At 43.8% G+C, this 144,179-nt stretch overlaps 2 protein-coding genes across 5 annotated transcripts; both read right to left on the bottom strand.

Annotated features, from left to right (window-relative positions):
* Positions 1-50,977: 50,977 nt before the first annotated feature.
* MAB21L3 (mab-21 like 3) lies at positions 50,978-88,106 on the bottom strand. Of its 4 annotated transcripts, XM_018074696.2 has the most exons (7): positions 88,068-88,106; positions 68,495-68,603; positions 63,946-64,086; positions 58,877-59,168; positions 55,948-56,129; positions 54,990-55,184; positions 50,978-52,226 (listed from the first exon to the last, which is right to left on the bottom strand). In XM_018074696.2, exons 2-7 carry the CDS (start codon positions 68,540-68,542, stop codon positions 51,993-51,995), a joined length of 1,092 nt encoding a protein of 363 aa, XP_017930185.1. In that variant the 5' UTR covers positions 68,543-68,603; positions 88,068-88,106; the 3' UTR covers positions 50,978-51,992. The 4 variants fall into 4 exon arrangements, with proteins under 4 accessions (XP_017930185.1, XP_008920775.1, XP_017930187.1 ...); XM_008922527.3 differs by lacking the exon at positions 88,068-88,106 and having other exon boundaries at positions 68,495-68,663; XM_018074698.2 differs by lacking the exons at positions 63,946-64,086; positions 68,495-68,603; positions 88,068-88,106 and adding an exon at positions 61,766-62,148.
* On the bottom strand, positions 88,058-120,432 carry SLC22A15 (solute carrier family 22 member 15). Its single transcript, XM_008922526.2, has 12 exons — positions 120,343-120,432; positions 107,541-107,753; positions 104,325-104,457; positions 103,168-103,332; positions 102,017-102,146; positions 99,537-99,752; positions 98,034-98,174; positions 97,202-97,287; positions 95,638-95,758; positions 94,662-94,734; positions 91,204-91,392; positions 88,058-88,150 (listed from the first exon to the last, which is right to left on the bottom strand). The coding sequence occupies exons 1-12, from the start codon at positions 120,427-120,429 to the stop codon at positions 88,064-88,066; spliced, it is 1,641 nt and encodes a 546-aa protein (XP_008920774.1). The 5' UTR covers positions 120,430-120,432; the 3' UTR covers positions 88,058-88,063.
* Positions 120,433-144,179: the final 23,747 nt, after the last annotated feature.

Raw genomic sequence — 144,179 nt, 5'->3', positions numbered from 1 at the left:
CTTGTCATCTTAGCTGAGATGCACAAGAAGTCTAGGAAAGCAAGCATGTCACCTACACTAGCCAAAGCCAGCCAAGTTGGTGGCCAGAAGGTACATCTCACTGTAGTTTTCCTAAATGGTGTTTGCAGAGAGAGTTTTGTACCCTGGGAAACATGAAGCACATATGCATGATTGATGTTTGTATACAGGGCTATTTCAGGACAATGTAACTGCCGGGAAAAAGGATGATTAAAAAAAGGTTTTGAAGCAGACAAGATAGCTCCATAAAATCTTCCACTGCCTGAGATGGAAAGCCAGCAAAAATAAGCCTCACCAACAAATACAATTCATTCCAGCTTTTGCGGTGGGAAAATAAAACAAGAGAACTGCCAGAACGGTGGGTTGCAGTCCATGGCATGAGTGCATTGGTATCATTATAGTCTTGAGATGAGCAGTTACCCTTATTAAGAAGTGCATATTCAGCAGCAGAATTTTCTGTGAGGATGGGCTATAGCCCAAGGATGTGTTATATTCCCAGTGTTTACTGCCCAGAGAAACTCAAATAGGCATGAGCAAGCAAAGTACTGACCAGCTATAGATTTTTGCTTCAAGTCTTCCTTACTTGCAACACAATTTTAATTCAGTAACAAGTCCTGTTTGCAGAATATCTTTCTCCTCAAGGTTTTTAAAACCTACCTGTTTGCACTGATCACTGTTCTGGGGCAAAATACAAGAGCTTCTTATCAACACTCTGTAATATTATCCCATGGAAAAAGTAAGAAAATTAATTACAGGAACAGAATTGCTGAATGAGAGAGAACTCAGATGACAGGCATGGCTGACAAGGTTGCTGGCTTTTACAAAAATGTGATTTTAAAAATTCTGTGCCTGTATGTTTAGAACCCAAATAAGAGATCTTAAAAAGCAGCCTCTACTAGCAGTAACTGAGATCTTGAGAAGGGTTCCTCTGTGTTGTGGAGAGGTATAGTATCTACTTGAAAGCGAATACTTAGAAATCCATTCTGTCCTTTGCTAAAGAGTTCTGCCTAACCCCTTATCTGTCACTGGTGTTACTTGGAATTTCTGGTGTCCACAAGGACAAGTGCTAGCCCAGAGTTTTTCCAGCAGAGTTTCACACAAATGCATGCATATATGTTTGCTTTATATTTTAAATAAACCAGTATGGTTGCTTACTGCAATGGGAAGGACAAGATATAGTTCTCCTATAGTTTCAGAAAGAACCTGCATAAGCTTGCAGCTTCACCTTTACTGTGGATGAAGTTCACTGGATCCGTGAAGATTAGAGCAAAGTCCTAGCAAAGTGTTGACTGTATTGCTGCTTACTCTGCGTAAAGACCAGAGGACATGGAGGTTCTTGTACTTTAATCAGCTTCTGCATGTGTTGCAAAGAAAGGGCTTGAATGGGCAATGGGCACTGGTGTGTGACATAATCACAGGAACATGTCTTGACACTGCTAGCCTAGCACCCCACCGTGACCTTGTGCTGAGCATAGCCTTGGTCTGACAGCAGAGCAGAACACCAGGGAGCTCATCACATTCCTAAAAGTTAGTGCAGAGCAACGGTGGCTCAGACTAAAACCAGGGAGGACCTGCATTATCTCCTCTTGGAGTGCATGTCACATAGTCCCTGCTGGCAGGACAGAGCCAGCTTCCAGAGGCAAGCTCTGGGGAGGATGCTGCTCCATTTCTTCTTCTACCCTCTCTGGCCTTGGGGTTTTGCAGGCCAAGGGGATTTACAGCCCTGCACTAAGATGTGCAGGAGGCCACTCCAAGTTATCTATCCAAATATGCCTGTGAGTTATAGCTTTCAGGCTGCCCCAGGCACTCCCCTGTACCACCAAGGCACCTCAGTAGTCCCTCCGTGCAGCTGAGGGGAACAGGGTGGCAGGTCCTTTCTTCCTGACCAGGGACCACCCATTGTACCAGGCAGACAATCATGCAACTGTCACACTCTTCTGGCTGCCCTAGATAAAAGAGTTGCACATCAACCAGAGGCAGTAATAGCTCTGTCGTAGGGATTACACCCAGATTAAAAAAAAGTGGTCCTGTGTTTAATCAAATTAGCAAAAGTACGAGCTGGCAGCTGATGAGGCATGTACGATGCACACAGGAAGAAGATCATGCTGAGGAAGATCATGTGAATTATAAAGCTTTAGTTCCCATGGCTGCTCAGGGCTGAGGACAGGATGCTGTCCATTTGCCATGAGTAGGAAGAGGTGCATGTGTACACCCTTTTGAGAGCTCACTTGTGCTCTCATAGCTGCTTTGTTGCAATGCATTAGCCACTTTTGGATTTACCCAGCTGGCAAACTGACTCTCCCAGTTGTAGTCCCATACTAAGAACCTCATAGTTTCATTACCTACATTGTACTGGAGGGACAAAGATATCAGCACAAAGGAACCAGGGTGGGATTTGTGCTGTTTCCACACTCACTAGAGAGCACCTCTTCAAGGAGCAACTCATTCTGCTGACATCTGCCACTGATCCTAGAGTGAGGTGTCAGAAGACCCCATGTTTCTCCACTGACTTTGGCCCTGTTCAAAAACCTAAACTTTTCAATAAGCTAAAGTTGGGGACAGTGAATTGCACAAAAACTAGTCTTGCCACAGCTCCTTGGAAAGTTCATGGCAAAGATCTGCCCATGTTCTGCTTGGGATCACACAGTTCCAGGCAAACCTGAAAGCCCAGCCTCTCTTAAGGTGGTTATCAATCAGCTCTTCACCAGAATGTTGATGGTTGTTTTCAATGTCCTTCTGGCACAGGCTGCTTTTGGGCAAGTGCAGATTTACTTTCATGCAACACATACATGCACCAGGACTTTAAAGGCTGGGTTAACAGCACCTAAAATTGTGGTAAATCTGCTGACTTGTAGCTTGGGTTTTCCCCTGATGAAGAATGAGATGTCTAGCCCTGTGCTTTGCTCCAGGCACTCTCTTGTTGTCCTCTTTGTTCTTTCCCACAGGCTGCTGAAAAGCAGCATTCCCTGGGGCCATAACGTTTACATCTAGCACTCCAAGAGGCAATTACTGTGGCAGACCAGGAGAGCAGCTCTGAGGAATAGCATGTCCCAGGAGAACATGCTTTTCTCCTGCAGTGACATTGCTCTGTACAGTGCCCAGGTATCAGCCAAGTACATGCAGTACAGCAGCCCAGTTCCCTATCCCCTAGTGTGGTTTTTTTAATAATTATATGGTGTTTAGATACATTTAGACCCTGGCTTGCCAGCACATAGCTATTGTCTGCATGGGCATGTCCTCAAGAAACGATTCAGAGAGCCCATTATGGTTAGTGATAGACCTGGGCTGGATAATTGAGATCCACCCTTAAGCCTCAAGATGTTCTGACCTAATGCTCAAATCCAGAAGATTCCTCTGTTGCAGATAAAAGAAGAAAAAACCAAAACCCAAAGCCAGCATTTCCAAAGCTGAATTTTCTCAGTTCTAAAGAGTCTGAGGATTTTATTTTTGTTTGAGGGCTCAGTGTCAGAGTTCAGATCTTGTTCTCATATATATACGAATGTTCAGAAGGATGCTGGATGCACTAACTTGTTTCAAGCCCAGTCTTTAGCTAAATTGAAAGTATTTAGTGGGTAGAGGCTAATCAAAAGTTAAGTGAATACCTGGGAAAATTAAGGCATGTCTGTGAAAGTTTTTTTTGTGCCAGAATAGCAATATTATTAAGGAACATCTTTTTTTTCTTCTTCCATCTTTTTTTTTTTTTTTGGCAGAGATGTTGAAATTTCCATAATGACAAGAACCATAGTGCAATGCAGTTGAATCCACTTGTAAGTCATTTTGCCAATATATAGTCATTTTTGTTTCACTTACTGAAATCAGTTAAACCAACAGAACTCTCTTGTGACAGCAAAAGCAGTACTCTCACAAGGAAGGTTTGCTTGGATGTCTCTTTTGGAATACCTACACCTGGAAATTTTAAGACTAAGACATCACTGAAGTAAATACATGGAAATATATATATTGCAAACAAGTGATGAGGAAAACAGTCTGAGTCATCTCCAGTCAATCCCAATGGATGGATGAGAAAGCTTCCAGTTCCTACATAAACAGATGGAGCTTCCTCTCTCGTACTTACACCCCGATGAGTAGGAAGACAACAGTAACAAACACCAGCAGCCTTGTCTTCATTCTTTGAAGCTTATTACCTTTAGAGTGTGCACACAAACCTCTCCAAGGGCATTGCCTAACTCACCAGACAGCCTTCCCGAGGTATGTTCTGAAGAGCTAATGCACGTCACACCCATGCAATCCTCTTTTCCTGCGTCTCCAGGCAAGGGCATGAACCGCCCATAAAAGTATGCAAATAATTCCCTAAGTATTGTACCAACGTGTAAAAGAAAATATTTCCTTGCCCTGAGGAAGTCACTGGCAATAAAGAGAAGAGATGGAAAAGACTGGGGAAGAATTGGAGGGGATCAGCTCTTCCCTAGCTGAAATAACAGGAGGCTGAAACAAGCTGAGTGATGGAGAACCCCAAACCACCATGCTGGCCAGCAGGACCGGGGAATGGGGTAGAGGGCTCCCCTCCTGGCTCAGTGGACCCCGAGCTGGTCAGCTGTGGTGGCCCTTGGATGGGCTCAGGGTGCTGGTGACCAGCTGCTGACTGGCAGGACTGGGGTGGCTGAAGCGCTGTGCCTGAGCTTGGGCTTGTCTGGCTCTCTTGGCCATCGTGGAGGGAGCCTAGAGAAATATGTGACTTCTGGGGGCTGGCTTAGTGCCCAGGGCACTGGCAGAAAGACATTATTTCTGCTGACTGACCAAAGGAGCTGTGGTGGGCATGGAGGGGACTACAAGTGGTTGATGCTTTACAGGCTTGAGCTATTGCAGAAAAGGTCTCTTGAATTTTACAGATATTTTTAAATGTTGCTTAACAGCTTGAAGAAATATCCTTTTTCCTCTTCCTTAATTTTTGGGACAACATTTCCCAGATATTCTTCCAAGCGCAAAACACAGGCTTCCTGATGTAAGCTGAGCAAGAACCTGGTATTACAAAATTGGAGCGGTACCACCTTTTTTCAGAGAACCACGGTGGAGGAAACAGAAGTTTTTGCAAACCTGATCACCTAGTCCTACAGCAAGTCACGAGATCAGCTCCTCTCAAGCCAAAGCACTGAATGCTTAAACAACAAATTGAGATGTTGATTGAAAAGGGAAAAGCCTTTTAAATCTATATTGACCAATGCAGTTCAGAAGGGAGGTTTATTGTTGCAAGTGTATATACTATAAATAAGGGGGTAATTTGATGTTCTGAGAGCTGCGTAACAGGTTGTTTTATGTGATCTTTCACGAAATGGTTTTAGCATGCGTGAAGTGGGGGTGGGTGGTTCTCTGAGGTATTGGATTTCGTCAGTATGCTGAGGCTTTTGGGAGAGCTTCCACCCTAAGAAAGATGGATCTGTCATGCTGAGGTTTCTGCCTCTTCCAGGAGAAAGAGAACAGGCAGAGTGGTAAAAAGGCATAACCCCTTGAGAAGTAGGAGGGGGGAAAAAAGAAAAAAAAGTTGTTTGGGTAAAAGAGGAGGGGACATTTATTTATTGCTCTTTCAATGAGGAAGCCTGCTCTGTGTTTGAGGTTTGGAAATCCTTTTTGTCAATATTGCCAACACAGGCAGCAGTGGAGGGGTCAGCTAGATTTTAGCAATGCTTCCAGAGTCCTTGATAGCAAAACACAGGTGCCTTCTTGATCCGTGTATATCTAGCAAGCCTCAAATCAGTTTATATTATGGCAAGGAAAAAAAAATCACAGCACAATGATGGGTGTGTGATCAGATATGGGGACTCCAGGCAAGGTGCCATGAGGCAGGTGTGGCAAGCTGGAGCACAGTGGAAAGATGTCAGCTCCCTTTCTTCACCTGAAGGTCTTCAGGCTTGCAGAGGGACCAGGCCATAAATGGTACTCCATCTCGTGCTGTTAACTTTTTAAATTTCCGCTCTCCTGTTGTGCCATGTGGAGCCTCATTTCCTCTGCTCAGGAACAGTGCAGATGCAGATGCAATGCCATTAGCAAATGTAATGATCAGAGAAGGCTGGGGTGGAAAAAACCATGCAAGTGGATGCAGGTTACACCTCTGGTTCCTGCTGGCAAGTAGTGTTTGTGTCTCTGTTGATGCAGGATTAGTTTTTGTTTGTTTAATGTGGTTGGGGCAAGAAAGCCAAGCTCCTTACTGTCAGTCCATCTACGTTAATGAGTATCAACTAGGTTATTGCCACTATAAAAAGGAATGCCTTGAAGGAAGACTGAAGTGTAATAAAAAAGGTAATCCAACTACTTAATTTTGTGCTTAGCACTATGTAGCTGTTACTCACTCTTACTAGACCTTTATACCAGTTTGATTGCAAGACTAGATTCCTACTCTTAAATCTGAAAGAGAAAGAAAAGTTTGATCCAAAGGATTGGGTTTAGAGCTGAACCAAGAAGGAGATTAAGCTGTAAACTTCACTGCATAGACATCACCCCACTTCTAGCCATACTTAAGTCTAAAACACCATGTGCTAATTGGTGAGGATTCATGATGGAGCTTAGGAAACTCTAGGTACATCCTAAATGGAAAACTGAATTTCCTCACTGCACTATGCATTTATATACAAGGTGCCCTCCACATTTTCTCCCACAGTTCTCCTATGGCTTAGCTGAGAGATCTCTGGTTCTTGTCACCCAGCCCCACCCAGCTGAATGAAGGGGGTGCTGACTGAATGCATTCTCCAAAAGACATCTTCCTTGGAAAAAGGTCATGGGCCATACCCAGTTGCCTCACCGATTAGCTCACGGTCTTCTAAGACACTCGATCCTCTGAGACAGGATCAAAGATACCTCACCCTGCCCAAACTGTTGGAGACAGACTGTTAAGGACTGATGGGTGGTAGCCCAGCAGCACAGTCTGTGGGTACTTACTGGAAGACTAGCAATCCTTAAAAACTAGAAAATATTGTCCCTGTGCCTACCATAAATCATCCTGACTGTAAATCAAGCCAGGCCTGCCTTGCCTCTGTGGACATGGAGAAAAATGCATCGCAATTTTTACAAAAGGGCAGGTTTTCTGGTATCTCTCAGTTGTTGCATCTAGAGGAAAACACTCTGGAGTCTATCACATCTTCCTCAGAGGTCATGTTTTCTGAGCCCTTTGCCCAGCTTGCTGCTTTCTCTTAGAATTTTTACTAAGGTCTCCAAGCCTTTAACCTGATATAATGCAAACTTTGTCTGAATTCTGACCCAAACATAACATTCCTTGTGACCCTAAGTGAATAATTTCCCTGTTGAGGGAATAGAAACAAAACTCAAACATGGGTTCCTATCTATCTATCATAGAATGGTTTGGGTTGGAAGGGACCTTAAAGATGAGTCAGTTCCAACCCCTCTGCCATGGGCAGGTACACCTTCCACTAGGCCAGGTTGCTCAGACCCCCATCCAGCCTGGCCTTGAACACCTTCAGGGATGGGGCACCCACAACTTCTCTAGGTAACCTCTTCCAGTGCCTCACCACTCTCATAGTGAAAAATTTCTTCTGAATATCTAATCTAAACCTACCCTCTTTCAGTTTAAAACCATTCTCCCTTGTCCTATCATTATGTGCCCTTGTGAAAAGTTCCTCTCTAGGTTTTTTGTAGGCCCCCCTTAGGTACTGGAAGATTCCTATAAGGCCTTCTCTTCTCAAGGCTGAATAGCCCCAACTCTCTCAGCCTGTCTTCATAGGAGAGGTGCTCCAGCCCTTTGATCATCTTTGTGGCCCTCCTCTGGACTTACTCTGACAGGTCTATGTCCTTCTTATGTTGGTGGCCCCAGAGCTGAAGGCAGTTCCAGTTGAGATGTCAGCAGAGTGGAGTAAAGGAGCAGAATACCTTCCCTTGACCTGTTGGCCATGGTTCTTCAGAAGCAGCCCAGAATGCAAATGGTTTTCTGGGCTGCAAGCACACATTGCCAGGTCATATCCAGCTTTTCATCTACGAGAATCCCCAGATCCTCCTTCGCAGGACTTCTCTTAGTGAGGATCCTTGTGACTGGGTCATAACTTCACAGAGTCTTTTGTAAAAAAAAAAAAAAAGATTGAACCAAAACCCTGCCTTTAGCCATCTCTAAACAATGGTTAAGCTTCCATTTGAAATGCACACATGGGCCCATAAGCAGAACCCAATCCATATTAATTCCTGGGCAAAACATTAATAATGCAGGAGAATTAGAAACTTGGGACACTCAGCTTCATTTACCAAAAAGGTCATGTCCACAGATTGAGTTACAGGTCTTAGCACTGAGGCTTGCATGACCTCTGGGGCAGCAGAGGTGGAGGAGCCTTTGCAGGTGGTGTTCCTTCTCCCTGTCCCACCAGCACGGACAGCAGAAGGCATGGTGTGCATTACTGATTTAGGTTTCAGCACATCTACACGTGGTAACCAGAGAAGCCGTGGCAGAGCCATAAGGAAGGCAAGCTGAAATCGATCCAATAAATGTGCAATCCATCAGCTATCCTGTTGCAAATCCCACTGAGAGGACATCAGTACCACTGTATCAGAGATTATTGAAAACAGGCCTTTCACATTTTATAAATATAAATATAAAAATAAATTCAAACCCGAGTTTCCATCTTCTGTGTCCCTGTCTCAGTCACTGAGAACCTGAGAGAGCATGTGTAGCAAAGCAACAGCAAGAGCTGAATCTCACAGGTAGCAGCTTGACCTCTGAAGTTTAGCATCTAGGAGGAAGACTGACACATCTAGAATGCCTCCACAGAGGAGGCCACTCCTGTCAAGTAGACAGTCTGGGTGTCAGCTGCACAGAAGCTTTGCCTGGCTTGAATGCATCTGTGCATTTATCTCTTGGGACAGAGAGGAGGGTGTTAACAGTCTTGCAGCTACCTACTACAGCCTGAAGGCACAGTACATGCCTAGGCAGAGAGAAGGGATGGATTGATGGGCCCTCAGGCTGCTGTGTAGGTAGAGAAAGGGAGGGTTACAGGATGTCTGATGTGCTCTGTCGTTGGGAACAGCTCTCAGGGAGCACACAGCAGTGCTGCAGCTGCATTTTGTACCACTGTAGTAAAGCTGCCCCAGGTGCCCAGGCAAAGCAGACTGGGCTGGTAGTGTTTGAAGAAAGCAATATCTGTCAGGCATCCTGCTTTTCTGAGGTCTCTCTGTCCTTCCATCCCCAGCTGAGCTGGCGAAGGGTGTGGAGCCACCAGACACATGTGATACCTTGCAGCCCTGCACCTGCTTCAGGAGCTGGGGCACCTGGTGCTTCACCCAGCATGTAAGTGGCTGCATCGGCACTACCCATGTCCTCAGAGGGCTTCTGGTCAGCCTACCACATGGCCAGCTGCTCAGAGCTCACCTCCATCCTCCAGAGCTGGGTGTGCCTCAAACCTGCTACAGGGCTTGTGAAATTCACATCTCTGCACTCATCTGTCTCTCCCACCAGGGCTGTCAGAAGACACGCTCCCGGTGCTGGGGCATATCTCTAGTTCCCTGTGCCTCTCAGATGTGTGTCCCTTAATCAGAAAAGGCCACTGTGGTCAGAAAGATTCTGCTGCTGGGCTGCCCTGTGCTGGGGCCCATCCCACATAGGATCTTGTCTGGAGGAGAGGGGAAAGTGGACCCTGAACCTACATGGGGTGATGGAGTGGGGGGCTGACCCTCATGCTTGCTAGCACTGGGGTCTCACTGAGGGGCTGCACTGTTTGTAAAATCCACTGCTGGCAGAGCTGCTCTGGGAGCTGTGGTTTTCCAATTGCATGTCACACGGACTGCGTCCTTCCAAACTGTGCCTCTTGTCCTCTAGGCAACACCCCATAGCAATGAGACGAGAAACAAGTAAGGCTGAGGTTTCTTAAGTCCCTCACTAGGGTTACCTGAAAAGCAATACCTAGATGGCAACTCCTGCTGCTGAGATGAGATTTTTCTGGCTGACTTCTACATTTGGTCCCATTCTCCTCTGCTTTACCTGTTCTCTGCCTCTTCAAATTACAAGAGTCAATATCCTTATTCTCCCTAAGTTAGGCAAATATCCAACTGAGCATGGAGAGGGAGAAAGGACAAGGGATTGTCAGCAGCCATAGAAAAACATATGAGAAATCATATGCTGTATCCATCACTCAGCTCTGCCTCAGAAATTTGAACTGGATTGACACTGTTTCCCCTCTTGTAAAAGAGACATAATTAATTTTCCCAAAACTGTTGCTGGGAGAAAGTTTGTTTTTGCTCATTCTGCCCTTTGGAGTTGTTAAAAGAGCAGGGTAGCTAGTCTATCACTCAGCTGGAAGGCACTCTGTGACTTGAAATGCAACAGCTCTTTGCAGGGGGGAGGATCATAAATTCCACGGGGCACCAGATAAACTGGAGGAGGTGAAAAGACAAAGGGGCAGTTGAAGTTTCAAATCCCTTCCCCCCTCATCCCCTGCCTCCTTCCTCCTACCTTTGCCATGCCAACACAACAATAACATTGACAGCCCTCTCCATCAATACTCGGGGCTAAAGCAGCTATGCCGAACCAGGTCCTGCTGCCCATGGACTGTGTCTTTCCTTAGGCCCTGTTCCTCCTCCTTGGTCAGCAGGTGGCCAAACTGAGCAGCCTCTCACCTGGGAAAACAAAAAGAGGAATGGTGGTGGAGGGGTAGGGCAAGGTTGAAGGAAGGCAGGGGGAATGAAGGGTTGCAGCAAGGGGTGGAATGAAAAATCTGGAGCTGGACAGGAGCACACAGAAATGCTTGCAAAAGAAAAACAACAGGTGAAAGTATGGAGGAGGGCCTGCCAGTCGGAGCTGGTGTTGCATACATTTCCTGGCAAGTGGGAAAAGATAACAAGTCACACAGAGCTTCTTTCCCAGAACTCATCTCCAGGCAGGTGCCTTGGACACCTAGGACACTGATGTGCCCAGTTAGCAACTGTCTTCACCTGCCACTGCTGGAGGAGAGTTTTGGGACCAGATCAGAGATCCACAAAGGTAACACCACCTTTTGGTGCAAGCAGTGCCCACTTTGCCCAGCTCCAGCCACAACTCTTTGCCTTCCCCATTGTAGGGTGGTGATCAGTCACACCGTAGTCACCCAACTTGTTCTGCTGCTTTGGTTGTACAACACTGAACAGTTACAGGAGAGTTCCCATGAGGATAAGGACAAGGAAAACAAGGCTGTACTTACAAGTGTTACCAGTGTAATCATTCTGGAAGGGGGCCGGGAAGGGGCGGGAAGACAGCACTCTGTCAGAGCAGTAACAACCCTAATGTGGGTACTGTTATACTGCAAAGGAGCACTTTTAACAGGAAAGCTTATTTCACTTTTTCGAGAAAAGCTTATTTGACTTGGAGGTTCCTGTAAACAACATCAACAACTGTTTTGTATGGAGAAGTATGTATACAAGAGACTGGATATGCGCCCAGATCACTGTGGCGTGGCAAACTCCTGCTCGTCAGCTGCATGTTGCCTGGGATGGAACATCCGAGTTCCCAACACGTGCAGGGGCATTGCAGATAGACAAACAAGGTACAATCATTATTTATTAGTAGTTTGTTACCATACTTGGACAGTGTGTCTAAGTTCTAAAATGTGTGCTGTGCAAGGAAAATGGGGGAGGAGGCCATATGCAATTTTGGGAATAGCATGCTACTGACAAACCTCTTTGGGGAAGACTAAGTCTTCACTGATTGTTTTTCACTGCACAGAGGAGTAACTATGGTAGCTATGCAGAGAAAGCCATGTCCACAAGTGCTGGGAGACTTCTCTGCTACAGATTCCCAGGGCAGAAAGTACAGCCACAGAAAGGGGACAAAGCCAGAGAGGCTACAACAGCTAAACTGACTAGCTGATTGACTAGCCTGGGTCTCTCAGCCTGGGTCCTTATGCTCTTGGACTCACCTCCAAACTCTCCTTCATCCAGAAACATTAACCCCAAGCCCTCACTGACTGCATCCATTTTTCACAAGTGATGCAGGATCAGGCTTAGAAAACCATGGATCATTAATGGATCTTACTGTGACAGAAAGGGACCACAGGCTACTCGCAGCCCTTGGGCTGAAAAATTAATTCCCCCAAATGAAGGGTAAAAGAATTTGCCTCTTTGTTTTAGGGATTGTTCTCCCCAACCCTAAGCACAAGCTGAATATTCATGAACCTCCTATATGAATTGGTTATCTTCTAAAAGCAAATACAAAGTCCCCATTCTGCATGAGGTGCCCAGGCACCGGACAAAGCCAAGTGTCTGCTTTAGCAGTGGGTTTCCCAGGGACTCTGCATGCTGCTTTAAACCAGTTACTCTTGCCTATCAAAACTGAACAAAGACAAAAAGATCCTTCCAGAGCTGTTTGAGGCAGCTGTAGCTAGTTCAGACTTCTACACCTCTTGACCTAACATGACTCCCAGGCTGCCACGTTGTCTGGATGGGAAGCCAGAAAGGGAAGCTAACGTGATTTTTATTGTAAGTGCTGCTCACCAGTGCAGTCAGTCTAATTTATGTTAAGAGTTCAGGTTGCTAAGTAGCTTGCCAGCACAGAGGTTCAGATTCATGTCTGAGCTTTATTTGTGGTAGGAACAAATGAGTGTGTATGAGCACAGATCTGTGTAATGGCTCATTTACAGGTGTAGTATGCACGTGGTGGTATGCACATGGGAAATGGGCATCTCTGAGTTGGAGCACTCTTGAGGTTGTTGAGGACATTGGAGAATGGTTCACTCATTGTATACATGATGGAGCTGCCATGATGGCATTTAAGAATGGGGTATCACTTGGGAGGCAGACATAGGTCCAAATCAGATGGTAAGAGTGTGAAAAAAAATAATAATAAAAAAGATGAGTTATTGCAAGTGTGTATACAAAAGAGACAAGACATGCCTATTGTCTTGTGCTTGGTCTGGAGGGAATGGAGTTAGGAAGTTAACTTTTTTTTACTGCAGCCCATATGGTACATCTGCCTGCTGAAGGGAAGTAGTGAATGAATTTGCTGTTCCACTTTGCTTCCATGTGCAGCTTTTGCTTTTCTTGTTATACTGTCATTATCTTGACCACAAGGGGCTTTTTTAGTTTAATTTTCTCCCCTATCCTATTGAGGTGGAGGGAGTGAGAAAGTGGCTTGGTGGGCATCTGGCAGCCTGTCATGGTCAACCCACCACTGTCCTTTTGTTCAGGTGGCCTGTGTCCCTCCCAAGACCCTGTGTGCAGACAGTGGAGATTTTTAGGAACACTTAGGAGGCCGTTGAGCAAATCAGAGGGCCTGTGTGGGGAACTGCCTGGGGCTGAGCAATAGGAAGGAGTACGAGGGTCAGACTGACCTTGTGTCTGTATGCCTGGGAACACAGCTGTCATTGCCCCTGAAAATACTACTGCAGTACCAGTGTTATACCCCAGTACAGCAAGTACCTCTGGGCTGGTGTCGCCAAGATCGACCCTCTGAATTGCCAGGGATCTCTGCCTCTGTGTGCAGTGAGGTGAGGGGCCTCGTGCTGAGAGCTGGGCTTGTAGGTTCTGCTTCTGGCATGTGCTGAAGAGCAGACCTGGTGCATGTGGAGTCTATGTGGTCACCTACATGGCAGCCCCCCTGCCCACATCAGTGCTGCTTAGAGCAACAGCCACACGTGTCCCTTTGCCTATGCTCTGTGCCATCCTGAGGACACTGGGATGCCCCGGACTGTCTCTGCTACTGATTCTTTTCTAGCTCAGAGCAAACACCTCAGAGCAACCAGGTTTCCTGCAACCACCAAGGTAAAGCGGGGGGACGTCCTGGGGATATTACCTTGTCCACATCTTGTGTGCAGGTGGCAGAGAGACCCTAGATGTCTAGAGAACAATCCTGGCAAGTGTCATCAGAATTGGAGCTTTTCTACAAGTGATTGGACTCCACTTGCTCCCTTTTCCCAACCCCTAAGTGGAATAAACCCTTACCCTCAGAAGATGTTGAAGGACACCAGCAGGACTGCTAGCTCCATGAGCTAACTCCACATGCTGCAGAAGGAGCAGGTACAAGCATGGTCACAACATGGTTTATGGGGACCCTGGACACAAATCCCTTCTGCAGCATGAGAGAGACCCTGGCACACATGCACCTGGCATGCCCCAGCCCCTCTCCCATCTCCCTCAAGGATTAAGTGTTTTTCTCCTCACCTTTCTACTTGTACCCTCTCCACCTGCAGCTCCACTATGTCACAAGACCTCGGCAGCCTCCTCTTTGCCCTGGTCAGGCTGACCACCTGCAGCCCCAGGAGGAGGAGGATGAAGAGTGGGGACCACAGTGACTATTTCTGTCCCTGTACTTTGGATGCTTGTAGGGAAAGGTGGGCACGAATGGTGGGGCTCTGCTCTGCATCCTCTCCTGGCTCCCTATTCTTGCCCTTTTAACCCTCTGACCTTTGTCCTCTTCTCCCTTGAATTGTTCCTGTTTCTGCTGTTTTCCTTTACACCCCCCACTCCAAGAGCTATATAGTTTAGTTAGGGTCAGCTGACACCGAAACTGAGGGGTAGGGTTTTCCCCAGCAGTCCTTGGCTGATGGCCACATAATTAAAAGCAGCGGGGGAGTGGCGACAGGAACCCAATCTGGCATTAATGAGAGTGAGAGGTTGTTGTGTGACCGGCTGTGCAGCAGGAGCCCGGCCAAACAGCAGCACAACAAATGGCGCCGTGGGTAGCAAAGCTCCGTGTTTAGCATAACATGGGTCTCAATTACACCTGGGGAGCTCGGCCTTCCATATTTGCCCTTTCCTAATCAGCCCTCTTGCATAAGGAAATGTAGAAGACTGAAGTCTACTTGTTCCTTGCAGAAAAAAAGAGATGTCTTACATTTTTAGTTGTATTTATGTCTTGCCCATGTCTAGAGCTACCGGTATCCAGATGGAGCTGGTCAGGCTAAGTGACTTGGGACTGAGCAGGGTGGAGACTATCTCAATTCTCTTTGCTGGGAGCCTGTTTCCCCTGTCAGGTCATGAAGCTGGAGAGGTGTCCATAGGCAGTGAGGATGAGGCAGGATGCAAAGAGTTGCTAGGCTTTGCTATCTGAGCCCTGCTTGGATTTGTGGGATGCAGTTTCTTTGTGACCAACTGCTCTTAAGACCCCCAAACCCTTGTCCTTTCTTTATGCAGACTGATTGCAGGCTGCTAGCTGCAAAAATCTTTTAGCTGGCCATTCTCTCACAAAGTCCATATTAAGAAACTCCTCCTCAAGGTAGCTCACTGCTATATTGTAAAGCAAAACGTGCAGGGCTTAACAGTAACTACGACTTAACAGTTGTAGTTCATTTCAACTCCTGCGCGTACAACACAGCAGGGGCTTGCTGGCACAGCTCAGTAAACAAAAGATCCCACTTCTGCACAGCCCTAACTGATAGCAGATGTAGCGAAGGCCTGGTCCTAAAGTCCCTGATGTGAATGTGATCAGATGTGATTATACAGTTTAGCTGTTACTATACCCCTGCACACAACAATGGTCTCAAACTGGAAGCTTGGAGGCAGTCCATAACCTTTGTGCAATCTTGGGAATTGATTGCAGTCCGAGGAAGCTGCTGTCTACACAGGCCAGAGACATCAAAACAGGGTATTGCCCACAATGTCTTCTTTGCATGGTATTGTTAACTAAGGAATGACATATAATCTGTGGTCATATCTATCATCTGTTTTGCTACACCAGCATAATTCATACAGTCAAAGAAGTTAAGCCAGTAAAATTTCCCAAGTGGGCAAGCCTCATCATGGTTTTCTGACAACCACATAATATAACATTTTCACACTGCTCAGAGCAGCTAAGCAAGCACCACACCTGGCTTTCAATGTAAGAAACCCTCTAAACAAAAGCAGCACATTAAAGGGTAGGTCATCCAAGGGGTTTTCAGCCTTTTCTGGAACAGGGAAATGCATGAACAGTTTCTGCCCTTTTAGAATATGAATTCAGAATAGATATTGCCAAGGACTTAAAAAATCATCATGTGGAGCTGGGAGTCTAACAAGACAGGCATTCTGTATGCGTCAGGATGTATGCATACATACTGGCATCCGCATTTCCACAGTAGAGATGTGACTTGCAAGATGTGACTTTTTCCTACTGATGTGGAAAGCAGCCTGGCACAGGAGTTCACACAGAGCCTGTCTCTTTGCACAGATCTCCACTGGAAAACTCCTGTCTCAGGGCAGGGACTCCCAGATGTGCCCTCAGCAGAAGGAATATATGATCATTTATGGTTTCAAGGATGTTTCCTTTGCATTCAGGCTGTGAGGTCGACCACAGCTCCAAGGCCAGTGAAATAGCTGCTCTGGGAGTGGAGGCAAAGCTGTTCAGTGCTGAGCACAGAGAGGCCATGCTGTCAGAGGCACTGGTAGGCTGGTTGGTGAGGGCATGGTGTGGTCCCCACATGTGTCAATGACCAACCAAAACCTCCCACTGGGAGAGGGCACCCAGCCACCAACAAAAAATGCACCCTAGTCTGCAGCACACACTTGTTGTGGTTGTGAAAAGTGCTTACCTGCTCTTGAAAGCTTGTAAGAGCACATACTGGGGTGAATCACAAAGTTCTACTGTGCAATGACAACTGTATCCCAGCAAAAGCCCCAATGTAGGGGCCTCATTCTGGCTTTGTAGAGTCTTCTACAGGCAGAACCTCTCCAGCACTTAAACACGCATGGGCTTCAGCCTGGCTAAGGAGAGCTGTTGAAATGCTACCTGCAAACATGATTTTGTCTTACTGAATACAGTGAGACAATATCGCACTCTATTGCAGTACTGATGGGGTGACCAGGGTCTTAAGTGTAGGAGGGTTAGACAATAACATTACAGATAGTGTTCATGCAATAGGTTAGATATGGAGCAATGTCCTGTCATAAACAAAGCTTGGCCTCATCTACGTAGAAGGATCAACATAAGTTTACTATATCACAGCCTTGCAGAAATCATGGACCAAATCCTGACATTTCATTAGCTTTGAGAGTGGTGCTGACTCAGAAAATACTTAAATACAATTCTAGTTCTCCGTGGCTGAAGAGGATCAATTTTCTGGTAACATGAGGGGAATACTGTACCTGGCTGCTTCAGGGCTATGGTATTTGCAACAAGGATGGGACATTGTCCAGGCCAAGGAGTAGGAGGCAAGAACAAGCCATGAGCTATATCTGTGAGGCCACAACAACAGATGGGTCTGGAGGCAAACCATCCAGATGGAAACTGTCCATGGGTGAAGCAAAGACCTGCTTGCAAAAACCTGTGTCTGAACTTGCCCACGCAGAATAGGTGTTTGGATCTCAGTCCAAGCCTTCCTGGAAGCTTAGTGGTGTAAGAGGTTAAGAGTCAGAGCAGAAGAGATCCCAGGGCTCATATCACCAGAGGGTTCAGAATAGGTAGCAGAGGCCAAATCCAGAGGTTCCTTTATCCAGTGACTCATGAGAATGACAGCAGTTTTGCAGAATCATAGCTTCAGGCCTTTGGATGGTTTGCAAAAAGGCACCTTGGTGCATGTGAATTGCTCTCAGCTGAGCTCTCTGAGTACAGAGCATGGATAGCATTTGACCTCTCCTAGTTTTATCCACTACCCCTGTATCATCACCATCCCAGACAGTGAAAGAATTGCACAAAGAGTTGCCTCCCCAACTCTGACTGTGATGGGAGGTCTAGAAAGTACGGATTCTGTTTTCATCCAACCTAAAGGAGACTGTGAGGAGCCACAGTAACAGGCTTCAAACAGGTGAAAGGTCACTGGAGAGGGAAAGGGGGAAAAAAAAAAGAACCCGTTCTCTTTTCTCACTGGGGAAAAACACAGTAAGAAGACCCACATCAATACCATCAACATTCTCTAAATAATAAGGTGAGTGAATCACTTCCTGAGTATGCTGGAGGATTGCAGGGCTGTTAAATACATGTCAAAAAGCCTGACATCTGTCAGGCATGTGCTAGGTTTAGTTAATCCTGCCTTGGAGAGGAGGATGAGTTAGCTGATCCCAAGGTCTTATTCTGTGTTTGGTGATTTCCCCAATCTTCATAGTACCGAGGGACTAAATGTAGCTATTAAAAGCTTGTAAGATCCTTATTGGTTTGTGTTTCTCCCATTAAAGACAAAACCAAAACAAAACGAAACAAAACAAAAAACCAGAAAAACCCAACAGAGTCACCCATGGTTTATTTAGGAAGGAAATAGATATTCAGGGAAGGAAAACATCCTCTATTTATTCCGTAGTCAATGCTTAAGGGAGGACTGTGAGAGAAACCAGGTCCTGCAGTGCTTTCTAAAAGCAGGCAAAATTTCTCCTGTGGGAACCAAAAGATACACAGCAATCTCTCCTGTAAGTGCCTCCAGTTTCTTGGACTGGTGGCTTTCAACTTCTCTGATTAGAGATCTTCACATGATTTTCTCCCTTTGAAGATGCAGGCCCCATACAGTGAATTTAAACTGGCCTGCAAAAGGCTTGCTCTCCTTAATTACCTTTCAAAACAGGGGATCTGCAACCCACAGGTCAAAGGGCACTTTGCTGAAGAGAGTTCAGATTTAGTCTCTTCAAAACCAAGTGCAAGGGATCAGGCATCTGAACGTGATATTGCCTGAGGCTCTGCCTTGGATTATGCTCCCAGAGAATATTTTTTATTTTGAAGCTCTTCTTTGGGACAGACTAAAAAACAAGCAGTTTAGTGTCAAGGGGACAGGCAGAGGGAAAAAAAATCTTTTTGATTAACCATGACAGACTAGTCTATAACACCCCAGGGGCTTGTCAGCAACCTCATCATCGCTGCCATGCCAGTTCTCACGCACTCAGAGCAGTAGCTGGCTGTTCCCTCAGATACTGGACATGGTGTCTTCTTAGGCCATTTGCAACCCTCACAAAGTTCCCTGACGCACACGTCTCAGGACAGTGACGTTCCCCAGCTTTGGAGTCAGGGTAGGAGCCTCATGGAGGTTATTGGAGTTCCTCACTGCTGCATTTCCTGGGGGCTGTGAGGAGTTTCTGTTTCAGCTCATGCCCTGGAGAGCTGGAGCAGCCGTAGTGCAGCACGGAGCATTGTCAGCAGAGACTGAAATGGGCTGTGCTTGGCAAGCACAGTGGAAAGGAAAAAGAGGGTGACCTGGGAGCATTGCTGTTCTCACTTCATTTTTCCATTGCATCTGCTGCTTTTTTTTTTCCTTTTTTTTTTCTATCTATCAAGCCCAAAGAGAGAAGCAGAACAGAAACAAAATATAAATTGTTTCTTTCACTGTAAGTGCTACAGGAGGGGAGTACTGTTGGAGAGATGAAAGCAAGAAGGTTTGGGTTATAGTCTCCATCCTTCCACTCACCTCCTTTTCTGTCTTTCATCCCTCCCTGTTTCACTTTCTCTCCAGCATCCCAGCACTGCTGTCACTCAGGGGCTGAGCTGAGTGCTTTGACAGGGTACCGAGGAATTATATCACTCACAGGCTAGCCCTGAAGAGACATTTTTGGAAGCACCTCAGCTCTCCCCACAGTGTATCATCAACAGATACAGTGGCTCAAATATGACAGCAGTTGAAGGCAACAGGAATTTTATTGTTATCTGAGCTGCTGGGAGCAGCTTCTGGTTGCTCAGAGGAGCTGAGTGTCTTGGTGAAGCATCCACAAGCCAGTTGTTCAAAGCTCAAACCATATGGAAGGTGCCCATCTCCTGCAGCACCACTTCCAAACTGACTCTAGCAGAAGCTAAATGTCATTGGCATCTGCCTCCCCTAGAGGAACCAAGCCATTGCCAACTGGTCCAACATAGCCGCTCTTCTGGCTGGCTCAGCTGACTGTCCAAGGAGCGAGTGATCCAGACAGGTCCTGGCCTGCAAAGGAAGATGCATGGGGAAAGGTTGCTCTGACACTGTCTGAACTGTGCCCTACCTCCCCGAGGTCTACGTATGCAGCATTAGGCTCAGGGACACCATGTGTCCATCAGGCAACCTGCTTTACCCTTCCCTATTGGCAGGACTCCCACACCACCTGCCTCCATCCATCCCCATGCAGCAGGAGAGCCAGAGGACAGAGGTTATCCATGCTCCATACCAACAGTCCAGCAACTTCAACTGCCCATTTCCATGACAGTGTCACGGTCTGCAGAGAAAGGTTTACAGAGGGCATGATGCCAGGAAAGTCCCTGGAGAAGGTCTACGTATAGAAGATGCCCTTCTGAGCCTGAATCTCACCCACGGGACCCATGATGACTGATCTGCCCTAGAACTGGACACAGGGAAAAGATATTTATTTTTATGCATTCAAGGCAGACCCCTGAACTTGTCTCCCCCTTCACTGTCTGAGCTGCAGGGGCTGAGGCAATTGCAGCCCTCACAAGCCTCAGAGCAGTCGTGTGCTTGCTTGCAAGAAAAGTCTTGAAGCTGAAGGACCCTTTACTCAGACCTGGAAATAGAAAACCCAACATTTCTTCACTCCATAACATGGCTCTGAGAACCACAGTTACTACGAACTGCCTTGAAACCAGATTGCAGCCAAAAGCAGGCTCCAAAAGTTAGGACACTGTTCCTAATGCCAGGGAGGAGGCTGTGTATACACTCTGCTTCTGCGTGTAACCTCAGGCAAGTTGCTGCCTCGGTTGTCCGCACCTCAAGCCTGGTAACAGTAAACTTTCCTGATCTTGCTTTATCTCTCCAAGAACATGAATTTCTCTGCAAGCCCAGCACATACAGCACATTTAGCTGACCAAACAGACGCTCTGGAGCTGAGACCTGGGCCCTTTAAATGCTGCTCCTTTATTTCAAATGGCTCTTGTAATCCTCCTGTAACCTGAGCATACGAAATTGGTGCTGGCACTGGAAAGCAGTTATGCAATATCCAGGAGGTAAAACACTTTTGGCAAGGGGATGTGAAAGGAGATACAAGTGGGAGGCTCCAATTGCTGGGGCGAACACCATGTCCCATGAGAAGCCAGAAGAGAGGAGACGAACCAGTCATAGAATCAAAGAATGGCTTGGGTTGGAAGGGACCCTAAAGATCATCTAGTTCTAACCTCCACTCCAGTGACTTTCTCCTTCCTCTCTGTTGTTCTCCCAAACCATCTCTGCCATGAAGCATGTACAGATCTGGACAACAAGGTGAAGACACTGCTGGAAAAAGAGACAAGCCAGACTTGTCCAAATTTGAAAAGCCAATAGAGGACACCTGTGCAGATGCTGTTCACCCTGTGTGTTTCAAGCATCACCTTTTTGTGTCCAGAGTTGTCAAGTCAGCCACATGTTCACTGAACTGTATCATGTCTTCCCTCTTCCAATGCTACCCTGGAGTGTGCAAATGCTGGAAGCTCCCCAGGCAGAGCTGGGAAGGTGTAGGGCACCCCTGCAGGATGCACCCTGCCACCCCTTGCCCTGGCAAGTGTGCCATGCCATGCCATGCCATGCCATGCCACAAAATCAGCTCTTGCACCAGAGCCCCACGACTCCCCAGGGCAGGGTTGGGCTGAGGCAGGCCGGCTCTGGCACGTGTGAGCAGCACACGTTTCTATGCACTGGCATGTGCAGCACTGTGTGATGGGACTGTACGGGCTTGAGCTGTCCTGTCTCCTCACAAGAGAAGTCTGAGGCTGGTCCCACCCCTGCTGCTGGGGTAGCTGCACCAACCTGTAAAGGCAGGATTTTGCCCACAGCATGATTTTCTCCAGCCATGCAAATTAATTTGCTGGTAACCAAGAAGTGTGATCTAACCAGTGCTCTGCACTACCTATCTGTGTTGGAGCTGCTGGCATTCCTGTCCTCCTTTTCTTCCTGCTGAAAGCCCCCGAGTTGCTGAGTTGCCAAGTTGCCAAGTTGCCAGCTCCATATAAGTGCCCTCCCACCCTCAACCAGAGAGACCTGCCTTCCAGTGCTGACAGTTTGGCTTTGAATGAACATCCATCAGTTGCTTGCTGCTTTCTCCTGCATGAGCCATGCAAAATACTTGGATCTTGGCTGCAGAAGGCCCCGCATGCTGCTTCTTCCTAGCCCTTCCACAGAGGCTGCCTTGCTTTCCCTTGCCTGGTTAAGCACATTCCTTCCTTTATCCCCTCTTTGCTCTGCCCTCCAGCAATTTCCAAAGCATTTTTGTGGCATCCAAGACCCAAAGACAAATTCATGAGCTGTGGAGATGTGGTTTCTGTCACATGCTCTTAGCTTCAATTCCTGGCTAGTGCAGGGGGCGGTGGGTCCACAGGCATGAGGGTACTCACCATGCTCCTTTCCCAAGGGTCAAGGTTGTGCTTACTGTTTCACATCTGGCTCATTCTAAGTAAACTTAAATTGCTCACCATGAGCTGATTGGGAAAATTCTATGTCTGCGCATTCTCTCCCAGGTTCCTGACTCTCAATAATTATGTGGCTTGGAAAAAATTATTATTAACCATAAGCCTGGGAACTGCTTTTATTGTTCAGCTTTATGGGAATCCATACAACTCCCATGAAAGGGGATTATTTACCTAGGCCCTGAGAAAAAGTGGAGGAGACTGCGTGCTCCTTCTGGCTATTGTATTGCCAAATCCCACAGCAATGCATCCGGAGAGCTGCTTCCTCTAGCTGTCATTAATCCTTGTAGGCTTGACTACCTCAGCACTCGGCATCCTTTGGGTCACTGGCTGCTGGGAAGCCGGACCATTGTTTCAGGGCTTTTGTCCCAGACAGAGGGTTTGCTGGAGCTGAGGAACCAGGCTTTTCAGGTGTCGCGCCATCACAAAGTGACTGGCTTGCAGCCCGACAATTGCTCAGGCCTTTCCTACCTCTGCTGCTGGGAAGCCAGCTAGATTTGGACCCATTTCCATGAGGCTGAGGACTGGCCCTGGAATGTTGCAGTATGAACCATGTTCACACTGCATGAGGGAGCTTCACTGCATGCCTGCTCACCACAGGCCCCATGGATGGGATGGAACACCCGGGACTCCCCACTCCCTCCTGGTCCCTAACTCCCAGTCTGATCTTCTGGTCCCTTCAGGGGAGAAGCAGGAAGACCCAGTTTCAATTCAGTGCATGAATTGAAGGAGAGGAGATGTTCTCTTTTTCTAAGAGCTAAAAGAAAGCTTGCAGGGAAGGCTTTTTTGTAGGGATGATGCCCATGGCATGTATGTGCACAAATGTGCATGGAAGGAACTGGGGTATGCAGGGAAACCCAAACAGGGCCTTCATTCTTGCCATGAGCTTGAAGAGCCCTTTGTGGTTCTTTTTATGATGAGAACCTTAGAGGAAGAAACAGAAGTCTGAGTGTTTTCCAAACCAGGGTTTGAAGGGGGTTTTTAGCTCTGATAGGAAAATCTCTTTTCAAGTTTGCATCTGTTTCAGCACTAACTACACTTTAGAGACATCTCGGAAGCAAACTGTGATTTCTTCCCTGCTGATGCTGGCAATGCACCAGCAAGCTTGGAAAGAGCTACCTTTTCTTTCTCTAGGTGAGGCATATAGGTGGGAATATGTACATGTGGGCAAGCCCCCCATTCCTGTCCCTATAAGGGCTTCTGGAAGACCACAGACAAAGCAGCTGGCCCCTACTGCCTACCCAGCTCAGCCACCACATCGTGACTAGCAGCTGTCCCCTTGGGCTTGCAGGTGGAGCTCCCTCTTCCTGCCCTCTTCAGGGGTGCTGGGTGCCGCTACAGCTTTGCAAGTGGCAGCAATATTATTTTGATGCTGCAATTGCTACTTTTTGGTAACTCACTGCTTTGTGAGGCACTAATGGATGTGGAGAGGGCTGAGAAAGCCACCTTTTACACCAGCCCAGCAGTGATGCCAGAAGTGCATCCTGGATCTGGAGAAGGTCTGTCTGATGGACCCCATAAATGGAGCTGTGATGCTGCTCCTTCCATTGCCACTCAGGCAAAGGACACAGGGAAAGCCTGTGAGTGTTCTCAACCCATACAGCATGGGGCTGCCTCAGAGACTCCTGAGCTGGTGCATCTCATGGTCCTGTGCACCATGCTGGTCTTGGGCTGGGGCACATCAGTGTGGCTCCATGTCTGGGGTCCCAGCCCACACCTTGAGTGCAGAGCTGCAGGGACCCAGCTGTGCAGCTGGCCTGGGCAGCTTCCATGCCTTGCAGGGATCACAAAGCACTATCATGGCCCAAAGGACCTGCCCAAGGTTCCCCTGAGAGTCTGTAGCAAAGCAAAGGTCCAAGCTCTGTCTGACTCAGCCAGTGCCTGGCGAATGCAGTCCCTGCAAAGTGGTACCAGCCTTCACAGCGCATTGGGGAGTGGGGTGACGCTGCTCTCAGGCATCAATCCCTCCATCTTCTCCCTGATTTTGTGCAGTGAGCAGAGTGCAGGGGAGCAGGACACCCTTCCCCTCCCACGTGCTCAGCGGATGCGGACTGTGGTGGCAGCCGGACAGAGCCGCTTTCTCCAGCACAGAGCCCCTATTGTCCAGCTGGGCTCTGGGGCCTCTCATCCCCACCAGGCAGGCACAGTCGGGACCTCTGTGGCCCAGCAGCACAGATGACAAGGTGAAAGGGAGGGAGACAAGCCTCTGGAGTGGGCAGCCCACCTTTGGGTCTCCACGGTGCAGCACCACTTCTTTTTGGACTTTAGCACAAAAGACATTATAAGGGAGGACAGTAAGGTGATGGCTAAAAAAAGGAAAATCTGAATGAAGAAGAGGGGGAAAGGAGAGGAGATGATGTCAAGATGCGAAGGGCAAGACAGAGCCAGCAAGTCAGAGCTGGGCTGTGAACTGGAGAGGAAAAGCAGTGAGCCCTGTGGGAGCTGGGCTGTGGGAAGAGACAATGTGATGAAGGGGAAGGAGCCAGCTCCCACTCTGGGACATGCACAAGGCTGCAATTAGAGAGAGGAGACAGTGTGTCTGCCCAGCCTGGGAAGTCTCCTTCTGCCATGGATGCAGGGTCGTGCAGGGGCTGGTGCAGAAGCACGCCGCCTGCTCTGTGCCCCTGTGCACAGCTCCCCTTCACCCCTGAGGGCAGCAAAAGCCCTGAGGACAGCCACTGACAATACCCATGGAGATTTCCTCTGAGGTGTGGAAGGCTTTGCTCTCCCGTGCTGGGACAAGGTATCTGGGTTTCTTCGTGCTTGCCATTGTGGTACACGGTCACGCCAGGGCCCCTTCCCTGGGTCAGTCCTTCTCCCCTGGCTGCCCTGGGCAGCCCCCTCTTGCCTTCTAAAATAGCTGCTCAAATACCAATGTCCTCATGGCAAGCAGGTTAGTTGACCACCTGCCTCTTGCAGCTGGCAATGCACCATTTGATAAGCTTCTGCGATTTTCCTAGATGAAGGATGCTACAGACATATGGGACTCCAGAGCACAAGCACTGGTTTTAGTGTCCTCCTCTGCACTGCAATTATCCAGCCCCAGTGGAAAATTCAAGTTTTTTGGAAAAAAGGTCTCTGGGTTTGGCTTGGAAAGGCTCAGAAAATACCACGCAAGGGTCACAAACTTTTAACACAAACTGTGTTTGGCTGTGGCTCTACAGGAGGAGGGAGGTAGAGAAGGAATACGAGCACACGCCATTTTTGATACTGCAAAGCTTGGCTGGGAAACTCTTTGTGCTTTGCTCACTGTAGACACAAATGCCCAAGCAAATGATCAGGTGCTCTAAAAAGAAAGTGAACAAGTCATGCAGCCAGAGAAACTGATTTCCAAATTTGCTTTTTACAGCTCATTTTCACCACTCAGCCAAGAGGCAGATGAAGCAGAGCTCCTGCAACCATCCGCTGGAGTGATAGTGAAAGGAAATACTTGAAAAAAGCCAGCAACTCATGGCAGGGACAGAAGAAAGAGGAGAGCCCTGGTGAGACCACAGTGCTTTTTTTTTAAAATATAAAATAATATACTTCAGACTCGCAGTGGTTTTTGCTTCCTGCTCAACAGTTTTAAACTGCTTTCCTCTTTTTCTGATCACTTTAAGATCTTTGCGCTGAGGTGAAATTAGTACAAGGCGCAGGAGGATACCCGATGGCTTCCTTGCCATTCTCACCTGAGTGGGAGTGGCAGCAGTGTACTGACTGACCAGTAAGACACAGAGAAGTGTGGAAGATCACCACAGTGTATTTAGAGCTGTGCGGCAACAACAGCTAATTTGTTTTTGCCTAAAGAGCAGTTAGGGTAGGTTTTGTTTAATTTTAAATAAAGACATTTGGACTCCAAAGGTCATTTCCGTGAAATAACAATGCGCCTTTCAGAAAGGGGCACCGGCAGGGTCTCCGTTACTCCCAGTGCTCCCAGCCTGGTTTGAAAGCCCAGCTGCAGCTCAGCCATGTGAGCATCCCCAGGACTGCTCTCTACTCATTGCAGCAGCTGGCTGTCCTGGTACCCCCACCATGGAAAGCGCAGGAGCTCAGGAAGGAGTTTTGCCTTCTCTCGGGGTGTTTGCAAGCACCCAGTGCCTATTTGACAGTAAAATGAGGATGATGCCCAGCTCCTCTCCCCCCTCACCTGTCAGCTGTACCCCTGTGCCTTCTGGAAGTGCTGGCAGAGGATGATGTATTCCCAGCAGGCAACATACGGCAATACGTTTCCCCCATTCTCATCTGGTATGGCATGAGGATCAGATATTACCAAAAATTCTGATTTTAAAATAGTCTGTTTGCAGTGGGGGAAGTTTTTCCATGTGCTGCTGGCTTTAAATGGCAGGTGAATGTGCCTCACTGACTTCAGTGAAATTGGTACCACGATCTGTATCCGTGCAAGTACATTGAAGCAAGGTGATGCAGGAAGCAGAGCCAGGTAAAAAAGCAGGCATCTTGGTTCCCAGCTCCAGGTACATTGCATATTTATTTTCCTATATGCTTCCTAAATAGCTACTCTTTCACGCTTTCAGCAGGCAGAAAGTTATAGAGCTGTGAAAAAGAAAACTGGAGGCTCAGGCTATTCTCTGTCTTACAGACATGTATTTGCCACAAATTTACTCTCTGCTCCAGTGCAGCCCGCAGCATCACTTTCTATCACTCAGACTTCAAGTATCAGGTCAGTTTGTTCTAGAAGTACATTATCTTTTATTCTGTGTGGGGAAAGAATCTTCAGAATGAAAAAGCCTTTGAGTTAAAAAAAGCTCCCCTCCTTAGCCAGCACTGCTGTTTGTCACCCTCTTGGAAATTTGTAAACTCTTTTCTCTGTATTTATCTAACCTTGCTATTTTTGGATTTGCCATAACTGTCTGCACCAATGAGGTGTGTACGGAGGAGGGAGCGTCTGTGCTGCTTGGCTGATATTTTTGGCCAGTGTATTGGTCATACTGGGAGCTTAGGTACCGTGGGGAGATGCAGTCCCGATCCCCTCATCTCTCTGCCTCCTCTTCCTCCTCCAAAAGCGTTTATGCACTACCCACCCGCCCACAGCAGCTCAGCAGTCCCCAGCTGAGATGGCCAGCATAGATGCCTCCGTATGTGCCAAGGGCTGGATGAGAGGGGAGGAAGAGGCTGGGACGGATGGCACAACCAGCTGCAGTGGCACTGTCTGGACCTCTTCTCCCCACCCCAGCATTCTCATAGCTACAGGAAAACTCACTGTGGCGCTGAAGGAGGTTTGAACATTTTCGCCTTCCAGGGGTGTGGTGGGACTGTGATGGCCCATAGAAGACAGCAGTTTATTGCCTCTGTGCTTCCCAAAGCTGCCCTGGCAACTCTCAGCCAGTCAGCTCCTGCATAGTAAAGAGCAGCATGGGACAAACGTGGCCACCATGAACAGAAAGGAAAGGACTTCATCAACCTACCATCCTTCACAAGGAGGTGTGGGTGGACACATATGTATACACATGTATGTATGTACCTTAATACCCTACAGCTTACAAGACACTCGTTATTTTAATTTTCTTGTCTTGCCAAGGGCCTTTCCAAACCAGCTACGGGCGTGGTTAACCCCGTCTGCCCTATGCTGTGCCCAGAGGTGGGCTGTGTGGGGAGAAAGGAGCTGCACTGAGGTAACGTCTCCTCCATCTCTTCGTTTATGACCAGGGTGCCTCAGCTTCACTCAGATTCCCCCTAAATCATCAGTGCACTAGACTAGGGGTGAATCCCGGTATGGGCAGTGATTCACTCCCATGCCCCCAGGCAGCAATACCACAGCGAAGAGAGGCCACTGCAGCTCTCCAGTGTTGACGACAGAGAGATCTCTCCTCCTCCAAAGTCCTGTTCAGAGCCATTGTGCATCTAATAATCATACAAAAAGATCTTCTCGATTTCTTGGAGGCTTGCGGGAACAATTTTTTTTCATCTCCAGAGTTTTGATTAGGGCTTGTCTTCCAGTAGCCAGGAGGTCACAGTGTCTGCACAGATCACAACCTGAACATCTGCATCCTATTACACAGCATGGTAATTATTTTTCAACATTCCCCATGTCTTCTAGCAGTGATAGTGGTGATTAAAGCCTGGGGTGGATTCCTGAGTAGCATTTCTACTTCCTTTACTTTCGCATCCTGACCGTAAACAGGAGAAGAGGGCTTTCCTTGGGCACTAGGTCAGGAAGCCCATGTGCCTAACGGTGATACTGACGCACTGATGAAAGCCCGGAGATGTCAACTGGTACAAAGCAGCTGAACAAACCTGCCAAGGGGTGCCAACAATAGCAGGATGTCACTGCAGCTCACAGGGAGGATGTTTCCATTCACTGATTTGGCTCCTGTGCCAAAAGCTGTCCAGTGGTCCAAGGACTAAAACCATTGTCTCCAGGAAGTGACCAGGAGCAGACTCTGGTGGCTCAGAGAGAGTGACGGGGATTTGGTTTCCCATCCCCAATGCCAGATCAGCAAGAGGAGGAGGTGTGTGAGGCAGGTTCTGGGCAGGGCACCTCTGGGCAGCCCCCTTCACACTTCTCACATGGTCTGGAGCCCCTCTTACAAGGGGGCTCCATTAACCTTCTTGTTGAAGACTGGGACTTTATCATTCTCCTTCCTGGGGAAGGGAGGGGAGATGGATCAGGGAGACCAAAGAACCCAGAGGAAAAGGATTAGTTGAGTCAAGTCTACAGCAAGAGGCTGGAGCTGCTAAGCAAGTATTCCAGCCAGGAGACAGTTTCAAAATTTCCTGACTGAGAAAGGATTTTACTTTCTCTCCTCATTTTACACGGTGGCATTAATGAGCCCACATATCTGGGCTGTCGGGTTTGGACTTGTGCAGGTCAGCATTCAACATTCAAAAAACTTCCTTCACCATAATTTTTGCTGCAAGGTTTTTTAAGGCAGCCAAAGGCAGGAAACTGTCTATAAATGAGGGATATTGCTCTGGGTGGGTCCCAGTGCTGAAAGCAGCTGCTGTCTACGATTTGTATCCAGCCAGATAGGAGGCAGGAGGCTGAACTCATCCTTCCCTTGGGAAAAGGGGCCATGGCACACACTAGTGCACACGCCCTGCACAGCAGCTCCTGCTGTTTCCTCTCACCACATCTCTGCGAGTCCTCCCGTCCTCGTCCCCCATTACCTGCCTAGTATTTCTCTGCTTGGCTACATCTGTCTGTCTCTTCCTCAGCACGTGTGATGTCCTGTCCCCATGTGTGTGCCTGCAAGCGCGCTCACGTTTGCTGTCTCCCTTAGCCCCAGTGCGTGTCTTGCTCTTAATAATTGCTCAGGTTGCCTGGCGGCTACGTGCACATCTCCATCCCATCTGTATTTTTCTGCTCAGTTACGCTCGCATGCCTCGCCCTGTGTCTGCCTTCCAGTGCCTGCCTGCATCTCTGCTTGCAGTTGTATATCTCCTTCCACGGGCCCTTTTATCCATGGTAAACAGGACAGGCACGTGCACCCAAGCCGCGTGCACCCAAGTTGGCTCGAATTGCACCGGCCAAGAGCCAAGATGAAAGGACAGGGAGGAGGGAGGAGGGGTGGAAGAAGTGAAGGGGAGCAAAAGGGCTGTTGGAAAAGGCCTAGGGGACAGCCCAGCTTCTTGTTGCCTTTGCAGTGCTCTCATGGAAAAGATCGTCAGATAAGACTGCTCGTTAAGATAACGACCAAATGCCTGCAAGCCACCGAGCTGGACGTGAAGAGAAGCTCTCCATCCTGCTCCTTCATCCTGCCAGACAAGAAAGGACGAGGGTGTTCCAAGGCTACCGCCTCTTGGGCTCATGGGGGTCAAGGGGAGGGGCACAGATGTGCATCAGAGCTCAGGCAAAAGGGGAGGGCTGAAGGGGAGTGGAAAAGGCAGACGCATGGCAAAAATATTCCAATTTCAGAAAAATGCAGGGTGAGCAATTATGGCTGTTTAAAATAGGAGTAACATTACACCCCTCCCTCACAGAGAAAGGGCAGCCGACACTGCACGACACAGCTTGTAAATACTTTCTCAGAACCTTGGTTACAAATTTGTCCCCTACGCAGTGTTGCTGGCCACCACATCAGGAGCCAGATGAACTGCCACCCGTAGTGGGGGGCTTCCTTGCTGTGCCCACAAGTCCAGTGGGGAGGGGGGAGGATGCTACACCAAAGGCATGTTGCAACTAAGCATCCAAAAGTGTTTGCAAAGGGCAGGGGAGCTGCCCAAAGGGCTGTGGCAGCTGTGGGCACCTCGTTGAGTGCAGAGGACCCTGATAGGCCAAGTTAGAAGATGCAGAGAGGCCAGGTGAGAAACTCTGGGAGAGGAGGGACTGTCAAGGTTTCTGAAGATGGAACTGGCATGGGGGATAGAGCAAGCTTCTGCATGGCCATGCCACACAAGTGGTCAGAGCCACTCTGGGGCACTGGCAATGCTGGCAGCACTCACATGTGCAGGGAGGCAAGGCAGCTGCTGTGCTGGCATGAGATGCAGGGGTGGGCAGAGAGGAAGAGGCACACAGGCAGGCACAGCCCACAAAACAAGATGAAAATGAGTCAGCTGTACCAGCTGATGACTAGGGGGGGTCCTGGAAGATGTCAGTGTTTCTGCCTCACTTTCTGGAAAATACCCAACCTCAATGGAAAACTACTGCAGCAGAAGTCACCAGCACAGCCACAGTGGTGGCTGGCAGGAGGGCTGGTGAGACCGGCTGTGATTCTGCTTTGAATACCAGGCCAAAACCAACACAGCAGTGCTTGCTCTCCCAAATTTTAATACGACTGCTATAGAAGGGATGCCATTCAGATAGACCCAGGCAAACTTAAGAAGCGGGCTTACAAATCCGAGTGCGAGGTGTTGCACATGGACCATTGTCCTCATAAACTGTTAAGCTGATTTCGACCTCAGAGATGTCTGCTGGAAGATCAGGACAGCAGACTGTAAGGAACTGAGGAGACTCCTGAAACTTGCTTTGCCTGGCCAGACAGCAGACCACAGCAAGCAGGATCGGGGCTGCTGCAGTGATCCCAAACACCCACACAGAAGGGATCGTGGCTTTCTCTGCACCATTGCGGCTCTCAATCTCCTGCAGCAGATTAACCAGCTCCTGGTGCAGAAACATCTCGTGCTCCAGCATGTTTGGCTGTGGCTCCATCGATCTGGTGCTGCTGCTTCAGGCCAGACTGGATGATGCTTCTGGCCAGCAGAGCTTGGATAAGAGTGGTTACTGCAGCCATGGCCTGGAGGAGGTGGGAGGAAAGGCGGCTCATCGGGTCTGGATGGCAGAGAGGCACCTAGCATATCCCCAAAGCCTCTCTGGGTGTCTGCCATCACTGGGAACCCTGAGCCCCTCTGCCACCAGACCCAAGGGCAGTATTGTGTCCTACCCTGAGGGGCTTATCTCCCTCTCTGTGGGTCAGAAACCTTCCCGGCATCTGACCTTTCCTCCCTCTGTCCATCCCAGCCTTCCCTCTGCACGTGCACTAGTCATGGGAGCCACATTTCTGTCAGTTCTGCATGTAGAGAACCGTATGCCCAATGCACCTCCTGTCCAAAGCCTTCTGGAGGTAAAAAGAGGGAGGGCTTGGTAAGTTCAAGCATGCCCTGAAGTCCCTTTCTGTGTCGAGTCTCTCTTGTCAAGGTGGTGGAAACTTGAAGTCCCAAGTGGAGGGAATATGGAATAAGAATCATTGTGGTTGGCAGAGACCTCTAAGATCATCCATTAATCCAGCACTGCCAAACCCACCACAAAACCATGTCCCTGCGCAACATATCTAAACATCTTTTAAATCCCTGAAGGGATGGTGACTCCACCACTGCATTGGGCAGCTTGTTTGGGTTCTTGACAACCCTTTCAAGAAAGAAATTTTTCCTAATATTCAACCTAAACTTCTCCTGGCACAACTTGAGGCTATGTCCTCTTGTCCTATTGTTTGTTACCTGGGAGAAGAGACTAACCCCTGGCTACAACCTCTTGGCTGGACTTACTAGCAAGGCTTTAAAGAAAAAGGGATGTACCTCTGACTGTCAGAGAGGAAACACCAAGCCTTTAGAAAGCAGACTGTAAGTAAATAGTCTCAAAGCAATTAGGGAGGGCTCTTCCCAAAAGGTAAGGAGGCCAGTAGGCTGAAGTGCCTCTACACCAATGCACACAGCAGAAGAAACAAGCAAGAGGAGCTGGAAATGATGGTGCAATTGGAAAACTAGGAACTAATTGCTTTTACAGAAACATGGTGGGATGAGTTGCACAACTGGAACACTGAATTTGAGGGCTATGAACTTTCCAGAGGGGCTGTGCTACTGGGTGCTGCTGGTGTTACTGGACCCAGACCCACTGCACACTGGCCACTCCCCTCACCACATGGCTTTCCAGGTGCCCCTTGTTCCCCACAGCTGGAGCCAGCTCACCTCGGAGCAGCAGGTTCCTAGAGATGCACATCTGTGTCCCTGGCTGCTGCATCCCATCATCCCCACAGGGGTGCCTACCTGCAGACCAGCCTGTAAGGCACACCAGTGCAGAGAGCAGCAGGGTTTGGCCTTTTTCCTTCACTTGGCTTGCTAATTTAAGGGTGATTGGTTTTTTCTACCCCTTCCTGCAGAACTGATGCTCATGAGAATTCAGTAAAAGCAGTGAAGCCACATGGAGGGCCTTGCAGTGGTGCCTGGCTCCCCTCCTGTCAGCAGAGGAGCCTTGTCCCAGGTTCCTGCTCACACTGGGCACATGAACTGGTGGGCAGTTTGGATTTTCAGCTTATTTCTGGATTTTACCACTAGTAGTTAATTTAAGAGAAATTTAAAAAAAATTAATGCAGCCAAGGCTAAAGTTCAAGAGAGGGATGCCTGCAGCTGCCACTGGTCTCAGGTACAGCAGCAGGAGGGGACATCTTCGCTGCTCACAGGGGAAGGCTAAAAAAAAATAAATCTAATTACTTTTCTGTCCCTCAACCACCCAGTTAACTTCCCTTGCCTTCCGCTTGTTTCTTGCAGCCTAATTAAATTTCCTCAGATGGCCATGTTTCAGGACAGAAGGCTGATGTGGGGGGTGTGCAGATCTCCCAGTCCTCGGCTAGCTGCGGGGAAGGAGCATGCATTTGTGCACCCCCATGCTCCCAGCTTCCAGACTCTGTTCCTGGCTGCTTTGTACAGTGGGACAGAGACATAACCAAGGGCACATTGCAATCTCCACCGCAGGTTAGGAGATAAGCAGCCCTCTCTTAATGAGGACATGATATACCTGGCAAGACTTTACCCCTTGTGGGGAACAAGAGGCTCTTTCACTGTGGGCGCTGGCACATCCAGGTGCGGTCGTGGGACACAGGGAACAGCAGTTGATAAATCAGCTCAGCACTACCAGCCATAGGAAGCCCAAGCTAATGGGGCAGCCCCACATCAGCTGTTGTTAGGAAGCCCTGGAATGTCCCACATTGGATTGCAACAGCAATTGCAGCAAGACCACAATTCTGGAGAGCTACGGCTTTGCTAAAATTGGCTTTTCCAGAAGGCAAATGGGGATGGCAGCTCTCCAGCACCAGAGGGAAAGCTGCATTTCTGCCTCCAGTATCTGCCGAGGGAGGCCCATCCCGGAGGGAAAGGGCAGCATTACCATACTGAGAGACCTCTATCTGCTGCTTGTGAGGTAAAATCCCCACTGAAAGGAGCCAAATTGTTACTGTGCACATCTAAAGGCACTGAATTATTAAGGAGAAGTGATCTCTTAAGGCTGCAGGTGGAGCAGAGAGCTTTACAGATGGCTGATATTAAGTGTAATGGACCTCTAATGGAAAACCACCTTATTGCTGCAGGATGGTTTCTCAGCTGCGGAGCAAAACAAAGCAGCTGGAGTGAATGTGGTACAGACCATCATTGCCCTGGGAATTACTGGGTTTGATAGTCCTTTACAGCTTTTTGGAGTATTGCAGTAAGCATGTGGTGGAGAGATACTCCCTTCTACCCCATTCTCTGAGAATATCCACAATCCAGCATTGACTTTTTCTGGATGAGCCCAAAACAGCCTTTCTGGGCTTCCACGTGATTAAGGTCATATAAGAGCTAGCTGTTGTTTCCAAGCCTCCCGAATTTGCCAAAATTAGGCTGGATTTGTGGAAACTGGCTTCCTAAGACCTCGGGCACTTCCGGCTTTGAATACCAGGCCAAAACCAACACAGCAGTGCTTGCTCTCCCAAATTTTAATATGACAGCTTTAGTCCCAAATGGAGCCACAAATTACAAAGTTTGTTTATCTGAGTGTTAGAGAGGAACCAGGAAACACCAACACTTTACGAAGCAGCAGGGAAATACTGTAAACCGTCCCAAAAGAATTAGAGAGGGCTCTTCCCATAAGGTGAGGAGGTTGATAGCCCAGCGAAGTGTCTCTACACCGATGCACGCAGCATGGTAAACAAGCAAGAGGAGCTGGAAACCATGGTGCAATTGGAAAAGTATGAGCTAATTGCTGTCACAGAAACATGGTGGGACGATTCGCACAACTGCGAAACTGCAATTGAGGGCTACGAGCTTTCCAGAAGAGATGGGAAGGAGGGAGGGTTGTTGTGCTCTAGGTTAAGGAATGGATGGATTGTGGAAAGCTGCCTCTGAGAAACAGCCATGAACAGGTTGGGAGCTTGTGGGTGAAAATCGAGGACTGGACCAACAAAGGATACCTTGTGGTCGGGGTCTGCTCCAGGTGCCTGATTGGGGGAGCCTGCTGATGAGGCCTCTTGCTTCATCTACAGAAGCATCACACTCACATGCTTTCATCCAGATGGAGAATTTCAACCATCCAGACATCTAGTGGGAAAGCAATACAGATGGCTGAGAGCAATCCAGGAGATTCCTGGAGTGCATAGAGGACAATTTCCTGGTCCAGGTACTGCACAAACCACCCAGAGGAGAAGTATTGCTGGACCTGGTGCTCACATATGCAGGTGAGCTCATCAGAGAAGTTAAGTGGAGGCAGTCTGGGCTGTAGCAACCAAGGCCTGGGTTGGGTTCATGATCTTGAGGAACATGGTCTTGGTGAGGAGCAGAGTGAACTTCTGAAGAGTGAACTTCCAGCTCTTTAAAGAAAAAGTGGACAAGATCCCCTGGGAAACTGTCCTTAGGGACAGAGGAGCTGCCCAGAGCTGATAAGTCTTTCGGGCCACTTTTCTTAGAGCACTGAAGCTCTCTATCCCAGTGTGTAAGGAATCAAGCACCGAGTAACTCTTTGAGTGACCTGAAAAGGCCATTACAGCTGACTACCCTGCTGTGCTGGGACAAGGAAGCCTTTACTTCAAGAACTCATAATCAAATATAAGACAAACAGGAAAGATGGAATAACTAGGGTGGAAAGGAAGTCAAGGGCTGGAGGAAAGTGTGATGTGTACCAGAGCTTCAGGGACTGAGGCTTTCTATTCCTAATTAACAGACTCACTTGTCTTATTTCTCCTCTGACCACCGTATGAGCCTTTTAAATATAGAAGGCTCCACCCTGGCTATGTACACAGCCAGCCTGGCACCACCATCCATCTCAGCTACATGGCCACAGGTCGCGTTTTCAGAACCACTTGATGGGTGGATTAATGGCTGCCTTTTTATTGCCAGCTCCTTAGCTTTCAGTGGGGTGGAGTGGGGGGTGGAGAAAGGAGAAAAATAAGTAATAAGAAAACCCCATATGTGAAGCTTTCAAGTCTCATGAAGGTGGATAAAAAAAGTCAAGATTTTATTTTTAAAATAATGTGTAGGGGTTTTATTTGCTGCTTAGTATGAGAAATGTGAGGCTTGTAGGTTCATTTTTCACACTTTCCCACACACACACCCCAGGCCTGGAAAGATATTTTATTATTTTTAAATGGAAATGTGGGGTTTTTCATAATTACATAGCTCCAAACTCTGGAGCTTTACTGGAATAACTACTCACTGTGGGTGCTTGTCAGTGATGCCCAGTGCCACCACCCACGCAGAAATCTTGAGGTTTTCATCACATTTAAGATGAACAGCAGAGTCTCTTATCTTCTCTTTCTGGCTTTGAGAAGTAATATCTAATATGAAAACCCTAGAAGTGATTTACAAAAAACTATGATGGCTTATACAGGTTTGATGTACTAAACAGGTCAAATTGAAGAGGTTTGGTTTGGTTTGATTTTTCTAAAATTATTACTATCAAGAGGGAAACTACCCAGATTTAAAAGTTGCCCTGTATGTAACACAAAGAAAACCCCAGCAGGATGCAGAAGAAGGTTTGGGTGCAGACTAAGGGGAAGTCAACAAAAGGTATGCACAGACCTAGAGCTCAGAAGGGAGATGGAAAAGAAATGAATAGCTCTCTCCATTGCCTGCAGAACTGCAGCAAAGTAGCACTTCAGTCAGAAATCTTCCATTAGAGCTGATGTTTCTCACAGTGGAAATCCAACCCCCCCGAAAGACAGGGAGGGATTGTTTTAACCTCTCGAGCAGAGCCAAGTCTCCAGCCGTGCTGCAACAGGCAGCATGCTGATCCGATGCTGTTACTGCTGCGGCACAGCTCCAGCCTCTGCTCCTGGTCCCACCCAGCCCACGGCCATGGGGATTTGACTGTGGCAGTGCTCCTGCTGCGAACAGATCTGAGATGGCCTGTTGCACTTTGCGTACAGCTGCTCTGGCCAGAATGATTCAGCTCACCCTGCCTTGCCAATGCCGCCTGTTATTCTTCAGGGTGACATGAGTCATTTGGTCACACCAGCACAAGGCCAAACGCTTCGGGCTCCCTGCAGCTGGCTCAGCTGCACAGGCCATCCCCAGTGGGGCCATGCTCATCCTCATGCCTGCAGCTGAAAGCACCTGGCCATGACATGGGGACACATAGAATCATAGAATGGTTTGGGTTGGAAGGGACCTTAAAGATCATTTAGTTCCAACTCCCCTGCCATGGGAAGGGACACCTTCCACTAGTCCAGGTTGCTCAAAGCTCCATCCAGCCTGGCCTCGAACATTTCCAAGAATGGGATATCCACAACTTCTCTGGGCAACCTGTTCAGTGCCTCACCACTCTCATAGTGAGGGATTTCTTCCAAATATCTAATCTAAACCTGCCTGCTTGAAGTTTGAAGCTGTTCCCCCTTGTCCTATCACTACATGCCTTTGTAAGAAGTCCCTCTCCAGTTTTCCTGTAGGCCCCTTTTAGGTACTGGAAATCTACCTTGTGGCACAGAAGATGTGTATCAGGGCACACCATCATGCTTATAAGAGGTCCCATCTGCAGCATCCTATTTCCCACCATCCTATCACCCCATCCCCTTACACACTGGGCAAGGTTGGCTGTTGTGCTGCAAGGGTGGGCAGGAGGAGAGGTATCCTGCTGGCATCACCTCTTTCCAGCTGCACCCAGGTTTTGCAGAAGGTTTTGGGGCTGGCAGCAGAGACGAGTTTTGCTGATGGAGCACAGGACAGCAAAGCAGAAGCCCAGGTTCCATCCCCAGGGCTGAGCCAAGCTGTACTGAGTGCCAAGAGGGAGTTACACCAACAGCCCACTGCTCTTTATGCCCTGGCTGCCTGTTCCAGGAAACGCTGCCCTCAAAAGTCACCCAGGGTAGGGCTGACTTGCTGACACAGGGTGGATGCAAACAGCATTTGCATAATTACTCTGCCTAAGTAACACCATGTGTGGAGTAAAGAGTGAGTGCTTTTCCTCTACTCTGAAATAACTCCATTTATAGACAAGGTTTTTGAGATGGATAAAGCTCAAAACAGATCCAAGGTGGATGCAGTTTACAGCACCATCCTAACTTTGTTGGACTGATCCCTGTGATCAGGGGAGCCAAGGGGTGCCCCAAATCAGAGCAAGATGGTAGAAGCACTATGCTAGGTAATGCAAGAGGCCCCCCTAACCCCCACCCCCCACCCCAGCTACCCTCTTTCATGGACTTTCCTTCCTTCTGGCTGGCACAGCACCAGCTGCCTCCCTGGGCTGGTATCTGGGTGAGTGGGAAGGAATTTGGACCCAGTGGATCTGACTGCCAGTGCTGTTAAGGACGCACACACAGCCACCACGTGCTGAAAGCGTGCCTTTAGGACTAGAGATTGTATTCAAATTGCCTGGCTGCATCTGGACTCCATGCTGGCTGAGGACACCTCGCTTCCAGCACGCTTCCTGCCGTGATCAGCAACCTGGTGTCTGCACTGTGGTCTGGGGAAGTGGAGGTATGGAGTGGTCCCTCCAGCTCATCTGTGGGTTTAAAAGCTCTTCCAGAGAGAAGGACCGTGAGGCAGCCGTGTAAAAGACTGCTGAGAAATATTTAAATGTTTCAGTTTCCAGTGTGACTCGAGTCATTTGGAATGGAAAGTTTCCATTGCCCAATAAATCTACTACACTCACTTAAAAGGAGGGAAAAAAAAGGAAATGGATAACTTTTGGCGTTGGCTTGAGGAACGTAACAGTGCAGCGGAGTCGCTGATGTGCTCCGCCCACCAGCAGGTACATGATGTTCTTGGCCCGGGCTGGGGCCAAGGAGGGGCACGGGGCAGGCACAGGGCAATGGGCACATTTGCTACCCAAGGAGAGCCTTCTCGGTCATGCTGGCACAGCTAATGCAGCGAGAAATTTAGGCTTGGATCAGAGAAGGTGGAGAAAAAAACACCCAAACCTGTGCACATTTGGATGAAATTAAAATGCATGAGAAATTTTTTAGGAAGGTTTCTGTGGAGGTGCCCATGTCTGAAACAACACTCTGCATTACCTGACTGTGAAAGGAAACTCAGCCCAGGGGTGTAGAGGTGATCACCTCTGCCTTCTGCCCAGGGAGGGCAAGTACCTACTGCCTTGGCAGGGATGGCTCTGGTGCTGGGGTGTCCCAAATCCAGGAGCCCCCTGCTTAAAGCGAGATGGAGGATCAGCTCTATCTGCCCCAGCTCCTTCTGCTACTTCCTACGATTGGGGATTTTTCCTAATTGCACACTTCACAGGGGACCACGCTCCCCCTAAGAGGTTTTGGAGGGAAAGGAGGAGGCTTATGTGTGCCCGAACTGCTATTTTCAAGGAGCTCCCCGGCCACTCTGCTCCAGAGAGGGAGCACGGGGAGGGAAGGTGCCTCGCCCCCTGCCCGCAGCCCGCCCGTGGGCGGAGGGCGGATGGCGGGGCTGCACTGCACCCCAGCGGCCGCCGCGCTCCGCAAGCCCAGGATCCCCGTAGACTCTCAGGCTCCCTCCGCATCCCACGGAGCATCCTCAGCCTTTCCACTGCGAGAGCCCCAAGCCCTCCCCGGTGCCTCCCTGTCAGAAAAACCTCTTCAGTATTACAGTCACTTTAGTGCCCGAAAGCTTCTCCCGTTATCTCACTTCCCCTCTGTCCCAGTCTTCCTTCAGTAGCACTGCAGCCAGAGGAAGGGTTCGCTCAAGGACTCTAGGTGCAGGGTTTGGGGGGTGGGGGCTGTTTGCAGCAGACACAGGCACACACGTGTAAAGCAAGTTAACAGAGCGAGACCTCTGGCAGCACCTTCTTCCCCAACACCAAAGAGACACGGGGCGCAAAGGAGAACACAACTAAGGAAAACTGGAGCTGCTCCCCCCCATCTCCCCACTGCCTGTGAATCTTCCAGGGGAAGAAGTGGGGGGCTGGCACTGCTGCACTCTGAAGAGAATCAGGGGACACATGTTGGATATAGGGCATGATCTACATGCCCCCTCCCCAGCTTGCAGACAACACACCCTACAAGCTCAGGGAGCAGAGCGGTACAGCCAGAAGGGCTCTCCCTGGAAGGCCTTGGGCAGAGCTTGAAGCTGCATACCTGCTGTCACCCTGACGGACACCAGAGCACTCAGCTGCCAGCAGCAGGGCTGGAGTGATGCTCTGCCCTGCATGAAGGAGAAATAAATACAGAGAGGTCCCCCTTCACCTGCAAGTGCGGCTGCAGTGCAGAAACTGCCCCCAAATATAGCATTAGACCCTCGGTGTTTTCATGAAGCTGAGACACAGGCAGGGCTCTCACCTGAGCTGGCTGGATCAGGAAGCAGAAAGAAGCACAGAGAAGTGTGGCCTCCCTGAGTGGGATAGCATCCATTCACACCCTGCCTCTGTGTTTCTGAGCAGATACTGACAGTAGTCCAGATACTTGTGTAGCTTCCTGCCCAGGCTAGAGGAACAGAATTACTGCAAATACTGCTATTTCTGGTCAGTCTGAGAAATACCACCTTTCCAGTCACTCCTGCCCTGTTGCTGGGACCACTTTTGAAACAGAGGCCAGGGCAGCAATATATAAAATGCTTTCCTCGTGTCAATCTTGCATTTACAGCCGGAAACTATTGAAAATAATTAATGCTATTTACATTCAAGGCACAAGAAATGTTGCAGACAGAGCACTGCAATTTGCCAAGAGATGACTCTATAATCACCAAGAAGGATTTAAACAAGCAAACAGGAAGGAAACCATACCATTAACAAAATCAAATAACAACAGAGAGAAAAACAACACAGCATCACTAGCAGCAGCAGCAGCAATGATGTGGGTTCATGTCTTGCCCAAGCCAGGGAGAGGAGAAGGTCTGAAGATGCTTTGGGGATGTTGTGGTGATAAACTGAAGGAAGAAAAAGAGGGAGTCCTGTTGATTTTAATGGTCATCTTTCAAAGCACTACCATATGTTTTAAAAATGTTTCAAATAAGACCCCTGCACCACATTTGACCAGGGCTTGATAGGGCTTTTACAGCTTATAAGAGGAGACCACTGGAAAAAAAATCAATAAAAGCTAAGTTTGAATTGCAGCCTTTTATAGAATGAGGTTTAGACAGAGCTGTTGTCCAACATTTGTAGGTAAGAACCATTACATTGTTCTCACATAGCTCTGCTGTCAGCATTACAAGACTCTTGCTGGGCTGACATTAGTGCTTCTGTCTGTTAAGCCCTAGACTTTGGCACATATTGTGGTTTTCCTTTATTGTTGATCACAGATCAGATCAGTTTCTCTGTGAACTGAGAAAGGGATGCATCTGTTCATACCTCCAAGTTTGGTGTGAAATTTCAGTGTCGCTTAGCACAGCAAGTTTATGGATACCTGACCAGCCTCTCAAAGAGCTATGCCTGCAGTACCTTGGTGAAGCAGAAATGTGTATTGGGGCTCTCCTAGACTGCTTTATGCTGTATTTCAACAACTACTGAGTATTGCCAAAATTTCTATTTGTTTTCTGAGATGTTTCCTGTTTAGAAAAACACCCCCAGCCCCCAGTGCCCTCCTGTTCACTAATCACGTGTTACACAGAGTTCAGTGAGCAGACACTGGTTTGGATGCTAGCATGTTTTTCATAAATTACATATATTTTGGATGTAAACAGTGACTATTTGTTGAAGCGTTGTTTTCTGTTTCCTTGTTTTGAGTGTAGGCTGAAGATTCAAAGAGATTAAACTTTAAAACACCAATGTAGTCTTCGCTGTGGTTTCCCAAGCAAAACGGAAATGTTTAGTACTGGAATACAAACAGGGATGTTGTTCTTCACTTACTGTGGAAAAACTCTGCTCTGCCCAGTCTGCCTGATGAGCCTGCTGCCACCTCCACATCCTAGCCATGCTCACTCCTGACCCCTGTCACATCCCAATCTCCATCAGTCCAGCTTGCCCCATGGCTGTTGCACGCACAGCAGGAAGAGCAGGGGTCACCTTAGGTCTTGGCTCATATTTTTGGGCGGTTCTTTTAACAGCTCTTGAAGTATTTTAATTGACTGGAGGGTTGGTACCCGTGGTTTTAGGTGTTACCTTGTCATAGGTCCCATGTGTGTCATGCAGTTTGACTTTATTAGGTCTGATGTCTCATCACTGTGCCTCAGATCCCCCTCTCTCAGTTCCTACAGGAACCTAATTGAAGACATTTCCAAATAAGTTCTTGTGTTGCAGCAGCTCCAAGAGGCATAATAAAGACTGGGCTACTCTGTGTGGGGCTTGAGCAGGATCACTGCCTTTAGGAGCCTTTAACACAAGGACAGCACCTGAGCACAGGCTACCTTAGCTGACAAAGTCACCAGGGCGGTAACTAAATAGCGGGATGACATTTGATGGTGTCGGTCTCCTTCTCTCAGCAGTTCTTTTTGCTCTGTGCTTACAGGGGCAGCCACCTTCTGTTCCAGCTGGGTGCACAGGCAGAGAAAGTTTGGGCTGTGCCCCAAATTCATTCTGCCCATGTACCTAGAGAGAGTGATGAAGGCAAATGCAGCCTAGGACTGGCTAGATTGGTGCATATTTTATATAATGTGTATCACATTCATGTTGCACGTGATCATCACCACTTATTCAAACTTTCATCAAGACCTGAGGTGCTGTTGCTGAAAGCAGCCTCTTTCATCATCAGGGATGCTTTTGGTGGCATGTGGTGCCAGAGAGGGAGCAGCTCCTGAGGCCACACCGTTGCTCTCATCCTGTACAGCACTGTCTCAGGGCACCACTACACCCAAGGTGAGCTTGGCCAGCCAGAGCAGGATTTCTGCCACTGCTCCACTTCCACCACAGCTGTGGGCTGAGCAGAAAAGTTTCCAAGCACTGTCAAAAGGCTCTGCCTCCAATGCAGCTCCCCTGGCTCCTCATGGGTCCTTGAGCTTGCCCAAAGTCAACATGCTGTGCAGAGGTCCTGAGAGCAGCCCCGGACTATGTCTGGCCCGGGAGAAGCAGCAAGAATCACTCCATCCTGCTGCAAACTTAGAGTATCACAGCTAAATATGTGCCTTCCCACTGTGTGAGTGGCCGCTTGCAGTTTCTGTCAGGCACCAGGAGGGGCAGTCAGTCTGTTGCCGTCTTTTTTTGGTTGTTAATGTTGGATGTGAGTCCCCCGAAGCCATATATCGAGCATCTGGCACCGCCATCCCCTGTGTGCTGGCACTTCATCATCCTAAACCAGGGAATGTCATTAGTGATCTGTATGGCTATAGCACTCGAAAGGAGTGGGGTACAAGTTTCTCATCCATCTACTCCCCGCCAAGTACCTCCTCATCACCCCAGAAGTTGTCTGGGGTGGTTGGAAAGGCTCTGACATCTTTTCAGCTGTTCAGATCAGGATCTCCTTCATTAGTCTGAGGTTTTGATAAGGGTTTGCATTGTGTTAAGTTTCAGGAAGCACAATGAAACTGAAGATCTTTCTATGTCAGGCTCCTGCCATAAAGTACTTAGTCTCTAGGGAGTGGAGAGCAGACAAAGGAGAAGGAAGAGACTACAGTATCTGAGCAAAAGATCAAGCCAATGAGAGAATATATTATTCATTAAGTGTATCTCCAGGACAAGTAACAGAGGGAGTGTGGGAACAGAACTTACAATGGTCTTAGGTACAGTTTTAAAAAATTTATATAGCCATTTTTATCTCCACGTTTTTTGACAGCTGTTTACTTCATTTGGGATAGGACTCAGCCTAGCCACCATTTTTGGAAATGGGTATATTTATATGTTCATACTGTTTTGATTGGTTATGATGGGATGTGCATGTGATTATGTGAGTACATAATGCCCATGGAGAGAGCTGCAGGGGTCTGAGTTTGATTCTGAAATTGGTGGTAGCTGGAGTCTTTCCATGAGACCTGCCTGTTAAATGGGCTCAGGACAGAGACTGAAGCTGCTCTGACCTATAATCACATTTCTCTCTGATGGCACAGATGCCAGAAACCCATCTGCATGCTGCCTTTCCCAACCTGCTAAGTTTTATTGCTACTTCTAATACTAGAGAAATCAGCTCAGAGGAGCTCACAGCAAAACCTCCTAGAAGTATATTCCCACCGTGGGGCTCCTGCTGACTTTTGTAGAGTGTCTCCTGATACCAGACTGCTAAAGGACTCATAGGATGCTGTGCTAAATGCACCAGTACAGGAAGGAACTGGGAAACAGCAGTTCAGGTCAAGGACCTGGGCCTCCAGCACAAAGATAATGATAATTAAGTGACTAGTGCCAAGGCCATCCTGCTCCCAGAAGTACTGTGCTTCGGCACACATGCAGCTTTGGCTTCTGGCATCATTTACATCCCCTGGGCTTTCCTCCCTCATGCAAGCCCTCTATTCAAGCCCTCATTTAGGAAGCAAAGCAGAGTGAACCGACCCTGTGAGGGGCTGGTGGCTGCAGAGCTACTCCCTATTTCAAAGTGGGTGCTAAAACCCTTCTGCTCCAAACTGAGCAGGGAGACATTGAAACAAATCCCCCCCCAGCCTGAGTCTCCACTACGAGTTTCTACCCCTGTCACCACCTCAAGTGGAGGCAACTCTGCAGTGTCACACAAAATTAAACTTTCTCTTTATTCTCCAGTCTAATCTCTCCCTCCACAACACAATCCTGAGGTTTAATCTGATTACGATCCTTCATATGACACTATAACAAATGCCCCCAGCTGTCAAGCTAAGCAGTTTAATGAGATACTGAGGAAAGGCAGAGGAGACACTGCAAACAAAGGCATTTCTTGCTCAGTCCCACCCCAGGATGTGGGGCACAGGCTACAAGGAAACACTCATGCAACTAAAGTCATGTCTCTTCTCTAAGAGAAGAAAACCTGCCTTTCTGCAAGAGTTTTGATGGAGGAGTGTGCTTTACCAGGCAGGGTGGCAGATGCTCCGCTACTGGCAGCTGTGAGATATGACCACAATGTTGGCTGGCCATGGGGATCTGAACACAAGATAGAGAAAATGCAGCTTGTCTTTGTTCGGATGCTATTACATCTGATCTAAACATAAAAGCCCAAGACGTATCACATGGCAAATTAATATAGCTGTTTGTTAATCCAAATGCAATCAGACACTTTTTTTTCTTCCTGCCTAGATAAGACCCACCCTTCCCCCTCAGAACTGCAGCCATAATGTAATTCCCTCTTGGTGGCTAATGGCATTCATAAATTACACTCAAGATCTATTGTTCATTTAATCCCTTTTGCTGCTATTAGCTCTGGTCACTGATCTGTTACCTCTCCAGTCTATGGCATTTTAATGACACAGCTAGAAAATAGACAAAATCTTCAAGCTATTGGTAAAAAGCTGCATTTGTGTTATAAGGAGGGACTGTGTCTACCATTAACTCAAAGGGAAGAAGTAGTGGAGAAATATAAGCCAAAGCTCGCTGTTGACTGGGGAAGTCAGAGAGGAACAGGCTGAAGCAGACTCATTGATTTTGGCCTGGCCTCAAGTCTCATGGAGATGATGAATCTGTTGGCCCACAGCTTTGGGAACAGAGTTCACTTCCAAGACAATCCAACCACGGCAAGCCTTCAACCAGCCTAACCTGGCTTGCCAAATAAAATCATTGATGACAGTCGCTCCTTTGAAGTTGCAGTTGTTTTTTGAGGGAACTTGACCTTTAGGTGTTTTTTCCTCTTCAGCACAGGGGATATACTGCATGGATTAGTACTATCAATGTGGCATGCCATTATAGGAGATACTGATGAGACCCCATCTGGAATGCTGCAAACCACCCTGGCTATCTGTGCTGTTACACTCAGTGCAGAGCAGGACTGGAACAGAGGTTTATCAGAGAAGAAGAGATCATAGAGTTTGGCATATCTAGTCATGCTCAGTTAAAGGCAAGAGAGTGTATGATTATCCTTGTGATGGTTGCACAGACACCAAACCCTAGTGGAGGGAGAGCAGCAGCTTGATCTGTGTTGGTACAAACCAGACAGCACTGGCTGTCAACACAGGCTGAAAGTTCAAAGAAAGCTCCTAATGATCTGTGTGGGTCCAAAACAGTCTGCCTGCCTGAGGAGCCAGGGGCAAAGAATCTACCTACCTTTGAAATAGCTCTTGGTTGATTTAGGGGAAAGGAAAGAAAGAGCAGCAGATGGATTTGGTGGTTGATGACATTCCTCCCAGCTACATGTCCACATCCTTTTAAAAGAGAATCACAGGAATTCAACATTGATGTTCACTTCCTTAACATTTTTTTACGAGGGATTTTTTAAATTTCCCCTGAGCTATGTTTTTGTTTTGGTTCATTACTAGCTTGGAACTGGACTTTCTTAAGCTCTCCTGAATTAACCAAACTTCTTCCCTGGAAGGCATTACCTAGACTTCTTGAGTTACAGTGCATGCTGCCTTGACCCTGAGGCCGCCCAGCCGTGCTGGTGACAACACTGGCACCAGAAGGTGCTATGACCTGCCCTTTGCAGCAGAAGCAGATGGGTGTAAGGCTGCCTGCAGTTGTGGCAGAAGAGGTTTGTTTGGCTGTTTGAGTAGCTAGATAACAAATAGTACCCACCTCCAACAAGGCAACAAGAAAAATGCATTGGGCCAGATGCCACTAAGCCATGGCTTGGGATCAGGTTCTGGACCACCCTGCATGTAAAGTGGTGCCCTGCCAGGCTGAAGGAGGCTCAATTCAGGCTTCTCTGAGCTGTTGGCCTGTGTTGCTGCCTGTTTCCAAGGGTGGCTTCTCTGAGAACAGAAACAAGGAGGTATTTAGCTTTTTACTCCAGAAATCTTTAAGTTGCACAGTTGTGCAGCTGGTAATCACCATCACCCAGGAGAGCCTGAGAAGATGCCATTCTTTTTTCTAATTATTATAAAACCTTTCAATCTGATTATTTCTTTCCTTGATGCATTTCCTCGTAATTTCTATTTATGAGGATGCTAAGGGTAAATTAGAGAATCTTTCCTGTGAAAAATACATTCTGCACTCTCCACAGGCCTGGTCTCTGGTGGCATCTCTGCATTCCTCATCACCCACCCAGGAGATGCTTTCAAAGCCAGGCTCTGATCCTGTCCTTTCTTTCAGACCGAAGATGTTGCTTGGAGCAGAACTGACAAATAAATACCTGTAACATGATGAAAGCATTGTCCATTTCTTTGTGCTGCAATGGCTGGGGTCAGAACAGGCTAAAACACATTTGCTACCTGGAGCTGTTTTACTTCCTTTGCAACTATGCATATTACTCCAGCCAGAGAAGTCAGACCCCAAAGAGGTCAAGGACACCACACAACTCTTTATGGCCATGGCACAGGTTGGCCTGATAGGGCAGCTGGGATCTCTTACCATGATTTGAGCACTAGGTGCTGTGTCACTGTCTCATGTGACATTTCAAGGACTTCAGATGAGAGTCCTTGGGGGTGAGGCATAAGAATAAAAAGTAGCTTTCTCCTGAAAACAGAAATTCTAGCATTGGTAAGGAGAAAAATACTTAGTGTGAAGGGAGAATTAGCCTGCTATCTATTACTGTCCATGCCACTGTTTTGCTAAGAGAGGCCAGGCTGCTCCCACTGGGAACATAGTATGCAAGGTACTCTAACTTCATTGCTTGGCACCATTTCAAACTAAAAATGAAGGTGAGTAGATGGTCTGTAATGGCCTCTGTGTACACTCAGGTCCCATGAACTAAAAGAGATGATTTGCACTCAGAAATGACCATTCCCACCAGAGCATCAGAAAACTTCAGAGAAAATCTCTCTTTTTTTTCCTTTTTTTTCTTTTTTTTTTTTGAGGGGGAGGGGGAGGGAAGAGGGAAGGAGAAAAAGAGTGAGACAGAGGAGCCTGAGGGGTAGGCATATATGGGAGTCATGGCCCAGCTCCCCATGAAGAGAGGGCAGGATCCTGATGGAGTCGGGGAGTGGCTATTCCTGCAAGTTTCCTCCTTCCCAGAACCCTGCCTGCACTTTGCTTGTTGGTGCTCTCCCCAACCCAAGGCAGCTGGGAGTTACTGCAAGCTCATCTTCTGCTGCAGAAAGAAATAAATCCATATTCTGGCTCTTGGAGCGGTTCCCAGAGTTTAGAGACTTTTTACCCAAGTCTTGCTATTTATTAGAAAGCTCTTTCATGGTCTATTTTCTTCTCTCCTTTTTAGCATTAAATTAATCATGCTCATTTGTCTCAGCTCGATGATAAACTAACAAGATGATAAACTACAAGATGCTGATTTTAAGAGCAAGTGAGGTGTGTGTGCTTCAGAGAGACATTGCCCTCTAGTGATTTGAAGGCAGGCAATGTAAAGGGACTAAAACATCACGAGGGTGATGTTGTAGGGTTTTATATGGCAGAGCAACACATTAAAATTGAAGTTTCAGACAGATGAAGGGATGCTGTCTGTGGTAAGGCCTGTGAACACCCTGCAGCTGTAAGGATGCCCTTAGCACCCACCATGAGCCTTCTCAGCATCTCTCATCTCAGCTAAGGCTCCCGCCCATGGCATAATAGTGAGGATCCCACATACCTCTCCTGCCCAGTCAACAGCTAGCAACAAGCTACTTGAACAAGCTACCTTTCATATACCTTGAAAAACACCCTCAGTTAGCACTCAGGCTGAGTACCATCATCTTGTGCAAAGGCAATAGTGGCCACGAGCTCAGCCATGAGTCAGCCAAAATTCTCTCAGAGGTGCAGTTTCATGTCTCGTGAACAGAGGGTTTCTGGAAACACTCATTGCACCCCAGTCTCATCACAAATATGCATTTTAATTCCTCCCTCTTTTGCTTAAGTGAGTGTTTTGGGAATGCCTGTTGTTCTCGAGTGCTGTGCTTCACATGGAAGCAAGAAGTTCCCTTTTGGCCACTGTTTGCCCCTTCTTGTTTTAAAGACAGTTAAGACGAGTTAAGAAGAAGTTAAGAAGAGAAAGCAAAACTGAGAAGTAAGCAAAAAGTCACTGTCAAACATAAAGAAATTATGAAGGTCAAGATTTCTCCTTCTGTCCCTGACAGTGCCTTTGGGAGTCAGCAAACACTCATGAAAGTAATGAAAAGGAGAGGGCGAACAAATGGTCATCACAGTCCTTCCAGATGCTCTGAACAAAGATAGAACTTTTGATTAAACCTACTTCAAGAAAGTCTGTATTTGTCAACATGATCACTTTTTGAAAAAAAGAAAAATAAAACTTATTCTGTAGCCAAAACACAATGTGATATCCTTTTTTTGGAAGAAAACCTTGGGATGAGGGCATGATTTTGCAATCAGACTGGGTGTATAAGTGAAAAGCTATTTGCAGAGAGTTTACTGTAATAAGAAATGTGACAAGTATATTTGGCAAGTTTTTTTTAGGTTTTTTTTTTGGGGGGGTTGTTGTTTTTTTGGGGGTTGTTTGGGTTTTTTGTTTGTTTTTTGTTTGGTTGTTTTTTTATCAGAGACCTCCTACACAACTCTCCCACAACCACAGAAAACTGCCTCACAAAATCCCCACACAGACCCAACCAGACCTGCACTAGATGATGTAAGATAGCATGTAGTATACCTCAAAGCTATGTCTGAGATGGAATTATTTCTTGTATTCTTCTACTTCAATGGATACACTAGTTCCTTTTGCAAAGAACTTCAAAGAACTCTTTTCCCTCACCCTTTGCTAGTGGCCAGCTGTGTTGTGTCTTGCTGTTCTGGAGAAAAAGCTGAGGGACTGTTCCCGTGTCTTTGTGGTCAGTAGCAACGTACTTTCCAGGGCAGATCTTTAGTTTTATATGATGACGAAGATATTTTCTGCAGCAGCATATGCTAGATGATGCACTTGCCTGTGTACCAACAAGAAAATGGAGCAAAAAAATGATCAGACTTGGCTCAGAGCAGGGTCCATCATTCTGTGCTTACTTGCTGGCTTTGCTGATTCACTCCTGGCTGTAAGAGGCTGCCACTCTGGCAGAACAGCGGAACGTCCCACGTCATGGTTCTGCAGCACACGGTGCATGCCCATGATTTTGCTTCATAGCAGGCTGTGAACCACAGCAACTGAGGGCTCCAGTATGCAGCTGCATCCAAGTTAAGATGTCACCACTGAAACATTTTTTTCACCCAGCAACAAAGGGAGATAAATTTAAGAGCCAGAACTAAATCCCAAAAGGTTCTTACATCAGAGCAGAAAAATATCAAACTTGGGATTAATAACTCCGAACGTTTTTCACTGTCCTTTCAAACTGCTTTTGTCCTCCTCTAACTTCAGAAGCCAGCCCTTCAACCACAATACAAACCCAAGACGAAACAGGAGACATTACTTCATTGCCACAGCTGCCTGACTCTGCTCGGCAGATTGGCATCTCCTTGGTCTTTGCTGAAACAGCTCAGGAAACAGGAAAGCCACAGTTTAACAGGAGGTGTCATCACAAAACTGACACTTGTGTCCCATTTAGAAAGGAGCCTGGAGAACAGAGGTTTCGCAAGAGAAGTTAACTGTTCAAAACAGTTCCAAACAATGCGGTTACCCATGTGGAAAGGTGACTTGGAGAGTATTCCCAGGTTCTGAGCAAGGAGGGTGCTGGTTTACATGGTAGGGTCAGGTCTGCACATGGTGGGATCTGATGCAAGAGACCAGTACAAGAATGACCACATAGCTGGAATCCTGCCTGGTCCATATCTACTCTGCTAAAGAACTGTAGAAGAAAGCCTCTTCCTATACTTAGGTGAGGGAAAGGCTAGAATAGAATAGATTAGAACAGAACTGAGTATATCAGTTGGAAGGGACCTATAACAATCAATCACCCAGTCCAACTACCCTTCCAGGCTGACTAAAAGCTAAAGCATGTTGTCCAAATGCCTCTCAAACATGCTTGGGGCATCGACCACCCCTCTAAGAAGCTTTGAGCCATTTCCACGTGTCCTACCGCTGGATTCCAGGGAGAAGGGATCAGCACCTCCCTCTCCCCTTCCCCTTCCCCTCCCCAGGGAGCTGGAGAGAGCCATCTCTCCATCTCTCTAAACTTGACAAGCCCAAAGTTCTCAGCCCGCTCCTCACAGGACATGCCTGCCAGCCCTTCCACCAGGTTTGTTACGCTCTGGACGCATTCCAGGAGGTTCCTGTCCCTCTGAAGTGGCGGCAGCAGGGACCAGGCCAGAGTGCAGAGGCGGCGCTGAAGACGCGTGGTCACACCACAGTCTGGCACATGGGGGAGACGCTGCGCCACGGATGCTGCTCGAGCAGCAAATCCTCTCTGCCACCCGCCTTGGCAAAGGAGAGACTGGCATACTTTCCTACACAGGTGTAACAAGGAAGAAAAAAAAGAAAAAAAGCCAACTTTGGTTTAGTTTCACTGATTTAATAACATTAAAACCAGCATTCTTTACACTCATTCTACAACTCTGTTCTTTTGAAAGATTTAAATTGATTTTCTTTCTAAACATCCATAATATTAAAAGCACTGGGGGGGGGGGGGAGTTGGAGCTAACAGCCTTTGAAAAATATTCTCCTTCTGTACGGCACCCAAAAAATACATGGGTGCTAAAAACTAGGGAAAGACCTGCTCCTCCTCCAGCCTGCTGGATAGAGTCAGGAATGGGAGTGAAATCTGCTCTGGCAAAGCCTCGTGGTTGTATGGCACTAACACAACTGGCAAGACAAACAAGAAGAAAACATATTTGAAGCAACTGGAAGAAAAATATAAGTGCAGGAGAGAAAAATGAAGAGGAGGCAAACCCCCACTGTTCCTCCTCTTGCTTTTGTTGAGCTATTCAACACTAGCAGCATGGTTGTCTTCTTACTGGAGCAGGGTCCCATTGAATTGGAGATGGAGACTTCAAAGTGCCTCCAAGAAAGCTTCCAGCTTTGGACACCTCAGAAATGTTCCTGTGTTCTTCTGCAGCGCTGGCCTGTGAGGCAAGCAGGCAATTAAACCCGCTGTCCTTGTGAGGAAGGCAATTGCAGCAACAATACACGTGCTAAATTAGAGAGGCGATAGGCAGCAGAGCGAGACTCCTTTGCACTGCTTTCTGCTTAAGTGCCACAAGACTAGAGTCAGAGAACAAGGCAGTTGCCTGTTCTGACTGACACGAAGTTGGGTTTCACTGGCTGTAGCTTCCAGGCAGGCTGTCACAGTTGAAAGCAAATTAGATCAGCTGGGCATCAAGCGATACCTTCCATCAGTTTTCACCGCCCACTGCTGCCAGCTTGACACTTCTCTTTCATGCTGCATGTGCCAACTGTCTTACAAAGCCAGCTGCAACATCTACTGGAAGGACATGAAGAACAACTGCAGGTGGGGAGAGGAGGTGGGGGATTGGCTCAGGGTTGGGGTGAGGAGACCTTTGCCTGCCTCAGTCCAGGCAGAAGACTGGGTTCTCCAAGAAGACTGCAAGCTTGCTGGCCACCAGGTCCAGGTCACTGGTGTTGGCATATTTGAGCAGATTGGTGTTCTTGAGAAAGTAATGCTTGAGGAAGTGCTGGCTTACACACTTGTGCAACTTCTGTACCAGCCTCAGAAAGGCTTCAGGGAAGCAGCGCCAATCCTTGGTGCGTGGGTATTTTTCACACGTCCAGAATAGCACTGTCTGCAAGAAGCAGATGGGAGAGAAGATGTGTTAGAGGTTCTGTCGAGGGCTCACACAGCTTACTAAGGCAGTTTTAGTGCTGGTAAATGGCTGACAGCCTTGGAAATCAGAGAGGCTCGTGCTGCTATCTCTCTGTGTTAACATTTCTGCAACGGAGGGGATCACAGTTAAAGCCTCTTCTAGGGACCAGGCAGAGCAACTCTGACATGCCTGGTTAGGATCTCTCCCCAGAGGAGCCCCACTGACTGAGCCAGGAGCCCATGGAAAATGATCTTGCTAAAATAATCTTAGCCTATTTACCATCCTCCAGCAGGAGCCTCTGTAGAAATGCCAGGCATTTTAGGCTGTAGAAAATGGCCCATTATGCAAGTGTAGAAGCCAGTAGGTGCAAGGAGGGAGGAAAGCTTAATGAGATTAACATAATTATTTGTTAGCTTCAGCTGTATTTGTGCTGAAGATGCACACAGATCTGCATCCTAAACAGACTGGCATTCCAAGCAGCTCCTGCAGGTGCAATGCTTGCTATCTGGTCAAGTGCTGCCTCTTTTTTTCTGACATGTGATACTTACAGCATGTCTTATGTTCTATTCCCCCAAGTTTATTTTACGTGATTTTACATTTGAGAAATATGTAGTTAAAATAACAAAATGTCTGTGATTATTGTTCTTACAGTATTATTTTTACACTGCCTTTGTTGCATTTTTTCAGACTTTCCCATGACTGAGAAGAATTTTCTTGAGGTACTTACACTACTGTACTGAAAAAGCCATACTGACTGCCTCAGTCAACCTGAAATCACTTTTTAAAGTACTAAGTCACCTATCCTGGATTCAATAATTCTGCTAAGTTCCTTATCTGTCCTCTGAATCCCAATTTTATTTTGCAGATTCAGCAACCCAAAAAGAGAACTACACATACTGTGAGAAGTGGTTGAACTACAGTATTCAACTCTTCTGTTTCTACAGAGGTAGAATTTCATCTATAGTTGTATTGCTGACAAATTTCTTCCCAGACAGCTTTTCAAATGTGAACAATTTCTTTGTTCACAGCTGCAATAACCACAAAGCCTTTTTTTAATGTAACCAGGGAAGAAAGATACAGTGAGGAATTCAAGCTATAACTCTGTGAGAGCTATTCATCGAAGACTTGCAGAGCAGCTAACTTCTGTCACACTAAATCTACTTCAGCAAGACCCATGGGCAGCAGTTGCAATGAAGTTTCTGGAAGCAAGGGAAATAGTGTTGCTTTTCCAGTCAGGTGCCAAACAGGTGATTTATCCCCAGAATTTATGGAACTGTCCCTCACTGCCAGCTGTCTACCAGCAGCACAGAGTTGGTTTTCAAAATGTACCTAGGTCTTTCTGAACTACCACATCTTGAACTTCATTCCTATGGAGGTAAGCATAATGAGTGCTCTTACTTGGTCCTCTAAGCCTTTCTAAGTTTCTGGGGGAAGGATTTCCTCTGTCATAGAGGGTCTTTCTCATATAGAGTCTTGTTTAATCCTAGTTGTTGGATAGCTCTGTTGGGGGAAACCTGAGAATGGGAAGAAACCTAACACTAAGCCTCTGCTCAACTGCTGGTTTATCCAGTGACTGTTTCTCTCATTTTACTTTCTTTTTTTTTTCTTTTTTTTCTGTTTAATGTAAGTAATTTTGAAAAATTGTAAACCAATCCTCTCTTGCAGTAAAAGCCTCAAGTACAGTAACAGTAAAGAGCTGAAGAGCTTCTAAATAGCTTTTTATTTTGATCATGAATCTGTGCAACAGCACTTCCTGCACATCTGCTTCATCAGCCAGAGAAAAAAAATGTTGCTGATGGTTAAATGGTTTTCCACTTTCTCCTATCTATGACAGTTTTTCCAGGAGGTTGTTCTTACAGGCACTGAGAAGTTTTACATTCTGCTAAGCTATAATCAGCCTCGTCATCTCTTTTTTGACTCCATCTTGACTTGGAGTAGTGCCCTGCGTATTAACAGCATTTGATGGTCACAAGCTTTTTGTTTAGGAGAAATCTTGGCATTGCATCTGGTTTTGGACACCAAAATATCAGTAAGTACTGTGGAAAGCTGACAGCTTGAGGCTTCAAGGTGTGAAAAGTACAGCTGCTCCCTGGCAACTCCAGGAGGGTGGAGACCCAGAAAACAGGATTGCTCTACAGTCTGGTGCTGCCCTTGGCCCATCAGTATCTGTAGCTGTCAGACGTGGGGACACAGTCGTAGCAGAGTCTTCCATCTCTTCTTCACAAATCTTGTTTGAAGCCATCTTGAACCCTGAAGTAGGTGCAGGGAGGATGCTACCACCCCTTTCTTTCTTCCCTTCCTACCCCAGGTGAAACACCACCAGAACTGCAGTTTGCACCTAATTCATTAATAGTGCTCACCTAAGACAGTTTTGTTGGTGCACATCCACAGATAGATGGATATAGATGGCTATAAAACTATCACACTGAGATAGTCAAGAAGCAGGAGGTAAGTATGCAATTACAGACAACAGTACAATGCCTATGTGAAGTCAAAACAGAGCAGGGGCCTCAACTCTAACATTATTTATATTGCTGCAATCATAATGTTGAAGTTTGGAAAACATATATTTCCTGAACTTCTTGCCACTGTAAAGCAATGAAAAGGTACTGCAGTTTTGACAGCTACCTTAGAAGTTACACAGGTGCTACAGTGATTTACACCACAATATTTTGACATTACTGGATGGAAGGCACTGCAACTGCTACTGCAACTGTATGTTGATATCACAGTGATGCCTACCTGAAGGTGATAAGCTGTGATGACAGGCTTATTTCTAGCACACCAGACATCCTCCTTCATCTGCCTCATGACCCTGAAGCACTTCATGCGACAACCACCATCTTCATCAAGTCCTTCCATGAGTATGTGCTCAGCACGGGAGAAGCACAGCTGCCAGTGATAATTGGAGCGGGCCAAAAGGTCGAAACCCAGTGACTGTGAACAAAAGGGGAAGTGTGACAGCAGATCAGAGGCAAACTTCTCTGAGCAATGCAGAGAGATGTTACAAAAAGGATGTGTGACATCTCTCAAAGCGTGTTCTAAACAGGGTTAGCAGAGGCAGCAAATGAGGCGTGCTCACACCCTAATTCTGAGTCGAATAAACATGCATTTTGTATTGTTTCCTCGTGTGCTGGTATCAGTTACTCCCAAGACATCCTGCTCTAGAGCCATCAGGTACAGTACCAGCAGTGCCACTAAAGCAGAGGTGCAGCTCTGCAGGCACTTTGCTGTGGAACTCATGCAGGTTGTGCATGAGTGTGGAGCAGTCCTGGAAAGTGGAATGGGACCTGCAGAAACATGGCAACTGGGGCTGAGCCGGAGTGCCAGAATCCAGCGACGACTGTTGTAGGGAAAGGTGAGATTAGGCTGGAGTTGCAAGTGCTGAAGGCTTATATGAGGCAGAGCAGAACAGCAAAAATGATGCATGTCAGCAATGGCAGAGCTGTGTGCAAGAGACTCATGCAATAAATTGTTAACTCAGGTTTTCTTCTATAGAATTCACCACTGTAAGTGGGATAAAAATCCAAATAAAATCCAAATAAAATCTGACAGAATATTCTGAAACACTTCACTAGAGAATACATCTTCCAGCCCTGCTGTTGCCTGCAATCACCATGCAGTTCTTCCTTTGGGAAGTGACTGTCACCTGAGAGGTAAGTTCCAGCACAGAGTTAATAGTTCTTTATACACTGTTTACCTTGATGCACCGCACTTTTTCCTGAGAAGGCCAACGCTTGAGGCAACGAGGCCACCGGGCCTTCTCGGGCCAGCAAGTTGGAATCTCCACAGCAGGGACCAGCTCCACCTCAACCTGGGATTCTGATGTCTCCACAGCCACCCGGACCACTGAGCTGAAGCTCTCCAGCACCGTCACTTTACCTGTGAAGGAACAACAAGAGAAGATAATATAAATGAAAAGGTCCTTTTCTACAAGCCAACCTTGTAGATCTTGCAGTTCTATTGGTCTGTCTTAACACTTCCTCTTCAATGCCATAAGCAGAATCTAAGAAGAACTTAAATCTATCTAAATCTATCCTGGTGAACAAGAATAGGAAGAAGATGAAAGACCAACTAAGTTCTCAATTTTACATTCAATTACCATGCTTTTGTTTTCCTTTGTGGGTCCTCTTAAATCCTAGGATCAGCTTCTTAAAAATACAGCTAGATGACTGGTGCAACCTAACATTTCTAATGGTACAGTACAAGGAGATCACTGCAGTTTAGAGAGGACCAGATGAACGCTTCATATCTAAAGATGTTCTTATTCCTTCAGAGAACCTGAGATCAAACCCTTGCCATATCACACTTACCACTGCCAGTCATTCAGAATGTTTTGTGGAGTATCTGTAAGTTTTGTTTCTGGAGATGCACTTGCACAGAATTTATGGGCTGTTGTGCAGAGTAGTCATATAAAAAAGGCTAACTGATAGATCGTGGGGATGCAGAGTGTCAAAAAGAGCTACTTCTGAGGTGATTTGGAGGAAGGAAGTTTCTTCAGTGTGAAAGAAGAGTGGCTCATCTCCAAGAACAACATGCTCTAAGAGTGCAGAAAGGAAAGAAAGCTGCAACTAATGGACTTTGAGATTGTTTCCCATTGGTTCAGCTGTGTTCATAGAAGAAGTTGCTGTCCCCAGCTTTCCCAGTCACTCTGGTAGGATCACTGTCCCTTCAGCTCTGCTCCTAAACCACTGCAGTAGAAGACTGAGCAGGTTAACAAAAGCAGTTTAAATAGCAGTGTGTTAGTGCCTCATTTTGATTGGCATGGATTAAGGAGCTATTCCACAAGGAGCCCACATACCAGACTTGAAGGGACAGTGATGAACATTTGGGAGGGCAACCTTTTCTGCCCTTACAGAGGAAATATCTGCCTAACCCCAGTTTAGCATCTCCTCCAGAAAGCACTGGGTGAATTACCTTGCAAATAGTAGAGTCCATCCCAACCAGAACTTCATAACCCTCAGTAAAATTTGCATGTTACTTTCCTGCTGAGGCAAGCCTGGCACAAAACCAGGAACTATACTGCTCCCAAGCTCTCAGCAAGGATCCCCAGCAGCTGAAAAGTGTTAAAGCAACTGCTGTGTCAGCATGTAAATATGTTCACGGCATTTCCAAAAGCATTCCAATTGTGATACCTATTTTTCCACCAATGAAAAGTGAGACACCTCAAAAACTGGCTTTGCTGATGCTCAAAGAATTAAAAACCAGGAAAGCAATGAAACCAGGGAAATTTTTCTGTAACTTTAGCCGTACTATGTGATGAAGGAAATTCATTCTTCACAGAAGCAAACAAAAATGGTAATTGCTTCTCCTGAGTTCATCTTAGCTCATTCCTCCCAGTGTGTCTTACAAAAAAGCACCACAATCATCAGCCCAAACATTATGCTTTGGGTTCCTTGAAGTAATTCTCCTGTCACAACAAGTTGATGTATTGCTGCTAGACACAGTGGCAGGTTTTCACTTCAATACAGTAACTTTCACATAAGTAAAGCTTCAGAGACAAGCCCATTCCCGTTGGTCTTTTCCATGAGCCTTGAAATTTCATTCCCATCCACCTTTCCATTTCTATAATAACAAATATTTCTTGAAAAAATGCCATTATCTAGTTGAGCTTGTCTTTAGCATGTTCTCTCACAATTCAGAGTGCAATCAGATAGTGGATATGGCTCCTATTGCTCTGAAATACAGAAGATCCCTATTAGGCTGCTGATGAGTAAGGAGTCATCCTGGAAACATGCCATGAAAAGAGGCACCACAGTCTGGATTTAATCATGCCCCAGTATCTTAATGTGAAAAGATGGACATAGACTATGTAGCTTGGACCAAGCCAAACTGTCAGTAGCTGAATTCTATAACATGCCTCTAGGATGCTAAGAATTAAATCCGAGGATCACTGTTCAGCAGCATCTTGATACAGATGTTGCAGTTGTCAAGACATGTTCTGTGCACCACTCACCACGTTATGTTAGTGAACAGCACTTCAGTATAAACAGTCACAGGAAATAAACAGGCACTTTGGATTGCTCACAGAGGCTGCAGCTCCACTACTGAAAGTAAACTTCCTGAATCTACTTCCAGAACAGGACTGGAGTAGCCTGGACACTGGGAAAGGAGCATTTGTCTAACACACTTTGCCTAAAGTAGAAGTCCTACTTAGTTCCCACCAGTCCATGCTGGAAAGCTATGGGCAGCTAAGGTTTTCCCAGAAAACTATCTGCTCGTAAGTATCTTCAAACACGTTCTCCTCAGACTTATGCACCCTCCCTGTATCAAATTTTCGTATACTACCTTCCTTGATAGTATAAATATATTGCAGCTGCTGTAGTAGAAAAAGACTTTTTTTCCCAAACAAATTCCTAAATGTTCTAAAAATTTGGGCTGCCTCTTGGTTGAACTGTGAGAGTGATGTTTCTGGAGACCCTACTCAAATTTCTAAGAAAGCAGTAACACCTTGGGTATGAAGAGCCCGAGAATTACTTAATTCTATCTTTAATGCAGGTCTACATGCATCACCTAAAGGCTTCCTGATTTTGGAGGGATTTGCTATTTCTTGGCTTCTGATCATGTGAGCCAAACAAACACTTTGTGTGTATGATGGTTTCCCTTATACCTGTCCCCACTAAACTCACTGGAGAGGTTACAGGAGATAATCGACTTCTCCACCAGCTCCCGGAAGACGATAAGGACTTTGGCTGGAACCAGATCACCTTCGATGTTCACATCCTCTTCATGCCACTGCTGAAGGCTTTTTGAGAACTGCTCCACCTCTAGCCATTGATGCAATTCCTCAGGGTCCCGCACGGAGGAGAGGAGCTTGGCTCCATTTACGGTGTAATAACGCCAGTGCCGTACCTGGCATTCCCTGTACCCAGTCAGGCCACGCAGAGGGACTGTGATGAGGAACTGGCTGGGTGCTAAGACCTGGGAGAGTTCAGAGAGATTGAGAGAGGAGACAAGGGAAGATCCATGAGCCTGAAGTAAGGAAAAGGGGGTTAAGGAAGTAATAGGTAAAACTGGGGGCTTTGGAGAAAAGGAAAAGCCAAGGTATGATGGGAACAATTGAACATAGCCAGGACCTGTTCCGTACCTGTCTCTGAGAATTACTTTGTGGGTACACAGATTAAAAGGAAATTGTCTTAGAAGGAGTCTGATGTGACAGCCATGGCCCTTAGAACGCAAGAGCTCACTGACTGATTTGCCACCACATGGTTTCCCCCTTTTTGTGTTATTTCTAGTCTGCAATTGCATGAGATATAATAACTGGCAGCTTCCAAGGAGCAGGAAAGCATCAGAGTATGTTTTGAGATACAGCAAAGGGAAACAAAATAGTGCAATTTATTTCCTCAGAATTGTTACTTGAGAGTTCAATATTAATAATAACTATGGCAAAAAGTGCACCTTTCTGATCTCTGTCAAAGTCCACTACAGACATTAGTAAAATAAGACTATGGGTCATTAATTTTACAAGTGTTTCACTCTGTATGATTGTCCTTTAAAAAGACAGAGACATAAGGCAAGTGATATGCCTGAGCCTACAGAGGCAGTGGCATTTGCAGAAATAAGCTCAGGTCTTGGCCAGTTCTACTGTATGGAACTGCATCTCCTGCTGAGCATAGGATAAAAACAGTGTAAGGATGGAGGCAGCAACCAATGGGAAAGGAACCCTCAATAGGCTTGTTTTCAAGACATCTAATTTGCCTCATTTTGGGAATGACCATTTTCCAATAAAACCAGTGCTAAGCCAATATTTGCAAAGAAAGAATAAGATGACACAAATACCTTGAAACTTCATACTGGCCCAGGGCATAGCCAGACATCTCAAAATGCTAGTTTGGAAGCATCTGGCAGTTGTGGCTCCAGAAAGGGTATTCAAACTCCTTCAGATTTTACTGTGTTGGCTCAGGAGCCTTTCAAGTCCACTTGCTACCAAGCCTAACTTACATTGGCATAAATAAGGTAAAACTGCTGCACGAGCAGAATGTGAAGTGACAGCTGTTGCTGTGAGGTGGGTACACCCAAGGTGAACGAAACACGCTTGTCACTCTCCTGTAATAACCCAAAACACTCTGGTAGCCTTCCTGGTAGGTCAGCTGATTTAAAATATTACCACAGAGGTGCCAAGGCCCTGAGGGCACTAACAGGCTTTAATGGCCCTAAGCAGCCTCTCCAGGACTTCTACCCACAGCATCTGCCCGTGGGTCTGGGACCCCCATTTCAGCTGAACCCTGGGCTATATCATAGGAATGCTGGTCTCCAACTGTGTGACAGCTATGCCTGTGCTGGCCATAGACTTTGTTGTCCTATCTGCAGACTGCCTTCCCAGCCTGGCCTCAGACTTACCTGGCCACTCTGGGCTTGCCTGGCAATCAGTAGACTGCATCTGACCCTGGTTAATATCGTTGGAGCTGATCCTGACCCTGGTGAGTGCTCCTGGCTTGACTTCAGCAGACTTACCTGATGACCTGCCTTATCAGCAGACTTACCTGATGACCCAGACTCTTGGTTGACCCAGCTGCCCTCCCTAGGTCTGCCTCACTCGAGCACCACAAGGCAGAAGCTGCCTTGTTATGCTCACCTCCCACCTCCCTCCCCCATAGGGAGCAGCTGGTTTTCTCTGCTCCCTGGCAAGAGATTTGAAGTACGAAAGATGACCAGCAAGAAGCACAGAAATGGCAAAGGAAACACCAGAAAGCTGCTCTTTTGTCAAGTAAAAACCGTAAAGGCAGGAGGATACTGGAAAGATGACATTTCACATCAGGCTGACCTGTACCTGTCAGGTTTGGTGGGGTTGAGTAATCCTGCGAGCAGCTCAGAAACAGAGTGCAAGGCTCCATAAGGAAAAAATACAATGGTTGTCATGCAGTTACTGCTTATCTCATTGCCTCAGCCACATCTGCAGATAAACCCCCATTCCTTCCCATACCAGGATGCTGTGTTGTACACACTGGCACCCAACAGATCGTAAAGTGAAGAGCTGAAGGTGTTATGTGAGTGCCTGCAAATGCAAGTCACAGGGTCCTCCACCTGGGGCTTACCAGGAAACAACAGAAGACAAAAGGCTGGGGATGGCACTGTAAAGCTGGGCAGCTGGTGTCCTCTTGGCCTAAACAAATCCTAGTCCTACACCTATGCTCTGTCACATGATGGTCTTATGTGCTATATGCAGATCATGGACCCCAGCAAGTCACAGGCTTGATCAAGAGCCTCGAATTCTGGGGTGTGTAAATTATAGCCTATTGTGCTGCATTAAAAACCTGTCTGAAGTTTGCTGGGCAAACTAAATACAACCTCATTCTTGCAGTCCTGGCCAGGATGTTCCAGGGAGGCAGAAGCTTTAGGTTAGAAAGAAAATAGTTATGCTTTGAGAAAAAAAAAAACCAAGGGAAGTCTCTTGTGGAGAGGATGAAATAGTTGTGGGAGGATCAGTTAGGGGGGTGAAGTTGTCCGGAGAAGAGGGTCGGTGAGGAGGAAGCAGGCATATGGACTGTCAGGCACCAGGTGGCAGGAAGGCTTTGTACCTGGATAGATGGGTGGAATGGGCGCTTCCTCCGAAGCATAGCTGACCACTTGGCCAGTAAAGCTGGCTGATCCTGAGAGAAGCAGAAAGGAAAACAAGAAGTACGCAAGAAGAGCAGAGAGAAAGCATGTGCCAGGTCATTCATTCACAGAGCAAAGCTGCAAGCTTCCTTGGAGCCTGTTTTTTAAAGGAAAATCTCCCCCCTGCCCCCATTGTGATTACAGAGTTAAACATTTGGCAATGCCATTGGGCAGTGCTGCACGAGTGATTAGTCTGGACCCTAACCTGTTCATTACGCCTTACTGAAGCCTCCACAGCTTTTGCACCAGCCTTGCACCATTGACAGCTGCAAAAATGGTGGGCCACAACTAAAACAAATACTTAAAATAAGGTGGGTTTGTCCACGTGAATTTTAATTCAAGTTGTTTATTAAAGACTGACTTTTTGTTGTGTGGGTTACAGAGAAACACTGAATATCTAAAGACTTTTCTTATATATTCTCCTCTTAGCCATGCATATTTAGAAGGAAGTTTGTGGTTTCTCAATAAATCCAGACCTCTCACCGTGCTAAATTGATTCCTTTTAACCAGAAGCTGAAAGTTCAGAAAAGTCACTGCAACCAGAAGCTGAAAGTTCTGAAAAGTTCTTCAAATTTAACTGACAGAAAGAAAAATGTTGCAAATTTAAACACAGAATAATGAATACATTGACTTTCCCTTGACACAAGTCTCCTCTAGGTTAAATTATGTCAGCAAGAATATCAAGGTTTCCAATTTTTGAAAGCAGACAGCCCAAGCCAAAGTAATTTCTCATCAACCCATTCTTCGTTGCCCTATATATACAGGACAAAAGTTAGTCAGGCCCTCCTAGTGTTACTTCCACAGATTTATAACACTGGATTCAGTTAAGTATGAATAACAAATCTGCCACTTTTTAAGAAAATATATTTTGAGGATTTCTCCCAAGCAGAAATTGTTCAGATCAGCCTACTGTAACTCCAAATTACTGCTCAGAATAGATTGCCTTGGTGGTTTTGTTCTGCTTTGTTTTCCAGAACAACAATTTTTCCCTGACCCTGGTCCTGTCAGACCTCATTAGCTAAGCAGGTTTGTTCCAGCACAAGAGGTGGTTGGCAGACTCTGGCACTAAGGAACACGTGGACCAGGATGTGGTTTTACGTCACTGTGGTCATACCTATTGACAAGGCCACGTGCCCTGGGATACATGAAATTCCAGAAAAGCTATAAATCTGAATGTCTTTGTTCCCAGGACAATAGCCATATTGCCAACTGGGTGATTATATTTCGCCTCCACCTCCATAACCTTCCAGCAGCTTGGTACACACAGACTTCTTCCCTAGAGAAGCTCCTAGAGAGCTGAAAAATGCTTTTACATGTTTGTTGTGTTTTGATCTGTAACTGGCTGCATTTTAGTATAAGGTTGACACTGCTAGAGTATGTAAAAACTAATTTAGATGAAAAAGATAATTTTCATCAGAAGTTGCCATTGCTGTGACTGTTTCTTATATCTTTTATCTTATCTTTCTTAATTACTCTTGTATTACATAGCCACAGGAAATAACTAAACAACCAGTCTTCATCTGTCTCATTATTATTTTCATATTTGAAGGTCTAAAATGGGGAGGCATTTAATTTCTCCCACTAATAAGCATATTTGTTCCAAGTTAAAAAGAAATTCCAATCTATGACAAAAACTCCCCATTTTTCTGAAGGAGTTTTCTAATGTTCATAGCAGAAGGACTTTTGATTTTCCTTTCTTTTTTTTTAGTGAGTTGACAGGTTTTCCACCTGTGAAAAATATGAGTCATAGCTCATGGAGGCATGAGGATTTTTTCTTATGTTACTGCTGTACAAGTTTTTCTTTCTGTCTCCCAAAGAACTTTGCCTTCTGCTGCAGACTGACAGCTCTAGCAACAGATGCTCTTTGTAAACACAGTAGCTGTAAAAAGAGGCTCTGCCTGATTTACTCATCCCTCTCTGATCTCCTAATTGTAAGATGTCCACGAGAGTAAGCCTCTATAACCCAGTCACTAGAACTCCCACAGTGAAGCGTCAGCACGTTGTCTGTGGTGTTTTGGGTGAGGTACCTGCCCATACAATGGAGAAATCATTTACTGATTGCCTGCAGGCTGCCAGAGTATATCAGGGCTCTTGTTCATACCTTAATGTTCTCATTGTGAATGCCAGAGTTGGAGATAGCCTGGAATCGTATGGCCTTATGGCTGATTTCTGTGGTCAGCTGCTGGATGATTTTCTGCACTTCCTCCACTGCTTTGGAAACCAGGTGATGTCGCCGTTCCACCTGTCAGTTCCAGGAAAGACACTTCATGTTACAGGTAACTCCAGTGTTTGTCTCCAGTAGGGAACAGTCAACTAGCTTAAAGCATCCTGAAACATTTGTGTCTGTGCTGCACTGGGAAAAAAACTTACTGTTTCCTGTGTGTTGCAACTGATTTACCATAAGACAGAGCTGGTAAACATCACAGGGCCAATATTCAAGACTACCAACCATTAATTGATATTTCCATGCCAATACCATTAGATAGAAGGAAAAGAGTTCATTACATGGATAAATTTGTTATCAACCAGTTACAGTCTCATTCTTTATCCATTTGATGCCAGTTATTCCCATGCATATACTAGCCATTGTCGGAGCCAGGATATGTTTCGTTCTAAGAGCTGAGAACACTTCAAGAGTTACAGATACTCTGTGCATTAGTCAGGTGTCAGGTTTATGCAGCATCATTTAGATGCCTACATTATACATTGGAAGTATCCATACTCTCTTCATAGCTGAAGTACAGATGAGAGTCTACTCCTAGATGGTGAACAAGCATCTTTCCAAAGCTGGTCCCATTGGGAACTAGGTGTTTGTGTGACTCAATGGATAATTCTTCAATTCAAGTAGGAGTAGCAAAATTATTTACTGAAAATTATTTCAGTGGAAAGTCTGAGTCTTGAAAGGACTGAGGTGAGGGATGAACAACTCAGAAAAATATTAAGATGAACCTTCACCTTCATACATGACTAAAGATGAATGGAGCGCAAGGGGATGGTCACAATCTGAACAAGGAGACTCAACAGGAGGAACATGAGAGAAACCATGTTAGTAAAGGATATTTAATATTTCTCAAATATCCTTACACATTTAACAAAGTGAGGAGATTATGTTAATGAAATTCATGAACATATTCATCATTACTTATTCATCCAGAATTACCTACACAGAGTGAGATATTAAGACTGTTTACTGTCCTTTTTTTGCATCCTATGCTTTATCTCATTTGATTGTAACTTTTGCTTTCTTCTTGATTTTTCTTTTTCCTCACCATACTCTACTAAATCTTATTGTTTGCAGGCAAGAAAATAAAATCAGAAACAGATGGGACATTTGAAAGACTACAAAATTAACCTGCCTGCCCCTGAGCAAGATCTAAAACCTCAACTGGGCTGTTTGCAGGTATGAAACAGGAGTGTTAGATCATTAACAGCTTGGCTTAAATGAATCATCAGGCATAACTGCCACAGTCAAACATAATTGCTACAGTCTTTTGTTATTATCTAAGACCAAAAGGAAGCAAAAGCATAAGGAAAAAATTCTTTACTGTGAGGGTGGTGAGGCACTGTAACAGGTTGCCCAGAGAAGCTGTGGATGCCCCATCCCTGGAAGTGCTCAAAGCCAGGCTGGATGACAATTTGAGCCAAGTGGTGTGGTGAAAGATGTCACTGTCCACAGCAGGGAATTGGCACTTAGATGATCTTTAAAAGGTCCCTTCCAACCCAAACCAGTCTGTGACTGTTCTAAAACTCCCGTGTCCTACTTTCTCAGCATCTGCAGCACCTAAACAACACTTTTTTTTCCCTTTTAGAAAATACTGTTGACAAGCACTTCATTTAAGGTCCTTTAGGACATCTTTATGTCAAATGCTGAACTATCAGACAAAAACACTCAAGTGTGTTGAAATGTGTCCCCAGGCCTTCAAAAGGAACAAATAGATTCACTTTTTCAAAATAAGGGACCGTTCAATGGACTAAAATGGACTAGTGCTTGCATAAGATCAATTAACCAATGAATAGCAATTGACTAACACTGAATTTGAGGGCGAGCAGAATTTGAATACCTTCCCCCCATAGCCAAAGTTAACGGTATTTTTACTAAGCCTGAATAACTTTTGCAAGTGGGAAATGGATTGGATAGCAGTATCATATTCCCTTCACTGGGTCCTCATCTACCCTTGACAGTTTCTTTGCTATGTTAACACCATATAGTCCCTTTTGTTTATATAATATCCTTTAATTTCCCTAGTGATTCATCCTCCTCCTCATTCCAATTCATCCTTGTTCTATAAGACCAGTTTTAGCTAGGTTATATGTATCTTTTTTTTCTTAATTTATACTGAAAAATTTTAGCCTATATTCATTTTCACTTCCTCAGCTTTCATTCATGGCACTTCTCCATCTGTAGCTATAGCTATTTTCTCCACCTTATTTTTGTTCATCCAGAACAACTTAGGACAATCCAATAAGCTTGTCTTGCTCAACATGATACCTAATGGTTTCTCCAAGTAGTGAATGGTGAGTGGTAGAGAAAATTGTCCACCTCTAAGAGCTTTTAGACAAAAAAGCAGTCTTTTTCTATTGAAAAATACTGAAAGTATACAATCTCTCCATGGGTCAGTTCAAATGGAGACCTGGAGTGCCTCTGTATGCATTGCTCATCCTATGTTTTAAGAGGCATCTGCTAGAAACACCTTCTGCCACCTCCAATATCCTGGGAGAATCCATCCAACCCAGCCTGGCCGCATTTATTTCTGCCTTTGTCACCTACTGGCTAGGCTATAGCAGTTGTCATGAACTCTTTACAAGAGTATAGACTCTCAAAAAACCTATTGAGGAAGGTACAACTAAACACCTCTTTTCGCGTGTGCTCCTCATCACTGGGGCAGGGATAAAAGAACGAGAGACATGTGACAGAGGGTGCTTACTGTTCCTAACCATAATTAGCTCCCTAATCATACTATTGGAAAATATAACCTTCCTACAGAAGAGAGGGCATAAAAATCAGAAGACAGAACATGTGCGAGTGAATGCAGCTTCTGAAGAGCCAAAGCATTTATCTCAGATGCCTTTAGCACCAGGACAGACATGCTGAGAGAAGAGACAGCATAAGGTCTCTGTTTCTACCACCTATTGGCATTCCCCTTACCAGGTCTTAACCAGGGGAATCATGCCAAAAGAAATGCACAAAACTAGAACAACAAGGTCAATTAAGGACTTATTAAGGAGGAGTGAAGCAAGACTGGGATTTATTAGGAACTGTCAACAACATTTGGGTTTTCTCTCATTTACCCAGTCACATCCTCTCCAGATGCACTTGAGTTTTTCTTCTGCTGAGTGGCTTAAGGAAGAAATCTCTGCTATTATAGAGATTCATTGCACCAGGTGGTTGACCTATTTTCAAAAACAGGCAGCATTTGACAAGCTGAACTGGGATTGCCTGAAGGTTAGGCAGCCAATGGACAGGAGACTCATGAGCAGACAGAAACTAGGAATCCATCAGATCTGGAGGGCTGCTAGAAAACAGACTTTCAGTAGAACTTCAAATATTAGCAACTATGAGCCTCACTTAACTACACTCTGCTTCTGTTCCCTGTACTTATAGCTGTCATATGAGCATCTTCCTGTGCATGGCTTCCCTCAGTTCCCTCCTTTGTAGCTCTGCTTTCTAAATCTTCAGAGAAGTGTTCGCTATTATAGCTCACTGAACAGATTCTGATGGAATGATTTTCCTGTGCACAACACTGCATGGCTGAAAAATGAAAAGTTCTCACAGAAATATATCTACTTGTCACCAAAACATTTCCATAGAGAAAACAAACATTTCTTATCAGCCCCTTCATTGTACTAGAATATGTAATCCTTTACAGAATGTAAAATCATACATTTTCCCATTTTGAAATTAGTTTTCATCTTGGTATCTTGCATTTTGTTGAGAAAGCAGACTATAAAGCAGGATCTAGCTAAGTACTGAGATGAAATATGTCAGCTTTAAAAATTGTTATGGCTCACTTAGAGGTACTTTTATTAAACAGTATTGTTTTGCAGATGATTTTATTCTGTTTTACTTTATTTCATAATGGGGGAAAAATTGAGTGCTGGAGTATCTCATAAAATAGAAAATGTGGTTCCAATCTGCATGTGCTAATGAGACATGTTATTTTTATCATGGTATATAGGAAAGTATCCTTAGCTGAGGTGACAGACTGATGAGTGAATTCTAACAAATAGTTGTCTGTCTCTCTAGTTCCTACATGAATCTTTCATACAGGCAATGCCTGGTGTGGTTTTGGTCTTGTTTCTGTCAAACCAAGACCACAAGAAAGGGAGAGAGGCAAGGACCTTTCCTTAGATTTAAATGCTGGCAATTACAGCTAGTCTCACATCTGGAATTCCAGACCAGGAGCAAAAATTAAGGACATTTGAAGAAGAGGACAAGAACCTTGAAAAAATTAGGCTACCAGCTGAGATCCCTGATAACATACTGCAATGGGAACCTAGAAATCTCATTAAAAATACAGTTCTCATGAAACTTCACCCAGTCTTGTCTCAGAAATGAAGACAGCAGGCAAGCAAGTAACTGTCAAGTTTGGCACCCTTCAGAATCAACACCTAGTGTGGGAGACAGAAAATCTGGACAGATAAAGCCTTACCTTGCTCTGGATGTAGTTTTCTACATCTTCATCTGTGAATGGTTTCATGGCAAGATGGTCTTCGCTGCTCTTTAAAGTGTGAATTCACTCTTCATTCGTTCGCCTGCCTCTGGAAGCAGAGAAACACTCAGATGGAGTGCTCAGAGACTTCTTGCCCTGTGAAACTCAGGTCACCTTATTCCTCTGTGGATGAAGAAGAGGAGAGAGAAGCAAGGAAGTATGCATATTTTTATTTTTTTTTTCCTGGTCTGAATTACAATGGTGACTTCCAGGTGCTTTGGAAAAGTAGCTCCAAATATAATTTTCAAGTTCAATTATTATTTTTTATCTTATTACTTTTAAATGGTGGGTTTTGCATGTAGGGACACACAGAAATATCCCAGCTACTGCACTGTCTCAGGGCAGATCTGGAAGTGCTTTTCAGATTCCAGTGCAGATTCAATATACTCATGCACAGCATTATTACTATGCGTGCTACTTAGTACGTCCCTGTCTCACTAGCCCTTAACTAAACAATTTCTTAAATGCTCTCAGTTATCCCTTGTTGACTTCAATCCACCCCCTTTTCATCTGAAACTGCATGGGTATTTTTACATTCAGATCATTCACTGGGTCTGCAGTTTGCAGCCCCTGCTGCCCTCTCTTTATATCTCCTTTCTCTCCGGCTGTATTGACAGTAAATATCGTGCAGCCTGTCCCCTCCTGTAGTTTGCTTCGCCTTCTTTACAGTAAACAGACAGAAAGCTGCCTCTCGTTTTCTGCCAGCAGCTCAGCTAACAACCCCATATGGACAGTTCAGAGGGAAAAACAATTGATTAGGCCTTATTGATCCAGTGCAGCTTGGTGGCTTTTAGAAAGAAGGGTACATCAGCACATGCAAGGGAGTGACAGAGCATAGAGATGCTAAGGGTCCCTTACTAAGAAAAGCACACTCCACATTTGACTAAAATCATTATTATCCCCTGGAAACTGAATTTTGACATCCCTTGACTGATTTATTACTTCTGCAGCAGCTGGCAAAAGGCAGCACTGGGTGCTCCCTCAGGACAGGCACTGTTTTTGCTAGTTATACTTTATGATGTTTCTTATTAACAGTCAAATACTAAGTGCATTAAAGGAGCACCAACACCTGCAGGACATCTGCTTCCCCAGAACCTACAAAGCAAACCTTTCTCTGTGCCTGCCAGGCATCTGCCTTTGTCTTTTTGCTGAGGGACTTGAGGACTCCCTCACAAAGACACGTAGGCATTTACCTTCCATGAGAGTTGGGCACTGAAAAAGATTTTCTTAGTTCCCCATACCACAACCTTACTCACTTCAAGACTTAGTGGCTAACTTTCACCTGAGGGGCTAACAGTGTATGTGAGCTCTGCTAGGGAAGCCAGACAAAAGGCATGGTCTGAAGGAAGGAGGTGGAACAATAGCTTTTGAAGGACTTGTAGGGCAGGTTGGATGGGATTAAGTCCAAGTGGAGTGTGCAAGGGAGGAGAATTAGCTTTTTAAATGGTCAGATTCCATTAAAAGCGTGCCCCTTAGATAGCCAGTGCGCATACAGCAAACTTCCTTAATGCTCCCAATACCAGACATTACTTTAATACCCAGAACCTCAGGCATGTATTTTGAATCAAGGAGAGAGATTAAGGATCTCTCTTTCTTGCACCTATAAGGTCTTTCCTCGTGACAGCTGTCCAGAGTCTTGGGTGCTGGCAGAGAGATAAAGTAGTTTTGGTAATTTTTCTTTTAGACGATAACATGCCTTATGCTTATTACCCTTTTCTGTTGGCAAGCACTTCTCCAAGAGGGTCTGGATGTCCCCACTTTCCCCTCCTCATACTGACAGATGGTGATAAAGTCTTGGGCAAGGACTGTGCTTTTGTTTGAAGTTCAAGCATATTTAAGTTCAAGTTTATGCTGAAGTCCAAGGAGCTGAGCAACAGTTCCTACCTGTTCCTTCCATCTGAAAAGAATAAATAACTCTCATCATCACCGTTGAGGTGCAAGGGGAGCTGGGAGAGAAAAAAGCAACAATGAACCCAATATCAAATGTAACATTAAATACAGCCTTTTCTTAACTCTGAGAACTCCTTGCTCCAGAGCTGCTTCGTAATTTCCTCAGACTTCAATGAATCCAAAGAAAGAAATAAAGAAGAAGAACATTTGCAAGAACTGGATGCACGAGATCATAGGAAATGGACAACTTGCACCAAGTGCCTGTGGAAATTCACACATTATTTCCACCCTATTATTATTATAATCCATCCATTATTTCCATTCCATAAGTAGCACATATGCTACTTACAGGATTGGAAGAGTGCCATTTGGCTGACAGAAAATATACAACAGAAAAAGGCCCTAACACCACCAGCAAAATACAAGTTAGAGTGCTATGGGAGACACTGGCAAGTCTTGACCTCACTTAGGAAAACAGTCATCACAAGAACTCACATTTGTTACATGAGGACCAAATAGCACAGAACACAGCAGAAAAAGTAGAGGCAGATGGCCATGTGAGAGGAGGGAATATTACTGTGGGAAAAACCTGCATCAGAAGGAAAGAGCACAGAGAAAAGAGAGTGCAGAAACAGGAACATCTGCATAGATAAAAGAGGATGTAGACACAAAGTAGGAATGATCCAGGCTCCTCCAGTGACATTTGCTGAGCTGATGCAGTGTTGTTACAGAGAAACCTTTAACAGATTGGTCCTTCTCAAGCAGGAAGCATCTATCAAGACAGTGCTTGTATATGAAAGTAAGACTAAAATAGAGAAAACCTGAGAAGGACCAAAGCTCCAAAGGCTGATAAATACAGTCTCCAGAGAAAAACCTTTCCTCTGAGCCTACAATAACTTAACTCCTCAGGTGCACCAGCAAGAGGGAGTGAAAAAAGGCTATTTCTTGTTTCTTACTCTTTGAGAAGTACAGAAGGAAAGAAGGAAGTGTCAAGAGGCTGGATCCAGGCTCTTCGCGGTGGTGCCGAGCAATAGGACAAGAGACAATGGTTAGAAACTGACACACAGAAAGTTCTACTTGAATATGAGGAACAACTTCTTTACTGTGCAGGCAACCATGTACTGGAACAGACTGACCAGAGAGGCTGTGGAGTTCTCCTTACTGGAGATGAATTCAAGAACCATCTGGATACAGTCCTGTGCCATGTGATCTAGGATGATACTTGAGCAAGGAGGTTGGACCAGATGACCCACTGTGGGCCCTTTCAACCTTACCCATTCTGTGGTTCTGTGAAAAGCTCATAACAGCTTCATGGAGATACAAAACACCCCACTGAAACCAGGCAACCACCCGAAGACAAAAACAGAAAAGGTTTCTTCAGTTGTAGTTAGTTCACAATCCATCAATTTTCATGGATATGAGCCCTGTCAAGAGCTTTTGAGCTTTGTTTGATCTGGCAAATTAAACTTCTCAAGTATATTTGTTTCTCAGGAGATTCCCATCCAGACTGAAAATGGCTACCTTTCTGACACCTCTGAACCCTTTATTTTCTCTTGATTATTGAAAGAGCCTTAAACCCTCATTGGGGTCTGAGCATATTTCTTAGAGGTAGTTCTTGCTGAAGCACTGCAACCTTCCTTCTCTCTTTGGTGTCCCTCAAGAGATTATAAGCATCACTTACATAGCTAGCTGACCACAGACAGTTCCCCCAAATGCTGCTTGATGAGCATCCATTGATTTATCCAGCTTCTCTGAAGCATTTTCAAGCCACATTTCAATACTTTGATCTTCTCAAGTCTGCATAAGATCTGAAATTATTCAGCTATATTACATCCCCCCATCTGTATTATTTCAGTTCCCACTTCACAGTACCTTGTAATGGAGTTCAGATTGTGGGTAATTTCTTTTGTACCTGCATCTTCATTTACTTATCAGTATTCTTCTAAGAGGATTTAGAGATTTCCTAGTATCTGCAAAAACACTGAATCTATGATATATCATTTTCATTCACGCTGTTGGCAATAACCAGAACTGAATATGACTGTGGATCTGTGAAACCCATGTAAAAGTATTCTGTGAATATATGCCTTGAATGGTATCAGATTGGCTCTTGTATCTTCTGAAGCTGCCAATTACTGATGGTTTCCATGCTTGCTTGGCTTTCCTTTCTTCACTCTTCAGTTTCACAGATATGACAAATACATTTCAAACCTACAATCAAAAGTAATCTGAACTGTGAACTGCACCACAACAAAAAAAAATCACCAACATCTTGTAAATAAGAGCAGTAGGATTTACTGCATGGGGAAGTCTAGTATTGTGCCTTTTTCTGTTTGGCAACTATTTAGAAGAACTATTCATACGGAACAGTGAGCATGTTTTAAAAAGCCTCTACTAAATCACACAAATGAGTCAGTCCAATGTACCACTTGTGACTCACAGATGATCTGCAGTGGCAACAAATAAGCCCTGTTGAAGATGCTGCCTTCCAGATGAAATACAACTCTGAATTTGTAGTTGCTAATGACGACCCATCTCTTTTTGCTCTAATTACCAGAGGCATTAAGTCTGTTGCATTAGCTGAAGCATGTACTTGGGTCAAGACAGACTATCCAACCAAATGATCCCAACAGATTTAATAATCTCTGACAGTTCTCTTGCCTTCTTAAACTGTTGTCCCATTTCTCCCTATTAGTGGATTAAGTGACTGTACAAAATGAGTAATTGTAGCTTGAATCCCCGATAACATTTATGCTGTGACAGTCATTAGTACTGTTCAGAGTCTCCATTCAGAGGATACTAGCATAACATAACCAGGCTTTTTTGGGGCAGAAGTTCTGGGAATTAATTTCAGGGTTTTTTCCACTTTGTCTTTTAACAAGTTGATATGGGCAAAGGGGATACTTCAATGACAAAAGCCTGGGATGGACTAAAGGGAAAAGAAAGTGCTGCTAATTCACTGTGACAGCATCAGAATCACATATGGGTGCCAAATTGAAATGCTTCTCTATCATTCCCTCCCCTTACCAATCAATACTTGGCAGGCTCAAAAATGCTCCGAATGCCTATGCTGCTTGTTCTCACTGCCACACGTTCTCGCATTAGCCTTGGGCCTGCTTGGTATGAAGTGCAATTTAAAGGCTTATATCCTTTCCAGACTAAGCACAGCATTGGTTTAAGTCCAGTGGTTCATAAAGCCTGATATCTTTTTTCCATCCGTGGCCACACTGGACACGTCAGAAGGCAGCAGACACCTTTTGCTAGAAATTACTTCTCTTAACCTGGGAAGAGGTTTGGAACCCAAAATTTTTACAACCTGAATGTTCTCCAGCTGCAGTGTAGCATTTCCAAAGAAAGTGATCATTCCCAGATCACCGGCTGAAGATGCAGGAAATCCTGAAAAATGCTGAGATTATAATGCTGCTACCCACCACTGACCAGCCTCAACTAGGAAATTCCTAAGAATCCAGTTGGCTTTGCAGCTGCTTTTAAGCAGCAAGCCACTGGGCAGCAAACATAAATCACATAGCAGTATTGCCAAGATCACTGGGACCCAGTGTGGTGATGTGTTCAGGGTCTGGAAATTTCCAAGTTCAAAATGGTCAGCTCAGAGGATGGCAGGAGAGGCAGGAAGCTGCAAGCCCTGGCTGCATCAGCTTTGAGGCTCCCAGGAGAGTTTACGGAGATGTTGGGCCAGAAAACTGGCATTTTGAGATCTAAATGCATGTACTGTCCTCTGAAAGTTCACTGAAATAGTGCAGTGCATCCTGATTTAAACATAAAATATTCCACTAGACTATTTCCAAGCATTTACGAAGGACATTTTTCTCTCTCACTATGTTTTATCCATTACTAAACTACAACTACTGTTCTATTGTTTCAATCAGGATGTTCCACCATTTTGAAAAACTACCTGTGGCCAACATTCACAAAAACAGGAGCCTTCCAGCACTTCTATTTATAAGCCTAGGTAAACAGCCTGCATGCCAAAAAGGAAATAGTCAATACCAAGGAAGCTCTCACTGATTTTAACACATGGTTAGAAAAACGGCATCTGGAAAAAACATGTCTGGCAGAGCACAGTGCAACTGGGAAAGCTTTTTCTCACCTGAAAAGACTTCCAGTGCTAAAAGCTGCTTCATTTTTTATGTCAGCATAGGTTTGCTGATTATTTTCAGCTGTCAAGAAAAGGATTTTAAATCTAGAGGCACAATAACTCTGGGACAGACTGACCACATGCAAGATTTACAAGAGTCAAAACAAGAAGCATGCTTGCAATGATGCTGTGTCGACATGAGGGGCTGAATCAGACTGGATCACAGCATTTCCAGGAGCTGGTATTTTTTTCCAAGACTGCCCTCCAGAGTACAATGTTAGCTTGTATTATTTTTACACTTTGCTGTTGTGTCTAAATTGACCCGATTCAGAACTTATGGCTTGAGTCTATGGCAGTTTGAAGCAAATTGAATAAATCTAATGCTAAGTGAGAATAGTCACTTCAACACAAACTCACTTGGGAAAGAGAATACTCAGACTGGCATCCCTGTTTATGTGCTTCATCCAGTCACTGACTAATAAAAAAATGTACACGAGTTCACTGGAGCCAGAGCTAGAAACTAGGTCTCCTATATCACAGGCCAATGACAGCTACATACCCATCAGATCTATTGCTTTCTCTTGATGAAAATACAATTACTGCAGAACAAATGGGTCAGCTTCAGCAAGCAAACTGAGAAGGGTCTCCAGGCCCAAAAAAGCCTGGTCCTCAGGAGCTATTTCAGAGTGCTGGGAGAAATATTTGTGTGGGAGGAGAGTAAGATTAAAAAAAGCCAAACCAACCAAATAAAACCTACAAACAAAACAAAAAAGAAAAAAAATTACCCCCCCCAAACAAACAAACAAAGAAAGCACAAAACTCCCCCAATAACCCCCCACAGAATTAAGACGGCTCAACGACCACTTTCTGTGAGTCATGAACCATATTAAAGCAAGATGTGGTTTTGTATAATCTTGGTTAGCAGCATGGCCAATCTACTACATAAAAGCTTTCTTATCAAACGCCTCAGCTTGTGTCATCTTACACGCAAAGGTAAAAAAAAAAAAGAATCAAACTTCCAAATCTCTAGGATACGTCCACCTGGACACTATGTTGTGTTCTGGCCCTGACATGGCATTGTGGAGAAGATGGGAAGGAGAAGCTGAAGAAGCAATCAGAATAAAGGAAGATTTTGCCATTATAACTGCAGAAATGTCTCAGGAAAAGCACAGGGAAAGGCCCAGACAACTATATGCTTTGTGTGGAAAGAAAGGAGCGGAGAAGAGAGTTATTGGGACTCTACAATGCATGGGCCCTGAGGGAAACAATTGCCACAAGGAACAATTGCTATACAGATGAGAATGAAAACACCAGCAGTAGTGAGAAAAAAGATGCTTTTTATTAGAAGTATGATATATGTACCACAAAGCATAACAAGAGAGAACAAGCCTTGAATCTCAACATAGGCTTCAGTCAAGTCTTTTCATAGTATTTCTAGACAGATCAGATCACGACCTGCATAGCTACACAGTCCAGCATCAGTCACTGGAAAATGAGTTAACAGCCTCCAGTCCGAGCTATGTCTGGCAAATACACATGCTACTCTTTTAGTCTGCAACTTCTGAAAATTTGTCATCCTCAAGAGCAGGCAGCAGGAGAAAGAAAGAGGAATGCAATTGCATTCTTCAAGCAAACACTTCCTCCTCTATCTCAGATCATAAAACTATACAGCTTCAAGCTAATCCCCATAATCAGCTGCCCAGCCCTTTCCACTTTATTGGCTGTTTTGTGCAGTCAAAGCCAAATTGCCAAAGGGAGAGGGTCAATCGTTTGTGCTGCATCTGCTCCAGGCAGTGATAGGACACAGGATAGATATTTAGGGCTAGAACTAGTTAAATGCAGATTCGGGGCACTGAAAACAGGAGTGGGGGAGAAGAAACAATCCCGGAATAAGATCCCTGGGAATATGCAGAACAAGTTGCTTGGCCAGGCTAGTGCATGGAGGAGCAAGCCATCTCTCTGCTCCTTGGGCTTTTATGGATGAAGGGAAATTGAAACATAGGCAGATGTATTTCAAATGGAAAACGAGGTGAATAACACCACAAGTAGTAGAGGAGCAGTCTGGGTCAGGAGGGAACAGCATTCATAAGAGCACAGGGTCATTCAGTCCAGTTCCAGCTATCAAGGACACCAAAGATCTCATCTAAATGCACTTACACTGCATGAACTGCTCTCTAACAAACCCAAGACTAGCAGAGAAAACGATCAAATGGCCACAGCAGTAATTCAAAATCTTAGAGAGGATAATGGACCCTCAATTCAAACAACCCAATATACCTGAAAAAAGGCCATTGTGCAAGCACTGCTTTCTCCTGCCCTTGTTGTTGCTGGAAGCCACGCCATCCCAAATGCCCAACACCCTCCCTACGTACCATGCAAGGATCAAAGCATTATAAATTAATTTTTAAGGAATTTTCAGTTTCTCTATTTTTATTTCATGCACCTTGCCCAGCAGTACAATTATAAAGCAGTTACCATCCCCTCTTGTCCTATTACTGCATGACTGTAAAAAGTTCCTCTCCAGCTCTCTTGTAGCCCCCTTAGGTACTGGAAGGTGCTATGAAGTCTTCCTGCAGCCTTCACTTCTCCAGGCTGAACAACTCCAACTCTCTCAGCCTTTGCTGACCAAGACAGAGAGCAATTCTTTTTCTGACCACAAGCATTCACCAAGTCTGTGTAGCCAACAAGATGCAAGGTGATAACACTGGAAAGTGCAGAGTTGAGTCCCTCTCAGAAGCAAGGTAGCTTTAGTTAAATTTGAGCCTGGTGCATGAAGAACTGAGTAATTTTGCCCAATAGCTGCTTGGAGCTGGTAGGCAATGCTCACTGCTGCCATCTCAGCACCAGTACTGCCTATTATCAGCAAAGAACAAGCACATTCTCCAACTGTCCCTGCTTTCAAGGGATGGCACCTTAGTCCCACACCTCCCATTTGATGACTTCTGGAGGTCTTTCTACTGCTAGTGTGAAAAATTGCCTACAGCAGAAGCATCAGAACAAAGAAAACGTTAAAGCTACACTGACAAAACAAACAAAAAAAAAATCTCACAGTCATATGAAACATTCTCCTTCCCATATGTAATTTATGGTTCCTTTCCTCATTCTTGGTCTCTCACTCTCTTTTTCCTTATCTGGGCCCAACAAACAGTACAACGCAATGGCTTGGTAGTCAAACAGGCTCCAGTCACAGCAAGATACAGCTGGTTCCCAGTCAAAGCACAGGCAAACAAAGCTGCATTTAAGAGCAGCCCAAGCTAACAAAGAGATGTGTCAATGTAAATCATGCTGTCTTACTCAGTGGCTGCTCACAGAAACACTCCTCATCCTCACGTAGATGATAACCAATAAATGAAGTGTTTTCAAGCCAGTAGTTTCCTGCAGCATGTAGTTGAAACATATTAGAGAGGAGAGAATGACAAATCTGAATGGCTATGGATGGAATTATGCCGAGCACATAACAAGTCACATCTGAAAACTGGGCCTTCAATCATCACCTCCATGGTGAAACAGCAAAAGTGAAAACAGTGGTAAAAATCTAAGTGTCTCAAGTACCAGAGAGAGTGTGAACTCACAAGAACTGCAAATAACAAGAACAAAAGATAGCCTTTGTCTGGTAAATTTAGACCAAGGGATGAACAATCCAAGTGATTTTGGATGCCAGTGCATCCTTCATATATTCCAATTACTCATTCTAGAAAGGCTGCTGATGAAAACACTTTGAGTTCAAAAGACTTCCAAACACCTTCTTTAAAGCTCCATGAGATTCTAGAAGGCATATGACAGATTAAGCAGAAAAGATACTTAAGTTGGTTGCATTTTTCTTTTGCATTAAGCAATAGAAGAGCAAACGATGACTCTTGCATTGCCCAGTGCCCAGGAAGCATGAACAGGGAGTCTGGCTAGACTATTGTTCTTAGCTCCATGTTGAGGAAGAGTAAAATGCAACATGACACAAGGTTTAGTAATATTACTCATCATGTAGACCATCTATCTTCTTCAGCAAGTGTACTTCAGAATACTGACAGATAAAGTGCTTTTGCTATTCAAGGAGAATCTTTAAATTATCTTTTTTCTTTTAAGGATATACAGAGGTATGAAATATCGGGTACCCACCAGTTTCAAACAGATCCCTACCCCCCAGCCACTTTTTCCACATTCAGACATTTTCTTTGCCACTAGACAGGGGACAGGAAATGCAGTCAAGCTATTTATCATCTCATTTCCAGGTAATGAAGACAAATGTTCAAATTCTGCCATTCCCTGACAAGATGTTTTGGCAGAAGCCCTGAGGGCAGAGACTATGGTCTTGTGCAATTGTATCACACCTTAGAGAAGGGGTGCCAACCAGATAAATGCCAGCTAGTGCTCGTGAGAACCCCCCCTGTACACGTTAGTAACATCACCGCAGACATTTTGCTATGCTTAAAGCCCCCAAAGTGTTTCCAGTCTTTCAACATCAATCAGCACAACTGAAGCCAGTAGTAAATTGATTCTCACATTCCACTGGTGCCGGTTTTTGTTAGAAATGATTTGTGATAGATATGGTGGAATATATTGATTAGTACTGACAGTCCCAGTTTCCCAGGCGCTTTGTAGCACTGCCATTCCAAAATGACCTGCTTTCCACCTTGTCAATTTTCTTCTGCAGAGTCCATTATAAATATCTATTCTATTCTGAGAGCTTCATCTCCCTCCAGAAAACAAAACAAAAGGGTCAGGCAAGTAAAAAATCAGTACGATAAAATAGGTTTGTGGTGTTGCAAAAGAACTTGTTTTTATTGAGAGATTTTTGTGTCAGGGGAAGAAAAAGGCACAAAATAAGTTACAAAGACATTAGATGAACTGTATGAATCAGAGGCAGTATCAGAGCTGTTACAAATCACCAAAGTTGGCTTACTAACATAGGTTAGCCTCTACAAAATTTTTAAAAGAAAAAATATTTCAAATTATCAAAATAATTCAGAAATTAAGAGAGAATGTAAAACCCACCAATATTAACTTTTTACTAAATTCACACTTGGGCTTACCACCATCACCCTCTCTTAATAGACAGAGATCACTGGAAAATATGTAGTATTACAGAATTATTTAAAAAACTCATTTACATATTATAAATTAAGAATTTATATATTTACCTTTTGTACCTCCAGTGAAGTACAGTACATACAGGTAAAGGCAATATGCATAGGAAATACATTAAGAAAACAGAATAGGTAAGTGCAATTATTCTGAATATTTCAACATTTGTTATGGCCCCTCACCTATGGCAAAGAACATCTTAAAAAGATGGATCCAACAGTTGTTCACAGAACATATGAATATACCACCATAAAAGGTCTACTGTGGAAAAGCTTATGCTGTCTTCAGTTGTGACTTCTCAGATGAAGTATTCTACAAACAGACTTTTCAGCAGTACAACTCTGAGTTAACAACAGCACACTAACACAATTAAAGAAGAGAAAGTACTTCTAAAATATATCATCCTGATTTTAACATGGGAAGGCTCGTAACACTCAGTATTCGAGTAATCCAAATTAAATATTTAACAACACACACACCAACTATATACAACTTCATATTTTACTGAATCTATTCTCCCCACTTCCAATTTCCTGTTATTCAGTTCCCAACTGGCAAGGACTTTCGATTGATAGTTCAAATTATATGGGCATGAGGAAACAATGCAAAGTCTACAGGATAAAGAGACTACACAAAGATTTGGTTTTGTGATGATGAAAGGTGGAGCAGCAACAAAGTAGTTTACCCCTCCGGCTGCTCCTCTGGTCAAGTGGAGGTCTAAGTCCTGTCTTCTGAAATCAGCAAGGATGTAAATGCAAACAGACACAGAGCTTGGCTATAAATGCCTGATTATATCCTTAGGAGTTTCACTTACTTGACCTAAGACAACAGCAACACAGAAAGGGAATACAGTACCAACTACCACTCACAAACTGTCAGCCCAAACTAAGGACTTGATTTATAAAAAAAACCCCACCCTGTAAAGTCATGTGCTGAGCATAACTGTGAGGGTTGCAGCAGTGAGGGGGCTGCAGGGTGCCTTGTGAGGGAAGAGGCCAGGCACTGCCCCATGCAGGTCCCAGCCAGCTCAGCAACAGGCAACACGGAAATCGCAGAATGGATGAGGTTGGAAGGGACCTCTGGAGGTCACCTGGTCCAACCTCCCTGCTTAAGCAGAGCCACCTAGCAAAGCAGGCTGCCTTGGACCATGTCCAGATGACTTTGAATATCTGCACACGTGGAGACTCCACAACCTCTCCAGGCAACCTGTGCCAGTGCTCGATCTCCCTCACAGTAAAAAAGTGCTTCCCTATGATCACATGGATCCTCCTGTGTTTCAGATAGTGTCCACTGCCTCTCGGGCACAGTGCTGCACTCCAGCACTGTCAGAGGAGTTGTTGGCACTTCCACAAAAACATGTTTAAGAAGGGCAGCAAATGGCAAGAAAGAGATTACAGTGATACAGCAGTAGGAGGAAAAAAGGGTAAGTCCATGTCAGCACAAGAGGAGCTGAAAGGAGAGACAGCTGAGCAGGAGAAAAGCCAAAAGAAAAATCACAGCCTGAGGAGAGGCTGAGAGTAGACTCAATGGGAGCTACAACTCTAAAGGGACTGTGTCTGGTGATGAAACCCACACAAGAGCAGTTGAATAACAAACAAAGAGCAGAGAGAAAAACCAAGCACAACAGATTGATCCTGTGCTGCCTGTTGCCTTGCTGAAGAGACTGAGCATGACATGCAGTCATGGAACTGGAAACCACCATGGGGTAGGGGAGAGAGAAGGAAGAGCAGTGGCTGGAAAAAAGCAGCAGTGTTTTCTCTAAGTGTTTTATTTATTTTTTCTTTCAATACCAAAGCAGTAACTAAAATCTTAATTGGCAATAAATTAATTTGATTAAAACTCAACTCGAAACTTATTGCCCCCCAAAACTGTCCCCAACTGATACTAATATAAAATTAAGAGCCTTCTGGCCCTTCTAAAAGCAAACAGTATACACAGGAAAAGCCATGTTCTAACCATGTAATTCTGCTCCTTCAAAGTCTTAAGCCTTCTAACTAAATTTAAAAGGCCTTTAAGAAAAACTTTAAAGATAAGGATGACTTTAAGTCATGGATTCCCACATAAATAAAAAAGGAAAGACTTTGTAGTTTCCTAAAAATCAATTAAATAAAGTGACAAACAAGCTCAACATAAAGAGGTAGCTTTAAAAAAATCAAGGTATCATTAGATTCAGGAGGCAAAGGTAGTGCAATAAAACTATACATACGAAAAATCTACTTCCTATTTCTACATTACTTACTCAGACTTTAACAGGAACAAAATAAAATTTCGTTCTGATTTTGAAGAGTGAAAAGGATCAAATAGTAGAAACCAGTCCTTTAGAGGCATACTTGAAATCACAGCATCCACAACTCTTTCATCACAAATCACCCGCAGTTGTTTGCTCCATAACAATTTTTATCAGTGCCTGCAACACTGATTTTTTTCTATAAGCTAGCATTAGAAATGCCTGTCTCCCAATCATGTTTCCATAATTTAAAAACATTTTGTTTGAAAACAGATGTGCCAGATACCTCTCATGGGAGATTTTAAATTAAATATAGCCTTCAATATTGGCCAAGTTTTCTTACTGCCATATTTTTTGCCATAAAAAGTATGAGATGAGCAACTCAGATGTGTTGGTGAGAAGCAGCAACGTGCACACTAAAGACCAATTTCCCCTACAAACCTTTAGTAAATGAGGGTGGGCAAGTATTTAAACACACTCCACTCTACAATCTTGCTGTATACGACAAGACCCTGAAACCCCATGGTCCTACTTCCTTCTCCATAAACAGTGGAGAATGATTTAAAAGAAATAATCTTTCTTCTGGGGGTAGTCAGCTCCAGCTTTATCTATCTGCCTTTTTACTGACAAACACACAGCCATGTTAGGGCTGACTTGCAGTGAACATTAGTTGTAACAGGGATTTAAACTCTAGACATTATTACTTAGCAATGCCTCTAACAGACCAGGCATTTTATAAAAATCTTATAGATCCTGTGAAGCTCCAGGCAAGCTGTTATTAACAATGCTAATTTGTAAGGTTGATGAATGAACTAACAAATTCCAATCAGTTTTAGAGTAAACTGACATTTGCAACTCAAAAGGAAACAGAGTCTGCAGATTCCTCTGTAATGGCTACATGGTATAAATTCTGCATGTTCTACAAAGCCTGCACTTTAATCCTTCATTCAGTTTCTTTGGTTTCTCAGAAGCAAAAGCTACTTAAGTGAACTGAGCAATGAAAGACAAGCAAACAAAGGTAACTCTCTGTCCACCATAGTTTCAGAGATGCTTGTTAAATACCAGTTTTGGCAGGCTGCATGGAAGAATTCTCAATGAAGGCAGCTAGAACTAGTTTTGGACTATTGCTTTCCAGCAAAAACTGTCTTTGGCACTTATATAATCCAATTCTATGATGCTACTTTACACATAGTCCCATATAAAGTTGACTGAGGAAATGAAAGATGACTTTCATAAAACAGGCACTTCAAATTAGAACAAAAAAATCTGTTCCCCATTAAGCAATGCAGGAGCTTTTTTCAGAATGACAGGAACAGCAAGTAGTACCAAAATTCAGATGAGAAAGTTCAGTAAATTCAGACTGTTGGGGTAAAAGTTTTACCCAGCTCTATTAGATTTAATAACAGCAGCACCTGGAAAATCTGAAGGCTACAACAGACTGGACAAGGCATTAAAAATACATAGCATGGAAAAATTATGTATAAATTTGCTCACCCTCCAATTCTACACTGAGATCTGCCACAGAGGTTTTCTTATATAGGTACCTTTCCTTCACATAACACATCTTGCAGAAAGATACAATCAATGAGACTCAAAATACAGCTATACCCTAAGTCTCCTGTTTGGTAAACAGCTGAATATAGACATTTCTGACACAGACATTGTGTCAGGCCAGACTAACTTCCACCATCAAATGACAGCATTGCTCTTGGGCTTTTCTGACATATTAACTGCAAGGCTCACAGTTTGCATGCACAGACTCAGCTGTGTCGAAGAGCACGATCAAAGAAGCTCTAACAGGGTGGGGAAAGGGATACACAGGGCACCAGCCTTCAGCTAAACAAAATAATGCTAACCAAATCTGCACGTGGTGATCAGGCAGAAGACTCATGAACAAGGGTTTTAGCCCAAATGTTTCCATTAACACACTCCAGGAAAAGTACGTTTGTTCCTCACTTTCCCCTTTTCCTCAGCACAACAAAAACACTCTTGCAAACTGCCTTTACATGCTTAGGTGAAATAGGCTGGAAAATGTATGGCTCAACTGCATTTCCCATGGTTCTGTAAATTATATTCTACTAACCTCAGTACATCCATCCACAGCCTGGAGACCGTGGCATGGATTGTACACTGTGAGCAGATGAGCATGTGGCTGCAATCCTTAAAACCTTGACTGAAACAAAGGTGGAAACAAGCTACAATGTGCTCTATGTTAATTATGTATCTCTGGAGAGGTGTGAGCATGTTCTTCACTCAGCATCCTGATCTGAACATAGAGTCACCTGTGGCCCTCCTTTAACACAGAGCTTCTAAGTTTCTGGTGTGTCAGGGAGTCTCTGAACAGCACTTTCCAAATCCCTAAATAGAGAGCACTAGCTTCATTTTCAGGGAAGTTTAAAAAAAATAAACTTCTCACTTCTGGATTTTATTCTCTCCAGCCTATCAAAAGCAGTCAGGTAGTAAAATCCCTTTAGAAGGCTGAAGTATCACTTCACAAGTTGTGTGACAAAAACTCATCAAATAATTCTAATATTCCTATCTTTCTAAAGGGAAGCTGGTAAATTAAGCAATGACCAGTTATACCGCATTCACCAAAAGAAGGCTGTCTAAATTGTAATTATTTTGGTGCCATGCCATTTCATAGAAGAGCCAAGTCCGAATTAAAACTGAGGCAGGCCACATTTCGTATTGATTCAAAGAAATGTTTCATCACAAAAGCAGCAGTGCTGAACAAAGCTGAAAAGGAGAAAAAGGAAAAAGGAAATTATGAAACTCATACCCCCAATAGGACATCCTGGAACCAATGCTAGCTCTGTAAGCAGAACTTTCAAGTTGAGACAAAGAGCAAGATGGGTATTTCTACCAAACAGCTGTTACCTTATGTTTTCACTTACCCTTGCCCTGAAGTATTTCAGTTGAATTCTCTTTTTTTTTTTTTTACTCCTACCAATAATTCTCCTCCGTGCTTCATGACCTGTCATTCTCCTTCATTCCAAGCTGTATTCACATATCACTTGTGAGATCCTGAGATAGCGGAATCCCAAACATACCTCATCTGAGACAGTATTAATAAGATCTGACTAATCAACACCATGGGAAAGCCTCTCTCCTCTCTAGCATAATCCCATTAAGTGAGCTGGACAAAAAACCCCAGAACTGACAGCCAGAGGAATTGAGGGAAGAAATTCCTTATTGGGGATAGGTATCTTAATGTCTACACAACACAAAAAAAAGTTAACAGTGCCAGCTGCTTAGTATACAAAGCTACGCTAGCAAAAAACATAGGATACTTCACTCAGCTGTAACAAGGATGTCAGCTCTCAGACTCCTAGCATTACAATACATAATAAACTGATGTATCTAGTGCTGTATCGACCTCCGCTTTCCAGTAGCTTCTCAGGGCAAACTTACTGCTCAGACACTGAGATTCATTGATTGGGCCTACTCAGACTTCTTACACAACTTCAAAAACACCCAATGGATTCGAACTTCAGAACACAAAGGGGGAGAGCAAAGCCTGATGCTACATTGCTGAGCTTCTCCTGTAGGGATTTTCTCTAATAAATCTTCTGATTTCTGATAACTCACCAGGGACAGTAACAACACAGAGTTCTTATGGTTGACAGAAAGAAGATTTAAAATTCCTTCTAAAAAAGTCCCTTTAAAATTTAAAAGGTGCAAACATGGGACAGATTTAGGGTTAAAAGAAGAGCAGCAATATCTATGGAAAACAATTGCTAATTTTGTCTTCACTCTTGTTTTTTCAATTTTACATATGTATACTTATGATACAAAAGTGCATGAGTGGAGAGGTAAATTTAATTATAAGTTGAAGACTGTCACAAAATCTAGCTCAGAGTGATATTCTCCACCTGAACCATGACAGCATCCTACAGTTGTAATGAAAATTATGTGGAGGTGTCTTGTAGCATTACCAGGGTTACCAGTAGGGGATAATGACAGCAAAAACATGGAGGGAGGAAGGCTTACTGTTCCCATCTGCTTCTTGGATGACTTACTCCACCTAACACCTGAAGAGGGACAGAGACAGAAAACACCTAAAAACAACTGTTGGGTCTTGGCAGCATGTTAATGCCACTGGGCTTACTGCTGTTTGCTTCTAACTAAGAAGGTTTTATTTATTTAGAAGCCATCAGCAACAAAAAGTCATTTTTCCACCTCTCCATAAATTAAAATGTGAATACAAAATTAAAAATATTTTAATAGGTTCAACCTTTTCAAGTATTTCTGAGCAACTTATTTGAGAAATTTTCTTACGTACAAAAGGGCCAAATAAGGCAGAAAGACTACACAGCTGGGTTTAAAAGTGCCTTGCCACATCTACAACAACTATCCAACAGTCTGGAAAAAAAAAAGAAGGCTGGAATTCTTCTAGTGAAGCTCATAATACAGGCAAACCCCACAACCATACTGATACTCTGTCCATACGGACTGAAGTTTCTAACTTTGCTCACAGTCAATGCCTGGATCATGTTCAGTCCAAGTGGGAATGCTGCACGTGTGAAACTGCAGTCCCTGGGCTGCCCTCTGCACCAACCAGGGGAGTTGCTCTTTGCTCAGTGCTACAGTTCCCAGTGAACAAAGTTCAAACACCTTGCTGCAAGCTCCAGATTCTGTTTACTTTCACTTCCTGGAAGAGTTAAGGAACTCCCAGTTTAACCAGGAAATATTCAGCAGTCAGCTGTTTGATATTTTTAACCCCAGCTTTTTCAAGCCTAAGATCTACAAAAACAGCTCGTGAGCCTGAAAATATACCTTCTGCCATTGTATGGCACTTTGCTAGGAACTCAAAGTAGGAAGACTAAGAAACATTTTATGGAAACCCATCTTAACAAAGAGAAAGTCACAGGTTAGAGCATAAAGACAACAATGTAATCAAGAAAACAATCTCTGTAAGGCCTCATTTTTGTAGTTGGAACTTTTCATATGTTCATGTTTCATATTACAGGACTCCACATCCCGCTAATGAAGCATCTACCAAAAGTTCAGTCTAAACAGGAGAATGAAGTTATCATGCTCAACAAGGTCAAGTAATGAAGTGCTTGAGCAAGCACCTGCTTAAGAAACAACATCAAGCAACCAAATGCTGCCTCGAAGAGGCTTGCCTGGTTTTTAAGTAAGAATGCTATCTACACACAAGACTTTAAAATAAACACTAGCAGCTTCCTGGCAATGAAGCTCAAAATGTAAGAGCAACTCATAGTTCCTCTTACCACTTCAAAGTTAAGTCTCTTCCAGAAATAAAGACACAGATATGTCTACAAAAATGAGCTATATATTCTAACACACCTCGCACACAGTATGTGATAAGTACCTTACCTATGTCACACCCATGAAATTATATCCGTCAGAGAATTATTTCACTCCACAGAGAAGTTGCTTAGCTTCAATATTTATGGCAAAGTGAGGACAAGGTAGAAGTAGGCAAGTCTATACAGCAGTGCTGAGATGTGGGGAAAACATGGCAAAAACATGTGTAAGTCAGCCCAAGAAAAGCCTTGGTGCATGAAAAGAAGGGAAAAAAAAGTCAGGAATGTCCCTTATGTCTGCAGCCTCTTTTGTGTAGTCCTTCCTCCCAGCATTCCATTATCACTAAGTAAATGCCCAGCGCTCGATTAACCAGCTGCACCCAGTAACTCTACACAGGTGTGCAGAGAGAGAAACCTTACGTTCACAGTTGCCTCTCCTGTACTGAATATGCAGAGGCCATTTCAACACACAATTTCAGGAATTTGTTCCCACTGAAGTAGCATACAGCACATTCTGTGACTAATTCCACCCCATGGAATAAAACAGTGGTTGTTTTCAAGTTTCTCAGTTTATACTGAATCAAAATCCACCACCTTGAAAATAAAATGCCAACATGTGCATTGATGATCTGTCCAAGTCCATCTGAACCTAGATAATTTCCTAGGCTTCAGAAATAACACTATCCCAGCCTTGCTGTCTCACCTGGCTTCAAATGCAGTCCATGCACTGTCACTCTGAACCACAAGACTTTGAATGGCTGTCCCATAAGAGTATCAGTGGTGTAATTAGTCTGAACAGGACTCAACCCCCTCTCCTAGTCAGGAATAACACAGGCACTTGCCCAATTACATTCCCTGACAAGTGAGGTCCCCAGTACTTGTCATACAGCTGGACTGAATGCACAAGTAAGAAAAGGCATAAAATGGGCCAGTGTTTCTTCTTTTCATTACTTGATCATGTGAGTCTCTTCATCAGCATCATAAAACTCCTGATCTTCGCTTCCACTCTCTGTAGAACTGTCTTTGTCTCCAGACTAGAAACAAAAATTAAGTAATTAGTTAGCACAGAAGTCACTAAATCAATCTCAAAATACATAAGCATGAACCATTACACCTCTATGGAATGCTGCTAGAGAAAAAGCAAGAAAAGACAGGTCAAATCACTATATTAAAACTTTGTCAAAGACATAACGTGAATTAAGATTTCTTTACGTCCTTGGTTCTTAAAAATATCTTTAAAAGAGATACGGTTTAGTGGATGGACTTTCTCTGCTTCACTAGTACACTGGAGAACACATGCAGGAACTAGACTGGCTAGAATGGTTCTGAAGTGATAATGTACTCTACTTTCTTAATTTAAGTCAAAGGTTCCTACTCTGTGGAGAGCTGCTAGATACACAGTAGCTCACCACAGCTCACAAACACAAATGACTTGATCAGGTAAAAGCTTCTCCATCCAGAATTAATACTTCTCCATGTGTAGAACAGACATTTTACTATGCAAGTTTAGTTAAAAAGATCCCTCTGCAATACTAACTAAAAGTGTTACGGAAAAGGGAAAAACCATATGTTCAGAAGGTGAAGTTCCTGTTATATGCATACTTACTTCAGCCAGAGTCCTTTTGACAGCATAATTTATATCACATACCCAAACTAAAGTCAGCTGTTACAACTGGTAGATTTTTATTCGGCCAGTATTGCATTTTTGCATGGAACTGATGCAAATTATTCCAGTTAAAAAGATTCTTCTGATAATATAAACTTTATCTAGTTTGGTTATTTAGGATTTTTCCCCCAGTATGCTTGCATCCATCCTAAGACTTCTGCCTGCCTAGTCATATGCTAAGAAGGGTGAGAGAGAGGGTGAAAAATAGAGAAATGGAAATCATGTTCCTGACTGACAGTGCCATGCAAGCAAAATCTGTAGCTTTAGATCTGTCTTCAGAGGAGTTTTGCTACAGCACTGTGAGTTGACTGCAAAGGAATTTCAGATAGTTTGAGCACTAAGACCTGTCAGAAGATATAAAGGGAGTCATGTTATGCTTTTTTCTAGATTTCTAAAATTATTTGAGGAAAATCAGGCTATCACTGGATGCTGTCCAACTTGAATATCACATTCACGTATGTTAACAGGGACAAACCCTCCATTCTGGGCAATCACAACACATGTTAACTTGAAAGTGGTACAAAAGGACAATGGATTCCACAGGGGGAATTCAGGGTATGCCAAATAAATTCTAAATCTTTCTCACAGCAGCTTCATAAGACCTCTCTATGGCCTTATCAAATAGGGTTAATGTTTAACCGCTTTCCATTTTATCAACACTTTCTTTGTGAGCTTTACAATAAATCCCTAATGTCTCACAGACATTCCAGATATAACTTCCCTGAAGTTACAGGATTAGTTCAGGCCTGAACCAAGGACTTTTCCATTTGGATTCAATAATTTTTATCCATCTGGCCAAAGGGTTCCTGAAGAATGTTCTCAATTTTACTTTTTTTCCTTCTGTGGGTCCTGTTCAGGGTGGGATTTTAAAGAAGCATACAGAAGAATAAGCAAGCAAAAGTTAAACCGGAGAAAACTGATTGACATAAGTGAACCAAGTTGTGAGAATCCTGATAGACAAAACTTGGCACCTCAAAGGGCAATACTGACCCTGGTTGGTTAAAAAAGGAAATTAAAATATGACTTCCCTCCCCCTAAGTTATAACACCTGCACTGCTTGCTAGATTTGCTTTCATTGGTAAACCATCTGCACAATAAGATGTAATAATGATGTAATTGCCAAAATAACAGTTGATGTAAACATATATGATGGATTTGTGTAGTCATCAAGAATGTGGTGCCATAACATGTTATCCAGTATGACTGAAAATGTTTATAAAATATGCATGTGAAGTAGCTAAGGTATAAAATTAATTGTTAGAGGACTGTCTCTTTCAAGCTTTCTTAAAGGGTGCTTTTGTCACTAAAACTGTGCTGTCCTGTCAAGAACTGTTACAGCTAAAATTGGTAAACAAGGCAATATGTTGAAGTCTCTGATAGGAAGCAACTCCTCTCATTCTAGAAACACATGCTACTCAGCCTCCTGATTTCTGTGAAAATAAGTATGACTACCTGTGAATCTCTACTTAGCAAATGAAAGTAAAAGGTGCTAAAGAATCCCATCTCATCTCAGCCTAATGGAGTAACTAACACTTTTTGTCACGAGCTTCCCTTCAAGTCTTCTGACCACTTAATCTATCGTCCATGAACCACTAGTCCATCGATACTTAAAATTCTGAGACCATTAAAACTTTACCCAAGTTCGAACAGCCACTTCCAGCTTCTCCAGCTACTTCTTTCTAATCCCATTTCAGTCACAGAGGAGCAGCCATGTTAAAAAATCTCCACATGACTGGAGGATGCAGATGCCAAGGAGTTTAAAAAAATGAAGTATAAAGTGATATGAAAAACAACATTCAAGGAAACCTGACTGCAAAACATGCTGCTGCCACATTTATTTATGCTTATGCCTGGGAGTTTTGTAGTTCCAATGTTTTCAACAAATCTCATTTCCCAGAGTCAACGGTGGGACACGTATCGGAGGTTAGTCTAGCTTTAACCCATTTAAAGCCTCTTAGTCTAGCTTTAACCCATTTAAAGCCTCTCTAGGACAGACCTAACAACTGGCACTGCAGAACAGTCCAGGCAGGTCAGGAGTACAGGGTGCTGCCTTTGAGAACAGCTCTTCACAAACAGGCTTTTGTTTTTGTTACCACCTAAGGCTTCTCAGGCTTCAGTGGCCAGCTTTGGATGAAGCATGCTGCAGCAATCCTTCTCAGAGATTAGAAAGGCACAAACATCACTTTATCCCAAAGGGAAACACTGTAAGCTTCTGGCCTTGAAGGGATGAATTAACCCAGCTATGTTTCAGCCTGCATTTCCAGATGTGATGGTAGGGTTACTAAACTATCTTCTCTATCTCCTTGGGGCCTATCCTCCACAGGCCACGAATCACTATCCTAATTTATTTAGAGTGGCATATTCAAGCTGACAGCTGAAATAAACACAGCAGAAAAAGTACTAGGAAAAAAATTAATATACCTGTGAGCCATCTAGGGCTTGCAATGTCATGGCTTCATCTCCCAGCCTCCAGTACGAGCATACCTGCAGGTCTGAAATAGTTTCCAGCAAAGGGCTGTTTAAGGTCTCTGGTAACAATAAGCTTAAGAGCCCAGACAACAGACCAGTCGCTCCAAACACAATGTAAGGCAGAGACCACTGTACAGATTTCTGGAAAAAATAACAGAGAGTTACATTGAGATCGGTTCCCTGTAGTTCATACTGCCTATTAAAGCACTTAGCCTTTACAACCAATCCCCCATGCCATGTGTTTGTGTTCCTATTTAGTATAAAGTTACCGATCCTTCTGTTGTTTTTTATTTGCTTGTTTGTTCTTTAACCAATATTGTCAGTTGTATCATATTAATACTATTAGATCCACACAGATTTTTGGGATGAACTTTAAAAGAAACGCCTGCTGAATTTGAACTCAATTCTTTCCCATAACATATGTATTTTTTAACAAATGCAACATCCTTTTGTAGTAGGGAACAGAAACACAGACATGCTGCTTGGAGATCTCTTGGGTCATCTAGGCCAACCACCTACTTCAAGCACAACTACAGCCACCACTAGACCAAGTCAATCATAGCTTTGTGTAACCAAGTATTGAAAAAACTGCAAGGATGGATATTCCCCAAAGAGGAGACTGTTCCAATGCTGCCTAAAGCCTCTCAAAAAGATTATTTTCCAAATTTCCTACCTAACCCCCAAAACTTCCTATCTAACCACAAAACTCATGTCCATTGACCCCTTCTGAACTGTTCCACATAGCTGGGAAGAACCAAGGTGTAAGACCCAGTGTTCACCTGAAGCCATGTGCCCTAGGCTCCTGATCATTTTGGTTACTCTCCACTAGACGCTCCCCAGATTTTTCAACATCCCTCTCAAACTAGAAAGGTAATTAATCTGTGAGCCACATACTGAATTGGGCCTGATGTAGCTCGGGGTGAAGTCTATCTGTCTGTGACGAGAGGGCTGGCTTCCACTTAACCTGTCTCTTCCAGCAAGGCTGCTACTCAGCCAGTTGGTTCCCAGACTGTAATGACCATGCAGTAAGTCCACACTACGAACAGAATTTTATTCTTCTTGTTAGCCTTCATGGGATTTCTGTTGGCCCAGAAAGTCCCACTGGACTCTTGCTACTCCTCCTTATTTTGCATTCTCTAAAAAGGAGGATGCATTCAGTCTTATCTTTCACTTTTCACTATCCACCAAATATTGACCCCACCACTATCCCTTTGACCCTGGTGGTCCATACAACATTCAAATTTAATATTCCTTCCATCCAGGACACATTTCCTCAGCTTCCAAATGCTAATAATGTAGGATAGTCTCACAAGCCTTACAAAAGCCTTCCCTGCTCTCCTCCCTTTCCTCATCCGTATTACCTTCTGTGATTAAATGACTATCAAATCCAACTGGCTGAAATGAATTATTCTTAGTAAACCCATGTTCACTGATCCTGATTACCTTCCTTGCCTTCACATGCTTAGAAATAGATTCTGAGAGATCATGTCTCAACCTTCCCAGAGACTGAGTTCAAGCTGCTCAGGCTGTAACACCCTGGTTCCACTTCCTGATATTTAAGATGCACACAGCATTAGCCATTTTACTCCCACAGCTATCAGTGATCCTTCACTACGATGATGGCTTATCACACATGATGGACAATTGCCTCACTATCACAATCAGCTCTTTCATCAACTCCTAGGGAATCCTATCCCATGGAATGGAAAGCTTTCAGCTTTAAGTCTTCTTGAACCTACTGCTCCTCCTACTGTTTGCTGGTCTTCCACTTCCTCAACTGTGCTGATAGGCAGACTGTCATGGGGTCAGGCTTTGCCTGTCAAGACTAAAGCTTAAGTATTTCAGCTTATCCCATGTCATCCACAGGATGCCCATCCCATTTCACAGCAGGCTAAACATTTTCACTGAATTTCCTTTAGCTGATAGAATCCCTATTTATGTTTCTTGCTAGTTTTAGCTTCAAATGAGCTTTGGTCTTCCTGTCACCACTTGTGATTGTGACAACCTAAGCAATGTTTATAGTTCTCTTCTGATGCCTGTCCCTGTTCTCACATGGCTTATTACAAGCCAAACTACACAGAGGAAAGGTGGATACAAAAAATTCAAGTTATCTACAACACAGCTCCATAATGTGTACATTCAGATAACCAGTAAAGCAGGCTCATTTCAGAAAAGGGCAAGAGTTTAGCTATTTGTTTCATCTTGTATAGGAAAGAGCAATTCTAAATTGAGGAAAATAACAGGCTGTGATCAAATGGAAGACCAACATGCCACCTCTTACCTAAGCAATTAACTTTTCCTATTCTTACTATTATAAGATCCCCAGACTAAAGACACTGAAAACGCATTGAAATAGTCAAAGACATTCCAAATCACAAAAATACTTAATTCTTTTCTCAAATCAATGTTAATTTGTTACTTAAACAGAGCTATTTTCATTTTCATGGAACCCCTTCAAGCATGACGATTCAAGATTTATGTCTCAGGCAGTATCAAACCTCTGCTAGACACAATATAATCGATGACAAAACCGCTACATAAAAGCTGCCTATTAAACCTACCTGGCAGACCAGCACCAGTCTTGGCTTTGCCTGTTGTAGCCCAGGGCTTTTCACTCTCACCTACCCAGCGTTTCATTCTGCAGATTGAAGAGTTCCCTACGCTCACCTGCCTTTTTGTGAGCCTTCTGCCTCACATATAAGAGAGCAAATGGCAGAGCACAAAGTTACCTCAGATAAAATCTGTCACATTAAAGGAATTGCAAGCAGCTGATGTGAAAAACTGGCACACTCTTTCACCTGCATATACATAAAACTATAAGCAGAGGAAAATAACAATATCTTCCCCACGTTTTGTTCTTCAGAATTTTAATTTGCCTTGACAGATTGCTGTGAAGTTTGTGCTCAAAAGCCTTGTCAGTGTATCAGATCTCCACATCATCATCTTCATTCATTGAAAGATAAACTAATTTGCTGATGTTTATACACCATGAAGTGCACTGGCAGTAAAACAAATTTATTCTCAGAAACACAAGTTATTGAGCCCATATGCTTTATTTTGACACAGCAGATCCTTTAACTATATGGGTTTTCTGCTATTGCTCGCTTAGGGTCTAAAACTGGGTATCACCATCTTGGTAATTTGAAATTACTATATTGCTAGGGTCCACTAGATAAATCCCAAAATTTTTACTAGAGATAAAATACCTTCTAAATTAAATAATGCTGAGGTTTTGTCTAATCACACAGATGACACTGCAATGCCTTTGGCCTACCATGATACTGTTAAGGTATGCAACTTACATATCTTAGTTTACATACATAATCCATCAAAAATATTCCCATCTCTGTAAGGCTCTGATACATCAGAGCCACAAAACAAAAATATACATAACAGAAATTCAGACTAACCAAGGAAGGGACAAAAGGTGCAATGATTCCACCAACACGAGAAAACATGGAGCAGGCACCCATTCCAACATTCCTAAGAAAAAAAAAAACAAAAATAATTAATCTTTTGAAAAGTGCCACTAAGCAAGAAAAAAACTCATCAGTCATCACCCTCAGCACATTAACTGGCAAAGAAAAGTCAAATATAACTGAAAGCATCCCAAGACAGGAATGAAACATTTTTGTAATTAAAATGAAGCAAAAGTCCCCTTTACATTCAGAATTCTAACATACAGACATATGTAGAGACACAAAACTTGTGTGATTTCAGTTCATGCATCTTGTCTCTGTGTGAAACTCTGCCTGAATTAATTTATCCAAATCCTATTAATCAGCAGAATTGCCCACCCATGACAAACAGCACTGTATAGTTTCACTGGTGGTTGATCATCATAGGCACCCCTATGGCAGATGCTTTTGTCTGCTCTGTCAGCCCAAGCACAGGGTGTTTCTGCCTCTAGTGAGTGAAACCTTACTGTAGCTTATATAGGGCCTATGAAGCATCAAGTTACTTTTACAAAGCTTATTGATCAGTCATCTTCAATGTTCCTGGTTAAGCAAGTATGATAATAGAGTTGTGTGCGTCACAAAGTACTGAAAAAGTAAGATATCACTCATTAAAAGAAATATCAGCAGTTACTATTGCTATCCTCATTGGTGGAAGGAGAGTCGTAAGCATGGCAAGCAGCCAGAGGACTATTTTACTGTTATATAGAAACACAGTTAGTCTGAAGAGAACACTGCAAATTTGAGGGAAGACAAAGTGAGAAGAGGATAAGGGAAGAAATTTAACACGTAAAACTACAGATAACCATTATATGTAACTGAAAAATTCAAATGAAAAGGTATAGTTAATAGAAAAAAACTAACAGAGAAGTAAAAGATGGTCAGCTAAGAGAACCACAGAAATGAAGACTTAAAAATTAACTTGTGTTACCTGATCACTGTGGGATAAAGTTCTGATGTGTAGATGTAGACAATGTTAAACGCAGCACTGATTGTCAGTTTCCCCAGCAAAGATAGAGAGTGACTATTCACCACTGCAAACACCCCAGTATCTGATGGAGAAAATGTGACCCTTTTAAGGCTTTTGAGAACTCAAATACATCTCTAATGATTTCAATTACACAATAGTATGGAGTGAACAGGAATCTAGTGAAGAGTCTAAGAGCTGAAACTATAACTCAGTATTTTCAGAGTCTACCACTAATTAAATACTAAACTAGTTCCATTGGTAAGTTGAAGAAAAGAGTGATACATTTTTCAAAAGTGAGTAGGCTTTTTCAGTAACAAGAAATTCAGTGTCAATTTTATAGTATCATTACCTGCTTCTAACATTATTACTCTGGAAGGAAGATGCTGTAAAGGACCATACCAAACATCCCATCCAGTTTACTTTTGTCAGAACAGCTAGTTCTTACTCACTTCAATCAGGCACATCAGAGCTCATGCCCAGCTGAAAGAGGTGCTTCCTTCTGGCCAGTGAGCCATTTCACTTCCTAAGGCACTTTGCCCCTGGCTGACTTTGGCAGTTCAGTACACAGCTGATTTCCTGGAGTCTTGCAATTCTATCCCCTCTTTTCATATGTTTTATTTGGACTAATATGCAAAAACTACTTGATGACTGATACCAGTTGAACCAGAATATCTCTGAGTGTCCAGGCTCTAGCATCTGGAATAATTCTGGAAACTTGAGTTGCATCCCTTTAAAAAAATGCTTCACCTATTAGATTCATTGCCATCTAGAGCAACTTATGTGCTCTATCCTAAATGTTTAATTTTTTTAATCACTCTTCAAAGGTGTTATACATCCACAAATCTTACAAGTGAGGTGAGTTTACACCTCTGGTTTTCAAAAGAAAAGTTACTCTGTAGTTTTGTTTCTATCATTTTGATAAACACCTGAAAATTAACGCTAGTGTGTCTCAACAAAAAAGACATTTAATTTCACATTTCCTAAAGACCCCTTGCTTCAAAAGATTATCAGAATGCTCTCTGAACTGAAAGTTATGTGGCCACACTACTAATACCACAATCACACTAGTCTTGAACATTACAGAGCCATGAGGAAAAGATGGAAACTTGTTCCAAGACTCAATTCTTTGGATCTTTTGACACTGGTCTTTCACTTTGACAGGTACATACAAGTTGCATGGGTACTACTTAGACGGACATATCATTTGGCTAATGGAGATACCACAAGAAAAATCACCCTTTGGGATTACATCAGAAAATTTGGAAAGGAGCAACTGCTGTGATCAGAAGTAAAGGGCAGAATCCAAAGGCAAAAGTTCAAATCCAAACCTTCTTAACAAGCTTTCCTTAAGGTCTTAGGAAGATTGCTGTTTATTCTTTCTGTGAGTTAGCTTCTCTGATTTCAAAAATTGAGACTCACACGTGGTATGAGCCTGATCTACGAGCAACCATCAAATTCTTAGGCTGTAGGATGCTGCCTTTACCTATTTTTATCCCATACTCCAGAAACAAAAGGAAATACTTACCTTTCCTTTTAGGAAGAAACATGACAATAAGACAAGCCAATCCTCCCAGGAATAGAAATGCACTCAGTGTTCGCTTACGACCAAACCTGAGATGCAAGGATAACAAAGCTTTATTCTGCATTAGGTCTGTAGTTTGCAGAGCAATGCAACCTCTAAGTTCACACTGACTCTTTAATTGCAGTTGGGAATTCTGAATGCCATCTTCCACCAACACTTCCTCTCACACTGTTTTTAAACTAGCTTCTATTGCAAAATGAGCACCAACTTTCTGCACTGGCTGACAACTTCTAGGATTTTGATTTGCTTCCCTCTGTGTGTGCACATTTATGAACCTCCTTGGGGGACACACAGAGAAGAGATCAGGAGGCAAATTCTACAAAAAGTGAGCGACATTGTCCAGAGTATCATGGTTCAGGAAAAGACTAAATAAATACCTGCTCTCCTCACATACTAGCACACACAGGTAGTGCTGCACGAGACCACACAACAGCTCCAGCTGAGACAGCTCCAGCTGGGTCTCGATAGCTTTGTCCCAGCAGTGAGGATGGGGATCACATCCCACAGCGGTGGGAAGAACGCTATCTAGTGTTAGCATGGAGTCAGCACAGCCAGGCTCGGCTGAGCTAGATCAGCCTCATCTGAGCCAAACCGAGATGGCTCACTATTATCTTGAAAACAAGTTAAACTGCTATTTGAAATAAAGATATATCATAGCACTTTCAAATTGAAGTGGGAAGCCCCACACAACAGGCACAAGACAATATATGGGAAACGTTATCTTTGAGAAAAGTTATAAAAAAACCCTGAATGGGTTAATAAGTTCCATACTTACCACTTTTGGTTAATCAAGTAAATACAGATTGGGTACGCTGGGATTTCTATCAAGCCTGAAAGGGCTAAATTGGCATAAATACTTCCACCTAAGTCACCCACATTAAGGGTAAGACCATAGTAAACCAAGCTGCACACAAACCTGCAAAAGACAGAATTAAAAGAAAAGTAAAATCAGAGCTGACACTTTGACTGCCAAATCAAAGCATGGTCTGGCACAATACACTATAAACTATATTTAGCATTTCAGAAGATAGGTCTAAAATGTTTCTCTACAAGTGTATGATGCCTTCTAGGCAAAGAAACCATTCTGTCCCTTCACAGACCCAATTCTTGACTTACTACTGAGTTAAACTTAAGACTACTCTTAAAAAGAACATGCATAAACCAGAATCAAGTTACATATCATCATGATTATATCAGTTGACTTCAAAAATGTCTTTGGCCTTTTTGTTTTTATCAGGTCTCACGTTCATCTATACGTTTCCAGCTGTGCGTAAACTAAATATCTCCAGCAGTTCAAGCGACACTTTGACTCCCTTTTATATTCTGCTGGTCCAGTTTATTCATTCTCCATCTCTGTTTAACTTTTCTTTTGTAACTCTGTCATCTTGTACAACCCTGTAAAGACCATCGTCTTTACAGAAAGTAAGGAAACTGGTTACTAACTCATTCCGCAGGAAATCATCAATTCTCATTTACGGAACAAAACAATGAATTATTTAGTCTGCAGTAAGCATTTGGAAAAGCAACAGGAAAACAGCTCTGTGTTGTCTGCTGACAAAATCATTTGGTTTATTCTTAATCAGTACATCTCTCCCAAATATATGCATTATAAAAGCAACTGTACGAGCAGTAATGCCAGGGGACTCACACACTATGCCATACATAAGGTTTATTTCAAAGCAGCAGCAAAAGACCTCAGGGCTAGCAGAGCTCCCTCAAACAAAACAGGCACTTTTGGAGTTAAATTTCTGCTAGTGACCAGAGGGAGCGTGGTGGGCTCCTGGTTCTCACTACAACAACTGCAAGCACTGGCAGCGCTTTCTCTGAAGAACAGAAACATGCTCATTCGACAAGGTAGGCCACCCACCTGCTCATGGGCTCCTTACACACCAAACAAACAATAACCCACGTGACAAAATACTGACAGCACTGGGCCTAAGAGGAGGACAGCGCGACTAATCTCAGCAGGGGTCAGAAGAGAATAGGTAGTTCTCAACTATTTCAAGACTCAAAAAGCAAGACAGAAATGCGAAGATAAAACACCTCAGAACTAGACTGTTTTATGTTAAAAATGGCTTAATGTTAGAAATGCACTAAGAAAATACTGTTAATACATACTGAAATACTATAAAGGATCCTTTTTAGGTACAGTGTCCCTAACAATACAGGTTGAGACTAAGTACAATCTGCAGGATGAGCCAATTCCCAGCAACATATTCTCTCAAAGACTTAAAGAGGCCACAGTAGCAAAGCTGGGCCTACAGAGTATTTCAAGTACCAGGTAAACATCATGATCAAGGTGCGTCCCAAGAGAATCCTGTATCGGAACAGATCCAAAAAGCTGCCAGCCTCTCTGGAGCCCCTCTCTGCTGGGAGTTTCAATGAAAAAGTGCACTTCTGCTTGCGGTTCCTCTTGGCAATGAGGTAGAGAGCATCTTCTGCCTCATTCAGACGGCCTTGAGAATAGAGCCAGCGGGGGGACTCGGGAATGAACCTGAAACACATACACAGACATCCTTAGGGTTTCTCTTTTCCATTAGGCTTGACCTGCCTATGGGAAACAAGGCTGAAATACAGCCCTTTAGGTATCAAATTGACTTAATTGAAAGAGAGACAAATCACAGTCAAAGGAAACGTAAGATATATGTAATTTAGATACCAAGAATTTACACTGAGTGTATACATAGACACACACATAGAAAGGACAATATCACAAGTTACAGTATGATTAGGACCCTGTCTTTGGAGGATCCAGAATTAAGAAGGCACACATTACTACAAGTAACACAGGATGTTTTAGTAAGACCAACTAGTTCCACTTCTCACTTTCCATAAGACCAATTCCATTTCTCATTTTCCAACTTTTTACCAAATTCTCTCCTCTAGACGGGAAGGCAGATGTTGCATGAAAGTCATGCTCCTCATGTGCACTGTTCACTCGACAGGTCTATAACTTCGACATGGCCTACAAAACAAATCTTCTTCTATTACTTTTGGATTTTCAGAACTAATTTAAACTTTAGTATTTTGCAAGAAGCTTTTTAGGACTTTTGCCTCTGACCAGAAATGACATTTTACCACTAAATTTAGAAGAAAGTGATTCTGTGCTTTTATAAAAGGAAAGAGATTAGAAAAGAATGTATTTTCTTCCCCATGATAAAAATCTGATTGTATTTTCTGCACAGAGTAATTTTTAAGCCATGCGGGAGGAAGGCAGTGTGAAATTTGGAATAAAATCCCTTTCTTATAGCAAGATAGGCCTCTGAGCACAGTTCTGAAGTCCCAAGTATAACTCATTTAAAAAAATTGTACATAGCAATCTGAAAGTTAAAATTTTTTCGCCAAAAGCCCCAAGCACCACTAAGTTTTGAAATATCCAGAGTGTCAGCTCTCCCTTTCACCTCATGAACAGCCTCTGAGACCTTTTCCTGAGTTCTGATGCTTCCTTTGAAAAAGGGCATGTGGATTCTTTAGCAAAGGTTTTATCCAAAAAGTTACTGAAGTTAAATAGATATTGGAAAGGAAAATAAAAAACACTTTAGTTTAAACAGCACCTAAAGTTATTTTCTTCTTTCAGTTACTGAGATTTAGATGTCAGGAAGTAGGTAAGAAAAGAAAAGTACAGTGCATCACATAGCTTTGAGTGCTAAAATCCACAAACACAAACCCCCTACTATCTCCAAAAAGATCTCATTTGAAAAAATAAAAGGAAGCTGCCCATTTCTTTTGCATGTCACCTTTAAGACTGTATGTGCAAGCAATTTTGATGCTGTTGCTTCTGTGTAAGCACAATTATAAGAGAAACTTATAGGAGAAATTGTGTTATCACATAACCACAAAACCATTTCTCCATCTCTTAACATGTATGTGTAGTGCCTTGTAGCATACCAGACAACAGTTTAGATCATCCACATATACCAGCTAAAGAATAGGATGTGCTTCTATACTACTCTGAGACTGTTCCCATCTACAGTAATTATGCATATACCATACAATGTAGACTAACATTGTCAAACATTGCAGCATTACTGTTTGAACAAACCACAGAACATGGGGTGGTAAAAGCTGAGAGAAATACGTTATTTACACCATTTCATGCTATCCTAGAAAGGCATCTTGACTTAGTTGTTTGGTTTTGTTACTTGGCTTTGTTTGTTTATTTTTTAAATTTCTTTTGTTGCCGGTGTATTTTGGTTCTGAAAAAATCTCCGGAGCAGTTAATTAGGGGTGAGATAAGAAAGGGTTTATTTGCCAAGGCAGTAGATGATATAAGATGCGCGCGCCTGCCGTGCCCGAGAGGTTACATTTTATAGCATTATCCATCCAATCCCAGATGTGTCCACCCTTTGGCCCTTCCTCTGGACCGCCCCGGGCCCTCCCCCTGAGAATTGGGTCTGGGGTCTTTTTGGGACCACCTACTTCATCATCTTCAGCTTCATCAGAGTACAAAGGGTATACTGTCACCTAGTTTTTGACCGTACTCTGTGGTTTAGGCCCTGATACGCTGTTCTCCAAACAGTCTAGGCCTTTACCTTGACAAAAGACTAAACACTGCTACTGGATTCAGGGGTAGGTTGATATAGAAGGCATAGAATGGGGTAAAAGGGTTAGGGAATGTGTAAACAAGGGAAAGGAACAAGGGACAGAGGGGTTTCTGCTTTTAAAACCTTCCTATAAAATTTACAAGTCTTAAATAAAAAACATTAGGGGCTTAAGGCATCACTTTCTTTATGAAACTCAGTTTGAAAAATAACTTACAGAGAGAGAATAAAGACGATTGTTCCTTCCAGGTTAACCACAACAGCCAGAGTCCTCCAGGAACGAATGAAGTACCCTAATAAAGCATACTGGGCAATTCCCACAGCAAAGAACAAGCCACCAATAGAACCTAACATGCAATTAAAAACAAAACATTATCACTCCTTTAAGAAACACTAGTAAATCTCAACACACAGGATCAGACAAAAACTAACTCTTCATTAACAAAAATTCGTTCAGCAATACAGACAAAACCACACACCTCTTTGACCAAAGAATATTCTGTTCTTCACTCAAGGAGGGCAGATGAATTACATCTAATTGCAATGATCAATAAGAGCCCCAAAAGCACTCTTCTACATCCTGTGCACCCAAAGCCCCATAAAGAGTGAAGTCTTCAAATTCCAAATATAAGTATGTTTCAGCTTCCTATGTGTAAAAATAAATACTACAAACCGTTGAAAATTAGGTATGTTAGAACATATAGTATTTATTTGTAGCTTTCACCTTTTGTAAGATACCCTACTTTAAAACAGTGTCAGCATAGCACTTCTTTGGCACTTGGCACAGATTGGGTAAGTCCAGCCCTCTAGCTGTAACAGTACAGGTTATACACATCATGTCTGAAGGATAGGTCCAGCACCAGCAACCAAGACAGCTAAGGGTGCCTGTATCTTTTGTTCTAAATTCTAAGGTTAATTACCACATGGGACAACTTTTGTTTTTTTAACATATAAACAACAATTGTCTCATCTTCCCATTATATAAAAAGCACTTTTGATTTCTTTTTGAGAACTGCCAGGAAGGAAAGAATTGATAGTTAGCACACTAAGCTCTGTTTAGCAGAGTCCAAAATTCTGATGGACAGTGCTCGGCTGTGACAATCCCTGGATGAGTATTTAGCTGGGTAACATGCACAGGAGATGTTTCAACTGGACCTCTGTCAACTTGAGTGATGTAGAAACCTGAATGGCCCCAAGTAATCTACTCTGCTTGCCCAAGGCTCATATTAAACAAAGCAGAGTTCAAAGACTGGTCACAGAAATGCTCAAGTAGAGCTAAATTTGCAACTGCTGTGGTGTTAGCTTTGGTGTGTCTCAAGTGGTGTGAGAGGCTGAAATCTATAAATTCTGACAATAAAGGCACATTACCTGCTAATGCCCAGTAGGCAGTACCCACACACTCATTCAGTAGAACAAAGGCTACCAGTGACATCCCACCATTCATCATTCCTACCAGGAATCGAGAGATGGCAAAGAATTCATAGGAGGGTGAGAATCCATTTGCAATGGCAAACAAGATGTCAAGAGCAAAACCTGGAAAACACAGTAAAGTTTCACTTCAGAAGAGAACCTAAAGAAACAAAGCATTTACTAGTATCTTTACTTGATGTTCACTGGCATCTGTCCTGAGCAATCAGTCAACTATACCACCACAGGTTTGGGCAGAAACTTAAATACCTGGAGTCATATCATAGAGGGAGGACACAAAAGGAGTGGGTTTTGATACATAGTCTGCAGTATTAAATCTTCAAATTCAGTTTATGATGGACAATTCTTTTCATATACTCAGAACCACTGTCTGACTCCACTTAAGATGGTTTGACATTTATCCCCAATACAGATTAAATACACAACCAAATATCTCCACTCGTTCCTAGAAAGCAGTGTATAGAAACTAGAGAAAAGAAACATTGCAAGGGGACAAAACATGGTGGCTTTGCACTGCATAGCAGGCCCCCCCTTTATCTGCTTTGAATGAGGTTGCTCCTTTAAAAAAAAAAAAAATCCATCTTTTAAATTCTATGTGCTCATCCACTGACACAAAACTTTATACGTACCCAAAACATGCAGTTTGAAATACGTGATCCAAGCATAGTAAAAAAGCTTATGAGCTTTAAAACACTATGAGGATCACAAATACATAGAAATTAAATCATGCAGACAGAAGATAAAAGGTGCAACAAATTCCTAACAGGTTATACATGTAAGAACACTATTAAAAATTCCTAGAAATATTAATTGCAACCTGCAGGGATCCCATGACCACAATATGCATGGATGTAAGCCCTTATGGCATGACTCTCAAATCCAGAATACCTTGCAGATATCCATATGGTGATTGAACAGTCAAATATTAATTTCTTTTCATGACTTATATTCCTGAAGTATATTGGAAGGATAAAACAAACAAACAAAATCACAACACGTGAGTCACAGCTGCATATCAAGCTCTAGAAGAAAGTGGGCTCCTGCCACTGATCTTCAGAGACATGACACCACTTCATTCATTAGGTGGCAGTGGTTACCTGTGAGGTAGACTTTCTTCCTCCCAAAGCGATCTGAGAGCTGACCAAAGGAGATTGCTCCAACAAACACACCACTGAAGTAGAAAGAACTGGCAGCACTGACTTTGTATGAGGCATTGCCAATCAAGAACCACTGGATGGAGGGAAAAAACAAAACAAACATCAACAAAAAGGCAAATTAACCAGAATCCAAGCAGTTCAGCAGATCACCAGCAGTTAGTAGGTGGAGGGGATGACATATTTTAGAGGAGATCAAACTCTCTGTAAATCTTCTAAGCATCATATTCAGTAGAGCACGAGACAGTCATCAAAATACAACTGCTGTATCCCAGACTCACTTGGGGTACTAACCAATTGCACAGTTCCCCCAAATCACATGCAGTCTTTGATTCTGAAATCAAAAACAGATCCCTCAGAATACTCTAATTTTTACAGCTTTCTCCCACTCTCCCTTTTTCTGCCTTTTCTCACATAAATCTATCAACTTAAATAGACTCAGTTCTACCTACTGATATATGTCCTGCAGTGTGTAGGCACACAATGAAAAAAGATAATTGTGGTTTATGTCTGAAGATAATCCTGCACATGCTCTTCCTTATGAACTGTCTTGTCACTGAGAAATACTCTGGTAGCTTTAGACATGTTAGTCAAGTTTTCTGCACATACTCATTTTTTTTACAGAATACTTTGTCATTTCCAATTCTTCTCAATTCCAAATACAAACCTAATCTTCAAATGTTTGATTCTTACAGACTCAATGTCTCCAGTTGAACCTGACAGAAAATTTTTCCCCACGAAAGTGCAGAATGAAAATATGCCATGCTGTCATTGTTTAAAAGTTATTTCCTTTTGTATTCTAAACACTCCACATCTTCTTTTCTATTTCTCTTGCACCTTGAGATAATGTTTCCTTTTAGTGACAACCAACTTTTCTGCCTGTGCTGGTAAGCTGGTGATTATGTCATTATCCCTGCAGTAACACTCTAATCTCCTCATAATCTTCTCTTCCTCTACTACAATCCCATTAAATATCCTTTCTAGCAAAGCTTATATTATTTCGAAGCTCACTTATAAACTACCTCACCATGAGAACAGAGCCATGCAATTCAACCTCACCAAGATTAAGAAGTTAACAAAACATCATTCATAAGCTCCAAGAAAATAACTTGCAGTATATGACTCATTTTGAATTGTCACTTTAATGGTGAGGTGTTTACTGATACAGTAGGTAATGTGACAATAAAGCGTCAAGACTGACAAAATTCAATTCTAAAACTAAACACATGACCACAAATCAGCTTTTGAAGCTTCTGCAGACTTTAAAAACAATTTCCAGAAAAATACATTTGTATAATTGCATGAGAGATTAATTTTATCCTGAAATAACACGGTCAATTTGTTTTATAAGAGCTACAAGAATCATGCCTTAACTTTTAGTATAAACATGAAAGAAGCTGCCAACATGAAATTTGCTGAGATTAGATGATTTCTGAATCATTCAGGGATTAGGGGATAATATGGTTGCATAGCAAAATTTGTTCTGAAAATTAAGCTCAACATCTAAGCCCTTTAAACAGCTGAAGGCTTTTCTACATAAAAGCACGTTACATATATGCTTGTTATTCATAAATAAGGCTTTTTACATTTGAATATTTTTCAGTGTAAATTTGCAATGGTCACATTATCAGTAAGTGATGTCACAAGACAAGCATTAAAAAATCCGCCTCAAATGCAGAAAATATCTTTTTACACATCAGTAATGAAATTACATACTGGTGAACTATCCCCCAATTAAGTGTGATCTCACCAAAACCTTTGCACTGAGCACATAACTTCCAAATATACTACAGATTCAGCTAAAAATTGTTTTAAAACTGTGTTTTAATAGGGGGAAACAGGAGAGGTAACAAGATTTTATTCACATGGGACTTGTAAAAAATATATGTTAAAGAACAATGGAGCAGAATCTACACAAGTTGCCTTGGGATTTTTTTTGTTTTGTTTTGTTTTGTTTTAGTTTTTTAGTTTTCAAGTAAACTTTGTTCTTTACCTGCATTTCTTATTTATGCAACCAAAATGATAAAAATCTTTATAAAATTTATGTCATATGCTAGCCTCTACAAGCGTGTCTGACCATTAAGTTTTAGAGAATTAAAGATTCTTGGATAAGTTAAAAAAAACCCAAACAAACAAACAACAAAAAAGAAAAATCCCAGGGAAAGTTTGCAAACCTTACTGGGGTGTAAATAATGCTTAAAAAATTCACTGTCCATTAGAATTTTAATTTACATAGTGTCATAAGTACTCATATCCTCTTTGTTACCAGAGTAAGAAGGAATGCCTTTTGTACACAAAGCTTCATACTATTCCAAAGCCAGCCACTTTTATTAATGTGCTTATAACCAATAAAGTGCTTTAGACGAGTAATTCAGATAGCATTAATACCTCTGGACAATAGCCATGAACTATCTAGTGGTACTACACAGCTCCAGAGTTCAGCTCTAAATTCAGGTCTTGTAACCAATGCATTCAGGGCTCTTGTACAGAACAATGTGACATTAACAGATACTGACAGCCCCAGGAAGGGCAGGTGTTGCACTCATCATGCAGAGTCTGGAATCATTCCAGTAGGGACTGTGACTAGACCATGAAAGAAAACACAAAACACAGAGGCCACACCAATAAAGCAGAAGCTTGTTCTGGAATAGAATGAGAGTTGCTTTGTCCACTTAAGTCCTCACTGCCCATGTCCTCTCCCATATCTGGAGTTGCAAAGACTGCAGAAGCCACTTCCTCTCCCGTTCCTCCACTGCTTGCCAGCTGCACAATGGATGTACCACGTGCAGTGGAGCTTAGCAAGGGAATCACCAAAGGTGGCCAGAAAGACCTCAGGGTCCATAAAGGATTTTGAGCACATTAGTAAAATGAATGTTGTGATTCCAGCTCAAATGTGGAACCAGACCAACATATAACTTCCATATGGAAAAGGTGGGAAGTTTTGGAGCAGAACATTGGATCTGCATAGCAAAATAAAGTTAGCTTTTGTTGTCAGTAAAGATGCGCTTACCTGTTCTCTACCTGAAGGTAGTACCTGTTTCATTTCCTAATCAAATCATGCATTAGTATGCAAGAAAGCAGCAGTACAGCCAGTCCCCCAAAACCAACTCAGTAAGATTTACTACTCACACGAGGCAGCAAAACCCATTTCAGACTTACCTCAGAGACTATTGACGTGAAGCTGCTGCCGAAGTGCACGTGCTTATGCATCTCACTGCCATTGGCAGTCAGAAGCCATTCCCCAAAAGCTCTCTGCTCACTCACTGAATGGTTGCCATGGCTCTGATTAGCTGAGAGCCCTGGGAGATCCCAGTCATAGGGAGGAGTTGCACCCACCAGTGCGATGAGGATGGCTTCAGTGGCCACGTAGAGCTGGCATGAAAGACAAAAAACAGCAAAGATGCTAAATTTACATGCAGTCAATGTTTCCTGCACAGCTGGATCAAATCAGCATTAAAAATGTTCCTATCTTATATTTGCCTTCTACCACTATGAGATGTCAGGTATAGCCCCCATCTACCAAGTATCACACACTGAAGAACCATAACTTCAACAAAGTGGTTCTTGCACTTTTTATCTGGCGATTATTTGATAGAAAATAAGTTCCCCTCCTGACCCCTTTCCCTCAGTCAGAGGCCCTCAAACTTTCACACATAGCAAATACACCTGGAAGCACGAAGATTTGTTAGTAGCACTAGGGAGACAAAATAAAGCTATTCTTTAATGCAAGTATATTACTCTGTTATATCCTCTCCTTCCACCTGTGTTGTTCACTTCTCTAATTTGATATTTGGAATAGATCTCCTCCTCATGGTTTCATATCTAATATTTTCCAGTTTTAATAACATTTATTTCTTCTTATCTTTTAATCTTCTATGAACCTGTTTCACTCTTTAAAAAAGGACAGAGAGAAAAGTGTGAACATATATATTTTTATATATATATACACATTTTTTATGTATCTACACATTTATACATACATGTCTAAATGATCAAGGTCTAAGTGATCAGTAGCAGCTTTTGCTTAGGAAAGAACAAATAAAACTACTGGAAATCCAGATATTTCAAGCCTGATCTAGAGCTGGATTACTGCTGCTTGCTCAGAAAAACACAGAGGCCACATTATGGCTCCAACTTAAAACCCAATAGTTTGAGACCTGTTTGAACACGGAAGTGCCATGAATTTTGCAACAGAAGACAGATGATAAAGTCTTCTGAGAGACAAAAGTTGTCGGTAATAACAAAGAGACCCCCAGACACTCTTCAAAGAAAACTGCCTTTTGTCTTAAGCCCTCACTGGGGATCTGTAACTCAGCATAGTAGTTCCTGGAAAAAAAACCAAACCAAAACAAGCCATACAAAATGAACAAAACAAGCAAACAAATAAAACCCCCAAAACCCTCCAAAAAAACTCAAACGAAGAAAAAATTCCTGTTGCTTCTCAAAAAAACCCTCATGCATGCCTCTACATTCCTCAAACCCCACTTCAGGCACCTCCCTAACACAGTCCTTGCTCTGCTCCCAGCACCTCCTGCATATGTACCCATAGGAAGTGTGTTCTCTCAGAAGGCTGCCACACAAATAATCTGCAAAACTGGAAAGACCACAGGCACAAAAAAAGCAGCCTGAAGACCTCTGAATTCTGATGCAAGCAACACCAGGCAATACTATTCTGTTCTGTACAACAGCATAACAGCTGAACTTACAACCTAGATCTAAATGAGAATTACTACTAAACTTAAAAGAAAGACCCTGAAAGCATTTTTTCCCAACAGCTCCTTTTTGGAGTCTATGGGATAAACTGCTACTGTAGTGGCAGAAGGTAGATATTTAAAAAAAAAGTTTCTTTCCATTTTCCATACTAAAATTATTGAATATCAGAAGGAATTTGAAAAAACTATCTGTTAACTATGTTATTATTTAAGCTAAAGGACAACTAGATCGACAACAATAAAAAGTAAAAGAATTCATTTGGGAAAGAAGGCAATGACTAAGATTACATGGGGAAAGCAGTGTTAAAAAGTTGAGTGGCCATGTTGCTAGGGATGTGTAGATACAGTACTCTCAAGAACAGTTTGAAATTACTCAGAAACGAGAATTATAGGTCATGATATGCAGTGCACCCCTATACTCTGACTCACTCAGCCGATTCCGCATCAGGACTAAGCAGTAACATCCTTCCTTTTGTCTTGTGAAATAATAAACATATTTTTGAAGTAGATCAGGAAATGAAATCCTCAAGGCATTTGGTTTAAAGAAAGAAAGCATAACGCTTTTCATTTTTGCTCTAGGTCAACCCCACCCCAGCTACAGAAAACGAAATAGGAAAAATAAGCGATTGCAGGCACATAGACAAACACTACAGATATTCTTTCAATAAAGAAAAATCAGCCTTAAGTATCCGAGTGGCTGCAGCAACCAAGGATAGAACAAAGATAGAAATACTTTGAATTGATCTGTGGAATCAGAAAAACATATGAAGACGGAGATTTTTTTTATGTTTTCATATAATATAGTTCTATACTCAAGTTCATTGGAGTCACTTGACACAAGACTCTGCCTCCTACTGAACACCTGCCTTGTAGTTTGGGCAAGAGGCACAGTAAACCCTATTCATTCCATTGAGAAAACAAGGCCCACAAAACATCCCCCAAAATTCATTTACAATTCTGAAGATCAGAAAGATTTTCTAAAAGTGGTCATAAAAACATGATAAAGCAAACTCTAGACTTAAAAGAATTTCAAAAAAGAGTTTTCATGATTTAAGTAAGAGGCAGGAGTTTGTGTTAATGAATCTGGAGATTCCTCCCTTAAGAATTCTCAATGCTTGCACTTAACAGTAACATAGTTGTGCAGACTGGTAAAGAACATAAAACACTATCAAATCAAACAGAAATATTATATAACAACTCTATAAGGTATAAAATGGCTGCATTATATGCACTGTGGTAAACAAAGCCCTTCATTTTTCATTTGTTCTATAACCCAAGTCAAGTCAAACTTATGTGATTAGTATACAGGTTCTAGTCAAACATTTTTAATTGGCTATATATGGATGTTAACGGTTCCCTACCAAATTTCCTACACTGATCTGTATTAATTAAGATGAATACCAAGCACAGGGGGACAAGGCACCAGCTCATAGTCACTGATGATGAAATGATGAGAGTTTTGTTAGTTTTAGTTTCTCCTGTTTGTCGATATTCTCCTTAGGTCAAAACTTTATAGTCTGTCTAGATGAGAAGGCTACAGTGTAAGGAAATTTATTAAAAGGCCTTAATAACCTGTAAACTTCCATTTTCTCTGCTAAGTAGAAGCGATTTTAGTTAGCCAGTTATAGCTATTTCATTGACAGGTTTTGAAATTAACTTAAAATTATTATTAATAGAAGTGCCTGCCATGCCTTGACCAGCTTTCCTGGTGCTCATTTTCATAATGAATTACTTGCAAAAAAGACGCAGAATCTCTAATAAGACTAGCAAGGGAGGGGGAGGAAGAATTTAAATAGTTTCAATTGTGTATAATGAAAGCACACATAAAAATAATGTAAGAAATACCCATTACAAAGCACAAAAGAAAAACAGAAGCAAGACTTCAATGCTACCAAGAGGAGCTCATCAGCAGTTCAGAACTAGCCTGGTCATTCTAGACAAGTATCAGCTGAAGCATTCACTGATGAACAAAATAATGAGTAAGACACCAACTTCTGCCCTTCAAATATAGAAACATTAAAACCTCACCCTGAGGAAAGAGAGAAATAAAGGAAGAACAGTGAATGATCTTGCTCTAGTAGAAGCCTTTGATGAAGAGATGGTTACAGTTCAGGATTACAGTCATTTCTTCTGAACCCATGACAAGCAGCTGAAAAGCTGGAGGGTAACCTTATTTTTGAAAATCTGATGATCTCATCTGCTCTGAATTATTTCCAAAGGGTGATTTGTCTTTAAATTCACATGATTTTTTCTCCTCAATAACTCTGATGTAGAAAAGCCCCAAAATGTCTTCTTGGTGCAAAATTATTATCTGCTGCTGAAAACACACATTCCTACCAAAGTATCCTTCTTTCTTTGTGGTACAATAACAGGGAGAACACCATATGGAAGAAGGAAAGGCTGTTGTAGTTAAAGCAGAGAATCACCATGTGCAGAAGAACATGAGGTCATCTCTCCCAGCCCCACTCTGAAAGGGAATATTCCCCATGCAGAATGTAACCATTGCTGATTATCACCTATGACTTAGCAACCACAGAGCAGACACATATCAGGGCTTTTGAAGAGAAACAGAGAAAACCTACCAAAATAGTTTTTCAGCCTGAAATTGCAGGCCTCCAGAATCCACAGAAGAAAGTCCAAACCATAACTTCCTTCTAGAAATTAATATCTACATTGGAAACTAACACTGCACAGCAAACCATCACTCCTTGAGCCTCGTTTCCTATAGGTTTGTAGAAAATGATCCTTTAGCTTTCCCTTTTTCTCTGTTCCAAACATCCAGACACACACCTCTCAACTCCATGTCATGCTCAGCATTATTTTGGTGGGCAGTGGCAGGGGTTTGTTACTCCTGCTCAGCCTGGTCAGCCAGCACACATGTCCATTAGCCAGGTAAGTGCTGTCGTGCACAGACAAGGGCTGCTTTACTTTCCACGGACAAACTCTGGCATCTCAAGAGCAAACAGCTTCACTGTACAAGCTTTCTGCAACATCAGCCCAAGTTGTGGCCGGCCCCTGTGTACACACCTTTGCCTGACAGGGCCGTGGAAACACTGCACCCTCACATCATGGGCTGACAGGTCTCTGAACATGAATAAAGAAGTTGGAAGTATTATTTTTCTGCCTCTAAAAACACAAAACAAAAAGAAACCTCATACCCTGGTAAGTTAGAAAACCAAGACAATAAACACAAAACAAAATTGCAAAAAGCTTTATAAATACTACCCCTGCTTCAATGGGAATATTCAAGAAAGCTTAAATACTTTTATGTGCAATCATGTGGCAAGACTCCTCAGTCAAACATCAGCTATACAGTTTCACTAATATCACATCAGAAGTGCTGCTCCACTCCTCCTATGTAAAGAAGAACTTATAAGAGAACAAAGCAAAGAAGTGCCAGAAGTTCCTATTTCAGTTCATGAATATATTGCAAAGCAGCCCAAGACTGGACCTCCTCAGTGGCATTATAGGATAACATAAAGAAAAAGGCAGCAATGGTTAGCAGAAAGAGTGGAACTGTAAGCTAACAAGTATCAGGCAGGATTTAGTCCTGCTTCCAAAAGCATGATTATTCTTTTGTCTGGATTTCACCTTTGTCCCTCTTTCCCTCCATACTTTCCAGCCTGTGCTGGCTATGAACATACCTGAGTCACAGACAGGATTAGAAGAGGTCAAAGTCCTCACCTTAGCACACTGGTCTGGGACGCTGCCAAAGAATATTGGGTGAACACCTTGGTTCTACAGAGGCAGTTCTGCTACAATTATGAGAAGAGTACATTCTTGGCTAAAGCATTTAACTTGGTAAATTACCCATTACTTCAGACATTTTGGCCTAAATATCCAGACTAAAAGACAATGATGACACTTGCATAAGCTACTTTCATTTATTTATTCATTTTAAGAACCTGTCTGAGTGTAAGCAATTAGCTGTACTTCTGTTTTGCTGTTTGTGGGTTTTTTAAATTAAAAAAAAGTCTTGGGTTTACTGCTATTTCAGAGCAATGTAATGCTTCAGAACTGAAGAACATTTTTTTTTTCAGTTTTGTGGTGGAACTTGCTAAACCAGTGATTTTTAGCTTACAGCCTACAGGCCTCAGAATTCCTTGAATTACTTCTTAAAAGTGCTTGGAAAAAATAATTAAGAAACAAAGCTGTCAGCGGTCTTAAATTTACTGCACAAGGACTTAACCTCTTCAGTGGGAAGTCCGTAAGGGATCTGCAAACTGAAAGAGATTAGAGACCTCTGGTCTTTATATATTTTTAAGACAACAATAACTGAACATCATATCACAAACAGAAAGCCTGATAAGCTGTACATACAACTCTCTCCAGCTTTCCTGACGTGAGGATCTCAAAAGTTTCATTGTGCCTTCTGAGGCAAATTCTTAACACCCTTTCAGCCCAAACCCACCAGGATTAGGAAAATGACCAGGTGAACACAAATACAATGTTTAACAAGGCTAAGTCATAAACTTAGTCAGAGATCATACTGTAAACAGACAAGACCTAGAAAACAGATGTTGCTGCTCCAAAGGGACTCCAGTCACGCTCGGCTGACACTTGGAAAAACCAAACAGAGGTTTTACTTAATGCAAACAATGCACACAAAGCACAAGTATAGCTACATAGCATAGCTACATATTAACTACTCCAGTTAAAATAAAGACTTTTGAGAGCACAAAACTTTATCTGTGTCAGAAATAAAGAGCAACTATCGTATGCAGGTTGGAAACAACTATTCTGAGTTCAATTACACACCTACTAATTCTATCACCCAAGAGAAAAGGAAATTAGAACATCTACGATGGAGGAAGTGCCACTGAGGAGAGCCTTGATGGTGTGCCTTGCTAGTGGAAAAACACAGCAATTTATTGCCTACAAAACATGGGCAATTAGAGACTGTGTGTACACACGGGCAGGGAAGAAGGAAAGGGAGATAATGTGTCATAACAGAAATATGTTTAATGCTTTCTTTGCTATCCAGTAGAACTCCCTGTTAACTCCCAGGCTCATCTCCCAAGGGTGCTCAGAGGACAGACTGCCTACATGGATTTTTTCAACAGTTTGCCAGGCTGAAAGACATCTTGATGAATAGCAAAAGATGGGATTTCTTCAGCTCCCACTGAATCTAAATACCATTCCACTGCACAAAATATTCTACATAACAATAACTTTATTATTAAAAATCTGAAAGCATCTCCCCATGTACTTTACCCACACTCCATATAAAGATGACAATCCCTCTTGACACAGTGCCTCCCAGACACCTTCCACTCCCAGTTGTTAAAAAAGACTTTGCAAAAAGCAAGACATTCATCCACAGCTCGACTGAAGAACCCCAGAGCGAGTATGACAACTTCACTCTTTACACAGCATGTAAACTCCTTTTTTAAAAAAAACAGTTGGGTTACTTTTTTAAATAGGCAGAACAACCTGCTTCCTTCCCTCTGTTGCTAGGCCTTCAGAATGCCTACTTCTTTGTGCCTCTCTCAGAACTCCTCCTTCTTGCTATGCCCATCAGCAATAATTCTGCCAAGGTCTTTACAACAGCACAGTGAACAGGCACCTTCTAGAACTGAACTGCACAAAAACTGAAGCCAGGCTTGTAAGTTAAACTGCAAAAGCTGACTAGAGGTGTTGATACGGATACATACACACCGAAAAGGTGGTTTCAGTGTCAAGTGAAGGTAGTGATCCTTAGAAGAGCAAGAACATCCAGCAATTGTCAGTGGCACTTAAAACCACCTAAATATAAGCTCAATTACACATGCTTTGCAGTTCAGATGGAGTTGAAGAAGGGAAGGTCTTGAAGTTACAGCTCACTTTTCTTCTAAACCTTCAGCTTGCTCTGATCATACTTACGCATAAAAATGTAAAGCTTAGTTACATGAGAGAATCAAACTAGTGTAAGACAACATAAATTTTGAGGGAAGATGGAGATGTAGGCAGTTGATAAGGAATTCATGCCTTCCCTCCACTAAGGATTATTTTTGGAAAAAAAACAATAGCAAGTTAGCTATTTAAAATTAATCAGTAAGGAAGCAGTTGTTACAATCCAGATTTCCACATTACATCTGAGAGTTAAGGACCCCACTGCTAAAGAAGCATGTCACAACTCAGCATCGTTATTTCAGGTTTTCTGCAGAATATAGCACAATGTCTGCATCAGCTGCATTCATGTTTATATGGTTATAACATAATTAAAGATAAGTGATTGTTTCTTTTAAGGAACAGTTATGGATATGAAAGAAGTAAGAGACTAAAGGATCAAGGAGTCTTGGTTACCATGTAAATTGCTGAAATGAAATGTCATGTGACCAAGCAACTACCTTTTTTTTTTTAAACCCTTAGAAGATTCCCCCCACCTAATTGAAGCCCAGCCATGAAATTTATGCCCATCTAGTTTATTTTTCTTCCTAAGTAGGAACACACTATACCAGAACAAGGATTTGTATTCAGTGATGCAACCACTCTAAAAGCCTTCATCACATCCACAAGAAAAGCAAGAACATCCTTTATCATAAGCATGTTCTGAGTAATGCACAAAAAGATGGGGGAATATGAAGATCTCCTCAAGAAAAAAAACTTGAGTCCCTACTTTTTATGTTTGTATTCATGTCACATTTGAAACCATCCCTCCACATAAGTGACTCCACATTCTGCAACTGTTTTCCTGAGAATCAGAGGGACTTAGAACTCTTACTTCTTCTGTAAACATAAAGAAAAAAAGCCAAACAGTGAGGTAATCAAAGTGAAAGAAAGTTACACGGCAATTCTGTAAATCCTTTTTATATCTGCCACTTTGCTTACTTACCCTAGAGATACTTATAGTTGAACTGTGTCTTAAGTTATGGTGCAAGTAACTCTGGGTAAACATAATACCTGTAATGAAGCCTCTGGAACAACTGCAACACACTATACTAGCAATTGTAATGCAACCTGTGTAATATCCCTCTCTTTCCTTAATTTTAAACTGTTCATTAAATTTCAGATTTGTTTTGCACTTCCAATTCAAATAAAGTCCTAATAGTGTGCATCACCAAGGACTGGGAGTAAGGTGTTCAATTTATGATCAATTCTGGCAAGTTCAAAGAATAGCTTAATATACTCAAGCAAACATAAGTATTAAAAGAAGATTCACTGACAAACTATTTCATTACCATCATTGCAACTACCGAGTTATGTCTCATGCCACTAAAAGAGGTAGAATATGTAGAGGATGTAAATAAGAAGTGTCAAGAAACAGAGTTAAACAAGGCTACATATGGGATCACATCTGTATCCTGTCAGAAAACAGACAGTATTTCTTCTGAATTATTTCTAAATATTCGGGATGAACCTGCCTTACTTAAGTCACATGTCCTAGAATTTACTTTCCCTCATAACATTTGTGCCGATGGGCTGATTAAGGACCATCTTTCTGCACTGGGATATTGTAATGATAGAAGTCATACATGATATTGTTGTCAACAGTGAAGAGATGTTAGTAACACTGCTCATTATAGCTGCACTGCATCAAGAATGCCTTTGCCCTAAAGCGAATTACCATTCAAGCAACTTGATGTAACTATCTTAACTGTTTTTCCATCTTCCCTTTAGTTAGTAATGAGTTCCTAAGATAGATGGAAAAACTACCCTTGGTAATTCTCCATACTGCTGTGCAATGCACATGCACTTGAGGCAAAGTCTTTTTCAGTAGTGCAAACAAGAACTCCCTTTTAAACTCTAACATGTTTTTAAAAGCCTCTCAATAGAGATATAGTAGGAACACATCTCCATTCTCACATTTCTCCAAGTTCAATTTGGACTTGGGCAATCCTGTAGCTCAGATTCACTGGCAAAGGCAAACTTCTTTCAACTGCCTATATTGAATCATTAGAGACCAAGAAACTTATTTTTAAATATGCTTGTACACTCTCAAGCATCTGATCAAGGTGTAAGATTTTGTCTCATGTTGCCACACGCACTAAACGAACATCAAAAGACCATTCTTTAATAATGCTCCAATATAATTTCTTCAAAAGATTGCGAGTACCCTTCCAGTAATCAACAGGTGTCAAGCAGTTACTTTGAGCTGAAGATAAAGTCTGAAGTTTTTAACAGTTACAAGTTCCCTTTATTTCTCCCTCACTCAAAGACATACTGGAAATGCAAGACTAGTCCAACCTCAAATTCACATCATTAGTCTATCTTCACATTCTTCAGGTAAGTTCAGTCTTTGTGTAACTCCATATAATTTGGAAAAATGTTTCTCTACATTAGCTGTCATCAATCCATTATGAAGCTAGCAACCACTGCTACAGAACATTCCTGAAAATCTTCCAAGTTCCAATTAAGTCAGCGAATAAGCCAGGCATACCTTAATACAGGAACAGCTCACCAGGTTAATGAATAACAGCAGCAGGTAGCAGAGGAATAATACAAATCAGGGAAGATGAAAGAAACAGCCCACAAGACTTACACTTAATCTGGCTTTACACTGATAACACACAAAAACATTTTTCTGACTACAAGCAACCTGAAGGGTTTTGCCAGAGTGTCAGTAAGCTCATTCCACAGGTCAAGCCCCAGCTCATGCAAGCCCACACGAAAATTGACTCGTGTTGAAAGTCTCGCCCATACAAACAGAAGTGTCTGGTGCCTTAAAGAAGTTCCGTGACCTAAACTATGTTTGTAATTAGAATTCAGAGACCAGATATGTCGGCATGTCAATAGGACTATGTGGTGGAAGTAGTTTACTGTAGAAATTTATATAAGAAAAACACTAAAATGAGGGAAAGCACTTATAGAGTATGAAAGAAAAAAATCAGTAACATGCAGAGAAGAAAAAGCACAAAAGCCTCCAAGGAAAGTTAGAGCATCTGCTGGGAATCTTAGTGGGAAGGAAAAGCACAGAGTTTAAGCTCAGGATATAGGCATCAGAGATTAAGGGACTTCACACAGCAAAGATAAAAATATTTCTCACACATGGGATATTCTTATCTTTAAGAATGCAGAAATATTTTTTATACCAACAGGCCAACACAAAAATATAGGCCAACGTGAAAATATAGGCCAACTGAGGGAGGACATGGAAAGGGACAGGCAAACAAGCAATAAAATGGAACAATAAGCCCATGGCAGAGCCAGTGACATAGACTACCAGGAGTTCTCATTCTGATGACAGATGCTGCATCAAGTCCACTAAAGGAGCCCAGGATTACCTAAATCTACATCACACACACCAGACATTACTTACCTTTGGGTCCATCCTCCAAATGTTGATGATAAACCAGACAAAAGACTAATACCGGTCGTGGAACCTGCCTTCAGTCTTGCTCTTGCACATCCCAGTGACACATTATGTAACTTGGCACCAATAAAGGAACATAAAAAGCAATCAACCACCCAAGCAGTAACCAGTTGTAAAAGTCCAAATCTATTCATGGACTGAAAGACAACAAACTTCACATCTAAATCCCTTACAGACTCCTGTGCCTGAATGACCTGAAGCAAAGAAAATATGCCAATCAAAGGATTATCCTCTTTGGTAAAGTTCAAGAATTAAAAATAACACGAGAAGAAAAAAAACCAGACCTGCTACCATTTTTTCTTTAGTTATTCTGAATTAGTTCTGGGATTTGCAGTGATCCTTCTGTTTACTCCTCGCATGAGAAATGCAAATTAATCCATTAAAAACAAAACAGACAAACACAAACAGACAGAAACAAACACAAACATTACAGAACAGTTGACCTATACTACTTAAAATTCTGGAAACACAGAGCACTTGTCATGGCCGCAGTTCATTCCAGAACACAACCAGCACTGGAAGAAAAAGTAACTACTACTTCCTTAATTCCTAATCTTCAGTGAGCATATAAATTTTCTAGCCACTCAGTCAGCAGAACAAGCTTTAAGCAAAGTCTAATTTTAAAGGATTAACCAGCTAAATCAGTTAAAAAAAGTAGAGAGGAAACAGAAACCTACAAAGCTTTTGCTGTTCATCACTGTAGCTTTGCAACCAAGTAGGAGTTCCCCTCCAACAAGACTGGGCATCTGCATTTTCTTTGGTCATCTCATAAAGCTTCTCAGTATTTCAGTCAGTCCCCTAGCTGCCAGGACAAGACATCTTGTGTCACAGCTCGGGACTGGAAGTTCTTGATTACTACAAAATACTGACCAGTAGAGGTGGGAAGACACTAAAATTCCCCTCTTCCCTCCTGCAGCCATTAAATTTCCACAGTGGCAGTAACCCAGCATTTGTCAGCCTAGTTGAATTTACAGTTAAGCTTTTGATGCCAACCAGGAGTGAACCAGACTTCTGTCAGATTCAAACTTACTTCAGTCCTAGGCCTGACTGTGAAGGTACACATAACATTCTCATCTTCCACCCCTACCCTCATAGGAATATGCACAAAGATGAAGTAAAGTTGAAAGATGACAAATGTGGCTGCAGAGCACATCACTTTGTCATGCAGTCTCGGAAAGATAATCTAGCACTCCACTGTTACTTTGGAATCCACTTTTACCACAAAACTTAAGACAGCTCCAGTTTTGTATCTCACAGAATACAAACCTGACTACCCAAAATGTAGAGCCTCGTCCAAATACCTTATGGAGAGACACTCCCCCTGCACTCTAAGAGTTAAGTCAAGGCAAGCCAAAGTACCATAAGCAGTCCTTACCTACCAGTTGATTAGATGAGATGATCTGCACACAGAGGTATCACTGACCACCTGCCACTTTATTGGTGACAATCAAGCCACACACAACCTAGAAATCCCTAGCCTAGGCCATTAACTCTAGGTTGGGGGAAGTCATCTTCTTCCAGTCTAGCTCAGCTTAACTTCACTCCAACCAGCCCTTCACCTGACAAACTTCAAACTCCTAATGGGCTCAGTGAGTGACACAAGGCACAACTGCTCAGGCAATGTGGCAGAGAGAGCATGAGCCGCCCCAAATTCACTCTGTAGAACTTCACCCTGCCTTTGGATAGACGTCACCCGTGTCCCAGGAGCACAGTACACTGATGCTGGATAAATCCAGAGCAGGAGACCAGCTACTGCCACAGCACAAGCCCTCCCATACCAGCCTTCCCACGAGGCAGCACTCACCGCAGGGATATACACCCACCTCCGACAGGGACATACACCCGCCCAGCACTCTGGAGAACGGCTGCCCACGGCACCCAGACCATCCCTCTCCCGGCACTGCCGCTCCCGCGGGCCCTCGGGACAGGGGCGGGAGGGGAGGAGGTGGGCTCTCACCTGGAGGAGCACGGCCAGCAGGACGCACAGATACACCTGGTAGGGCCCCATCTGCCCCACCAGCGGGAACGCCTCCTCCACCTCCATCCCGCTCCGCGACCGCCGGGCAGCGCATCCCCGGGGCGGGGCGGGGAGCAGCGGCCGGGCCCTCGCGGGGCAGCAGCAGCAGCGGGAGGAGGAGGAGGAGGAGAAGGAGGAGGAGGAGGAGGAAGGGGCGGGAGGCGCGATGCGGCGCTCATGCGCAGGTGCCGGGAAGAGCAGCCTGGATGCGGCCGCCTCCCTCCCTCCCTCCTTCTGTCCTTCTTTCCCGGGCGCCCGCCGGGGAAGCGGAAGCGCGCGCGGCGTTAGCGCACGCGCACGGCCCGGGATTAAATAATTTGGGGTGGGAGTGCGGGAGGTGGGCAGTGAGGGTCTGTGTGGGAGAGTTGAGAGGGTTCACGGGGCCTGTGTGAGGGGTGTTGGGGCGGCAGCGCGGAGCTGCCTCGGGCTGGGCTGTGAGCGGGTGCGGGGCTGGGGAGGTGGGTGCAGGTGCAGGTGGAGGGAGGTGTTGTGCCTCCTCACATGCAGCACCTCTGGTCCCAGCCCTTTGGAAGGGGAAGGGGCAGAGAGGTGTTACCCCTGGAGCCTTGGTTAGACCAAGGCACACGCTGGCCCTGCGGGTCGGGGGAGGAGGCTGCGCTGGGTCCGCACTGGCCAGGTGGTTCTGGGGTTTATGGCATCCTTCGTGCAGCAGCTGAGCTTTCGTCGTCCATTGAAGAACACGTCCTAAGAGCACGGTGGAGTTACAGTCTTTGTCCAGCGGGTTTGCACCTGTTAGGTTAGACATTAGGAAGAAATTCTTCACAGAAAAGGTGGAATCTCCACAGATAGTGGAATGGGCTGTCCAAGAGAGGTGGTGGAGTCACTGTCCCTGGAGGTATTTAAGGAAAGACTGGACTTTGCACTCAGCGCCGTGGTTTAGTTGACGTGGTGGTGTTTGGTCATAGGTTGGACTCGCAGATCTCAGAGGTCTTTTCTAACCTAATTGATTCTGTGATTCTGAATGGTGTTAGCCCTGCATCTGGGAAGCTGTACGCTGCTTAAGTGCACGCTGCTTAAGTTCTATAAGTTCATGCAGGACCCTGAAATGCTAACAACTGTGGAATATTCTGTAATGATATATCATAGCATACCTGCTAGTAGTTGGGGGGGGAAAAAAGCCAAATGTGGCGTAAGACTCTTGCGTAGGTGACACTGGAGGCCATTTCTGGAGCTACACAAATCTTGCTGTTCTTGATTTAATGCCTGGTGAGGACATGCCTCTCTCCATTACAACAGTCTTTACAAAACTGTAATTGTAATGTATTTTATGAAAAGCATTTGGAGAGCCTTCATCATGAACATGTGGTAGAATTTCTCACTTAAAAGTAGTGGGTCTGGTTTGTGAAGGAACACAAACTTTACTGCACAGGGAATGGAAGTGAGATAAATACATGTGAAACAGCAATATTCATGCAAAATGGCAATGAGCTTTTCATGGTCCATTTCCATTGTATCTTTACAATAAAACTCTAGGAACATGAAACAAATGATTATTGAGACTTTTTTTACCTTGTGGTACCAAGAAACAGCAGCAACATCTTTACGCTTGTGGCTATTATTGTATGAGCAACAGCTGGAGAGAAAGGAAGAGAGTTGTGTCGTGAGATATGACCTTTAGGATCATGCCAGGAGCCAGGAAATAATACGATTTCCTTGCTGTAAAAATCTTGGCAAATTGACAAGCATCAAAGCAATTTGCTCTTAATATGAAATTCACCTTTGCCCTAAGCACTTCTTTTCATATTTGAGGCTTAGTAGAGATTGATTAAAGGCAAAGCAGCAAAGGATTTCTGAAATGTCAGGACCTTTCTACTGCTCACCCAACTGCAGTTGTCTCATTTTATTGCTCAGCTAAGATGTGGAGATGTCCTGGTGCTTGGGACGCTCTGTGTTCATCTCCCCTGCATCCTTCCTGCTCTCCCAGTCAGTTAGTCATACTCTATGGCAATCACAGCTTTATTCCAGCTTGCCCAGCAACAGGGAGAGCTACTGCCCTTGCCATCAAGCCCCCAGCCCCTCCTCAGCTCTTGAGCAAAGGTGAACAGAGCCAGGGAAGGAGATGGTACTTGGCTCCCTATCAGGAAGGTACTGCCTCACTGTGCTCCCTGCAGTCCCCAGGCATTTCTCATCTCATCCCTCTCACTTGGGACCTCCAGACCCTTGCCTGGGAGTTTTCCTTCCCAAGTTGCCTGCTTCCCTACAGCCACCCAAGCTACAGGCTCTGCTCGCTGCACAGGCAGCAATTAGAACTGGCAGCTCTCTGCTGTATTCACCTCCATGCGAGCTGCCTTTCAGATGGTGCTCTTGCTCTGCTCCTGCCATGGCTCTGCTAACGCCTCTGACTCTGCAGCCCCCAGTCCTGACTGTACCAAAGTTTACATGTTGGCTTTAGGCACATCAACATAGTGCAACAATGCTCTACACCTGCAGAGAACAGCTGTTAGGGAGCTGTCTCCTCTTGTGCTGCTACTTCCCAGAGTCCACTGGAGAATCGTGAAGATTAAGGGACTGGAGCATCTGTGATATGAGGAAAGGCTGAGACCTGGGACTGTCTAGCCTAAAGCAGAGAAGGCTCAGGGAAGAACTTCCCAATGTGTGTAAATACCTGATGGGAAGTATTGAAGAGGAGGAGCCCAGGCTCTTCTCAGTGCTGCCCCCAAACAGGATAAGAGGCAATGGAAATAAATTAAGAAATAGCCATGAAACTCAATCTGAATACAATAATTTTTATGCATTTATTTATCTATATGTATTACTGTAAGAGTAGCCAAACACTGGAACAGGTTGCCTTAAACAGGTTATGGAGTGTCCATCTGTGGAGATACTACACCCAGCTGGACATGGTTATGGACAACCTGCTCTAGCTGACCCTGCTTGAGCAGAGAAGGTGGACTAGATGATCTCCAGAAGTGACTTCCAATCTCAACTATTTTATGATTCTGTAGTTTGTGTGTCACAACTATGACAGAGCCTCTCATATTCCCACTTCATTCTAAACCTTACAGATTTTGGTCACACCATCAAAATGCCTGATTTTAGTAGGGATTTGGCTTTTCATTTTTTGCAGTGTAATCTGAATTGTTGGAAGAAAGGGTGGTGTTTTGGGGTCAGCCTGAAGTTGGGACTTGGCAGGAGTGGATCTGTGGCAGACTGACCAGAGGTATGAAGCAAGGAAGCCAAGCAGAGAATAGGGGGAGGAGAGGAAGAACTGACTAGGTCAAGTAAAATACCCATTAACCATCATCCTAAACGCCAAACATGCAGCTCACCTCATGTCACATTCTGCAATGTCCATATGATGAATTTAGTGGAAAAAGAGCTTTTTCATCTTCCTGATTTTCACTGACAATTAAAGGTATCTGCCCAGCGAGGCCACTGGCTTTGGAAAGGATTAGATGCAATGTTTAGAGGTTTCAGCATTTTATTGACATAACGATAGCACTGCACTGCACTTGGCCAATGATCTGTCCTTGCTGGAGCCCTCAGATCTTCCCAGAGCATTATTGTCTGTGAAGTTCATTAATGTGCAATTTGCTTCCTCCTCGTCCTCATTAATAACCATGTCAAACAAGAATACTCTTAACAATCCTGTCTGTGGGGAATTTTTCTTTTAATGAGAGAGATTCAGGCTTCTTATTCAGCCATAAATATGGTATCCCCTAGACTTTTCCACATTGCTCCCAACCCCCCTCTACTACTGCTTTATGCGTTTGTTGCTCTGTAGAGGCTTACACATCAAATTCATCTGGGTACCCCAAAACTGAGTGCACGGCTTCTTTTTCAGATGCATTCAGCCCTTTTCTATCCGTACGTAATGATGACCCAGAGCACTCAAAGCACTAGATACACGTGAAGGCAAAGGGATAACTCAAAGCTACCTTCCTCTCTGTAAAAAACAAACAAACAAACAAACCAAACAATAGTTAAATCAGATATCTTAGAGCTAAAAACTCATTCTGGTTCATTGGCATTGTGTTTCCAGATTTGTTATATTCATTTGTAGTAGATTCTGACAATGGCTGTTAATTTTGCCTTAGAAACACAACCAATAATACAACACAACACAGCCTTCGAGCTGAGGATTTCTTACCTGTTCAAAGGATGATCACACAAATTGTGGATTCAGCATTTAGCACAGTTAAAGATCTAAAGAAGATCTGTTCCTGATGGAGGAAGCTTCAGCTTGTCCATGAGTGGACTTTCTGAGTATGCTATGAAACTCCATAGCCCAAACTGCTGTGGATGACTGAAGGTGAGTGAGTTCGAGTGAAGAATCAACAGGTAAAAATTTATCTAAAGTTTATCAAATGCAAAGAGGAAACACCTCTGTCTCTGGAAAGTCCCTGAGAGGCAAATTGTTCAAAGCTGGTATCTGGAGGAAATACTTACCCTCTCTTCTGATATTCCTGTCTAAGCATCAGCTTTTGGCCACAGCAGGAGATGGGATTTGGGTCAAAAAGATGGGATTTTGCTGTCTTGTTGCACAGCCAGTTTTGTTATCTTGCACTTCATCAGGTTTCCATCCCCTCCTGACCTCCATTCCCTTAACTCACAGGAGGCTTCCAACACATCATCTGAGCTGAATACTGAATTGCAAATAACTGAGCTCTAACTGAGGCAGTGAGAATGGCACCGGTGGGAAGAGGTAGTGGAAACCTCTTCCATAATAATATAAGAGGGTTATAGTTCATAAAAACAGTTACTATTAAACAAGCCTGGGGCTAAAAGAATGTTCTTCCTTTAGGATGAAAATAAAGCAGAGGTTCCTTGATCTCTTAACTTCATCTGATCCACAGCAAGATGACAGGAGCAATCAGAGGGTTGATGGTATCTGACAGAATGCTTGCCTTTGCTGGCCTCCTGTTATGGAAAATGAAGATTTTTCCAACCAGACTAATCAGCTGCACATTGCAGCTGGCTTACCGCATAAGACTGTGCAAAGCTAGCATATGGCTCATTACAATATACCCTGACTAAGTGTTCAGCCAAACAATCCACCAAGGCATTTTTGCTTCTCTGATGTGCTGTTTGCACTTTTTGCAAACAAAGCAGCAAACAATTCCTTTGGAGGCAGTTTTCAATTTTAGATGAGGCTTGGGCATGCTGAATTTCTGTCTGAACAGTGAATGATGTTAGAAGCTGATTCCCTCTCCTTTCCTAGATGGACAGTTGTCTGTTGCAAAACAGCTCCAGTTCAGGTTCCCAGGAAATCTGAGCTTGCTCACGTATCATGTATCTGTGGCAGTGGATAGTTGCTCTCAAGATGTCTCCCTGGTCATGTCCCAAAGTGCACATCTGTGACCAACACCCTTCTTGGCCAACAGCCTCTGTAACTCCTGATCCTGCTCAGTTTCCCATCACTTAGATATTACCTGCAGTGTCCATCCTGGGGTGGCAGCTCTGGTTTCACCACAAACACCCTCAGGGGTTTCAGGCTGAGCAAAGGAGTTTATGAAGCACACTTTTGTGCTTAAACATAATAAAATCTTAGACTTAAAAGCAAAAAGAAAAAACAATGTAGTCCTAAGAGACAGGATTGGCCACTATGGTGTCTCGGCAGTGACTGAGACAGAGATAACAATGTTGAACATTAAGGTGAATGCTTGTACCTCAAAATGCTTCTCTTCAACAGTTATGCCTCACTGCCTTTGAGAGAACCCATGTGTTCTTTGTAGGCTCTTTTCTTTCCAAGCAGCCATCATTTGGCTGGAGCACTGTTCATAATCTTGACATTTATACTGTTCATTCTCTGCCGTGTCATCACCAGCATGCAGAAGATTCATTTGGACCATGTCTCTTGCTCTGGAGACTAATGACGATCCCACAGAAGTAAGCAGAAGCACTTACAGATGGTTTGTCTGGCAGAGACATCACCACTCTGGATTTGGAGGCAGAGAGGGCACTTGGCGAGCGATAGCTTCCTCACAATTTCCTCAAAATGCAAAAAGCCCATAACAAGGACAACCTTCTGGATTTCAGCAGCTATTCCTGCCCCAGGTGTGCCATGTAGTGCAGTACTGGTATTCTGCTCGGTATGTCTGGCCCCCCATCAAATTTGTTAACCACTGCTGCTGCAGGTTATCACAGGAGCAATCTATCCTTCAACAGAAACTCCAATCTGCAAAATAAGCCTTCTGTTCCTGTCCTGCCCTTGCAAATGAAGTGCAATAACTTAGGAAAACCCCTCAGAAATGAAGGTGTAAAGACAGCCAGGTGCCAGACAGGTACTTGTAGTCAAAATTAGCAGAAGTTTGGAGACCTAAGAGCACTGTGAAAGCAACATAGAAAATCTCATGAGACCCTTCTTGTCTGACCAGATGCGTTGTCACAGACTGTGCTATGTGGTTCTGGCCGGCACTAGCTCAGGGCTATCCAAAGTGTGATCTATGGAACTGTGTAGAGATACCTGAGGCTTCTGCACAAAAAAGAGGAAGCATCCATGGGTGACAGGATTCTGTATTTTTAGCTCTAGACATGGGAGGTAGGGGATGCTCATTATGTGAATAACCAGGATGCCACAGAGAGGTTTTTCTATAGGTAATAGTAGGGCATTTCTCCAGTAAGCAGGTTTGCACCCTGGGGGAGTTCCCAAGACGCAAAGGTTTTCTGGACTTTGTTTCTCCAAAGAACTGTACTTCTTAAAGTGGTCTTGGAATCCTGTAGAGCATCTAGAAAAGATGTCTGCAAGGAAAGACCCTCACTTGATAATGCTAGGAAGGGACAGTACCACAATCAGGGTTTTTGCAGCAAAGAACACTTTTGAAGCTTGGGCACCTAGGCCATGGAAAAAGAGAATTTCATGTGCTTCCCATTACCCAAGGAAATAGGACATTTCAAGTCATCCTTTTGTTCAGACATCCCAGTTCATATATGGGGAAAAGAAAAGACACAAACCCCTTACCCAGCACAGCATCCCAGAGAAACTGCTGGCTTTGCCCTGCAGTTCCTGGACACCTACAGTCAGAAGGATTTCTCAGCTATCCACAATACTAGTTTTTATTTTTCCTTCAGAAACTTACAGTCTGGTGGAGGATATGAGTCAATGAGAGCAATAAAGTGAAACAGGAAGGTAGTAACGTGAATCCACATTAGTGAACAAGTGTGTCCCTGCCCATGTCAGGGGGGGATGGAACTAGATGACATTTAAGGTTCCTTCCAATCCAAACTCTTCTATGATTCTGTGAAGTTAGCTGGATGCAGAAAACATGGAGACAACAGGGTTTTGCCACTGAGGTTAACAGTACAATACAAATGAGATAAATACAATGGCACTGAACTGCCCTTACTTTTAACGTGCTGAGAGATTTCCACAGGCACTCAGGTAGAAAGAAGTCCCAGAGCAGGCTTTCAAATGGAGTGGATTTGGACTATATGGGGTCTCTGCAACAGAGGTGATGGGAGGGGATGTTATGTACCCTGGATGTGAAAGTGCAGATGGTGTGATAGCTGATATTACACTGCCTTGAGAGCAGGAAAGATGCATTACTGCCTATATGCTCAGGACCTCAGGAAGCCTGGAGACCTCAGCTGGGACCTTCTTGTACATTTGGTTTAGGACAACCTGGGAACCAATGCAACAGGATGGAAATCCATCTGGGGTCAAAACAGCTTTGTATAGCTGTCTGTGCAAAGAAACAACAAGTCTACATCTGAAATTTGAGGACATCAGAGCAGTACCAAGACTGGCTGTACCACTGCTCATAGTCTGAACATTAGTAGCTCTTTAGTGAATGAGAGAAGGAACTGTTGGATAAAAACCACTTCAGCCTCACCTCTTTTTTACTATGGAGTTACAACCAGATTTAACATAAGCTGAAATCACCCAAACACAACAGCTGAGCATAACCATTGAAGTAATTCCTAAAATAAGCCCAAGAACAGGGCTTTGCAACCCAGTTGGGCAGGATTAGGGTAATTTATTTTTGTACAGGGCACAGTTTCATTGAATCATAGAATTGTTACTGTTGGAAAAGACCTCTAAGATCACTGATCCAACTGTTAACCCAGCATTATGATCTTCACCACAAGACCATATCCCTAAGTGCCACATCTAGATGTTTTTGAACACTTCCAGGTCCCTGGGAAGCCTGTTCCAATGCCTGACCACCCCTTCAGTGAAGAAATTTTTCCTAATATCCAATCTAAACCTCCCCTGGTGTCGTGGTTCTCATGTGTTTGCTCAGCAGCTGACACTTCTGGCAAAAGAGCAGGGTGGGAGGAAGGCAAAAGCGAGCCCCTCTGAGGTCGGGGTTGGGGGGAGCTCCCCGCCGGCCCCAGCGCTGGGCTGACGCGGGCGAAACGAACGCGAGGGCGGAACCCTTCCACCAGCAGAAGGAAGGCACCGAGGAAGATGCCTTAATCACTTTTCAGGACAGGGGAAAAAAACCCCATAAACAAATGGACAGCTGGCCGTGTTTCCCTCCGCGCCGCGAATCTAAAGAGCGCGTGCGGCAGGCGGCGGGGGCCGGGAGGTGGGCGGCCGAGCAGCCGTCCGGGGCCGGGCGGCGGGCCGCGCTGGGCCGCGATCCGCTCCGAGACTTGTTTAATCGCCGCTAATTAGTGCCGATGTCGGTGCTGGCTGCTTATCCAGAGCGGCATTCGAGCCTCAGCCTTCCTGGCTTGCCTCCCGAAGCATAGGGCGTGACAGCAACTTGCGCATCTCGCTGCTTGAATGTGCTGTTTAAGTAAGGCACGTCTGAGATGCCGGGGGTGGATGGCATAGCCTGGATTAATCTTTGTCGGAATATGAATATCAGCCTCGTCGGATGTTTCTGGCGAAAGATATGCAAATTTGCCATTCAGGCTTGTAAAGATCTAGTTCTTAATTGCCATTACTATCAGTCAGTGTGCCCATCACTATATCATGCTATACAGGCACAGAGCTGTAATATACAGCAAAAGCCAAAGAACATTTTTCTACCAGAGATGAGAGCAGCAACTGCTCTACAGACGATTCACTTACTCGACATGGCAGTGCTAAATATCAGTCTTACCAGCATATTGTCACCTGGCCACGATGGTCACATTATCCAGGGAGTATGGAGGGTATTAAATTGACATAACAGGTACAGAATAGTTGTGTATTTTGTTTATGTTGGCAAAACCTGGGAGAGGGGCAGAGAGAGAATGTGACCCTTCCTAAGTCTAAATCACATAGGTAAATTCCTGGTGGTAAATGCATGTGGTGTTTTTATACTTTTTTAAGTCTCCAGACTACAGCACAGAAGCAAATTTGTCTTGAGTTAACTTAGGCTGAATGGGAGAAATCCTGTTAGGAAACTGAAATGGTAGAATCTAAGTCTTGTGCAGCAAATTAGTACACTCTTTAGAAAGTCTGGGCAATACTAAAATCTGAGAGACTCGTTCTCCAAAAGAAGAAGGATTTCTCTTCATTAAAAATACATGATCTTCTGAATCAATGCATTCTAGAGGAATTTAAGATACATCCAGCAAGAGGCAAACACATTTCTGGTTGTTCTGCATAAGTATGATAAAGGAAAAGGAGAGCTTATTTCCACTAATATTTTTATCCTGGAAAATTGTGGGTGATTCCCTGGACAAACTTGGTGACTCTGCTGCACTCATTCCAGGGCAGATTCTGTACTCTGTAGATCTGATGAAAATGTGGATGCCTCTCCAAATCTTAATGTTGCTGTTTTGAGGGGATTTCAGTTCTTCCACAGCTCCATGGAAGTGAGTTTGGATGTCCTCCTGAATCCAGAGTCAAAGGCCATGAATGCCTGCACTTCTGTTCCCACGAGTGCCTTATGGCCACAGAGAAGGCCAGTTCCTCTCATGCGGGTCAGGGTGGGATATCTGACTTTGAAATTAACTCATACTAGGATCTAACTAGTCCCGTTAACCCTTACCAGTATCATTAGTGTGCACCACATATAGAAGTAGCTGTAGTGATTCTCAACAAAGATCAGTATTGTCTTCACCACTGACCAGTTGCAGATATCAAGGGAAGACTATAGGGAAAATGGAAAGCATACCCCAAGATTTCCCAGTCTTCTTACAATGTGTGGCTGGTTCAACCACAACTGATGCCTTTATGCTTAGTAGGTCTAGACAGGTTTTCTTCCATTGTCCAATGCCCTTTGGAAGTTCTGCCCACTTTTTTGTCCACTGTGTCCTGTAGCAAGGATTTCCACTGTTTAACTGCATGTTCTGTGAAAAGAGGACCTTCTGTTTTTATTCTGCCAACTACCACCTGCCAATGCCTTGTTCTTAATTTGGTAAAATGGAGGAAAGTTTACATCTTCCATGCCACTTGTAGTTCTATAAACTTTCACAGAATCATAGAATTGTAGAACGGTTTGCATTGGAAGGGAAAAGATCATCGAGTTCCAACCCTCCCACCATGGTCTTCCACTGGGCCAGGTTGCTCAGAGCTCCATCCAACCTGATGTTGAACACTTCCAGGGATGGGGCAACAACAGCTCCTCTGGGCAGCCTGTTCCAGTGCCTCAGAACTCTCACAGTAAAGAATTTCTTCCTAATATCCAATCTAAATCTCTCCTTTTTCAGTTTAAAGCCATTTCCCCTTGTTCTATCACTACATGCATGTGTGAAAAGTCTGTCTCCAGCTGTCTTGTAGGCCCTCTTCATCAGGTACTAGAAGGTGCTATAACGTCTCCCTGAAGCCTTTTCTTCTCCAGGCTGAACAGCCCGAACTCTCTCAGACTGCCAACTTCGTTAAATCTCCTGCTGTTCTTTTGGGACTGTGCACAGAGGAAGAACTACCTGGGGAGAGCTCCTTGGCTGGAAACACAGGGAGAAAGTGTGTAAAAGGTTCTCAGATGTGTGATTTTCTGTGACCAGCTCCCAAAGCACTTTGCTCAGTCCAGAGCTGGCTGTTTGGAGCAATCTGATTTAGGACCGTTGCTGTAAATGAAATAAAAGCTGGAGAGCACTTTTGCTACCAAAGGTGGCAGTGGTGCTGAATTCAAGCTACACATAGCGCTCATATCTACGGACTTCTCAGCAAAGGTTGTAGGCAACACTCCTGCTCCTTTTCCTCCTTCAGTGGGAGCTCTGGACTGTGAGAAGAGTCCATCCAACTGAGTTTGCTGTCCCAGTCTAATTCCTTCTGATAGTAACAAGCAAGCAGAGAAGGTAGGATACACATTCCTTCCTCCCAAAATCTGGACATCCACAGGTTGTACTTGTCAGTTGGCCTCAGACCCTGCATTTCTTCTTGGGATGCTCTGCCCACTCACCCACAGATATATCTCCAGGAGACATGTGTGGAGGCAAAGGAAGAAGTTTCCTGAACAGGAGACCATTCACACAAGCAGCTCTGTTACATTCTGGTGACAAACAACATTAGTAGGAACCAACATCAATTCCAAGCCCCAGTAGGGAGCAGCAATAGAGAACTTCCCTACTGCTGTTCCTGCTACTGGCATTCAGGGCCTGAGGCCTCCTCTTGGAGGCTGGGTTCATTCTCCATCACTTAGCTCCTCATTGACTCAAACTGCCAAAGAGGACATCTGGTAGAAAAGGGAGCTGGTGCTTTTTCTGAGGTGAAAATGCAGTGTCTTTATTAGCAGCTGCGTTTAGACTTCTAACTAATTTCATCTAGGCCACTGAACAGTTAGAGGATGACAGCAACTCCACTGAGTTTTGAGGGTACAAGTGCACCTAAAGGCTTGAGCTGTATTAACATGTTTGGCTACTGTGTGACAGATCTGCCGTCGGGTATGAATTCAGGGATGGCATTCTAAGAGGAGCTGGCATTTTTGATCGGTTCGTTGGTCATGACACCTGAGGCAGCAGTTTGCATGAGTCTCAGACCCTATTTCCAACGCCTTTAACGATTGCAGTCACTGAAGTGAGTTGTGTCAAGGGGGCAGAGGCTCCATTAGGAGGGATAAAGGAAGCACAAGTGTGAACAGCTGCGTTACTCTTCGCTGAAGTTGGGATATCCATCCTAACCCCAGGGTGGGCAAGAGAAAGGGCTCCGAGCTTCTCAGCAGAGATTAACTTCCTCACTGCCTCACAGTTTATTTTGAAAATCCTCATGTGTGGGTATTGGGAACTGAATCCCACCCCATATTCAGAAGAATTTAGAAGAATTCAGAAGTCGGTTATAGGAGACTTAGGGAAAGGAAGGCCATGAGCAAAGCTGAATTTTGTGAGCTCTGTGAGATGCACAGAGAGTCAGCAACAGTGCCAGAAGATGATACGAGCTTTTTTTCCACATGCAGCTGTGAAATGGACTGCCACTATCCCAGGTCTTGTTGCAAAGTCTGGGCTGGCAACCTTCCTGCGAGGAAGGAACCAGTGGTAGAAAAGTCCCAATAAAAGTAGACACAGTAGGACAACAGAGATCTAGGAGGATAAAATAAGATCCCTACAGGGATTTGGATTTTAAATAATTTGTGAGATGCACAGGATGCCAGATGAGTTTTAAACAGAGATTGTAGGGACAAGCTCATTGCTCAAGCAAAGAGAATCCTGATCCAGTTGATGCTTCAGATATGTGCCACATATTTTATACTGAGTGGAAAAAGAAACCTGACTTCCTGGACTTGACTTGCTTTACTTCCTGTGTGATGTGTTTCTAAGGATCGGTTTGTGGAGCTGAAAGAGGTGCATGGAACATGAATGGAACATGGTGCAATGAAGCTAACACTTCCATTTCATTTCCATAGCATTTCCAATATTCTGAATCAAGTATCTCTGCATGGCGTAGTGTGGATCTACCAGTTCATTCAAAACCAACTTACAATTCTTAACCTCAATATACAGTTGCAAAACAGACTCAACCATTCTCGGCTTGCTAAGAGGGACTTTGCTTCTTGTTACTTCACTGGACATTTTTTCACAGTCAAAAACTCCATGTCTGTTCAGCCCCGTTCCATTCAAGATACAGTGCTGGGAGAGGGAAAGCTACCAATGTTTGCTTTCTGTACGAAGAACAATAATGTTGGAAGCACTAATGAAGAGTAGGAAGGGTGTTTTCATAGAAAACATGTTGCCTACGTTTCATCTGAGAATGCGAAAAAACTGTGGTTGACAGCTCTAAACTTGACAGGTTGCTGCCAAAACAGAAGCATTGCCAATAAAAGCAAGGAAAGATTTGCTAAGAATACAGGCAGAGCTGCTTTTGCTCTTTGTGAGTGGAGAACAGTTGGGAAGTGATTAGTCCACAGTGCCACTTAGAAAAACTTTATCATATGTGCCATATAGGCTGCAACCCAAACTTCTCTATAGTTTAATATTTGATCATAAAGAAATCAACAAAAATAAGTTAAGTGAGAAAAATTACATATATGTCTATGTAGACTTAAAGGGGAAAAGGGAAAATGGAAACGCAGGGTCTTTTTCTTGGCAAAGATGCACTGCTAGACTTACAAGCAAATAGTCAAGAGATGAGAGCCACAGATTTGCCCATGGGGAGGAGAAAAGAATTATCAATCAGCCAACATGGATGATATACCTCCTGGGAAAGGGAATGCAATGCTTGAGGTAGAATTGTATAGCCTCTTTTCGCCCCTTTTTCAAAACTTGTTGCGTCTTTAGTAATCTGAGCGGAGTCCTATGTTCTCCTCTGTCATGTTCTAGCCCATTATGACCACTAGTTAAGTTATGTTCCTAGTACAACAAAAAAGGAACCACACTCCATAATTCAGGCAGGGATCTATTTTTTCAGCTATTTGAAAGTCAGTAAAGACTTTTCAGTTGAGTCAGTTGAAAGCTGTGATCAGAGGCAGGTCAGTGTTATGCAGGAACCACAACACTTGAGAAGTCAGTTCCTAGGTTTTAGGTCTGGGGATTGAGTTTTTCCCTAAGCCAGGAAAATTGGGGCCAGATCTGGATAGTCTAAAGTATTTTCACTGCACATGGCAGAATGTACCTGCTGCAACTCCATCCATCCATCCATCCATCTTTATTGTCTCTAAGCAAGACTGTTTTAAATACACTCATTAATTGCTGAATTCTTTGGAGTTCCAGTTGGGGTCATTTATGTTCCATTTCCAATTATCTGTAAATAAAACATAACAGCTACAGAGACACCAAAGGAGGGAGAAGGCAGAAATGGAAGAGAGAATAGTCAAGAGAGCTTTTTGGATTCAATTATAAGAAGTTTGTCCTTAATTTGTGTTATTCCTGTGCTATATGAGACTTTGGGATTTTTTTAGACAGAGAAGTTTCTTGAAGCTATTTGAATTTGCACTTTGAAGTTTATCCCATTTCACATCAAGTGAACATCCTCACACCATGGTCAGTACTTCCTAAAACATATGTATTTACCTAGCGTCAATCTCAGATTATCCAAGCAGCACCAGACAAGCTGTTTCACCTCTGTGCCTCCAGCAGGAAATAAAGCATTCTTCTTGCCTACATGCCAAGATTTTCCAGAACCTGCATATTTCCTTATTTTGCCACTGATCCAAAAGCTGCTTAAGGTCAATGCAAAGATCTCAAGGGCTTTACCTCAGTTAATAAATATACTCTGAAGCCTTTGGACAAATAGCACTGTAAAAATGCACTGTTAGTACTGCTACATCTTACACTGCCTTCAGTCAGTTCTTTGGCTGGCAGGAGTCCCACAGAATACAGACTGAGTGAAAGCCAAGTGTCAAGCTCCAGATTTCACCCATTGTCTTCTAAAACAACTGACTTGTAATGCAAATTGTTCTGCTTTGTTAGGAATGAAGTGCAGCAACGCACCAGAAGTGCTTATTCTCAGGGTTATTTCTTGCACCCCGGCAGGGAGATCCAGCTTTTTGTTACATCCTAGGTGGTGCAAGCCCAAAGAGAGCTACCCTCTGAAGCATCCATATTTCCTAACCAGGGAGGAAGAGGCAATGATGGTTTAAAGCCAAGCTCCTGTCACACAAAGGGAAACCTCCTGTTAGCCTCAGAAGTGCCCAGATTTATCTAATGAATCGGTAGCACATGCAGGGAACTGACCCAAACCTCACAAGAGCAAGAATAGCTCTGCAGATTGGCTGCATGACTCTGCTCCTTCTTTTAGCCTTGTCCAAACTCCTTGCATTCATTTGTTGATGAATGTTTGCCGGCTTTCGCCATTCATCGGTGCTGATGCTGGGAAACAGTGTGGGGGTGCTTCTGGCCTTTTCGGTCCTGTTTGGTTTAATACTGATCTGCTGAGGTCTCTGTTTAGTGCTTAAGACCCTGACAGGAATCCTTCTGTGGTGAAGATCCAGCACTAGTTAATACTGGAAAGGAATCCTGCCAGACAGAGAAATCCTGCAATGTTTCCTCAATGTCTCCCATGCTATAAGGCTTTACCTCTTAACAAGATTGCTGAGATGAACAGATGCGCCCTGACCTGAAAATTCTCAGCATTTTGATCAGTGTATTAACACACAACACTTGAATTGTCAAAATTGTTTACACCTCCAAACACATTCCTTTTGCCAGGCTTTTGGAAGAAGTGCATTGAATGTTTAATCAAAGGCACTGACCTGTATATGAGACTCAGATAGCTCTTTGGATCATACACCCCGTAATGTTGCTTGTCAAAGCAAGACAGGGGTAGCAGTTCCCAAGTCTGAATTGTGACTCTGGAGTCACACTATCCACAACAAATGTTTCTTTCTGGCCTAGAAGAGGTGCCACATGCAGAGAATCCCCTGTAAGCTAACAGAAGTGCACTGTGTCAGGTGGGTAAGCGGGGAAAGTCAATCACGAAGCTTCTCAGGCTGTTTCCCAGGGTTGGGCAAGAGGGGCAGCATTTATGGTCAGATAAAAGTCAGGAATCACATGGGGTTAGGGCACTTTTCTGTGATCTGTTAATAACGAAGTTCATCTTCAGATCCTATTACAAAAGCGTGCTGCAGCATTCATCCTCAGGGTTGGCTTGGAGGGGCAGAGGTTGAAGATTTAAGTTTCTGTAGCCTGGGATGTCTTTGAGAAGCTGCCAATGTCTTATTTCTGTCTGTCAAGTAATCTACCAAAACCGTCAGTTCGTCTCAGAGAGGATCCAGGGAACTAGGAAGCAATGGGTAACAATAAGTCATTATTAAACCTGGGCTGTTGGCTTGTTCTACCAGTGAATGGTTTAGATATCAGGAATCAAAGGCATTGCTTCCAGCAGGAGGGATTTGCACACACATCTGTTTGGCACTAATAAAGTAGCTACTAGACAAAGTGGAGACTCCAGCCTTTGAAACCTCTCCATCTGTTGTTTGGGGCTCAGGGCTCACAGTTCCTTGGGCAGCATTTGCAGTGATTTTGAGGATCCAGCAAAGGACATCTTTTCTGATGTAGCAGTGTGTGTTGAAGTCAGGAAGAAGTATTAGAGGAATTGGTAAGTCAGTGTACACGTATATTTTAATGCTATTTGTAAAAAGATATCTTCATCCCTAAGTAGATTTCTTCTCTTTTATAGATGGAGCCTTTCTAGTTCCTACCCAGGGAGCATGTGGCAATATGAAAGAGGATGACTGCAGTCCTGTGAGATCTACAGCAAGAATGAGACTACATGGAAAGAAAGTAACTTGCAGAAATGGTGCAGGGAGAGTCTATTTCAAGTCTCAAAATTATGTGCCCCAGCCTGCAAGGCAATGCTCCTGCTTTGATGCAAACACTGTTGGTCAAGGAGCACATGGACAGAGAAGTTAAATCTACCCCTTTCCCATCTCACTGGAGGAAAAGGTTAAGTAGTGAGTGAGATACACTTGTTGTGGGTACATGCCTATGATATGGGTAAGCCTGCAATGTATTTGGTGAGTACAGTGACCCCAAGGAAATTAGAACTGAGACAGCTGCTTTTGGGGAAGTGACAATAAACATACAATGCAGAAAAAAATATACACAGAGGAAGAAACATTCTTCAGCAACAACAACAAAACTGTCACTGAGCCTTGCTAAAGATCCCTGCAAGTCATCCTACATCTGAACTGAGAGGACTCCAGTTTGCCCAGAGACACAAACCCAAGCTTAGGGAAAGAGTAGGAAGGGCTGCTGAACCCAACCAAAGGCAGCATTAAAACAATGGCTGCTGCAGAAGAACAAATGTATTTGCCAGAGGTAGCCCTTTTCATGAAGCAGGAAAGCCGACTAATAAATCATAATCCGGGACACATCCTGCAGAAACAATTCAAGAGACAAGGTGGATAATATACAGGTCATGAGCAGGTGTGGAAGATGCTGGAGAAACAGCACCATTTCACCTCCCAGTGGGACATCTTCTGCAGAGGGAAAGCACAGCTGTGTAATGGATGGTAAAGTACATGACACAGGCTTCCAGTGCAGAGGATTTCTGTAGTGTGATAACAGAGCCAGGAAGATTCACACATGCTAGGCACATCTCTGAAGACTGCCACTCAACTACCATTGTAGTAAGTCTGCTCTAAAACCAATGACCAGTTTGATTTCTGCTGGACTGCTGACCCAGCTGCTGTGCAATACTGGGAAAAATGATAAGTGAAAATGAGCTGGGAGAAATACACCCTGTACTGATGATATACATTGGCCAGTGGAAGGCAAATACAATTTGTTTTTCTGTACAATAAACTGCAATCTTGAAACAGTTAAACATATCCTGATTTCAGGCAGGATTCAAAAGAAGCCACAGACACGCTTCAGAAAAGTCAGGAGCAAATCCACAACAGAGGGAAGAATTTTAGTACTGATGTGTGCAGTGTACTAAAGCAAGGTTATCTGGGTGCCAACATCTCCTTGAAGGTTATAGGCGTGATGAATTAATTGTCTCTCTAGATCTACCACAACATTGGGCCATTTCTCCTGATAACGCTGGGAAGCTGACTGCTTTTTATTGCTATGGAGTTGACCAGAAAGGACATGCCTGACAGCACCAACACAATACCTGTCCAGGAGCAGCTTGATAAGGACTATTCTGCAAAGGAGAGCAGGCAGGGGGCTGAGGGTGACCTCAGCATAGGCAGAGCAGCACCTTCACTAACACAGTCTCACAGTATCTGAGCAGGGCAGAGTAGTGACAGAACACTGACAGTCCAGACAAGGTGAAGTGATGTGTCTGGTCAGAAGCAGTAGGAGATAGGGTCAGAGCTAGGATTTGGAACAAAGCTGGTTATGGCATAGGTCTGATGTCCAGCCTTGAAAACAGACCAGTAAGGCAGGATGAGGCAAAGGATGCAGCTCAGGCTAGATCTGGCCACCTGGGTCTTGAGCTTACCTGGTGTCCTTCAGCTTATGGTCAGTAGGTGTATTGGTGGAGAGCCTAAAAAAGGCTGGGCAGGTCAGTTAAAGTCAATCTTTTCCCTCAGGTACTAATAGCACTCAGAAACACGCCTTTTGAGTAGTGAGTGTTTGAAACTTTCAGTTTGAAAACCTCAGGAAGCAAGAGATGCTCTTGCTTAATTTATTGTATAGGATCATGGCAGAATGCCAGAACATCCTCACCATGCATAAGAATGAAGAGGTTATTGTAAATCTTATCCAGCACTGTAGCAAAATATTTCAAGAAGGTGAAAGCCCTTCGAGACTAAGATAAAGTTAGATATTAACCCCTTTGTGTGATCTGCAAGACTAATGGAGAGTTCTACCAGCCTTGACTGTCAAGCCAGCAAACCATGAAGAACATCTATAGACTCTTTATGACAACATGAAGAGAAAAAGCCAGCGGCAGGAAAAGCCCAGGTTGTATAGCAAAAATGAAGCATGCAGTCTGCTACAGTCATACCTAGAGGTCATGATCATACACAGCATTAAAATGATAACTTCTGCAAATGACTGGACCCTTAGAAACTGAGATGCACTAAGGATGTGATGGAAAACAGGGACCTTATGAGGCAATGCAAGTGGATTCTGCCTACACCACTGAGAAGTGTACAAGCCCTTGAATTAGGCCACACACTTTGTTTCAAGTGCAAATCTGGATATACACTTAAAATCAAATGTGCCTCATGTCATCAGCGCACACATAAGCAGAGTCTGCCTTCACTGTAGGCAATGGGAGACACAGAGTTTCCAACCTGAGGCTGCCACCATGAACCATGTGTACCATCACAGTGATACCACATGGACAGTGTTGAGCAGACAAGACCTCTGTTTGGTCCTTATGGTGCCACACACCTTGCAATCATAGGCAGTTCAGTGTTGGAGCATCCTCATAGCAGCATGATCTGAGAAATCACAGGCTGGTGGTGTACATGCATGGAGCAGGGTGAAAGGAATGCTCCACAGTGTTTGCTCGTTTCCACAAAGGGAAAACACCACCAAAGGCAATGCAAGAGAACCAGCGGACAGCACACCTAAATTAAAAAGAGCCCTGTCCAGAAATGGGTGCACTTACAAGTAGCCTCTGCCATCAGCTTGGTTGACATAGGAGGGTTGGGAAGAAAAAGCTGTGGGAGCAGCAAGGATCAGCTAAATGGATGCAGCAAGAGGAAGGAAAACATCCACCTGAGAACAGCTACAGTGCAAACAATGGGTAGGAGAGGGATTCAAAGTCTCTCAAACTTGAAAGGCAGCAATAAATGTTCTTTCTAGATGGGGCTATGCATTGGTAGCTGCAAGGTTTGGCAAATCAGTAAACATTCAAACAAAACAGAGCACCAAAAGCAGCGAAAAAGCAGGCTACAGGAAGTTGCATGGGCCATGAAGGAGGGAGAGCAGGCTTGGAGGAGGCTAGAATTTGGAAATGCAGTAGGAAGTCTGTCCAGCCACATGCAGACATGACTGCTGTAGCTGCAGTGCCTCTAAAACAGCTGTTGCCAGTGAAGCAGAGATTTAGTCCTAGAAACATTGCACTGTTCATTGTTGTGGGTCCTACTAAGCAGCGCATGAAACCATATCTAAAGCTTCACTCCAAGTTGAACACATTGGCAGTGACCCAGAGAGATTTAAGGCTCTCTTTCTGACTAAAACTGCATCAACTCCAGGACAGGGCAGGTTTCTGGAAGAATCTCAGGTCCAAACCATACCAGGACCCTTGATTTTCCAGTTCTTTTGGTGTTTAGGCTGCTGAGGGTGAGCAAAGTGGTGTGATAAGACACACTGGGACATCTGACATGAAGTCCCTGTCTCCAATTCTTTCAAAACAAATAGCATGCAAAAAAGGAGCAGGTTTTAACCAGCCTTGGTTTGCAGCCAACATGGGCACATGGTTAGCTTTAGCAGGACTGGACAGCATATGGCACAGCGACCTGGCTTGTTGTGAATAATGGAGTATAATAAAACCTGTCAAACTGCTATTGGCAGCTAGGGTGAGGAAAATTCTCTGTGCACAGACAGTTTGAGAAAGCCTACTTGTCACTGCCATGCAAAATATTTTATGGCAGTAAATATATATTCACGAAGAGCCTCTCAGCCTTGGGTGTTTTAGCCTCAGTCCCTGAATTTCTACAGGAGCCCAGCACTACTGTGGGGATAGCAAAGGGGGGAATGCTAACAGCTGGGAGGAACAAAAAACAGGTGCATGAGAAGGGGAAAGAAAAGAAAAAGTGCCAGGAATCAGGTCCAGAAGCACAAACAGCAGGAGGAGCTAGAAGGGGTTGTAGGAAGACAGAGGAGAATCATGGCCACAAGCAGGTGTTTGGCTGAGAAACACATGAGGGGGCTGCCTGGTGGCCTGGATGGCAGAGGGGGCAATGGTGTGTCCTCAAGCCAGGCGAAGGGAGGAGGAGGCAGGATACTGTTGGAGAGGGCAGCACTCTGGCTCTGCGATGGAGAAGAACTTCGTGGGTGATGGGAGGGCGGCATTTTATGTGCTAAAGTTTGAAGGCAAGGAATCAACAGAGGAATTTCTTTGTAATTCATCCGCCCAGCCAGTGTCAGCAGGGAAATGTGGAATGGGGAAAATGCAGCTCTTTACCTATAAAAGTTCATCCAGTGCCCGTCCCCCGCAGCATCTCTGCTGAGCACACGGGGCCATGAGATGGGCTTGCAAGGCCAACTCCACCTAACATGCAGAGACTCCAAGTCTAGTTACAATTCCAGCCTGGAAAAGATGAACAGAGCTCTGCCAGAGCACCACAGGTCAAAATTAATCTTGAATTTTCATGTCTTGAGTCATCAGCCTGAGCTTTGATTTTAGACTGCCTCTCTGGAGAGAAGCGAGTACCGCAGGGCTTAAGGGCAGTTCAGCCTGGGTTTCTTTGTGCCCTTCAATATTCTTCTCCCTTTGGCCTTGGATTTGTCAGAGCAGAATGGGGAAATAGGAGCACTGCTTAGTCATTACATCTGCTATTTCAAGCATCAGTCTTGTTTGATTTTTTTGAAGAAAACATTGAAAGTACTTCTCTTATAGCCTCAAATGTCTTAAAATGTTGCCACCACTGCTGGGGGTGGCTAGTTTGTAATACCAATGGCTGCCTTAGCTGTGTTAAATACACTTACATGGGAGCAATAGCAACAATCTGGAATTCAGAAAGTCTACAAACAGGCAGCCCTGTTTTAATTAGTTGAGTACAGAGACTAATTAATATGCAAATGAGGAGCTTACCAATATTAATCATCTGTTTTACTAGGCTGCTTTACTCAAGAGTTTCTAACAAATTTGCAGATTAAGTTTCCATGACATTAAAAATCAGCTAAACACCTACCTGAGAAATACTCTCTGCTTAATGTAAGGGAAAGAGAAAAGGGAAAGAGTGGGGCTTTGTTTTTTGGGAAGGAAAACAGCAATGACTGAAACTAATTTTGTCTTTGGCAAGTGTCGTGTAGGCTGACTGAGTCAACCATTTCCAAACTCTAATTGAAAGCATTTCAGCAAGCTAGACACCAAAAAGCACTTGGACCAGTAGCAGCACACACATTTCCGTGTGTGCATATTTGCTTGTGAAGATTGAGTAAAAAATTGCATGATTGACTAAAAGCATGATTGACTAAAAAATTACTGTCTACCTTGGACATCTCTCAATAGCTGTCAACACCGTGGAACATAATCGCCAAGTAAAATCAAGCTGGGGTGTACCTTCTGTGTATTTTCCTATCTCAATTCCTGTTACTAATGCCTTAAAACACAATAATCAAAATCCTGCCCCTGAGCTATGCCACTCTTTACTCTGCTTGCTTTACATTTTGCACCTCACTGAGCTGCTAGGTGAGTTAGGTGGAGCTTCTTGTCAAATTCACTCTCTGATTTTCATACTTTATGTCAATGCAATTGCATATTGGTTCCCCTCACTGCCCCAGGGAGTACAGAATTAAAATAAAAAATGTTTTCATCTCTAAAAAATCTGCTAAAGCTTTTCTGTACCTCCTAGTTTTCTTTTCATAGCCCTTTACCCCTGTGTTCCCTCTATTAAAAGCAGAACCTAAATTCCTGGTGTGATGTGCCCCTTTAAATGACTGATACTGTGAGAATGAGATTTGCAAATCTCTTCTTGAGTCACAGGTGAGACCAAAAATCCGCCAGCAAGATACTTCAAAAAAATTAAAGACAGCCTTAAAAATGAATCCAAAACGGCTGCTGATCTTCAGGGCCAATGAATGGAGCTTGGCGGGTGGTTTGGATTAAAGAGGTTCCTGAGGTTGCAGAGCTGGAAAATGGAAATAGCTCAGCAGCACCTGCCATCACTCCTGAGATAGGCTTCTCCCTCCCAGCTGACCACGTGGAAGCTACACATTTCATTTATTCAGAAACAAGACCTGGGCTGAGGCTGCCCTTACTCTCCATTCACTTGCGCTGAAGTCACAGTCGGGGGTGTGTTTCCTTCCTGAGCTGGGGATACTGAAATGAGGTGAATAGCTGAGCCCTATCCTGACTCCCAGCACCTCCTGAAAAATTCTGCTGCTGCTAATTGGTAACCAGTTTTCCTGTAGCTGCCTGTAACATGGAAAATTGCTTTAATTTTAGTTTTTACCTTTAATGCAGGACCATTGCTCATTCTTACTCCTAGCATCAACTCTTTTCATCACTCCTTCCATAGTGCTTTTAGTTCCTGACCTCAGGAGCTCTTGAGGTAGTGCAGGAAAGCCAGGAGAGCACTGTGGATGGGGGGGGTCTCACTGAGGTGTTGTTGGGACCTTGTCGGGGACAGGACAGGGGCAAAGGAGGAAGGATGGACTGTTGGTGCATTTCTGAGGGATTTTGTTGTGCTTGGGGGTAAAGAAGGGAAGCAAAGTGGGGAAGCGAGGAGTGGGAGATGCCATGTTGGTGTGGGAGGGTCTACAGGCTTTAAATCCACCTCAGGAATAGCGTTTAATACCAACTGCCTCACCCTTGTGAGTGCTTGAGCTCCAATATTCCTCATTCTCCTAACGATCCCAAATCTGTCTTTCATGGAAAGAGCTGAGGAGTACTCTTGAAACAAGGACACTTCCCTGAGTGGTTCAGCTCTTTCAAAGTGGCTGGGGTGCATAATCTCTTCCTCCATACTCCATGCAGCACAAAGGGCTTTGTTTCCTTCTCTTTCTTTTTTCAAAATGTCTTCAGGCAAGGCTTCCCTTGTTAGCTCATGTCCCAACATTCTTTGGAGAAGGCTCTCTTCCTGAGAACAGAGAATGCTGGAGAGATTGTGCCCCCTGCCCTTTCAGCCTGTCCCACCTTACACAACCTTTCCCCCTTGGTTCATGCCTTCCCCCCTCTCCATCAGAAACCCCATCCTGGACTCCATCCCCATGCACCCACACACCTCTCACATGCATGAAGATCTGAGCTTCATTCCCTTTGGGTGTTTGTGACACATCCCATCTCATCTTCCTGGATGTGCTCTCTAGTTCTCCCTGCCTCCTGGCCCTCCAGAGCTAGAAACAGCAATCCCTGCATTCACAAGTCCTGAGTCGCAGCCAACAAATGGAGCAAGCCCAGGGAAAGGGGATTGGCAACCTCCCCACATTGGTTCAGG

This window comes from Manacus vitellinus, unplaced genomic scaffold, assembly GCF_001715985.3.
Source record: "Manacus vitellinus isolate BGI_N305 unplaced genomic scaffold, ASM171598v3 scaffold_28_pilon, whole genome shotgun sequence".
In the NCBI taxonomy this organism is placed as follows: Eukaryota; Metazoa; Chordata; class Aves; order Passeriformes; family Pipridae; genus Manacus; species Manacus vitellinus.
This window is presented reverse-complemented; position numbering and strand designations above follow the sequence as displayed.

Bases quoted from the DNA above. Each gene is read 5' to 3' on its own strand.
- SLC22A15 (XM_008922526.2), bottom strand. From the start codon at position 120,429: ATGGAGGTGGAGGAGGCGTTCCCGCTGGTGGGGCAGATGGGGCCCTAC. The intron at 104,458-107,540 runs GTAAGTCTGAAA...CCCTCCATCCAG, and splicing joins TCACGTCAATAGTCTCTGAG to TGGTTCTTGATTGGCAATGC. The intron at 103,333-104,324 runs GTAACCACTGCC...TGTGTTTTCCAG, and splicing joins GAAGAAAGTCTACCTCACAG to GTTTTGCTCTTGACATCTTG.
- MAB21L3 (XM_018074695.2), bottom strand. From the start codon at position 59,495: ATGCAATTGCAGACTAGAAATAACACAAAAAGGGGGAAACCATGTGGT. The intron at 56,130-58,876 runs GTGAGTTTAGTG...GTTCCTTCACAG, and splicing joins TATCTCCTGTAACCTCTCCA to GTAAAGTGACGGTGCTGGAG. The intron at 55,185-55,947 runs GTAAACAGTGTA...TTTTGTTCACAG, and splicing joins AAAAAGTGCGGTGCATCAAG to TCACTGGGTTTCGACCTTTT.